Genomic DNA, 144,179 nt, shown 5'->3' with positions numbered 1-144,179 from the left:
TCCTACTCCTGACAAGATCCCCTATCATAAGAAGACTTATGGACACATAGCCTGTCTCTGATATCTTCTTGAGGGAACCAGTTATCTTGTTTATCCTCATTCTGGGTCATGTCCCCCATCTTCAGTCTACAAGGGGCCGCCTGTACAGGGTGTTCTGTGTGTGGGATCGGGTGTGGACTAGAGGCCTACCCTTCACTCTGTTCCCTCTGCTGCCCTTGGCTAACTGAGCCTGGTGCCTGACTCTTCACAACTCCTCTGGGCTGCAGGCTGGGAAACCTCAGAGCGTAAATGGTACCAGGCAGCATCAGACATGCTTAAATCCCATGGATTTCATTGAAGCTTAAGTATGTGCTTTCCTGAGTTGGGTCCAGTCACACTAATACTAACCCAGCCTGGCACACCTTCAGCTCCCCGACCACTGTCCGTCATGTGTTTTATTTCCCTTCAATGCAATTGTCTTTCTCCACAAGTCTAACTGTTCACAAAGCTCTTGGCATCTTCCTTTACTTCCAAAGAGTCAGATAATTTGAAAATAAATCATTGGTTTTTGTTTTGCTTCATGTTTAAGTAGCCCTCTTTAAAACTCAGTTGTGGCATCACTGTTTTGTCATACCACCATCAGATAATGGCAAGAAGGATTAAACTTGTCTGCCCACATAACCGCGTTTATGTCCACACATAAAATTCAGAGAGCATTTCTGGGGAAGACTGATTTTTTTTCTTCTTCTTCTCCTCGCCTTCCTTCTCCCACCCCAGCCAGTTTTGATGCTGTAGTGAGTTTGTGCAAGTTGACAATAGTGAGTTTGTGCGAGTTTATCACTCTGCAATTAGTCACGTTTTTAATAATTTCTCTGTGTGTGTCTGTGTAGATGTTTCCACTCAGGCTGGAGACTGGACTCTGAGATCTTCCCCCCGACTGGGTTTCAGAGTCTGGGCCCCAACTCAAACCAAAAAGTCTACACTGCTGTTTTAGCCCTATAGTGTGAGCCTGAGTCAGTAGACAGGGCTCTGAGGCTCACTCCTGTGGAGTGTTTTGCTTTTGTAGACACAACCTTAGTGAATAATCGCTAGCACTGAGCTTTTTAAGGGTACCATTACACCACCTGTACTTACACTGACTAGTACCTTACTCAGTGAGGGAAATGGGACTATTAATGGAGTGATGTACAACTCATCATTGCGAATAAAGATATCAGAATCTGGCCCTAAATAATGAGCCATATTCATTCTTGCTGTAATTATACTGACTTTGTGTACACTGAAAACATTTGGGCCAGATCTTCCCTGGTCTAAATCAATGTAGCTGCATGGAAACGGATGGAGCTAAGCCAATTGACACCAGCTGAGGACCTGCCCATTTGTGTGTGTGTGTGTGCGCACGCACGCACAAATCCGATTTTGTGACACACAATTACATCAAAATTAGATCCATATTTTCTCTGTAACATAATTCGATCTCTCCACTTCAACCTCCCAGCAGGATAATACTTTAATTACTGCCCTCACCACACTGAAATTGCCGCTTCTTGCTCCCCCTCCGCACAAAATACTTTCATACTTCCCCTCCCCCTGCAAACCAATTCTTCATACGACTCATGTCACCAAAAATTAATTACCCTCTTCAACTGCATTCCATCGCTGTGTCCCTTTCCTTCCAGCAGCAGTTAAGCTCCCATTCACTTTAAACACATGTGCTCCCGCACTGGAGTGTGTTCTGGTCCTCTAGTGACAGTCAGTGTGGTGGGGCTGCATTCCCGCAAGCCAGTGCATCAGTCCAGGCCTCTCTGCAGGTCGTCATCTCTTTGTATGGCCGATGAAAATGTAGAGCAACAACTCTAAATTTACGTTTAGATGGTTAAGCCAGACGCTTGTGTCTGGAATAGCAGAGTGTATTGTTGTGATGCCTCCTTCATATTTGTGAATCAGGCATGGAGTTGTTATATGTTCCGTGGTCTGTTCTAGGTGGCCACAGTTGCACCACGGAGAGTCTTTAATTTTCCATGTGTGTAGCAAGTATCCACATCTTGAAGCCGGGGCTCTTCTGCATCCACTCTTTCACAAGGTGTGTGTTTGTGACTTCTTGTGAACTCCATTTGGCTTTCCAAACTTCATCAGGGTTGAAGTTGCATTGTTGAAGGTTAAAGGTGTGGGTCCAAAAGGGCTTGTGTGACTTCAAGCAATGCATCAATACTACCTGTATGGGTCAGTTCTGTACTGATTGGGCTGCAAGCGGCCCATGAGCCACAGGTTGAGAACCACTGAGTTATGCCATGGAATGTGTTGGGGAGCGGAGCCAAGACTCTGGCCATTCCTCACCCTTCTCCACCTGCTTCAGGAGGCAGGTGGAGTCAGCAAGCATGCAGTGGCCACTGCTCCCATGTTCCAATGCCCCACATACAGGCTGGATAGAATGGGATTCTTACTTCCCTGAAAAGAAAAGGAGTACTTGTGGCACCTTAGAGACTAACCAAAGTTGGATGGGCTATCACCAGCAGGAGAGTGAATTTGTGTGGGGGGGTGGAGGGTGAGAAAACCTGGATTTGTGCTGGAAATGGCCCACCTGATGATCACTTTAGATAAGCTATTACCAGCAGGACAGTGGGGTGGGAGGAGGTATTGTTTCATATTCTCTGTGTATATATAAAGTCTGCTGCAGTTTCCACGGTATGCATCCGATGAAGTGAGCTGTAGCTCACGAAAGCTCATGCTCAACTAAATTGGTTAGTCTCTAAGGTGCCACAAGTACTCCTTTTCTTTTTGCGAATACAGACTAACACGGCTGTTACTCTGAAACATTACTTCCCTGAGTAGCTATGTAGCCCAAGTGTGATGGACGGTATTTTTCAGGGTGCAAAAAAGGGGCCTCATTGTCTTGGGTTCCCCAGATTCCTTGCTCCAGTTCCAGTAGCCAAGTGAGGCAACATCCATCTAGCAGGGGCAATTTAGACCCAGGGTAACCTGCCTAGGTGTTCCAGGGGAAAAGGCTGCCTTATAGCCCCAGAGCCGTATATAAAGTAGTCAGTACAGTACTAGTGGCAGCTAGGAATGCCAGCTTTCCATGCACAGAAAGGAATGTATGTAGAGTTTTTTGCTTTGGATTGTGGATTTCTCTGGCTGAACGGCCAAGACAACCTTGGTTGACGTTTGTTACATTGACCAGCTGAGAATAAATCTGCAGGCCTCCTTATGACAAAAGGTTCTTGTCTTTGCCTTTTAATAGGGTCTTTCCTGCCTTTTGTAAAAAGGGTGGTTGTATTGTTTTAAAACTAGGCTCCACCTCACGTTGCAATGTAGCCCTTCATTTTCGTTCCCTGTTAGAAACGAGAAAAGTCAATCATGGCTCTCTCTGCTCAGTCACTTACTCCTCACATACAGTATATGTAAGATCAGAAGAGCTTTAAGTTTGTTTAGGGCATCCTAAAATAGAGCAATGAACTGGCTGGAAAGTGGGGGTGTGGGGTGAGTATGATGTCAGTTGTTAGCACACTGGAAAATATTTCCCAACCATAACAAGGACATTGTTCCAAAAACCCAGATGTTGAAAATTCTTCGCAGTATCTCTCCCCTCACCCCTACTCCAGGCGGTAATAGCCAAATACTGACTGCTGTCTGATGGCTTTGGTAGCCCACATGAAAAGAATTGGCAGACTCCATCCATTTCTTGTGAAAAAGTGTTTCCATGACATAAACCAGCACCACCTCAACGCTGCTGCTCAGCCTGGTTAGCAACTTCAGCAGTGGATGAGATGTCCTCTCACCCATAGAGTGGTCTGTACAGGTCAGGATTGAAGCATATTGACAGAACGATGTGGAGAAAGCACGTACTGCTGCTGTCCCTCTTCTGTGGCTAAAGATGAAGATCCAGCACCTCAGCAGGGGTAAATCAGCATCACTCCATTTGAAGGGTGCTGACGGTCTGGCTGGGCTTTCCCTCCGGCCCCTTGCACACACTGTCGACATGCACACAAAACTGAGACTTTCTTTATAAGAACCCAGCGCATCATGAGAAGCAGAAATGTCCCAAATGCCAGTCACTCAGTTGGCAAGCCCGTGCACTCTTGTACCCGCAGGGCCAGCTCTGAGCTGGGACAGCTGGAGGTATGGAAGCATGTTGTGCTGCTAAAATATGCTGATTGCCAGCAGGTTTGTTCCACATGCTAGCTTCTATTTGGATAATAATTACTTCACAATGAAGACAGCTGAGCTTCTGTAAGAAGGTAACCGAATCGATATGCTAAGCATCACTGCTTTGATAACAGGGGCTCCTTGTTCTGTTCAGGAGGGACCTGCCGGTGGAAGACTTTGGCCAGACTGACTGCTTATCAGTTTGACTGATGAATAAACTTAGTTAATGTCTGTCAGGTAACCTCTAGAGGGATGGGCTCATCTGCTAGCCTTGCTTTTGTAAATTATGCCGGCACTGTAGATATTATGTCCTAATTGTTTAGTCATAAAAGCCAATGAGTGGTTTAGGCAGAAACTTGAAAAGAGACACCTGCCAAGTATTCATCAGGCATTTAGTGAAATTCTGTCCGTACATGGTATCAGTCAGCACCGATTACACTCCAAGAGGTATCCATGGCTAAGATTAACATAGGGCTAGATCATCCATTGTGCTTTCCCAAGTGGAGGAGTCTCATCGAGGTTGCAACTAGGAGCCCCAGTCATGGATCAGGACCTCATTGTGCTAGGCACAAACATGGAACAAAAAGACGGATGCTGTCCCAATGAGCTTGCAGTCTAACTAAGAAAAGAGACGGCAGGTGGATACAGCCAGACGTATGGGACAGTACAAAGAAACAGTGAGACAACACTGGTTAGAATGATAGGCAGCTTCCTCATCAAACTAGTGGATCTCCCATGGAATAGCTTCTCCCCTCAAGTGGACGTTTGGGTACTGAAGTGGTGGGGAGGGGGTTGGGAACTGAGTGCTTTATATGACGTTTTCCTCTGCTGATCTCATGGATGTCAGGCCGGGCGTTGTTAATGCTTCAAAAAGCATTAATTCCCAACTGAGCTCCTCTGTGACTGATACTGTGCAAATGGCAGCCAGGATCTTTCCAAAGGAAGGACAGCAGAGCCCTCTATCACCCCATGGGTCCCAGAGTCCTTGTCTGCTCAGCCTGGAGAAACTATCCTTGCCCACTTACAATGGAATGATTTGGAAGAAGCTCTGGGAACTGAAGCTCCTGGGGTTTCCTGTCTCCAAAATGGGCCCTGTCCCACCAAGGAAGATCAGGCCCTTAGAGTATGGAGGTTTAGGTCTATCCTGTGTTTAACAAGATAACTGCTCTGAGAAAAGACAAATGACCCTCCCCCCAAAAATGAAACTTAAAGTATTATCCCCTAGGAAACAAAATGTTCTTTACTATAAGTGCCATCGTTAATCCAGGCTTTCCTCCAATTACGAATGCACACATTTGAAAACTAAGCAGCACTGACTTAGGCCCAGATCTTGCAAACACTTAAGCACATTCATAACTTCACTGACCTCAGTTAGTCCCATTATATCATTGTATCAGGGATCTTTGAGGTATGGCCAGCATTTTCAAATATGGGTGTCTATAAAGTTAGGCATCTAAATCCGTGTTTAAGCACTTAAATAGGTTGCCTGTTTTTCAGAGGTGCTGAGTACACTCTGTTCCCCTTTGATTTTGACCTAAATCTGTAGGCACTGTCTAGTAGATAAATATAAGGGATACTGCATGTTCTAGGCCAATTGTAGCTATGCCTCCAAAGTTCTCAACAGAAATAAACCAAAGACTAGACATCCAGCAACCCTAAAAGCCCTTCTATTTGAGTCCAAAGTGCTCTGCTTTTTTTTTTTTTTAATGCCAGCAGCTATGCAATTTAAAAGTGACTTTGCTAATGTAGTGTCTCCTTCATGTAGCTTTGGTAATACAGTACAGTATCTTTGCAACTGTCACTCAAGGTTTCAACACTCAGCAAGAGATAAATGAATCATTAGAAAACTGACATTACTTATGGACATCTTTAAAGAAGTTGGGTAGGTTTATGTAATCCTATTTCCCTTTCTCCTTAGTGGTGTACCCTTCTTTGTCCCAGTCTCTCTCTCTGGGACTTATCCTGCAGTCAAATCTACTACTAATTTACCTAGGAGTGGATTTTTTTGTTTGTTTGTTTGCTCCGAGGACTGCAGGATTGGGCCATGGTGGAGGTGGAGTATGCTGATGGGAGGTAAGTACAATTATTTCCAGAGGAGAAATAGAGACAGAGAAAGGCCAAGTAATGTGCTCAAGGTCACACAATAAGTCAGTGATAGAGTCAGAAACAGTTCCTGAGTCACCGGTTTCCCAGTCCCCTGCTCTGTCCGCTGTACCATGCTGCCTCCAATAACACAGAGTTATTTTAAAAAGCTAATCTCATTTGGTTTGAGTAAAGAATAATTTAAAATGGAAAGTAATTTCCTGAGTTCTCTGGTTCCCTGTGGAAATAGCTTTGATTCCAAACCCTGCATTTTTTGGGCCCAGTCACAACAAAGTTCCAAAAAGAAAATACTAATTATAAAAAAAAAAATAAAAAGGAAAAAATTCCTCTGGTTCTGTTACTGGCTAGATCTGAGAAGTCGTAGTGAAAATACTTAACAGAAGAGTTGTTTTCTGTATGCTACAGTATGTCAGGCCACTGTGTTCCGGGAGCTAGTGCCACAGTGAATCTGTGGAAACAAACAAATTATCGTTTTTGATGGGTGCTTTTCTGCCATGTATTATGGTGGTGGTTGAATTGTTACTGAAATGGGGTTGGGTTTTTTTAGATTTTGAGATTAATACAGATAAATGTAACCAGAAAACACTTGGAAAAAAAGTAGCAGACAAAATATAGGGACCAAGTTCTGCCCTCAGTTGTTCTGTTCCAGAGAGGAACTGGCTAGGGCACTAGCCTAGGATTTAGGAGACCTGAGTTCAGTTCCCTGCTCCTCCTCAGGCTTCCTGTGTGACCATGTGCAAGTCATGCTGTGCCTCAGTACCCTGCAGGGGTGAGTCCATTTGAGAGTGTGAGTTTGGTGAGGGGCCCACATAAGATACGTCACTCTTTCTTTGGCCTAGTGTTAATCTGAAGATTTGGGACATCTCTCTCTCCCAGAAGAAACGTGGCTGTGGGAGCCCAGTGGGGAAGAGTCCACCCAGCAGAGGGAGGGAGAAGGGAAATGCTTCAGCCTACCTTTCAGGCTCTGTTCTGCTGGAGGGGGCCTAGTGCTGACCAGTGCAGTCCAGAAAGTGAGCAGGCCCAGTCAGGTAGGTGCAAGGCCAGAGCATTCGGACAGATCACAGGCAGCTTCTGGAGTTTAAAGCTAGCCCTTCCTTAGCAGAATGGCCCATGGGCAGAGTAGTACTCCTGTTTGTTATCCTCTAGGAATGAATTCCCTCACTGGCCCAGTGGCCCCATGGGCGTGGTGAATCAGCCAAGCATCGGGCACTCTTTGCACATTCTCAGTGGAGCAACCCCAGAGTATCGCCAGTTTGACCTACTGATATTTTGTTGTGGTGGAATCGGGGGGGGGACGGGTGGTGGAAAGGAGACAATATGGGAGGGACATCTAAGGATGTGCTAAGTGGCCATTGTAGAGTAGGGGCCTTGGTATCTACAGAATGTGGGAGAGTTGCGGGTCTTTCCTGTACTGGCTGTTGTGGATGCTTTATTCTACTAAAGCAAAGTAGATTAACAAATTTCTAATTGCACATGCTTAGTCTCTTGGTAGCCCTGGGCCCATGGGAGTTTCAATGCAAACAGTTATATATTTTTAACAATACAGGCACTTTCTCTCCATCTTTCTCTTAAGAAAAGCAGGATGATTTTTCAGCCAGATATGAACATGGGTCACTCCCTTTTTTTTTTAATTATTTTTTTTATTAAGCAGAAAATCCAGCAATGAATATTTAAAGAAATACCCTTATTTTACAGCTCACTTATCAGTAGTGGCAAAAGACCCTCCAGTTAAAAACAACACAACTTGGCTCAATGGTATTTTGTAAATATTGAACCAACACTTAAAGGCTCATTGTTTTAAAAAAGAAAAAAGAAAATCCCAAACCACATGTTTTCAGTAGCTTAGTTCTCTTTTAACTGCACATTCTTTAGCAACTAGGTTTGACCTTCATATACATTATGTGAAACCCAAATAGCTGTGGCTTTTCAGAACCACGGTTTTGGGGAAAATAATAAAAAAACCTTCCTGTAAAAGATTACCATGGAGCAGCTGCCTGTGTCCTCCTCATGGCAAGAATTGACATTTTATACATTATTGGCCACAATTAATGTACCTTTTAGTAAAGCCCTTCCCAACACTGAGTGTAATTCATTTGTGTGTGCAGAGTGGATAAGATCTCTTACTCGTGGTTTAAAACACTAATTTCTTGGCAATTATAACAGTTTTTGTGTTCTTGCATGGTGCTTTTGAAATATGCTGCTGTTCACCTCCATGGTGCCTTTTATTTATAGTCTTTAACTTCAGGACTTTCAGGATGATTTGCATTTTGTGTACAGTGCTCTTCAGAATCTTATACTTGAGTTACTCCTTTTCAGATGGAAAAGTAAGGACTAGGGGTTGGTTTTTGGCCCTGTTTCCTAGAAGCATATTTGCACGTTTTAGATTGTCACAAATTGCTCATCAGGCCATCAGTCTTAGGAGGGTAAGGAATGGAGGGAATATACCCTGAAACGATGTATAAAACAGCACCTAATTTCTCACGCCATATTACACTAGTGGCCTATTAATGTACTCTCCTGCCTTTGCTAGTGATCAATATACAATATTTCAGAGGAAAAACCCTCATAAAGGACTTATCCAAGTGTTCACTGCAGTTCATTTGTGTGTGTGAGGAGCAGGGGAGAGAGACTTCAATTTCTCACTAGCCCCTAGTTGCAGATAATTTACACCTGAGGCAAAAGATGTGATTATTCTGGGATTTAGCTTTGCTTGCTTCACCTAGCTGCAAATATTACCGGTTCTAAATTATCCGACCCTGAACTGATAACAAAGGAATTTGCACTCCACATGGAATCTGTATTGTTTAGGTTTCAGAGTAGCAGCCATGTTAGTCTGTATCTGCAAAAAGAAAAGGAGTACTTGTGGCACCTTAGAGACTAACAAATTTATTTGAGCATAAGCTTTCGTGAGCTACAGTTCACTTCATCGGATGCAAGACATAGTATCCAAGTTTGAAACAATACCAAAGAGCCCAGCGCTGTTCCCTGAACTGGTGGGCAGGAGCAGGATAGTGTCAATTGCTTCCGGTCTCTTTGTATTGTTGTTTGGGGATGTTTTGGTAATCAGTCTAGGTGATACTGTTGAAAGACCAGCCTCGCAGGTTTAGACAATACTGATTGTAATGACACGAAAAGTAGCCAGTGGCCAGAGGTAGGTTAGAATGCAGGGTTGACCTCTCCAGTTAGTTCAGTCTTTTCTTTCTGCTTTGACTGTGACATCCAGTTGATTTATAATGCCAGAAGCTCTCCTAATTGATTAGGATGCTATTCTTGGAAACAAAATATTAGAGGCCATCCTGTGCTTGCTCCCTTGAAGACATCAGTTTTCTTTGTGCCAACTGAGTCATGCACTGTTTTTTTTATTATTCAAGGTAACTTGTCAGAACAACACCCGCACCTCCCTCCATGCCAAGAATAATTACTTTATCCTCAAGAACAAAAAGTGAAGGAAGAAAGGTCCTATAGAGGAATTGGCCTTTCCTTCAGTCAGGCCACTATTACCGTTATTATTTGTACTACCATAGCACCTAAAGGTGCCAGCCAAGATGGGAGCCTGATTATTCTAGGCACTGTACATACATGTAGTGGGAGACAGTTCCTGCTCTAAAGACCTTATAGTGTAAATTGACAAAACAGACAAATGGTGGGTGGGAAAACAGAGGTGAAGTGACATGCCCAAGGTCACACAGTAGGTCAGTTAGAGCTTGGAACAGAATCAAGGTTTCCTGAATCCCAGTCTAGTGTCTTACCCACTAGACCACACTACCTATGCAACAGTATAACAAAAGGAAGCAAACATTCTAGGTCAGATAGAAAGAGTCAGAAATATCATGCTATTTAGTCATAATCCTCTCTATAATAAGGCAAATTCCAGCCTTCTGTGGTTCTTGGATGGCTGGCTCCAAAAATTAGGGCTGACACATTTCTCTTGGAGTGTGTGTTAGATCCAAGGATGAGGTTTACAAAGGGAAACATTAAAATACCTCCTGATTCACTTGTAACAAGGCATCTGACAGCTTTATCAACACATGCACAGTGTGTGCAAATTCAGAACTCTGATACCTTCTAGTCAGTCACATCAAAAAATTAATACTGCACGACACTAATAACACATTATAACATGCTACATTTAGCACAGTTAGAACTTGATTTTCAAAACATTACAGGCCTGATCCAACTCCCAGTGAAGTGAATAGGAGCCTTTCCATAGACTCCAGGGAGAGTTGGCTTGGGACCCTTAAGCCCTGAGCTATGCACAAACACAAGTGTGCAGTTGCAGTAGAATTTTACCACATTTTTTGTGCATGGAACTCAGTGATTTGCAGGCATAAGTAGGCAGTTAATATCCACTGGGCATTTGTGTACACAGATACTTGATTTGTTTGCAGAGCTGTGTATGCTAATAAGGCACATAGCTGCACAGACATTTTGTTTGGGTTTCTGATGTTTGCAAAATCAGGCACTTATCCAGCAAAGCACCAAGGCATGCATCCACATAATAAAGCACATGAATTGTCCCAAGGAGTTCAAGATAGGCACATGATTCAGTTCTTTACTGGATGCGTTTGGTGTCCGGATAGCTTGAAATGAACTACACAGAACATACATTATTTTAAGACATATCACTGTACAGGACAAGTGTTTTCTTTGTGAAATAGGAGAACAATAAAAGGCAGACATAATGAAAAAGTGACTCCTGCATGAACTCTGATATAGCATCATTCTATAAAGTTTTTGTTCTGGGATGGCATGAAAAAGAGCTACAAGATTGATATACAAGTGACAATGGGCTCACGTAAACTTTTCTAGCCCCAGAGTAATACAGAAAAAGGTACTTTGCTATGCTGTGCCTGTATTTATGTATTTGTTGTTTTTTGCATAATCCATATATGCGTTTTCCAATAATTCATTTGAAATCCCCTGATGTAAGTGGTCTGAATATGGCTATTTTCCTCTGATGAGCACTGGTCCTTGTGCCTGCACTTGCAAAGAAATTATGGCATAACACAAGACACGGTGTTTATTGATTTAAGATCTGACACTTTATGTCCTCAGAATAACTGGACTACGTTAATGTCAACAGGAAATTTCAGAGGAGAAATGTTTTTCCAGTGTGTTTGTTACAGCATGTCCCAGATAACCACACACATACATCCTGCCCTCTGCACAATAAAAGTGATTAACAAGTGCTGGAGTTCTTTGATTTTAAAAGCTGTGTTTTGCACCCAGGAAGAAAAATATGGTCAGATGAATTCAGTGCTACACTTTCTCAAGTGGGGTGGTTGCAGCACACGTTCTACGGCACTGTACAAAACGGGGGGGGGGGGGGGATTCTTTGTGACTAATAAGTAGGCATTTCCCCACGTATCTTAACGTTGTTCCTTATCCCAGCAGCCTGGTTCTGCATAGAAGAGTTCCCCTAAGGTGGTTGGTGGGATGCTTCCCTGCGGGCTACCCAGTGGTACTGGAGCGCCTGCCCGGCTGTTACTGCTGCCTTTGGGCTGGGGTAGCCTCCATGCTGCTGGTGTACCTGCTATGGACAGGGGGCTAGTAAATTTATACAGTCACCTTCCTCCTTCTCCCCCCTCCCCCCTCCCAGCTACTCCTGAAGATGGATGTCGGACTATCTAGGCTGGGGAGCGCACAATCTGTGAGTGGGCTTTCCAAATCTTGGGCCTGCCCGCACAGTGGCGCTGCACCAGTTTCACTGCAGGAGAGGCCTCCCTGATTGCAGAGGAAAAGTCAGTATTTGTCCCTGATGTGCATAGATAAATATATATGTATCATTTATAAAAATAATATAAATTCATTCATTTCCATCAGTGTGCTAAGCTGTGCAAAACTTCATCCAAAGTTTGGTAGCTGGTGTGAAATGGGGTGAGGCCCATTAGTTCCTAGTGACAGTTTTACTGTCAAAGTATCCTAACTGGTATTAATTGCCTGCCTGTTGGCAGTGGCAACCAGTGCTCCCAAGCACTGAATGTGTAGTTGGGGTCTGAGAACGACCCTTTCGCTCCTGGCGGCAAGGCGCTCACTCCACTTGTTGTTATGAACAATAGAAAGTGGGGAGGAACATACTCAGCTGATGCTGAAAGGTGTCTTTGCACCGCTGACTTTAATGAGGCTGTGAGCATAATACACCAGCTGAGGAGCTGCCCCAAGATATCGACAGATCATTTCCTGCTAATTAATTTGACATTTCTGCCTTCAAAGACCTTGTCTGCAGTGTTGTAGCTGTGTTGGTCCCAGGATATTAGAGAGACAAGATGAAGGAGGTAATATCTTTTATTGGACCAACTTCTGTTGACAGTCAGAGGGTTATAGATGGTGAGGCACAATCTGTCCTTTATCCTTTTGTTTTGTTTTTCTCCATTTGATGTCAACATCTTCCGCCCATGATAGCTGGGGGTGAAGCCGATCTCTCACATTTTGTTTACATCTGGTGGACACTTGAGAAACATGTGGGGAGGATCCCATTAGACTTTTGCATGGATATTTTCTCTAGCCTTGTCTTCCACTTAAAATATTCTCAAGATTGCTTGTGAAGTTTGTTGGCAGTCATACGTCTCAATTAGAAACAGAGCAGCTTTATAGCTCTGAAACTGGTTTCAGAGAGACAAAAGCTGTCCCACTTTAAAGCAGTATGCTTTCCTGCCCCCTTCCCCGGTCCCTCCCCCATCCCCAGCGTGGATGAGATTACACTGGTATAAAAGTGCTTTATACCAGTATAAGTATTCCCATATGGGAAGAGGAATAAGCTCTACCAATGTAAGACACTGGTGTAACTGTGTCTACATGCGGGGGGAGGGGAGGGTGTTGAATCATTACTGTGTAACTATTTTGTTTTTTAAAAAAAAAAATCACACCTCTAACAGAGTTATAGTGGTACAAAAATTGTGACCTAGGCCTAAGTCATACAAGAGGTGAAACAGATAACTTGCGACCACTGACTGAGTGCATGTTACCGGTTTGTTGGCGCTCTTGTGCTGTCTATTGATATTTTACGCTCTCTCTCTGCTCAGTACTGCTGTCAGCAGCACTGTCAGATGGTATAGAAATCCTTCAGGTATTAGATGTAGATTATTAGCAGCTGGAATTGCACATGTAATCCACTGTGCACAAAGTGCTCTCTCTCTCTGAGATATATATGAATGAATTGCCCTCTGGCCTCCAATTTGACTTAAGGGATGTAGTCTGGTTGGAGGAAGAGACTGAGCGTGTTCTGGAGTAGTAGTATTCCTAGCTCTTCCTCTAGTTTTTAGCAGGTCATATAAATCTTCTAAGAATTTTCCCATTAGTAAACTGGTCATAAGAAATACCTACCATGTTGTTAGATATACGATCTAAAGCAGCTTGAGGTGTTCTGTTGAACAGTACCACATAAGTGTAAAATATTGTTTGTAAACTTCGTACAAACTTCCCCGGGTAGCAGTTAATTCACAACCTCCTATTACTCATGCTAATGCTTTTAGTATTTTTATCCTGTGTTCACAACTAAGTGGATATTTGAACCAAGTTATTCAACTGAGGACCAAGTTACTGGGATGGCAGTGTACGTACCAGTTTTTGATTTGACATAATAATATGCATTTTCTCTATGGACTTGTCCCATTGATTTCATCAGGCTTTAGATCCGGGCCTTAAGAGTAAACCCAAGCAATCAACAGTTAATCTACAAGCCAAAGTTTTTAGTATTTTATATTTAAAATAGTCGGGTATTCACATACTTTACCTGCCTAGAACTAGTGCCAAATTCAGTCCACGGTACATAGCAAAGGTGTTTATATGGGTTACATTTTATTTTAATATCATTTTAACAGATTTTGAAGGACAGCCAGTCCTTCAAAGTGACATTTTACAAAGGCATTGACACATCATTACAAACAATATAAATAGATTTATGCATAAGAAACAAATTCACAACAATCTTTGCAGCATCTGAGAGGCCAAATCCCCACCTGAAAGCTTAGCTTACCTCTATTTAGTTGAAATACTAGTAATTGGTAGTGAAGAACATACCAGCCACAATAACTCCAATATGAGAGAAAAATAAAACCAAAATTAACAATTTAAAGGATTAAGACAGAAAAAACCCATTTAGTTTAGATTTTCCAGATGTGAGTAAATTATTACTATTTCTTTGTCAAGGATGTAAGAGAAATATCTGTTACCAGCCTTGGGAGAGTCTTGGTCCTCCTGACATCAATGATATAAAGTCCTTTTGACTTCCCTTGAAGGAAGATCAAGCCCCGTGCAAACTGTACAGGTTGTTTTAAGTAACACACGTGGGCAATGTCTCATAAGACTTATTTGTACCTAAACTCTCTAAGCCCTAGCTTTATAGTCTGTCATGTTGGTGACAAGGATCCAATTTTGATCTCCATTACACCAGTGTATAGCAAAGAGGGGACACGCACACACACTCACTCCTTTGCCTATTGGTTAACTTCGGCCACCAATAACTTTCCTGAGATACACAGAACATCAGTGTATTCTGAAGGTGCCCTCAAAAGTACATAGGCACTTCAGTTCTTTGCTGAAAACCTTAATTATCCAGTGCCGCTGTTGCAACAGTCAAAATACAACCCCAGGAACAGGTTTCTAATTCCACAGATAATAGCGAGCCAGTTGTAAGAGTGGCACGTTAAAAAATCAGCAGAGGGGAAAAAAAACATGATACTGTCTGACCTCTACCCAGTGAAATCTTATTTTTGCTGTAGTTGCTGTTCTAGAAGAAGTATAAGCTGTAAACAGCGGAAGCATGTCACTTCTGTTAGGAAAAGAAAACATAACCTTTTCTTGTATCAGAGGAACAGCCGTGTTAGTCTGTATTCGCAAAAAGAAAAGGAGTACTTGTGGCACCTTAGAGACTAACCAATTTATTTGAGCATGAGCTTTCGTGAGCTACAGCTCACTTCATCAGATGTTTACCGTGGAAACTGCAGCAGACTTTATATACACACATCTTTGCAGTGGTTCCAGGCAGTGGTATTTTATCAACTGCACTGACTACTCATTTACAACAGCACACCATAAAAAAAAGCTGCACGGCACCACTGCTGAAATATAAAGATGCTGTCCCCCAAATGTTTCCATTTGCTTCCATAGAGAGGCAGTGAGTCTCCAAGTACGCATCCTTAGACAAGGACTGCTCCATCTTATGTCAGTAACCACTTTGGTGCTCAGAGCAGCCGAGAATCAAGGGGAGACAACAGTGCTCCTGAGACACCCAACACAAAATCACATTTAGTTAGAGCTGGAAAAGACTACTAGATCATCTATGTCCCGGTTAGCACAAGTTTGTTCCTACCATGTATTTGTACAACTTTGTCCACTCTAGCTCAAGTGACTCAAGCAAGGAGGTTTCCATCACTTCCTTTACCTGAGGTCTCTGCAAGGGAAATCTGTGTTGTGTGTTGCGTGCTCATTTTGCACATAAAACTCTTTCCAACAGTAGTGGGGCTTCTGGATGTGGCATGTCTAATGGAGCTGTGCAGGGAGGGAAGTTTTGCTTACAACTGATATCCTTAGCAAAATACTGCCAAATATGTATTAGGCAGGTGCCAATGCAGCCCAGTTATTGAATGTACATTACCCAGAAAGAATAAATTCTTCTGCTAATGCAGCAATTCTTCTGTTTGGCATCAGAGCTGTGGGGATCCTCCAGTTAGATTATTCTTGGGATACCACCCCTCAGTCTCTCGTTTCCTGTTTCTCCACTTGCTTTCTCTCTTCCTTTGTCACATAATTAGAAGTGAGGACAGTCAATCTGCTTTCCTCTTCCCTTCATGGCCACCACTTTTCACCTTCCCTTCCTACCCCATAGTGTGGTCAGGAGAAGGGGGAAAGTGTAGTGGCTGAACCTCTGCCTAGCGCAAGCCAGCAGAGAGCACTCTGATCCACGCACCTCCTGCTCTGCTTATGACTTGTGTGGTAAACCCAGGACAAACAGCTACAAAAGGGGGGAGGGGGAGATAGTAATTAGTCCCAGGGGATTAAAAGGCCCCTCCCTATGCACTGAGGAGAGAGAACCAAGGAACAATAAGGTTCAGCTGGAAAAGGGGTTGCTAGGGAACCAATTAGGTTCAGCTGACTCCAACTACTTGGGACCTTTTTAAACCCTCCCCTGGGTGGTAGGAGGGGGAGAGTGAGGGAGTGAGAGGAGTAGGGAAACTGCTAGTAGGCTTTTTGCAGCAAGACACCAAACCTTCCCAGTAGGGAGGCTGCACTTGCTCCCCAGAAGGGACTGACTGAGGAGAGGAGTAGCAGGACCCTGTGCCACCTATAAGGATTTGCCGTGCCCCAAACCTGAGTCTCCAAGGCTAAAAAGGACTGAGCCTACTGAGGCGAGCAAGGTATTTTGCCACACTTGTCATAGCAATTGAGTGCCCATCAGTAAACTTGGACAGCAGTGAGTATGTTAGGGATTGGCCCACAAATTTCCCTTAAAGCCCCTCTTCCTTGCTGTCGGATTCCAAGTGTCCCAAATGCCAGCTTTGCTTTTCAGGGAAACTTAAACAGGCCTATGAAACTTGGTGTATTGGGGCAGGCTGTTACTCACAGCTACTGTGCTGTGGTCACACAATTCAATGACCTTATGAAAAGCCTCCAGAAAGGCTAGGTCATGACTTGATTCTGCTAGTAGGTTGGGTTGGTTTTTTTGGGGTGGGGAGAGACATTCAAAGGTGTAAATGGCAGGTAGCGGTCTGTCATCTGTACCTTTTGAAAATCTCCCCCTTAAAAGTATCTCTCTTTCCTTATTATCTCTTTCCTCCCCACTCTCTTTGCATGAGAGTCTAATCATGGGGACAGACTCTGAGGCATCCGGTGATGCTCTGTTTGAGGTGTAAAACCACATAGATGAAAATGAAAAAGGGGCACCTCTTCTTGAAACCTGACGGAAGCCAAATTTGGGGGCCCAGTTCCCAGCACTTGCCCACAGGAGTAGAACTACTGCAGGCATGTGAATAAGGGCAACAGAATTGGGTGCTTAAGCAATCCTGCAATAACATACCACCTTTCTTACCCAGTGCTGTCCTCCTTTGTTTACCTACAGGGCCAAATTCTCCTCTCATTTGTGTCAGTATAAATCTAGAGGGATACAACTGAGCTACGCTACGTTTTACAGCAACATCCCTGAAATCAAAATCTGGCCTGGTTAGCTGCAGAGGACAGCAATAGAAGTACATGAACAAGGTTTTACAAAATATCATGACTTTTCTATCCATTTTGTCCCTCAATGCACTCTTTTTTTTCCCCTATGTTGAAAGCAGCTTCTCACTTCTTCTGTCACAGCAATTATATAGAGAATGGATCACAGGCCAGGTCTACACTACAGACTTATATTGGTATAATTATGTCACTGAGGGGTATGGAAAAATCCACACCCCTGGGCAATGTGGTTATACCAACCCCACCCCTGTATAGACTGCGCTATGTTGGTGGAAGAGCTTCTCCTGTTGACATAGCTACCTCCTCTGTGGGAGGTGGATTAACTACGCTCACGGGAGAAGTTCTCCTGTCGGCATAGGAGCGTCTTCACTTACGCGCTACAGTGGAGCAACTGCATCGGTGCCCCTGGGCTGATGCAGCGGCTTTAAGTGTAGATCTGCCCATCCTAACTTTTAAAAAAATTATTTATTGAATTTTGTGAAATATTATAATTCCACCATTTTTGCTTTTGGTGCAAAACTTTTTTCATGCAACTCTAGGCTGCCTCACTCTCTAATTTTCCCTTAGATTCTTTAATATCAAAAGCAGAAGGAAGAAAATCTAGCGCAAAGACTTTGGACATTCCACCTACTGTAGAAGTGAAATGGAACCCTTGTAAATGACTCAAAAGTTAGGAAGCCACCCAGGGCAAGGGAGCACGTCAAAGCCAAAAATGTAAGTTGGGAAAGTGCTGCTAAGTGCTTCTAAAAGCTTTCTTAAATTGAAAAAGACAGAACCTCTGAAAGGACCTTTGTCTACAACTGAGTGGATGTAATCAGTAAGTTCAAAGAGGCTAAGCTGGTTGAAAGAATAAGGGTACAACCTTGATTGATAGCAGTTCAGAGGCTTATTACTTCTGAGCCGTTCCCCAGTTTGTTCATAAATATTTTTAGTGATTTTCAGTATGGGAGTAGCTAGAAGGACATATTGTGAAATAATTAAGATCTGAGAATAAAGGAAAAGAGCAAATGTAAGGAGGAATGGGATCCTGCCAACAACTTTGTTATAAGTTCTCAAGTTGATTCTTGTCTCTAATAACCAGTCAAAAATATGATATTAAGATAAACGCTTTTATTTAAGACAACCAGGAAGAGTAAATGCAGATGGTTAAGAGCCAAATTACCCTCCTGGGCTGGGTTATTCTTAGGCTTGGCAAGATTAGATATTTATCCATAAATGTTGGTAAATGTCAATTTTACCATACGCACACAAACTGACAAAAAAAAATATTTCCATTGATGATGATCCAAATTTACAGATAGGCAGAGTAAGACAAACACTGCATGAGAACTTATTAGAGTTTGATTTAAGGATATTTACTCTATATTTTGACATGTGATGTTGACATTTTGTTTTAATGGTTATAAATCTTCAACTTTTTGAACATCAACATCTAATTTCATTAAATAGTTATTGTCTGGCCCTCTGGCCTATAGTGAATATTTAAATGGATAAAAATAAAAATGCTTAAAACCCATAATTTTGCACAACTGTAACCATTTAAATGAAAATAGAAAAATGTTTAAAAATAAACATTGATATCCATTGAAATTATAAAAATAAAAATTGAATTCTGCCAAGCCTCATTATCCTTAATTCAGTTTGTTTTATCTCTATTTTTCTTTTAATTTAAATATTTTTTTCTAAAAGAATTGTTAAAGATGGGGGGGGGGTCTCCATCTGGCCTTCTTTTTTTGCCTGATTGCTTATCAAATTGCTTTTTTTCTTTACTTCAATATTTCAAATTCCTTTCCCTGTTTGTCTGCTTTGTTTTTTCCTGCATGCTGTCTTGTGTCTTCCTGTATGTGCTCTCAACCTTCACTCCAACTTAATGATGTTCCCACCCCATGAATTTCCTTAGTTTTTTTTTTTTTTTTAAAGCTAGAAATATTTATGTTCTGCACAGATGGCACGGTAAGTCAGAAAGCAGGACACCTTGCTGAGTCACGGGAAGACATGAATCAAGTACTATGGGGCACTTAGGAGCTCTGCATGACCTTGATTCCACAGGTCTGCCAGCTTGCCTCTGATTTACTTCCTATTACTCTTCTGTTCTCTCCCCCCCCGCTCCCCCCATATTCCACATCTTGATTTCCATTTCCCTTCTCTGCTTTAATTCTGGGTGGGTTTTCTGGAAGCCTCTGTAATTTTGGAGCTGATGAGAAAATGTGAACACCTTCGTGAAGAAAAGTTTTGCAACCCTAGCACATGTTGTTGTTAGCATTACAATAGCACCTAGGAGCCCCACTCTTGGCTCAGGACTCGACTGTTCTAAGCACTGTACAAACACAGAACAAAAAGACAGCTCCTGCCCTCAAAGAGCTTACAGTCTGTGTATGAGACAACAGGCAGCTACAGAGAAACAGACAGGAGCCCAGGGAAACAATGACATAATATTGGTCCGTGGTTTCAGCACACCAGCTGCCTGTATGTGTGTATATACACATTCACAAACAGAGATATTTCTGTGCTGTATGGTTTATTTCAGTCACTGTTCTATTCAGAGGTCATTCTGAGAGAGAGCACCACAATATACGCATTCAAAAGAGCAATAACCTCATAGTCTGGCTTGGAAATCTTGCTCTTTTATTTTTTTATAACATCCTACCTCTTTACTGTGTTCAGGAAGGAAAATGGTTCTGGCAAAGCAAGAAATATTATCAAAGTTAAAATGAGGTCCATTTAATTGTGTTAGCAATTTTCTACTTTGTTTGCAATTTCACATTGCCTATTAGCATTTGTTTGTATATGTTATTAACGTTCATCACAAAAGGCTGATCCTATTAGAACTTGCCATATTGTATTACAGAAAACAAATAAGGATGCTGCAGTGATTCTTCACTATGCTATTTTCATGTATTTTTATATACAGTATTTCAACCCACAATGACATCATTCGGACTGGATCATGGCATAACTGTTAATCAACCAATATCACAATATACTAGTATGTAGGAGAATGCAAGGTTGTGAGCATTTCTTCCATAGGAATAATTGTATCATTCTTCTTTGTGCATTTTTCCCCTTATGGAAATGTCCTAAAGAGTTTAATGGAGTGATGACCTTTGTATAGGTTTTCTTTTCCAGCCATTCTATAGAATTAAATGAGAATGAGAGACTTTTTATAGTATTTTTCTCAAATATCCTTTAAAATTTTGTCATTAGACCTCATTCTTTTACATTTTAGATTAATTTTTAAATTACAAATATTGTAGAGTAATTTCTGTATAGCTTTATTAAAATGTCTATAGAATCCTAATTGGTTCATCCCCATTAAATTCTATAGGACTTTTTTCATAAGGGATATTTTAGCGTTTATATGAAAAGATAAATGAGTAAGTGTGTGTTGTATGCAGCATTAAAACGTGCTACACTTGTTCCCTGTGAACATAGGGATGCAGGGCATGTATCTGAATATCTATATATGTATTTATATATTTCTGTGATCTCTAAACTCAGTTTTTTCTCCACCTGGAATTCATTGTGGGGGATGAAACGGCAACATCAAAAATCGCCAATTAGCTAGTTAGCCTGTAATCTCTTTGGGACATGGAGAAAGAGCTTGGGACAGCTCTTCAAGACAAGAAGCTGTACCTTTCCATAGTCTTTAGACCATGTTGAGCATAATGTTAACAAATAAGTAAATAACCTAATATCCCACATGGGCATATTAATGCAGGGGTTCTATGTGAGGAACAAATTCATTCTACCTCTTAATAAACCCTCAAATGTTTGAGCTTATATAGCAATGTGAGCTTTTGCATAAGATTATCACCTTTATAGTGCATTTGCATACATAACATTCTTTGGTTTCATAATCCTGTTTTTGTGTTCAACATCTGGAGCCATATTAGTAGGCTTCTGTGTACCTAAGACTATCAAAAAATGGGGGAAAGGGGGAATCTCCTGTGTACTAGCTGTGAAATTATCCTTATCCTTTGATATATTAAAATTGAAGTGCTGTAAATTACTGTTGTCATGGTGATAGTTTCCATGCTACTTTCTGATTGGCCATCTGAGTTCACTTTCCTTTGGGTGTTCCAGCCTAATTAACTGTTGTTTTTTGCCTGTGCAGAGGAGAAATGCACATGAACCGTTTTGGACTGTGATGACATCCCCTATGGTGTGAATTCATTTTCATATACTATTAAGGCAAAAAAAGCACTAGCCTCGCTCACATTTATAGTGTGAAACAATCTCTGGGGGGAGAAATGCTTGAACATATTATTGATAACTTCAATTTTTTACACTTTTTAAAACAAAGTCTAAATGTTTAGCAAGCAGAGACAGCCATGGAAACTAAAACTAGGGGAATCACTTTTATCGAGTAGACTGAACACTTCTCTTGTCTCAATTTCCAGATGGCACAGCTGACTCATTGACTCTACAGCACAGGGCTTGGAGGAAAAGTTAGGAATAGTGCTTAAAAAATTTCCCTGACACTTACCTTACCTAGCATTTAAGCCTACTAGGCGGGGTGAAAAACAGCTGTGCTGCTGTACCAAAAAAACCCATGCACATTTAATCTGCCTTGGCACATATTCCCACTCCTCAAAGGTTCACATCTGCCCTTGCAAATAAATCAATTCTGCACCATTAATTCATTCCACCTAAATAAGTAAATTTTGTCCTCGATAAAGATGATCTCCTCCCAATCCAATTAGTCCTTCCCCTCTCCTGCTCAAATTTAATCCTGACCCAAAAACAATTCCATCCCCATGAATATATTAATTCCCGCCCCCCGCCGCAATCCTTTACCAAACAATCGTCTCTTCCGCACAGTCAGCTCTTCCTCTCACAATCAAACCCATCCACCCAACCCAAATCAAATCAATCAATTTGATCTTCCTTGCCTCTCATTCTGTTGTCTCCCACCTCAATCCACCCAGACCTACTGCTCTTTGCTCTTGTCCAATCTGCTCTCTCTGTCTCCTTCCATCCTCCAAAAACAACCTCTGCTTGGGCTGCTCTGCTCCTTCCCTCCCCTTACAAAGAGCTGGTCGTATCTAAACTGTTCTGCTGCCTGCCTTCCTCCTCCTTCTGCCTAGAGAAGGAGCTAGAACCTGACTGGGCAAAATGTCACCTGGTAGAACTCTGCTGGGGACCCTTCCCAACTTGGTGCTCCATGCCACAACAGGCAGTTCCGCTTGTGAGAACTGGGCCCTGCTTCTGTGCTCTATTTTCAGTGGAGACGTTCCCTAATAGTCGTATCATACAATGGGACCCTGACCAGTCTGACCTATCCAGTCCCTCTTCCATCTCCATCCTTGTTGCCTTTCTAATAAGGGTGGGCAGATTGTTCGGATTCAAAGAAAACCTTTGCCCAAAACTCAAACCAAATCTTTTTTGAGATTTGAAAAAGTTCAGTTAACTTTTTCCTTTATTTGCACTTGCCTCTGCACTGCTGGGTTCTGCAAGTCTCCAATTCCACCATAACAACTGTGCCTGTCCTATTTCTAGAGTGGCCAGAAGCAGCGCTAGCTGGAAATATCACTTAAGTCTGTGTCCCAGTGAGATTTCAGTCTTGTTATACCAACCCATGAGTTCTACCCTGAGGAGCTGGGTTAAGCCTCCATCTTTTGGGTGCTTATCTAAAATGAACTATGATGCTTACTGGGTTCACCCATGGCTGCTAGCTACTTTCTGCTAAGATGGTTGAGAACAAGCACTGTTTCGTCAGCTGCTTGAAATCGGTAAGTCTTGATCAGCTTCCCTTGCTTCTCTAACTGAAAGTGTCTTGAATGTACTTCTCCTCATGCAGTCTAACATTCAAAGTCCATTGACAACAGACTGTATGATTTGGTCCTAAATAGAATCCTTCCCCCACCAAAGAGAATTAGGGTTAGATCTTAATTTACTAATGGAATATAGACAGCCATTAACGTAGTAATTAATTCAGTGCTAAAGTGCCTGTGAGAAGGACCCACGCTGAGTGCATAGGAAAAAAAATTAAAAGTGATGTCTTACTAGTGGGCATCAGAAACAAGTGTGTTTGGTGGACACGTTAATTTAACACAGAAATAATGATGTGCTTTATTCCTTGTCTGTGTCTGTGTTCCTAATTACAGTATTTGACAATATTCCTATGCTGAATTTTAAAGTATTGGGCAATGCTCCAGCTTCCCACCTTTCAAAATCTTAGCATGGAGAAAATGCATGTCAGCATAAACTATTGCAATTTGTTTGCTATTTCCTTAAGTGGCATCTATATTAAACTATATGTTAGTGTGACAGTTGCATCCTGGCTGATATCCTGGGGGTTGAACCAGGGATCTCCAGAGCTAAAAAGATGAACCGCTATAAGGCCGAGGCTGGCTAGTGGTGACTGTACCAGAGTTCTGTCTGTCAGCGTAGATGGGTGCATGTAGCACATGCTGAGGGGATTACGTCAGAAAAGCAGTCTGCTGTGCAACTACGGCTCTCGGAAAAGATTCTGCAACAGCAGCAGCTCTCATTAGATCTGGGTTTTGGGAGCTCCTTGATGAATGAGGTAACCTCCAGAGCCTGAGAAAATGTGCACTAAACTTTTCAAAATTAGCTATCCAAAAATGAGACTTTTCCAGGCCATAGAAGACTTCTAAAAGGTTAAGATGAAATATGGCTCTGAAAGTTATTTTTCAAATTTATATGCAGCTGTGTTTGGTGTTCCAGCATGGGAGATTAGTTGGGTTTCCTCCCCCATCTTCACTATCCTCTCTGCTCTTTGCTGTCTCCAAGTAGTAGTGATAAACAAGTCTATCCTTCCATGGAAGTGAGCACACTAATTGTAATAATTGCCACCTAAAAGGTTGGTGGTGTTTTTGTAATGCCCAGACTATAGTGTGTCATGGATGAGCGTCACTGGAGCTTAATTAGAAGTAAATCTTGGTTCACAAATTAAACACCTTTTCAACTGTGTTTATTTGTTATCCATTCCAGCCAAAATGAGAGCGCCATGAGAGAAAAAGAGAACAACGTTCTCACACAGCTATTCAAAACACTATGAAACTACTCAGAGGTGCTTTCTCTTGTGGAGCTACAGACTTAGGAACATGTTAGATCAGTTTAAATAAGCTAAATTTAAGAAATTAACACAGCATAACAATTACATTTATCCTTGTAAATCGATGATACTGTTAGTAAATCTATCTACTGTTAATTTGCATATGGTGATCATTAATATTTTATGCCATTGAGGTCATAGTTTTAAAACTTAGACCTTAATGCAAATATAGGCCAAATTGGGTCACCCTTTATGTTAAGTGTATTTATAAATAATTGATAGACTTCTTAATAAATGGTTATCTAATTATTTTAGATTGCTGTAGAGTCCAACAGGTCAATAGGTTGCTTATTACCTATGGGTTATAACACCACCTACTGATGTGCTTATAATAATTTATAACATATATTACTCATGTCTGTAACTTGCTTATAACATCTATTAATCATTTATTAACTCTTTATAAACTATTTATAAATGTAGCCCTAATATAAAATGTGATGAAAAACTCTTTCCATTTGTATGTGCCATGAGCTTCAACTCACTATAGTCCAGGAGCAGTTCCTGGCCCTCTTTAGCTGCTCCTTCAAACATCCAGGATCCCCAACCCACATTACGAGCTAGCTTGATTCTGGAGGTAGTTGGATGCAAGCCTGCCAAGACTTCCTCACCTGTACTGAGAGTATCCTGGTGGCTTTTTGCCGATTCCCAAGCCAACCTTCTTTAATCCCTTGCCAGTCTGGAGCTCCATCGACCCCCAGCTCTCTGTTCAGGCAATGCAGGTCTGTTCTGCTTTGTCTGAGGGTTCCCTTCTCACTGCCTCTCATTACCAAAACACATGTCTGGCACAGGGAGCTGAGTGATGTCCCTTGCTCTGTGAACATGTGAGTGGTGCTGAGAACCATCTCTGGCAATATCAGGGTACCCAGAGCAGAAACTTGCAGTTCCAAGGCACTGTGGCTCTTTCTACAATAAGGTCTTAAAATCCATCCTCTAACTCATACTCTAATATCAACCTTCTCCTAAAACCAAGTCCTCTGTCTGATTAATAGAATTTTTTATTTTAGAATAGTGCCCTTCACCACTGTATCTGAGTGCATTGGGAGAGATAGAAAATGACTGTGTAGAAGTAAGCCTGGACATGAGATTTCCAATGGGTCTCTTGTGATATTATTTTAAACGGGAGGAAGAAGCTAATCTGAGGAAGATGCTACAGTCTCGAAATAAACTGCAGTGAATTACTATTGGTAGTTACATATGTACTGTTGATATATACTTGGTTTTTATTACCACTTGCATTTCAGCTCATAACCTCATAAAAGTGTTCTTGTAATGAATAGGATTACAGTAAAGCTGATTGCTCTTTAACTGTTAAAGTGTTCTATACAGTGGCAATGAAACGTATTTTGATTGCAAAGGACAATAATTTCCTAAGGGATTCTCTTGCATTATTTTGGATATGAAGGGGATGATGTCAAGTAGAATTACAGAATCATATAGAGACAGGGATGAAAGGAAATGTATGTTGGCTATGTAGTGTATACATAGAGTAACAGTTATATTACAACTTGCTCAGTCCCAGGTATTGACTGTGAAATGGCTTGTTTTCCTGAACTCACTCATTGCATGAACAGTTCAATCTGCAGCACAGAAAATGTTTCGTGAGCTAACTAGGAGTTTCTTTGTTAATGTCAGCCTGGTATGGGTTGAATTCCATCCAAGGCATGAACTGAATATAGAGTCGGAGCATTTAAGGCCAAAAGGGACCACCAGATCATTCTGTATAGCACCAGCCCCACCGCACGAAAACCAACAACCAAAATGAGACCAAAGTATTGCAGCCCACTGGAGACCATACTATTGTGTGTCACAGGCCAACAATAGGAAGGATCAAGGTGCACCAGTGCCCGAGCCCCTGCAATGGCAGGGAAATGATGACATTTCATCCAAACAATCCTGGCAAGTGATTTGCATCTCCAAGGTCATTGTCAGTCTGCCATGGTGGTCAATCTGGACCCCATATATGGGGATCAATATGTCCTTGTTTGTTCCTTAGGGCGAATCCTATATGGGCCCCCTTGCCTTAATATGGAGAAGGAAAACCTCCCTAAAGGGAAAAAAAACAGGTTAAGGGAGCAAGCTTGTTTGCCCTTGTCCATATGTTGTATGAATATGCACTTGTAGTTAGACTGTAGGTAGAGAGGAAATTGTGGTATGATGGGCCTTGGGATACTGAGCATCAGTCTCATTAAAGAGCTCCAGTTTGGGCCTTTCCCAGAGAATAGGGACTTATGTGGATCAGAACAGGGACCTGGAAGAGAGGCAGTGGAATTCTCTTCTCAGAAATCATAGTGGCTCTTAACTCTGGCATTCTGCTCTTTCTACAGAGGGCAAATGGGGTCTCTGTTCATGACTGGGTCTCCTAGGGGCTACTGCACTGCAAATAATAATAACAATAGGAGAGCTCCAAGTGTCAGGAGAACCAAATTCCAGAGGCGAGTAACACCATGAGGTTCTGTGAGGAGGCCTTGAAGTTGAGGGAGTGTATGTGCTGTCTACTTTCTTCATATTTCATTGAAAGAAATGATCACTTTGGACTTGAGTCTAGGAGCCTTCCATTATCCCAACACACACGGATGTTTTTGGCCTGTGGACACATTGGATCGGAGGGAGGGATTGTCTTAAGGCCTCTTGGAGATTTGTAATGTTTTGTAAATCTGCCCTGTGTTGCCTTTTTTAGGGAAGAAAAACTGCCTGTTTGCCACTTCTCAGCTGGTATTCAATGTTGCTTTGTACATACGGTGGGCCTGTATGCACACCCGGCCTCAGGTTCATTTGCTGCTGAGATGGCACCTAATGTTTAAGTGATTTGGAGTTGGAAACTAACATAGCCCTGTCAACAAGCCTTGACAAACAAGCTAATAAAGAGCCGTGTTAGTGATGGGAACACAGGATAGAGCAGGCAGCTGGAAAGATCAGGTCAGTTAATGTACAAATATCAAAATAGCCAAGGTCATGGCTTTGTGACTGCTCATGTTTGAGAGGGGTGAGGTGAGGAGGATCTATGCATGACTAGGTACTTGGAGAAGCATTCTGCCTGAGGCAGGGGATGCCTCTGTGGGGTTGTGTGCACTTCCAAGTTAACTTGGGTGATCGATACCCCGGTTCTGAGCTCCGGGGTTAGCCTACCCCAGGTGTGAGCAGCCGCAGCGCAAAGCTACACCCCAGTTACTGTGTTCTCACTCGGGCTGCACTCACCTCTGTGTGTTGCTAGGACTTCTGGGGACATGTCCCATGGTTCTTTGTGCTTCAATAAGCTGAGCTGCTCTCTGATTCTTTCCCAGTGTATTGTGGGAGAACTTGTCTGTCCTTTTGGGCAGGTGGTGAATTGTGGGAAGGCATTGGAGGACTATCAGTACTTGGGTGAGTTAGCCTGAATTCTCACTGCAAAGTTGGTGTATTTCAGCCTGAGTGCAATCTTACCTGGGCTCTAATTTATCACCCCAGGTGGGCCAGATGGCCTGGTTGACTGTTGGTTGATTGTGACTTAGGTACCTCAGTTTGGCACCTTCACCCCTTGCGTCCTTTCCCCTTCTCTCCGCATAGAGCAGAGTGCACTCTAGCCCTCAGATGCTTTTGCACCCTGTCCATTTGTATTCATTTCTACCAAACAGCATTTCCAGAGTTACTTAGTAGCCCTGGCCTCTTTTTCTATCATCAGCTGCTAAGTATCATCCAACAGCAGGGAGCTGGTACCTCTCTCCTGTTGTACTACAACAAAAGTAGCTCAGCTCCTAACAATTCATTTGACTTCAAAGCTCTTGTGATCTATTTGTGACAGACTTATGTTAGATTAGAAATCCGTTTGTCAGTCAGAACTAATAATGATGTTCTCTGCATCAAGCATTATCTCTATCAGGAGCTGTTATATTATGTATATGCGTGCGTGTGTGTATGTGTGAGAGAGCGAGCAAGTTTTGTACAACATATTTACGTTAGATGGGCTCAGCCAAGGACTTAATGTCCTAAATTAGAGTGTCCTCATAAACTCCAAGCTCTGTGCTGCCAAATACACCTGAGTCTCAGCTAGTGTAAATCAGTGTAGCTCCTTTCTACACCTGTTTACACCTGCTGAGGATCTGACCCCACACTATCATTTTTTATTAGCATAAATGTTAAGGCACCAGAATTGTTTTGAAATTTTGCATGTAGCAGGATTTTCTTTTTAAATCCTATATTAAAAATAAAAAAGCAGAAGAGTTTTTTTTTTTTTTTTGGAAGTACCTCTGCGGGTAGGTGGGAAACTATATTCGATTGTAAAGAGCGGATTGAAGAAGATCAGAGATGAGCAATGCCTACCAATAATTTAATTAAATTCCCTGCCAAAGAGGAAGCACAAGGAGATGTAGGCTGTGTTTACTCCCTAGACTACCTATAAGTTGGAGTGGCACAGAGGAATACAGGGAAATCTCCCTGGAGACTCTTGCCTCACAGCTTCAATGTGCAATTATGAATTATTATTATTATTTATTATTATTATTATTTTATTGATTTGTGTTACTATAGTGCGCAGGAGTCCTAATCGTGGACCAAGACCCCATTGTGCTAGGCACCATATGAACACAGAACAAAAATTATGGCCCATTTTACTGATTCTCTAATACTAAATATTTTTAATTGGTTTTTATGCAGTTTTGAATCAGCCGCCTTAAGTACTTTACCTTTTTTCCTCCAGTCAGTAAGCTGGATAGTTGGCCAAAAGAAGCCAAGTTTTCGTTTTACATTCTTATCTAATGTTAGCAGGAGAAAAAAGTTAAAAACCAAAACACGGTAATGAGACTGCATTACTATCAGGAGGCATTTAAGTTATTTTTCTTGCTATTTGTTCATTCTTTGGTGGGGGAAGGGATGTAAAATCCTAAACTGAAATGTGAAACACTTTTCATTACACCTCATGGGATATTATTCTCCCCTAACTTTAGCTTTTAGTTTAATTAGTAGTGACTCATTCTTTCAGATCCATTGATGATAGGCTGGGTCCCTGCTAATGACCCATCTGAGGCGAGTGGTCACATATTGTATTACAGTAGATATAGGCACCCATTGACCATTTCTATTAGACCATCCCCACCACTGTCCATAAAAAACCCTTCCCTCTACTCTCCTGTCCCTGAAGGTCCCCCCATTACATGCTATTGTGATCTTGAATCGTGGGGTAGAAGCCTAAAAAGACACTCAATGGAGCATTACACTGAAGACCTATTAAAGGATACCTGTGCCCATTTTGCTCACTGCAGAAAGCTGATGGTTCAAATGGTAAAAAAGCACTAATCTTCATGAATGAGCTTTTGAAGCATACCTGCAGCAGCAGCCATCTTGCCAAAAAAGAGATGGCATTTGTTGGACAACATGAGATTTCTGCATCCAATGGAGGACTGTAAAGCAGTTTCCCTTCTGCTCTGACACAGGTTCAACAAGCGGAAAAAAAAATATTTTAGTAACAAAAGACTAAATTCGACCCTAAGAACTTCTCTGACCTCAATAAATGTACAGTTGCTTCCCTTAAAAATGTGACAGTTTTGCTGAGGTATATCAATATGGTTATCTCAGTATTTCAAATATTTTCTCTGTTTTTTGTAGGGTTCATACAATGATCTTTGGTTGACTGATGCCTGCATCCATAAGAAATGAGACACCTACCCTTTGGCTTTTTCAGAGCTTCTTGACAGCTTTTAAATACATACCTATGGAAAAGACCACTTGTAACCTACCCCACTTGAGCCATTAATCAGCCCATCCACAACAACCAACAGTAACCCAGCAGCGAACCACATGAAAAATCTTTAAAATCACGCACAAAAGCCCTCCCATTCATTCACCGCTAAGGCAAACAAATGGGCCTTGCAGCAAGGAATGTAGAACTGGAGTGGAGATGAAAAAATAAAGCAAAAATTAAAAAGCTGTAGGTTTCTTTGAACAAAATGTTACCATGTTTTCCAATAGTGACCGTAACTTTTGCCTTGAGGTTAATGCAACGAATAGTAGCTCCAGTCATTTATAGGCATCATCTTCCATGCAACTGCTCTCAGTCAGTCAGTCTGAATGTTAAGCTTGGAAAATATTGGTTACTGTTTTCAGATTGGTTTGAGTTTTCTCCATGAGATTTCAACTCCTTTTCTTTAGTCTATTCCAAGTCTTTATCAACTGCATCCTTCACAAAGTTCACATACATTCTCAACTCTCTCATTTGCAAGGAACTTCAAACTCCTTATTGAGGGAAGGGACAGTATTTTCATTTCACAGGTGCTGAAATAGAATCCGAGGGTATGTGATTGCCCAGTGCTACGGAAGAAGTTTGAGGTAGAACTGAGATTAGAATTCAGGAGTTCTTGTTTCCCAGTTATGTTCTCAGGACATGCTTCTCTTCATCAATCTTTTGAGATAAATTTGTGCATTCAAGGATGTTTGACATGAACAACTATTTCTAAACATATTCAAACACTCTTCCATATTCCAACAGAGAAATAAGCTTGTGTGCTGAGAGTGCTGCCCATCATGCTGACCTGCATTGTCTCCTTTTTGTGCTTCCATGTCTGTGTCCCCTTGGTGTCTCTAAGCCAGAGAGCTGGAACATGCTGAAGGCAAGGGAGCATGGAGGAGCTTATCCACTGACTTTTCTCCAGGACCAGAGAACCAGGACCAAGGGGAATGAGGGATGCTTTCTTCCCCAGCAAAGATGCTCCAAGCAGAGAGGCTGGGAGGTTCCTGCAAGGAACAGAAGAAGGAAGGGCTGAGGTGGCCGTCCAGGACCAGAGGAACAGAAGAGGACAGACTGAGTCCAGGTATGGTGAAGGCACAAGGATGCACTATGTGGGGCATCAGATGAAGTATTGGGTGCCCTTAATGACTGATAGCAGTGGGAGTGATGAATGGATTTTGTTTGGACTTTTGTTGTGGACTATTTTTCATGAGGTTTTAATAAGAAGCCAGCCCCAAAGAGGGGTATTACTGAGAGAAGAGCCTGAAGTGAAGTTATTGAGTTACTTGAGAGGGAAAACAGAGGCAGAGTGTGCATGGCTTCCCGCAAGGGGTGCGCAACAGGCAGGGCTGCTGTTTGGCAATAACCAGTTTCTATACAATTCTATTAACGTTACATCAATGAAACAGTGATGAACACAGTTCTTAGTATGGACATTAAAGGCACTTTAACATTTCCTAACCTCCAGCTCATTCCATCATTGCCATGCTAGTTTTGTAGCAGAGTGTCTACTATGAGCAATCTTCCTCCATGTAGAGACGTGCAGCTGAAATTCTGTTGCACCTACTAAGAGCTAAGGCAAATTGCATAGTGAACAGACAGTTAAAGAGCAAATCACACTGTATGAAAGGACATGAGGGCAAACTGCACTGCAAACACACTGGAAGAAACCAGAACATCGCAGTCCTCGTGAGGGGGTAGCAAAAACACACAGTGCAAATGTATGCAGTCAAGAAAGTGGGACTTATTCCATTAGGCAAAGTAAGAGGTAATAAGCTGCACCTTACAGTGAGTTGAAGTAGCAGCTGATGTATGACTTGCAGCGGTGTCCTGATTTTCCACTAGGCAAAATGCCTTTCCTTGCGACCCCCTCGTCCCCCAGGGTAATGCAGATCCACACCTGGACTTGCTCTGGACTTCACGTTAGTCAGAATCTAGCATGACTGACTTGTGCAAAGCCACAGAAAATGTAATGGTAGAGTCAGGATTCAAACCTAATAGTTCCTATGTCCTTATCCCATGTTCAATACACTAGATGACAACAGCCATTCTCTAGGGACCCTGAAAAAGTTGGGCAATTACACCAAAGGCTAATTTGTGTTGACGAATAAAAGTTCATTTTTTAAAAAGTCAGAAAATATGAAGAAAGCAATTGAGAAGACTTGAGGTTGTTCTGTAGTGTTGTTTCTAGCTGTGAAATTGTTTGAGGGGAAGGTCAAAGGATTTCCCCCCTATTTTTATTATGTGTTAGTTTCTGTGAGAAATGTACACCTTCCAGCAACTTTCAGAAAATTCCAAGATAATGAAGACTGCAACTCCAGATAAAGCATCTCCAGGGGAATGAGTTATCCCTAAGTTCTTCTCTTCTAAGTTCATATTTATATGAAACCAAGCAACTTGAGAAATCATACTCCTCTAAAAATTACGACCCATAAAATATTATATCCCTGAGGTGAAAGTGAGATCATTTTTAGTGGTAAAATAAGGAAGCCACACATCTTTGTTCTACCTGCCCATTATTTTTTTGTAATAAACTAGCCTGCTTTTTTTCTCTAGCATAGTGGGTTTTCTTCCTGTGAAATCTTAGCTGATACAGGGAAACAAACAATGGTCAGTTTTTGTTCTGCTCTTTGTTCCTATCTTGGTTGAAGTTGGCATCGTTAGTTTTTCATGTTTCCTGGTATTACCAGTGACAGGACAAAGAGTTTTTGCCTTTCAGATTACCACATGGCCTAAAACAGATAGTCTGGGTTTAATATCATCCCTCCTTGCTAAATGGCAGTTTGAAAAGGCCCTCTCTGTAACCGATGGATGTCTGGAAGGTGCCTCTGTATCTTTAAGAGAATATGCTAAGCCTGGTGGCATTATCTGCAAAATTCTCAAAATGGCGTGTGGGGAATTAGCTCCACAGTTGCCACTGATAAAGCCCTGGTCTACACTAGGACTTTAGGTCGAATTTAGCAGCATTAAATCGATGTAAACCTGCACCCGTCTACACGATGAAGCCCTTTATTTCGACTTAAAGGGCTCTTAAAATCGATTTCCTTACTCCACCCCTGACAAGTGGATTAGCGCTTAACTCGGCCTTGCCGGCTCGAATTTGGGGTACTGTGGACACAATTCGACGGTATTGGCCTCCGGGAGCTATCCCAGAGTGCTCCATTGTGACCGCTCTGGACAGCACTCTCAACTCAGATGCACTGGCCAGGTAGACAGGAAAAGAACCGCGAACTTTTTAATCTCATTTCCTGTTTGGCCAGCGTGGCAAGCTGCAGGTGACCATGCAGAGCTCATCAGCAGAGGTGACCATGATGGAGTCCCAGAATTGCAAAAGAGCTCCAGCATGGACCGAACGGGAGGTACGGGATCTGATTGCTGTATGGGGAGAGGAATCCGTGCTATCAGAACTCCATTCCAGTTTTCGAAATGCCAAAACCTTTGTCAAAATCTCCCAGGGCATGAAGGACAGAGGCCATAACAGGGACCCGAAGCAGTGCCGTGTGAAACTGAAGGAGCTGAGGCAAGCCTACCAGAAAACCAGAAAGGCGAACGGCCGCTCCGGGTCAGAGCCCCAAACATGCCGCTTCTCTGATGAGCTGCATGCCATTTTAGGGGGTTCAGCCACCACTACCCCAGCCGTGTTGTTTGACTCCTTCAATGGAGATGGAGGCAACACGGAAGCAGGTTTTGGGGATGAAGAAGATGATGATAGCTCACAGCAAGCAAGCGGAGAAACCGGTTTTCCCGACAGCCAGGAACTGTTTCTCACCCTGGACCTGGAGCCAGTACCCCCCGAACCCACCCAAGGCTGCCTCCTGGACCCAGCAGGCGGAGAAGGGACCTCCGGTGAGTGTACCTTTTAAAATACTATACATGGTTTAAAAGCAAGCATGTGAAAGGATTACTTTGCCCTGGCATTCGTGGTTCTCCTGGATGTACTCCCAAAGCCTATGCAAAAGGTTTCTGGGGAGGGCAGCCTTATTGCATCCTTCATGGTAGGACACTTTACCACTCCAGGCCAGTAACACGTACTCGGGAATCATTGTACAACAAAGCATTGCAGTGTATGTTTGCTGGCATTCAAACAACATCCGTTCTTTATCTCTGTGTTATCCTCAGGAGAGTGAGATATCATTCATGGTCACCTGGTTGAAATAGAGTGCTTTTCTTCAGAGGACACTCAGAGGAGCCCATTCCCGCTGGGCTGTTTGCCTGTGGCTAAACAGAAATGTTCCCCGCTGTTAGCCACAGGGAGGGGGGAAAGTTGAGGGGGTAGCCACGCGGTGGGGGGAGGCAAAATGCGACCTTGTAACGAAAGCACATGTGCTATGTATGTAATGTTAACAGCAAGGTTTACCCTGAAAGAGTGTAGCCACTGTTTTATAAAATGTGTCTTTTTAAATACCGCTGTCCCTTTTTTTTTCTCCACCAGCTGCATGTGTTTCAATGATCACAGGATCTTCTCCTTCCCAGAGGCTAGTGAAGCTTAGAAAGAAAAAAAAAACGCACTCACGATGAAATGTTCTCCGAGCTCATGCTGTCCTCCCACACTGACAGAGCACAGACGAATGCGTGGAGGCAAATAATGTCAGAGTGCAGGAAAGCACAAAATGACCGGGAGGAGAGGTGGCGGGCTGAAGAGAGTAAGTGGCGGGCTGAAGACGGGGCTGAAGGTCAAATGTGGTGGCAGCGTGATGAGAGGAGGCAGGATTCAATGCTGAGGCTGCTGGAGGACCAAACCAGTATGCTCCAGTGTATGGTTGAGCTGCAGCAAAGGCAGCTGGAGCACAGACTGCCACTACAGCCCCTGTGTAACCAACCACCCTCCTCCCCAAGTTCCATAGTCTCCACACCCAGACGCCCAAGAACGCGGTGGGGGGGCCTCCGGCCAACCAACCACTCCACCACAAAGGATTGCCCAAAAAAAAAGAAGGCTGTCATTCAATAAATTTTAAAGTTGTAAACTTTTAAAGTGCTGTGTGGCATTTTCCTTCCCTCCTCCACCACCCCTCCTGGGCTACCTTGGTAGTCATCCCCCTATTTGTGTGATGAATGAATAAAGAATGCATGAATGTGAAGCAACAATGACTTTATTGCCTCTGCAAGCGGTGATTGCAGGGAGGAGGGACGGGTGGTTAGCTTACAGGGAAGTAGAGTGAACCAAGGGGCGGGGGGTTTCATCAAGGAGAAACAAACAGAACTTTCACACCGTAGCCTGGCCAGTCATGAAACTGGTTTTCAAAGCTTCTCTGATGCGTACCGCGCCCTCCTGTGCTCTTCTAACCGCCCTGGTGTCTGGCTGCACGTAACCAGCAGCCAAGTGATTTGCCTCAACCTCCCACCCCGCCATAAACGTCTTCCCCCTTACTCTCACAGATATTGTGGAGCACACAGCAAGCAGTAATAACAGTGGGAATATTGGTTTCGCTGAGGTCTAAGCGAGTCAGTAAACTGCACCAGCGCGCCTTTAAACGTCCAAATGCACATTCTACCACCATTCTGCACTTGCTCAGCCTGTAGTTGAACAGCTCCTGACTGCTGTCCAGGCTGCCTGTGTACAGCTTCATGAGCCATGGCATTAAGGGGTAGGCTGGGTCCCCAAGGATACATATAGGCATTTCAACGTCCCCAACAGTTATTTTCTGGTCTGGGAATAAAGTCCCTTCCTGCAGCTTTTGAAACAGACCAGAGTTCCTGAAGATGCAAGCGTCATGTACCTTTCCCAGCCATCCCACGTGGATGTTGGTGAAACGTCCCTTGTGATCCACCAGAGCTTGCAGCACTATCGAAAAGTACCCCTTGCGGTTTATGTACTCGGCGGCTTGGTGCTCCGGTGCCAAGATAGGGATATGGGTTCCGTCTATGGCCCCACCACAGTTAGGGATCCCATTGCAGCAAAGCCATCCACTATGACCTGCACATTTCCCAGGGTCACTACCCTTGATATCAGCAGATCTTTGATTGCTTAGGCTACTTGCATCACAGCAGCCCCCACAGTAGATTTGCCCACTCCAAATTGATTCCCAACTGACCGGTAGCTGTCTGGCGTTGCAAGCTTCCACAGGGCTATCGCCACTCGCTTCTCAACTGTGAGGGCTGCTCTCATCTTGGTATTCATGCGCCTCAGGGCAGGGGAAAGCAAGTCACAAAGTTCCATGAAAGTGCCCTTACTCATGCGAAAGTTTCGCAGCCACTGGGAATCGTCCCAGACCCGCAACACTATGCGGTCCCACCAGTCTGTGCTTGTTTCCGGAGCCCAGAATCGGCGTTCCACAGCATGAACCTGCCCCATTAGCACCATGATTCATGCATTGGCAGGGCCCATGCTTTCAGAGAAATCTGTGTCCATGTCCTGATCACTCACGTGACTGCGCTGACGTCGCCTCCTCGCCCGGTATCGCTTTGCCAGGTTCTGGTGCTGCATATACTGCTGGATAATGCGTGTGGTGTTTAATGTGCTCCTAATTGCCAAAGTGAGCTGAGCGGCCTCCATGCTTGCCTTGGTATGGCGTCCGCACAGAAAAAAGGCGCGGAACGATTGTCTGCTGTTGCTCTGACGGAGGGAGGGGTGACTGACGACATGGCTTACAGGGTTGGCTTCAGGGAGCTAAAATCAACAAAGGGGGTGTCTTTACATCAAGAAGTATTTCAGGCAGGACTTCACGGAGGGTTCCAATAAGAAATGGTGCACCTAAGTTATTGTTCTTATTGGAACAAGGAGGTTAGCCTGGCCTCTGATACATGGCTAGATTTACCTCGCTGCACCTTCTCTGTGAGTGACTGCAGTGTGACCTAGAGGAATGAGTCCCCTAGACAGGGGAGGAGGCAAATGAGTACAAAACAAATCTGGTCTATTTCTTGTTTTGATCCACTCCATCTATCTTTTACATCTTTGGCTGGCAGCAGACGGTGCAGAAGGACTGCATGTCATCCACATCTCATGGCTGCTCGGCAGAAGATGGTACAGTATGACTGCTAGCAATCCGTATCGCCTGCCTGCTCACCATAAGACGGTTCAATAGGACTGACTGCAGGACTAAAGAGAATGACCTGGTCAAGTCACTCCAAATTTAGTCCCTGCGTCCATGTCTGCCCAGGCGCTCCCAGCCGACGTGGCCAGGACCACCTCAGACATGACGATGACGGCTACAAGTCGTATTGTACCGTCTGCTGCCAGAAGGCACTGGGTTGCTGCTATTGTGTAGCAATGCCGTACCGCGTCTGCCAGCACCCAGGAGACATAGGGTGACGGTTACCTGAGCAGGCTCCATGCTTGCCGTGGTATGGCGTCTGCACAGGTAACTCAGGAAAAAAGGCGCAAAACGATTGTCTGCCCTTGCTTTCACGGAGGGAGGGAGGGAAGGGGAGCCTGATGATATGTACCCAGAACCACCCACGACAATGTTTTAGCCCCATCAGGCATTGGGATCTCAACCCAGAATTCCAATGGGCAGCGGAGACTGCGGGAACTGTGGGATAGCTATCTACAGTGCAATGCTCTGGAAGTTGACTCTAGCCTCGGTACTGTGGAAGCACTCTGCCGAGTTAATGCACTTTATGCACTTAGAGCATTTTCTGTGGGGACACACACACTCGAATATATAAAACCGATTTCTAAAAAAACGACTTCTATAAATTCGACCTTATTCCGTAGTGTAGACATACCCAAAGAATGATGTTAAATCCTGTCAATAGGCAGCAGGTTTAAAACAAACAAAAGGAAATATTTCTTCACACCATGCACAGTCAACCTGTGGAAACTTTTTGCCAGAGGATGTTGTGAAGGCCAAGATGCTAACAGGGTTAAAAAAAGAAGTAGATAAATTCATGGAGGCACATAGGTCCATCAATGGTTATTAGCCAGGATGGGCCAGCATAGTGTCCCTAGCCTCTGTTTTCCAGAAGCTGGGAGTGGATGACAGGGGATGGATCACTTGATGATTACCTGTTCTGGTCATTCCCTCTGGGGCATCTGGCACTGGCCACTGTCAGAAGACGGGATACTGGGCTAGATGGACCTTTTGGTCTGACCCAGTATGGCTGTGCTTATGTTCACTGTGAAAAGACTGAGAACACAGCAGAGAATGTGTTCATCTGCATACTGTTTGTGTCCTCTCCTCCACTGGCTGGAGTCAGGGACTAAAAGCTCTCTGACACTTGCAGAATTTCAGCTAGACCTAGATACGTGCATCTTGACTAGATCTTGGGAAGTTCACTTGCACAGGGGGCCTGTGTTTAGGCACTGCCTTCCTCCTGCAGCCTTCTGCTTGGCTAGGCCCGTCGAGAGACATTTGGGGTCCTGCCTCCTCCCATTTCATTTTATTTACACAGATGTTTTGGGGTCCCCCCCTGAACTTGGGATCCTGGTACAATTGCTTCCTCTTCCCTTCCCCCCCTTCAGCCCTAGAGCATAGCTTCCCTGTTGCTGTGGCAACACTGCTCTGATAGAGACTACTCTTGTGTGTTCCCCATCCAGCTGCTCCCCCTGGGAGTTCATGGGCAGGAGAGGAAAGCAAGGAAGTTAATGCTGGGCAAAATCAACTTTAACCTACCCACAATGTCATGCAGATTGAATGGGAGGACAAAGTTAGGAAGTATGGGTGGCCCCCAACTTCCCTGTCTCCTCCTGCTCTTGATCTATAGGCTCCCACATGGTGCGGCCTGGACTCTGTGGCACAGAGGGGTTTCTGCAGTATTTTGTGACTGATGCTACAGAAGCTGAAATACCCACTTTCCATCTCTGTCCCAGCCATGATTCACAGAATCCCAGTCCTCTCCATGCATGGAAGCAGAGCGATGAATATGACCCTCTAAGTAGCAGGTAAAGGGTTCAGAAGTTACTTTAACCTTTGCTGTAAAATCAGTCAGAATCGGTCATAGAAACAGAGGGGAAAAATTGTGGAGTTATTGCTTATTTTCTATTTGATCACAGACTAAAAGAAAATATCTGGCCATTTAATTCAGATCAACATCTTAACCAGCTCTTTGGAGCAGGGACTGTCACTTATTGTGTCCATAAAGCACTGAGCACAATCAGGCCACATGGATTGGAACTACTGTATAAATGCTGAATAATAAATCCTCGTAATAGGCAGATATTTTTCAAATTTAAAATGGATAAATGACTGTGTGAGCAATCAGAATAACTAGATACTGAACAGTGAGACTGGTTCCTGCAGATCTGCAAATGAATCACAAAATGTCTCTATCAGGACATAGGCAAGGGAATGGAGTGGCACTCTATAAGCACAGATTATGGCTCTATCGTGTTTGATTTGCTGCAATCTTTCAACAAAAGGTCTTTAATATTGATCTGCTGTAGCTGGATTTTGACTAGCTTTATATATGTACAAAGTATTGGAGAATCTCTTTCCCAGCATTGATCAGAAGAATGAAATTTTTGGAAGCACTAAACCTGAACAATGCTTGCATTTTTCCTCCCCTCTTTTTTTTTTCTTGTGTACAAGGTGCAATTTTTCCTTTATATGTGTAGAAGTCCTATTTCTGTTCTGCCACAGACCGCAGTACATATTGTGGAGCAAGTATAGCTATCTGCTTACCTAAAGAATTTTTAAAGTAGATTAATTCAAGTTTTCAGGTGCAATGTGGTCGCGCTTGCTTCTACACTGCGAATTTTTTTTCCCATGTGCAGGGAGCCTCAGCTGGCAGGTAGTGGGTAGCTGGAGGCTGAAGCATGTATGAGCCAAAGCAGAATATTGTAAATATCGGGTACTACAAAGCCAGACTCAGTTAGTGTATTGTACATGGGAAGTGAAGAGAAGAAAAGAAGATATTTAAAATGCTTAAATATTTAATCATTTGTCCTTTTTGTTCTTCATTTACATTAGAAAGTGAGCAGTGGCTCGATCACATAGTAAAGAGTCAGAAATGTGTCTTCCCGTGTCCAAACGCCAACTGGGGCCACACTTCCCTGGGGAGAACTCGAGTGTCTTAGATGACAAAAATAGGCATATTGCTTTTCTTCTTCCTGCGAATATTCAGGATGCCAGACAATGTCTTCCTCCTTGCTTTCCTCCAGTAGCCTGATTCATATTGGATGCCAGAGGTCAGTGAATATATATATGATCTAAATATAGTGCTGCAATTCATGGCTGGATTCCAACTGTTAGCCATTTGCATATAGGCAGCACTAGGTTTCAAATTTAGGATCTTGACTCCAAACCTGTAGGACTGGATCCTTCATCCCACGTTATGAAGGGGCAGCTTTACTTACTAAATAAATGGCAGCAATTAGATACTTGAGCAGTAAAGGGGCAGGGGAACACAAAAGTAAACCCTCTGATCTATTGCACAGCTCTATGTAACTATTTATGTTTTAGGCTTCTTCCAGGCTCTTTCCCCCCTATCCTCCTGTCTTAAATATAAAGGGAAGGGTAACCACCTTTCTGTATACAGAGCTATAAAATCCCTCCTGGCCAGAGGCAAAACCCTTTCACTTGTAAAGGGTTAAGAACCTAAGGTAACCTCGCTGGCACCTGACCCAAAATGACCAATGAGGGGACAAGATACTTTCAAATCTGGGTGCCGGGGAGAAGAAAGGGTTCTGTCTGTGTGATGCTTTTGCTGGGAACAGATCAGAAATGCAAGCCTTCCAACTTCTGTTAATTTAGTAAGTAATCTAGCTAGAAAATGCATTAGATTTCTTTTGTTTAATGGCTGATAAAATAAGCTGTGCTGGAGGGAATGTATATTCCTGTTTTTGTGTCTTTTTTTATAACTTAAGATTTTGCCTAGAGGGATCCTCTATGTTTTGAATCTGATTACCCTGTAAGGTATTTACCATCCTGATTTTACAGAAGTGATTCTTTTACCTTTTTCTTTAATAAAAGAATAATTTTAAAGAACCTGATTTTTTCATTGTTCTTAAGATCCAAGGGTTTGAGTCTGTGTTCACCTGTAACAATTGGTGAGGATTATTATCAAGCCTTCCCCAGGAAAGGGGGTGTAGGGCTTGGGTGGGGGGGGGGGGTATTTTGGGGGAAGACGTCTCCAAGTGGGCTCTTTCCCTATTCTTTTGTTTAAAATGCTTGGTGGTGGCAGCATACTGTTCAAGGACAAGGCAAAGTTTGTACCTTGGGGAAGTTTTTAACCTAAGCTGGTAAGAATAAGCTTAGGGGGTCTTTCATGCAGGTCCCCATATCTGTACCCTAGAGTTCAGAGTGGGGAAGGAACCTTGACACCCCCCAATTCATAAACTTCATTTCATTTTTCAAACACTCTGCAATTTCACCATTAATTTTCCCATGCAATTAGCTCCAAGTAGAATAAAGGCTCACAGGCCAGAAGGAGCGTGTGTCCTAATGTGAGCTAAAGTCACTGTTTTGTGGTGTGACCTGGGGCAAAACACTTGACCTCCTAAAAGGCAAAACTTCCCCTGAAAAGCAGCTGAGACTTTGTTTAAACAGAACATAGGAAAGACATAACTCATGTGGCATGGTGATGAGTCTGGCTAAAGTTGGGAAGCATCAGCATGCTTTGTCAGAGAGGAAAAGCCAGGTAAATCCAAGTGAAGACTGGCAATAGGTGGAATGCCAGCAGGTAGTGTGCCAGTTATTACTAGAAGACATTATATCGTAGACAAGAAAGGGGGAGAGGAATGAGAAGATAGCAGTGGTGACAGGGATTTAGGGGTCAGAAGTAAAATAATAGCAAAGGGCCTGATCTTTCTACCAATGAAGTCAACCTTCCATTAAATTCAGTGGCTGCAGGGCTGGGCCCAGAGTGCTTTCAGGCCACCTTTCTACCTGACACCTGGACCCTAGGGAAAAATCCACTATTGCAGCACATGCCAGGCAGGTAGAATTTACCTACTGCGGTCAGGATAAACTCATGTTTTGGCTGGGTCACACAGTGGTAGAGGCTATCACATGTGATTTCCTATGTTCAGCTGGGCTCTTTACTGTGATGTGCTCAGATAGCACAGAGTACGGTATAAATACATACAACAGATGGGGCATCTTTTGTGTAGCCATCACTTTACCAGTATGGAAAAAGTCCTTTCTACAATGGAAGGCCTTTCTGTGAACGCTAGATGTCCTGCTTTGGGATGAGCCGTCCCAGAACTTAAGATCAACCAAATATTTAAGAATTGTCTTAAAAATAGCCCACTGAAATGTCTAATGGAGTTGCTAAGACACTTGAGTTCTCCCCAGAGAAGTGTGGCCCCAGTTGGTGTTTGGACACGGGAAGACACATTTTTGACTCTTTACTATGTGATCAAGCCACTGCTCACTAAGGCTGGAATTTCTAAGGGGCCCAAGAGTTAGGTGCCCAAATCCTATTGAATGCAAAATGTTCTTTGCTCCTAACTCCCTTTGTCTCCTTTGAAAATCCCAGGCTGATGCTTCAGGGTCACGTCATTCCCTCCACACGCTTCACCAGGCTCAGTCACAGAGTTGTTCAAGTGAGCAACTTGGAACCTCTACTGCTCCATGAACAGGAGTCAGCTTGAATGCTCTCCTTGTTCTTTTTTAGTGCTACAACCGTGTTGTTAATTGCAAAACTGATACAGCTCAGAGTGCTAATGGAAGATTATTCTACCTTTACAATGTCGCTGTGTCTGAAATTATCTTCAGGAGCAAATGCATCAATTGTTTTTGCTGACATTTGCTTATAATAAAGTTCACATAAAATGTTACTGTGTATCAGCCATCTAGAATAACTGGAATACTTGCAGATTTTTCTCCTTCCAAAGGCAGAAGTTCTTTCACAGCTGCTGGCTGCGGGTAACCTATCAACCACATCAGTGGGCTCACAGAAGGCTTGTAGAAGAGCAAGAGCCCATGGACAGCAGTCATAATCTCTGGGCAAAAGGGACGTCAGCTTCCTATCTTAGGCTCCACTATTACTTCTGAGAGTGCAACATAGGGGAAGCTAAAACTCATGCTGTACAGCTACGAAATGATCAACTCTTTGGTTTCTCAGTCTCCTGAGTCCATCTTCCTTCCACCACCTTGCCCCCACTAGGAACAATATTGCTTGGGCATTCGTTACTGATAAAGGTGAGTAATGTAGCTCCTTAAACAAATCCATCCATTTCTGGCGTCAAATCCTGTGTTACACAAACCCAGAAATCAGAGAGCAGCAAAACTATTGTATTGCTGTTGCTAGGGATTTGTTTAATCTGTAATGTGTCATGTAAGCTGCCACTTACTTCTAGTACACAGAAAGAGCAGGTACAGGGCCTTACTAACACTGAGTAATGGAGAGAGAACCCCTGATTACGGAATCCAGTACGTAGCCTTCCACCCACGGGAGAAAAGTTCAAGTGTAACAGTATTCAAAGTCTAACTTCATTTCATCCATCTGGGACTTGCCTCTTCAGAAGAACTAGAGTGTATGGCTTTTGGGAGTGAGGGCTAAATGGAGATTAGGAACTAAGAACTGAGATTAGATTCAATTTTCAGACCCGACATAGCACAAAGCAGCCAGAAAACCACCCAAAGAGAGCAGACAAGTGTACTTTCTGACCCAGGGGAATCCTATGGAGATGTAGATGGCTCTACGCCACCTGCTCCACCCCTCTCCTCTACATAGGGGTTTGGGAGAGCAGGGAAAGAGGCAAGTTGGGCAGGGCAGCGCTCTCGCTCTGGTCCTGAGTTAGCACAGTGCTCCCTATGGGACAGCTGTTGGTGGTATAATTTAGAGCAGCCTCAACTGATCCCCTGGCCAGTCCAGGATCTTAGAGTGACCTTTCTCTCCGATCCCCACTCTCTTCAGCTGTGCCAAAGGTACCTGAGAGTCTTGGTAGTAATAATCTGAGGGAGTAGTAAGGAGCCAGTGAGGATGAGGAGTGCTTGCTTGGTGCATAAGGACCACGCTAGACTCGTTGCTACTTTATCAAGGGACCCTGGGACTCTATTTGCTCCTCCCTTAAATGAGGATAATTATACTTACAGCTTGGATAGCCTTGGGTTGAGTGTACCCTAGGAGTGCAAAGTAGTATTGCTTTTATTTCCATATGTTCAATCCAGGGAAGCACTCAGGCCTCAAAGCTCAGGGTGTCTGAGTCAACCAATTACATAGTTAAGAAATAGTCACATAGTTCAGAACCACAGATAGATCCAGTTCAGGTATGTTCACAGCTCAGGCTTTGTATCGGACCATCTCTGATCCAAATGCTAAAGAAGATTTGCTGTTTCTTCCATATTCCCCCACTAATGAAGAAGCTCATGGGGGAGGTCCTGACACCTTATTCTGGGCATGGACTCAGTGGGACTAGGTTTGAAGTTTAAGGTGCTACTCAGTCAAAGTAAGGTTGTCAGAATCTGGCAGAGGCTTTGCTTAAACTACTGGCACGCCCAGTGAAGGTATTAGAAATGATTGGGAAGATTAGAATGGTAGTCAGCAGCCACACTGTTCTTCCAAGGAGAGCAAAGATCTTTCATTTTGTTCATTTTGTCCTTGAGGCAGTACGGCGTGCTAATGATGCACTTACTGTAGAACATGGCTTTTTTTTTATAGTGTTCAGTCAGCGTTATAATACTGAGTAATACGGGAACCAGGAATGGAAATTATATTTTTTTAATGGAGTAAAGAACCATTATAGAGATTTTTTTAATCTTCATTTTGCACTGGCAAGATAATTTACAAACCCTGAGCTCTTCCCTTTGCCAGGTGTTTTACTTCATAATAGCACTTACAAAGGAGAAAAATGTAGCTTGCATATTGCATGCTTTGGGCCTACATTGCACTTGAGATTGCTTCATGATGTTACAGTACAATTGTCTCACGGATGTTGCCTGCTTTGTATTTGTCAGGGATATGATTTTAAAAGCTAGCTTTTAGTTTGCCATAACAGGAATAAATATTACACTAATAGTCACTATCTCTTGTGAGTAAGCTGTCTCCAGAGACGGAAGGCTGCACATTGGTGGTGGGGTTAGTTGTTATTGCATGCTATAAAATAGGTGCTGATATTTAAATTTACCTAGAAACCAACTGTTCCTGGCAGATTCAAGGAAGCATTCAAGTGTACAGTTGACTAAAAATATGGGAGTCTTGATTGCAGCTGGTGACATCAGCACAGGTGTTGATATGTTTGCAGCAATGGTAATTAGATGACATTTATATATTCGAAGAATGAAATCCTCTCTTACCACAGGAGGTAAATGATCAGTCCTCTGAAATGAGACAGAAGAACCCCTACTTTCCCTTCTTCAGTGGAAAGGCTCACTGGCTTCACTGGACCAGGGCCTAGAGATGGTGCAGAGTTGGTGTCACAGACTGTGTAGTCAACAATTTGCAGCCCTGCACCATCTCTAGGTCCTGGTCCAGTGAAGCCAGTGAGCCTTTCCACTGAAGCAGGGAAAGAAGGGCCTTCTGGTCAAGACTCTAAACTAGGTTTCAGGAGACCTAAGTTCAATGTTAGGCTCTGCTACAGACTTCCCATGTGACCTTTGGCAAGTCACTTAATCTTTCTGTGCCTCCACTATGGGGTTACAACAGTAGCTACAGCACTGCAGCTATGGCTCTGTAAGCCTGTTGGGTAGATGCACACTACAGCGATGGTAGGGGTTCTTCTGTCTCTGTAGTAACTCCAAGTCCCTGAGCTACAGTAGCTAGGTCAGTGGAAGAATGCTTCTGTTGATCTAGCCATGTCTATGCTGGAGGCGTAGCTCAGCAGCATCGCTGCAGTGCCCAGGGGTGTGGATTTTTCACACTTGTTCCCTGTATATAAAAGGGGGATAATGATACTGTCTTTCCACCCACACCATTTGTCTATTTATATTGTAAGCTCTTGGGTGTGGGGACTATTTCTTATTGTGTATAGTGTCTAGCGCAGTGGGGCCCTGATTTTGTTGAGGTCTCTACTCACTACTATAATATAAACAATAGTTATAATATTCCTTAGGGTTGAGACCCATGGAGCAATGAGTGTCTTTGACTCCCATTAACTTCAAAGTGAAGTAAGGATGTTCTGTTCAAAGGAGGTGTTCAGTCCCTGGCAGAAATGGGGTCTTCATGATTCCATTATTGTTTCCGTTGTCTATTCAATAAAGGAAAAGCTGGCTTGCTTGGAAAAAGTGAAAAGGTGCAGTATACTCAGCAGAACTGAATAATCAATTGCAAATCTCAATGAAGAATGACAGTCATCTGCTATTAAATGTGAAAATGTTTTGCAGAATGTGTTTCTCATCAGAAGCATTTATGTTCTGTGTCAGACATTATGAGCTTGGAAGTTGGGTATTGAGAGTTTATAGAAATACTGTATAAATATAAACATAAATATACACCAGGGATGAATTGGATTTTAACTCTGTTGTCTTTTGAAGCACCATACTCCTCACCCTTGAGTACTCTTAACAAAGAGAAGGTTAAGGGGTGACTTGATCAGTGTAAAAATATCTACATGGGGAGCAAAGATTTAATAATTGCTCTGCTATCTAGCAGAGAGCGGTATAACACAATCCAGGGGCTGGAAGTCAAGCTAGACAAATTCAGACTGGAAATAAGGCATAATGTTTTAATGGTGAGAGTAATTAACCATTGTAACAGTTTACCAAGGGTTGTGGTGGGTTCTCCATCAATGACTATATTAAAATTAATATTGGATGTTTTTTTACAAGAGCTGCTGTAGGTTTATGACCTGTGTAATACAATAGGTCAGATGAGGTGATCATAGTGGTCCCTTCTGGCCTTGGAATGTATTAACCATCCATAAAGAATTCAGTAGTAAGCTACCAATTTTCCTAATTCTAAATCACTCCTTCCACTTTTCAAGAGGCAAAGCTACTTGTAATGAAACCCTTTGACATATTTAAAGTAGAAATGTTGTAAATTGGTGAATAAATCAATTTGGATAAAATAAGAATTGATGTGAACCTTTTTTCATCCCTAGAACTAAAGTTGATCCCAACCTTTTATGAGGTTCCAAACTATTTGTTTAACTTTTGCTTCATGTTTGTTCTTTGTTTCCATGAGAGATGGATCCAGAGAGCCAGGGATCCAGAGCCAAACATCCCCAGCTTCCATGGATGTTCTGATTCTCTGTTTTGTTTGGCCTAGGCCAGTCTTTAGCCCCAGAAGCAGATGTTTCAAATGACCGTGAGAGATGCTGGTTTTGTGGGATTTCCAGCTTTCCTGGAAACAGAAAGCATTGGAAATTTTTGCAAGAAATGTTGCTCTCATTAGATTTACAGATCAATTTTTGAAAAGCTGATGGGTTCAGATTTGGATAATGGTTCAAAGGTGTGATCCAATTCACATATATGGAAAAGTGCATGACACAGTCACCCCCAGCCTCAGATAAGTCTGCTGGCTTTCCAGCATTCCAAGAACCAGTTCAGAATTGCTGCCTTGTTCCAGTCTGTCGCAGAAACATGCTCTCACTCAATAATAGCTTCCCCGACTTCTCCTATGTGCCTTATCCTGGCCTCCTCTGCCCTTTCACAATATCTTGTTGCTGATGGTTAGAGAGGCTTCTCCTCTGTAGCTTGGACTGTTGTTTGGACTTTATCTCCCTCTCTCATCTACCCTCTATTTTCAAATCTCAGTTGAAAACACTTTTTCCTCCTTTGCCTGTAATTCTTAATTTCTCTTCTCCCCCACCTCCTTTTATTCATCATTTAACTCTGTAAAGTGCCTCAGGAGCCAATTGTATGAAAGGCATTAAAGAAACTGTTGTTGTGCATTGTCCAAACTGAAACTAAGAGCTCATTCATCTCAGTACGTAATTCCTCAGTAGATCGGCTCACAGCTGGAGCTCAGCTGGCATAGTTGTTCTAGGGGCCGTCTGATGAGCTGGCCTTTTTTACTCTTGATTTTTAACATGACCTGGTGTCAGCAATGAGTCGAGCAATTGATTGACTCTGATTGTTCCGTGGTAACTTCAATCCATTTGAAGACCTGAAACGGTCAGCCTGGCACCCAGATAGATTTCCTTCTTTTGAAGGTAGTTACCTACTGATAATTGAGATGATTAATGTTAAACTGCTGTGTTTTCCGTATCTTTCAGATTAGGAACTACTGCTGAAAAGCTGAAGATTGATACCACACAGCAGCAAATTTGGGGGGAGGAGGGTAACCAACAAAGGCCACCACTGAACCAATGAAATTAAATGACCAGAGAGGGTAGAGCAACAAATACTGGGGAAAAAAAGAGCCCACAGAAGGAAGGGGCAAAGGAGGAGAAAAGGAAGTGCCATTGCCCAGTATTTTAATTTAAAATTACTAACTGACTAGCGTGAAACCCTGAAGTAATACCAGTTTGGGCTTTGGAAGGAGAGTTCTTTTATGACTGTGTCTTGTGTAGAATATAATGACAGCCTCCCTCGTTAAACTAGAAGTGGCCTCTAAAGCATCTTTAAAAGACGGAGAAAACTACATGTGCCAAAGAGCTCTTCTTCATTGGCTTTCACAAGGACAGGTAATATGGTGAGGAATTTCACATGTGCAATGGTGCAGATTTAATGGACTCTGAACAGAGAAGTACCTGCCTGTTAATGCACAGAGTCCACATACCGTTGGCTTGCCTACTCCCTTGAATACGACAAAATACAGGGACTTGGTAAGGCCTCTCTGGATGTAAAAAGAAAATGTTGCTATTAAGGCATCTCATTGTCAGGAAATCACCCTTTCACCTTCTTTCCCAGAAACAAGCCTCCTTTGTCCTTGTCCCTCAGCGGAGATGGTAAAATAGACAGCACTAAATTCTGACCCTGTGTAAGCTCAATGGAGTTGAGCATCCGCTAAGACCAGGTCAGAATTTGGCTCATGGTCACTTCTGAGATCAGCAATAATGTCACTTTTCAGATTAGCTGGTGGAAGTGAGCATTGGTGGTGGGTTCACCACCCTTCCCTCAATGGCAGCAAAGACAGTACGGTCGTGATGGCTCCACTGTCCACAGGATCCCCTGAGGTCATTTTTACCGTTGTCAATGTAACCTGGAGCATAGTGCTCTTATTGAGCTGGGGTACGTTTTACATATTTAAACCCAATGCTATGGACAGAAATTGTAATGGACCATTGACAGATAGTTTGGATTTCTTATGGAAGTGGTAAAATAATATTTGAAAATGTCACTCATCCATCACTCCAGAAAACTGACATTTTATTACCCACATGCCTCTCTGTGCAAGGCCATAATTATATTTCTCTGTAAGGTTTTTTGTATGTTGGAGGGAGCCCCGACCATGGGCCAATAAGCAAATTAATATATATAATGAATTTAACCTCCCCAACTTGGTCTGATAGACCATGTCTGCTCAAGGGAGCTCCAGAGCTGGAATGCTCAGAGGGTTGCAGGTCAGCGCTGAGAAAAGTTGGCAGAACTGCATGGAAGGAATTATGGAGTGGACTGGCAGACATCCTCATGTGCTCTTGGCTTCCATTAGTAAGCACTAAAATCTCACTAAACTAACAAAGTGTATCAGAGGGAGAGAGGGGAAGGAGGAAAGGGATCACTAGCAAACAAGGAAAAAGATGAGTTCAGCATGGGTCCGACATAACTCAGGCCTATTGGGACAAGGTACACCTGATTTCAGTGGAGTTACGCGAGGGGTAAATCTGGCTTCTTTATGTAATCGTGAAGAGCTGTAACACATGGAATTGAGCTGTCCATTTGCCAATAACAGAAAGTACAGAAATGCTGTGTGAGTACATTTGAGGGTGATATAACATCCTGGAAAGATGCCCTCCCTTTTTGCTGATTGGTACTCAGGGAAAAGTGAAGTAAAGAGAGTTTCCACAGCATTCCTCTGGGGCTGTGCTCAAGAAAAGATGTGTGCTAAACTAGATGCCCTGTCTTGCAATGGAAGTCAGGTGTGTGGACTGCTGCCCTGTTGGTTAAAGGGCTCTGTGTGGGTACATCACTATGCTACAGGATCAGGGCATTAGTTAGTATGAGCAAGTTCTAGATCTCCAGTAAGGCTGGGTGTAGTTGATAAAGCTGCTAATTCTTTATTTTCAGATTTAATCTTAGTGCAGAGGTTCTCAACTATGGTCTGTGGTTCCTGGACAGTTGGTTGGGCACATATTACTGGCTCCTTCTCTTTATTTTTACCTGCTAAATGCCATTACAACAACTAAAAATCCTTTCCTAGTATTACTTTTCTTTGCAGGCACATGATATACTTGCCCCAGGGATGTTATGCCAGTGGGAGGATAGGTGACCTGCATAATCGCAAATGGGAGGGTGAATCCATAAGATGATCTTGGTGTTAAAATATGGAAAAGTTCCAGGTTAGAGCTGGGGGAATAACTGATTTTGGCAGTTCTGAACAATCGGAAAAATTTGGTTTCACGAGAACAGAATCTGAAAATGGGGGAAAAAAATCAGCAAATCAAAAAAGTTGCTAAAAGTTTCAGAGGGGGTCGAACTGAACATTTCGTTCAACACAAAATAAATTTTCATTGTGGGGCACTTTTTGGGTCGGCAATTCTGGTGACAGGCGGTGAAAACTCTCTGATTTTCCCTAGCCAAAAACTACAGGCAGCAAGACACAGGCTGTCTATGACTATTGAGGTTTGCCGATGTGGCAGAGTTACACCTCCCCTGCATGCAGAATTTGGCACAGCACATCTGGGTTATGTCGTATAAAATGGACTAATAGGATGACTGCTGCTATCACATGTAGCAGAGAGACTTTGGCAAGGGCTTTAACTCTCTGCACCAGCTTGTTGGGATTTGCTCAGTTGTGGAGGAGGAGGAGAAAGGAGCTGTCTGCAAGCATGATAGTGTTATGCAGTGATCGGAGTAGGGAGTGCTGTGAAAGACAGGAAGGGGGCTCAGCACAGTGGTACATGCATGCCCTGTGGAGAAGGTGCTTTAAAGCTTAGAGCCAGGCCTATGCTCAGGGAATAACTAGTATTGGAGGAACTGGCACGTCATGTTTCTCATCTGAGTGAAAAGTTCGAAAACTTGGGCCCCTTAATGTGAAAACCGCCATGGTCAAATAAAGAACTCCGGCAAAACTGCCTCATGAGGAGAAGGTAAATGAAGCAAAGAGCAGAGGATACTAATGGCCAGATTCTGATCCCCTTACTCTAGCCGAATAGTACCTTACTTTGCGATCAGTCCCATAGAAATCAATGAAACCACTCACAGAGTAAGGCACTATCCTGTGTGAGTAAGAGAGTCAGAATCTTCCCCTATGGTTTGTCCTAGAGAAGCACAAAACTGAGGAGTATGGCCTGAGAAGCAGACAAGAAGATGGGCTTAAGATAAATTAGTAGACAGCAAGCCTACAGGGTGGAGCAGCTTTCCCTATTGCTAAAATTTCTGACTTTCTTCTCATGCAGTTAGACCCTGCATGTGGGAACTTAAAGAGAAGAGGCAATAGAAAAGATAAATATGTATTAAAGTCAGAGCTACTGCTGTGCTGAATGAGATCAAAGCTGTGCTGCTAAATCTGTGTCTCCATAGGGTAGTATTCCCAGTTACCCTGTTCTTGTAATTTACCCAGCCTTTCCTCTCCAAGTTGTAATGAGCCACCTGTCTCCTGCTACCAGAACCAACAGAGGGAAGAGAATGGCTGACAAATACATTACTGTACATAATGCTGTGATTGTTTTTTCTTGGGTTGTGTGCCATCACTGTCACTGGATTTCCAATGGATAGGATCCTATTGGCACTGGCCAAAGGAATGAAAAAAGCTGCAGAGAGGGTAATATGTGTCTTTAACGTGTTTAGATTTGGTTTGTGAGCCAGAAGATGTTCAGTGTAGTAGCTGTGGGGTGTGTGTGTGTGTGTGTGTGTGTATATACACACACACACACACACAATTTGGAAACATGCATTTGTTATATTATATGTTATATTTGTTATAACATGTGTTATCTGCCTAGCTTCTTGGTGCCTTCTAATAACTTAAAAGCAAGCATGTACAGGAATAAATGAATCACCCCTATGGACATCACTCCCCTTTATATGGCATATAAAGCTCTGTTAACTTGATGTAGGGTTGTGGTTCAAAGGACTGACTAAGCATTTAAGCCTTGAATCATGCCCTGAAGACTACCAAACTTGGGTTCTAATGATGTAGGCAAAAGCCTCTAATTGAGCATGCTTCCCTGCCAGTCCTCATAGTGTAAGGCCAGAAGGCACCACTGGCCCATCTAGTCTGACCTCCTGTATAACAGGCCATAGAAATTCACGCAGTCCAGTAATTTGTATTCAACTGAAAGCTTGTCTTCACACACACTGCTACAGCGGTGCAGCTGTACCAGTGCCCCTGTGGCGCTGTCTCTGAAGACACTGCAACATCAACAGGAAAGCGTCTCCCATCGGCATTGTTAATCCACCTCCCTGCCAAGCTCTTCTGTCAACATAGCACTGTCTACACCAGGGGTTCAGTCGGTCTAGCTATATCACTCAGGATTTTTCAACTCCTCCCCGCCCCAAGCAACGTAGTTATACCAATATAGGTCTGTAGTCTAGCATATCTTCCACAAAGACGTCCAGTCTTGACTTGAAGACAGCAGGACGTGGAGAACTCACCACTTACCTCAAGAGAATTTTCATCTCTGTGATGGATTAGATGGGATTTGTACCTGTGACGCCATAAAGTTGCAACCACTTGGCAAGTTCTACTTCAGGACGTAAGATCATGCCAGGGAGTGACCCCATCTTAAACTGTTATGAATTGTCCTTGGGGTAATTTCCCACCCCCCAGTGTGATATGTTTTAGACTGAGCATTAGTACAGACTAGTCCTGGTAGCTACCATCTGATGAATTTGACACTTCAAAGGACAGCATCAATGTGGTTTGTATGACAACCTAGTTTGACAATTGCTCTGTTCTGAAATTCATGCTTAAGATGCCTTCTCCACTCCTTTTAATATATTTATTAGCAAAATAATTTTCAGGGCCTCTCAGATGCTTGTCTTATGATAGATAAGCAGTGCCCCTGTGCTGTCAGAATAAATCGTCCCCATCTACTAGTTTGTTTACTGTGAGTTGAATAAATAGGTCCATGGATGGAATCCTGTAGGCAGGGGGCCAAAATCTGCCCTCAGATAGGCATGCACAGCTCCCATTGTCAAGGTAGATCAATGTTTAACATTAACAGCTTTGACAGGGTGCCTTTAATAAAGATGCAGGAGGCAAGCAAAGGCCGCACTGTGTAGCTTGTTGCTCAGGTAACTGAGGGAGCTTGCTGTGAATTTTTAAAACACGTGACTTTGGGCCTGATCCTGAGAATTTCTTGCTCAGACCATTTTTTCTTTGATGTCCGTCGGCATTGTGCTTGAGGGGAGGAGCCTTTGGGATCAGGTCCTTGTTCTAGGTCTTAGCATAAACAAACCATACATGTGGTCACCGCTAGCCATCAATGCACAGCACTGTTTCCTGGGCTAAACTGACTCTCACATGTTCATTGAGTTTTGTCCTGCTCCTGTGGAAGGCAGCACTCAGCCAGGGGGTCTTTTTGTCCTAACTTGCCACTGTCAAGTGGCTGGATTTTTTAAATTTTTTTTATTACAAGCTAAGTGCCAGTCTGTGACCCTTGGTGTATGCCTACACAAAGGAATAAGGGGATGTAAAGCTACTCCTTACTCCTCTGTGACCTGCTGCAGCATGGAGGGGAGAGCAGACACCCTGGGGCCTCTGAACCTCTTCCCAGGTGGAGGAGAGGTGTGGCTGGGGGGAGCTCTGGCTCTGTGCATCCCATAATGTGATGACCAGCACAGACGGGAGATGAAATCTGTGCTGAGAATCAGACTGGTGCAGGTCATGTCTGGCTATCCCCCAGGAGTAAAGGGGTTGCCAGGAGTCATGTTGTGACTGAATGACAGTGCAATCCTTGCCCTGCTCCTGGTCAGCTATGCACTACTGTTTACTCAGAGACTGAGGGAAAGTTGCACTTGAGACCTGAATTGAAAATCAGATATTAGCACCAAAGAAGAAAATCAGTTTGTTATGGGTCAAAATCTCTGATAATGCTCCTTAAATCTGTGCCGTTGGATTATCCATGTCTTGCTTTTGATTGCTATCTGAGTGAAAGTGATCAGACACACTTGTTTATAATTCAGGTTCCTGAGCACTAAAAAGAAAAGAAAAGGAAAATTGTCTGCAGGTGAAAAATAGATCAGATGAGCAAACTGCTGGAGAATGTGGAAGTGCCTTCAGTCTTCTATCTGACTCACTGTTGTGGCTGCACAGTTTACCCTCTCGAATGAGTTGCCTTTCCCAATGTGTGTCTTGCTGTTCAGCTATCTGTCAAAATGAAGACTCAAAAATTCTAAGGCTAAATATTCAAAGTGGCAGCTAGGCTGCACAAATCCTGTTAAAAATATCCCCACAGTTCAGAGCAGGGGCTAGGAATTCTGCATTTTGACCCTTTTAACGACTAATGTGATTTGTGCATGGAATTTCTGCTCACTGCTTTGAAAAAATGATCCTATAGTAACTACCATGTGAAGTTTAATGTAGGGCACCCAAGTGTGTGTGTGTGTGTGTGTGTGCAGATTTCTAGGCAATAAGACAGCCAATCTCAAGATGAGCACTGTATGTCTGTGATTCTGTAGCGCTTTGTGTAGACAGCTCAGACAATGACGTGGTCAATAAATATCCAGTCAAATCCTGCGCACACTGAAGTCAATGGAAATACTCTCAATGACTTCAATACGGTCAGGATTTGACCCACTGTACATTGTGGTTTTGTGTCCCTGTCTACCACTGTTGGGAGTCAGGTGTGGGAAATTCCTATCCCTTCATGCAAGCTAAATTTTGCTGTGCAACCAAGCCACACATCTTCATTTTTTAGCAGTGGACTTGTCAAATGGCCGTTTTTCATTTACCAAAGAGAACGTTTGGGATGCGGCAAAATTAGGTTTGGGGGCTATTTATTTTCTCCCAAACTATGGTCTCTGCTGTTGCAGAGGGGAGGTGGTGCATCCTGGGAGTCCAGCTCACAGAGGAAAATGTGAACATGAGTTGCTCCAACCAAACGCCCATGAGGCACTGTGGCAGTATATCCAAATTGAGTTACTTTGGTTTTCATCTGAAATATTTTGGGTTGGGAGGGTTGATTTTTTTTTTCAATCACAAATTTCCACAGAAAGCCAACACATTTTTACAGAAAGTGTCATTTAGTTGAAAACCCAATTTTCCATCAGAAGGCAATTTTGTCAGAAAAATTTTCACCAGCCATAGTCCCCTGTTCTGTTGCTTCCCTTGGCTATTCTTAAGACCGTCTCTCTCTGCCTTCTCTCTTTACCATAGCTTCTCGCTTTCATTCAGCTCCTGATACTTGGCATATCACTAATCAAACACACTCCTGCCTCTCCTTCAGGTTTCTACTGTACTCTCCCTCCTTCCATGAAACATTACTATATCAATCTCCTCAACAATGATTTTTGAACAAACTCTCCAAACTGAATTACCTGACCTGTTGTTCTGCGGTCTGGCTTGTCTGTATTGGACATCATAACAGGCAACATGTCTAAGTCTGTGTTTTGTAAGCACCTTGCATGTTAGAGTTAATTATTAATAACAATAATGTTTGTCTCTGTATTATGAACCTCAGAAGCTTTTCACTTCACAGAACTATCCAGACATCTAGGTGTTTATATGAAGCTTTTCCAAATTTCCTTGCCCTGCATGCTGTGCTGGAAATCATGCGATTTCCACGAGGATCTTGATTTCGATCCAGTTGGAAACACTGCAAGAATCATTTCCCCCCAGTGTTCCAGTATTTCCAGTTCTTGTCTAGGCTGAAACTAGCACATGTGGAGGGGCATGAAAAGTTTTTATTAACATGAGCTGAGCAAACATTTTGAACTTTAAAGGTTTCCATTTGGCTAGAGCTTGGGGGGCGATGGTTCTAATTAGTTCTTAATTTCTCTGAAGCAGTGATAGCCTGTCTTGGTATCTGGTGGAAGATTAGGGTTCACCTTCATGGTCTAACAGTTGGGAATTTGATAAGCCTGGGTCTATCTCAGGCTGATGTTTCTGGTCTGACCTTTGTGGGTGCTGAGCACCTGATTTGTTCATTTTTGGGCAAGAGATGAGCTATATTATTTCAGTGGTTTCCGGCCCATTGTCTTCTCTATGGGGGTGCTTCATGTGACTGCTGATGCCAGTCAGCTTGTAGGATGGGTAGAGGGGAGAGGGAAGGAAGAGGAAGACTCTGTGCTCCAAGGGCTTTTCCTTGCCCACCATCCAAGAAACAGGGAGCAGAGTGGGTAGAGTAGCTAGACCAGCAGAGCTTGGAGAGGAAGCGAACCTTGAGAAAGGGAGAGGCTGAGATTTGGGGTTTTCACAGTGGCAAAGACAGGGGAACATGGTAGCAGAAGGGAATGAGAACTGGGAGACAGGCTGGGGGTTGGTGCAGAGAAAAAATAAGAATAATTAAAAAACCCTGGAAAAATACAGAGAAGCAAAGAGCCAAGAAGTGGGGGGGGGGTGAGGAGAGACATAAAGGAAAAAGTGGGGAGAGATTGGACAGAGACCAAGTGAGATGCAGGAACCATGAAGGGAACAGGGGTTGCCTAGCTCGTGGAAATCTTTCACCCAATTTCTTGGAAGCCTAATCATTCATGCGTATTTTAGCAGCACCAGCAGGCACCTGGGGAAATTGTTTAGATCAGTACCTGCCTACTGCTGCTACCTGCAAATAGAAACTATACTACATATACCAGGCAACATCTTGTCAGCACAGCATTGTACCAAGATCATTACCCATGGCTATCCAATAAAAAAGTCCCACTTGAAATTGTTCATAGCACAGCAAGTCTGCTACCTGGAAATCTGCTTCTGGTGAGCTGATTAAAGACAGCATTTTAGGAAAATGAATTTCATGCACTCAGAAGAATCAGGTTTTATATTTTATTAGGTCTGTTGAGTATGTGATGAACCAACAATCCTTTTCAGCAGATGTGGGTTCAAAGCTGTCAACACACTTTTCAGTAAATTGCAGAACACGAAGCATCTAACACGCATTCAAGGTCAATGACAAGTGACATGGCAAACAAAGGCAATTTAAACATTGTGCCATTGTCTGACATAGTTCCAATTGACGTTTACGAATGACAGGTTATGGAACATTGCCTTTTGATTGAAGCCACTGAATGTAGTGTAATTTCTTTGAAAGTAACCCCTGTCAATTTTATCTAGGCAAAATACAGGCATTTATCCACTAAGGGACAATTTTTGCTCCTGGTGCATGGTGAGTTATAGGCAGGCAGAGCTCCTACGTTGCTGATGGGTGTTGTTCTGCTTATTGAAAAGGAGTACTTGTGGCACCTTAGAGACTAACCAAATTACCTGAGCATAAGCTTTTTTGAGCTACAACTCACTTCATCGGATTCATAAAAGTGGAAAATGCAGTGAGGAAGTTTTTATACACACAGACCATGAAAAAATAGGTGTTTATCACTTCAAAAGATCACTTTAGATAAGCTATTACCAGCAGGAGAGTGGGGTGTGGGGAGAGAAAACCTGGATTTGTGCTGGAAATGGCCCACCTTTATTATCATACACATTGTAAGGAGAGTGATCACTTTAGATAACTATTACCAGCAGGAGAGTGGGATTGGGGGAGAAAACCTTTTGAAGTGATAAACACCCATTTTTTCATGGTCTGTGTGTATAAAAACATCCTCACTGCATTTTCCGCTTTTATGCATCCAATGAAGTGAGCTGTAGCTCACGAAAGCTTACGCTCAAATAAATTGGTTAGTCTCTAAGGTGCCACAAGTACTCCTTTTCTTTTTGCAAATACGGACTAACACGGCTGCTACTCTGAAACCTATCGTTCTGCATATTGTGACTCTTTGCATACCAAAGGGAAAACGGTTCTAAATGACTTCTCTGGGAGCTTTTGCTGTTGCTTTTCCAGAAAATCATTTTCAACACATCTTCAGGCTCCTGGAGATACAAGAGAGAAAAGTAGAAATCATTAAGGTGAGGGAGGGGGCAGAAGGTTTTAATTAATGAACTTACTCAAATTATGGTCCTGAAACTACATTGAACAGTCTATGCATCACTTTGCAAGATATGTAGTAAATCAAGTAAATAGGCAGAAAAACTAATGCATCTTCCCATTTTGAATTAATAATTTCACTGGAAAGAACTTTTCATGGTAGATAATAAATCCAGGGTGCTAATTCTACAAACTGTTTCATATTTAAAACCACTTGCATATGTAAAAGATTCCTCTGGTGTAAACAATTGAAGGAGTTTTGGCACCCTGTAGCAATTAAAAGCAAAAGCTGATTTCTTTTTTTTTAGCATTCAAATCACAAGCAGCGTACTTGTAGCTGGGCGGGTCCCAGGATATTATAGAGACAAGGTGGATGAGGTGATATCTTTTGTTGGACCAACTTCTCACAGTGAGAGAGAGCCACATAGGGTGTTTTTATACCTCATCCAGTACACTAAATGCCCCAATAACAACTGTGTGAGTGAAACCAGACAATCACTACACTCTCAAATGAACTCTCACAGGAAAATGATAAAAGACAAAAACACCCTATCACCTGTGGGTGAACACTTTTCACAAAGTGATCACACTCTATATATCATTTCTCATCCTCAAAGGAAACCTGCATAACACCTTCAAAAGACAAGCCGAGGAGCTGAAATTCATAACTCTGCTAGACACTGAAAATCATGCACTGAACAAAGATTATGGATTTATGGTTTATTACAACAATCTGTAACCCGCTAACCCCATCTTTTTGTCCTAGAACTGCAGAGGTGTTAACAGGCCACTCTGCCATGAATGGTCCCTTAGAATATGTGCTAACTACTTGTGCTGAAAGAAAAGGAGTACTTGTGGCACCTTAGAGACTAACAAATTTATTTGAGCATAAACTTTCGTGAGCTACAGCTTACTTCATCGGATGAATGCATCCGAAGAAGTGAGCTGTAGCTCACGAAAGCTCATGCTCAGATAAATTGGTTAGTCTCTAAGGTGCCACAAGTACTCCTTTTCCAGTGCTACCAGTGACCTTTCATCCTCTGTGCAGGGTCTCAGGGAAATGGCATGACTAAGCATCCGATGAAGTGAGCTGTAGCTCACGAAAGCTCATGCTCAAATAAATTGGTTAGTCTCTAAGGTGCCACAAGTACTCCTTTTCTTTTTGCGAATACAGACTAACATGGCTGTTACTCTGAAACCTGGTGGCACTGGATTTCTTGCGTTGGATGACTTTCTTAGTTACAAGGGCCATTACTCCAAGAAGTTCCAGCCACTAGAAAACAGAATCTGGATATGGGAGACAATGTGGCAACTAACCACTTGACAATGGAAGGAGTAAGTCTCCTTTCTTTTCCTGTACTCCTTAAATGTTATATTGGATGGTAGTGGACAGTGAAGAGATTCAATGAAGAGATAAAGAGCAGGAGAGACTGAGAATGCAGTAGTTAGAGGCGTCAACTCAGTAAAGATACACCTGGTATCATCTTTAGGTGTGACATGACCAACCAGATTACAATTAAGAGTTAAAATTGTATCAATAAATCTCTTCTGGGCTTCTCTGACAGAAAAATGCAGATTTTATACATAAAATGTTGTTCTTTAGCTTAATCATAAGTTGAACTGATGATTAATCTAGCCACTACCACTACCTACATCCTAAGGAGAGTTAATGTTTTTCATTTTGGTTAATATCAGTCATGTTTAGTTCTGGGATAGCATATTTCAGAAACCTGCCCGTGGTCCATCAGAGATTAATTGAAACAGACTCCACAAAATGGTTTGATTTTTGACAAAAATTGGCAAATTCCACTGAAAAAAAATGTTTCTTCAGAATTTTCTGACCAGCTGTAACATAAACCACCATGGGGTTGCCCATTGCAGAGATATGATAAAACTGAAACCTTCTCACTAAGCCCCCTTGATGGTTGTGATTTGGGTAAATCTTAACCAACCTTGGGTTCTGGTTTTGCAAATGCAGACCAACAAGGTTTTGCAAAACCTAAACCTGGCCTTCATTGGCCACCTCTTAAAATGCTAATATTAAGGCAAAGCCGATAATGTAAATGCCTTGATGAAGGTGTAAATGAACTGACTTCTAGTGGTCTTACTTATTGTATATAAAATAGGTGATTCATAAAGCAAAAATATGATATATGAAACATTGCACAAGAGAGAATATGGAATATTAATTTCGCTTTTTGAGTTTCCAACAGAACATTGCATCTTCTATACCATACCAGGCCACCCTTACTTCTGCGCTGCTGCTGGTGGCGGCTCTGCCCTCAGAGCTAGGCTCCTGGCCAGCACCCACTGCTCTCCCAGCTGGAGAGCTGTGAAGGCAGTGCAGAAGTAAGGGTAGAAATACCACAATCCCCCCACGGTAGCCTTGTGACTCCCTTTTGGGTCAGGATCCCCAGTTTGAGAAACACTGACTTAAGGGCTTTACATGTTTATATTTTTAAATACGTTTTTGTGACAACACCATGAAATTTAAGTTTTAAATATCTGAAACCGTGAAATCCAAGATTTTAAAAATGCAATGACTGTGAATTTGGTAGGGCCCTAATGACTGGGAATTGCACAGAAAATAGGAATTTGCAAATCCTACTGGGACAGCCTTACGCCACAAGTAATCCCATTGGTTTTCATAAGACTGTAAGTAACTATTCAGGGGGAGTAAGGGTCTCACAATCTTCTCCTTAATGACCTGACACCCTTGCACAGAGTAATACTTTACTCTGCCAGTAGCTCTATTGAACTCCAGTAAATGAAGTTACATTCTGTAGGACTGAGGAGTAGTTGACATAATTCTTGTCAGTGTTACTTCAGTCAAATCACAATGTGAGTAAGGATATAAAAATTCTGACCCAAAATATAGATTGTTTGGATCAAACTATTCTGAGGAATACTATCCAAATCTAAACATAGAGAAACACAACCACCCTCCTATTCACACTAATAGAAAAGGAGTACTTGTGGCACCTTAGAGACTAACAAATTTATTTGAGCATAAGCTTTCGTGAGCTAGAGCTCACTTCACGAAAGCTTATGCTTAACTACATTTGTTAGTCGCTAAGGTGCCACAAGTACTCCTTTTCTTTTTGCGAATACAGACTAACACGGCTGTTACTCTGAAACCTATTCACAGTAATGATATTTCACTGGGTTTTTGCCTAAAACACCTTAATACCATTCTCTAATTTTGAATTTTTTATTTCTCTGTTCATGTTACTCTGTCTTCTGCTTTTCCCGGATTTGGGGAGGTAATTTGAGTTTGTGGATAAAAGCAGCAAAAATGAAAGTGGTCAGGTCTATCTAACTGTCTCATACTAGAATCATTTAATTCATTCGTTTCATATGAATGCAAGGTTATTAATATGCCCTGTGCGGTGGTTCATTTCATCAACTTTTTCCTGAGTTGCAGACATACTTCACAAGCAATAGCGTCTGTAAGGTTTTGTTTGGCTATGCCAATAAGTAATTTTTGCCCTTTTGTCTCTCTCTCTCTCTCTTTCTCTTTCTCCCATAGATCTATTTGCTAAAATAAATTGAAATGTGGAAAAGAATATAAGGCACAATTTATACTAGATATATTTGCAATTACTAACTCTGAATTAAACATATCCCTTCATGAATAATGAAGCAGAAATAGGCCAGAGGAAAAATGAGATAAGATCTTCAATCCATGTATTTTTAATTGCTTCATTATCTAAAATTTGGTATGAATAGCAGTGGATACAGTTTGCTGTTAATGCACAAAAAGAAATGAGAATTTTCAGCCAAATCACAAAAGGCTATCAAAAATTAATTTTGTGTGCTGTGATCATTGAAAATGTAAGTGATTTTGTGGCAGAGTGACATAAAAAATACCATTTATATGCTAATAATGAACAAGTCATATTTTTTCATTTTGATGCAAAATAAATTTTATTTTCATTTTAATGAACTGTAATGAATTATAAGCGGTTTCTTTTTATCTTTAGGTAAAAGCTGAAGAAAGATAATGGAAGGCTGACAAAAATACAGTCCCTGAATGAAAATAGGATGGAACAGAGAGTGACCCTTGTATGACCTGTTAAACTTAGTAGTTAACTTCATAGTTCCTGGTTGAACTGTGCCTTTCAGATCTCTAGGGTGTTCATCAGAACTAAGAGATGAGGTTTGTTCTGCAGTGTTAATGGGTTGTGGAAGATCACTGTCACTGGTGTTGGAGAATCAGGAGAAAATCAGGTAAACATGACCTAAGAACCTGTAACTTATTTCACAGTAAACCATCAATAGTCAGAATCAGGGTCACATGAAAATAAGCTGCCACACAAATTCCCACCTAGTATATTTAGGAAAATTATATATTTTCTTTTCAATTATTTTTGAAACTGAAGATAAAAGGTAATTTGACACAGTTTAAAAAAAACTTACTGTCACTTCTAGCACACTCTGCAATGCTCAGCAGAACAGGCTCTGGAAAGAAAAGAAGAAAAAAATCTGGATTCACGACTTAGGACCAGATTTTTAAAGGTGTTTAGATGCACCAGGATGCAGATATGTGCCTAGTTGGAATTTTCAAAAGCCTATAAATTCCACTGGGCACTTATCTGAATTTTTAGGTGCTTAAATACCTTTATAAATATGTCCCATAGCAGTTAAATTCAAGGGGTCACACATGGAGTGAACATTTTTCAAAATGGATGAGGTAATATCTTTTTTCGGACCACCTTCTGTTGGGGAGAGAGACAAGCTTTTGAATTTACACAGAGCTCTACTTCAGGGCTGGGAAATGTGCTCAGTGTGTCACAGCTAAATACAAGGTGGAACAGATTGTTTAGCATAAGTAGTTAACGCATGTTTCAAGGGACCATTCAAGGTGAAGTGGCCCATTAACACCCTTCCAGTCAAAGATGGGAGAGGTATCTGAGAGGAGGGTTTTTAGTGAGTTATAGATTGTTGTAATAAGCCATAAATCCAGTGCCTCTGTTCCGTCCATGATTTTTAATGTCTAGTAAAGTTATGAATTTAAGCTCCCAGGCCCGTCTTTTGACGGTGTTGTACAGGTTTGCTTTGAGGATGTGGACTGATATATCAGATATAGAGTGATCATTTTTCACAAAGCAACTCTAAACTTCAACACAGGCCCCATGTGAGCGTTCCTGGACTCCCAGGCCAAGTTTTCAAAAGTGCCTGATGTTAACTGCCTCCATTTTTGGGTGCCCAATGAGTGACACCTTAAGAGTGGCCTGGTTTTTAGAAAGTGAGCACTCAATGTCAGAGAGACACTGATGTAGTATCAGAATGCATCTGATGAAGTGAGCTGTAGCTCACAAAAGCTTATGCTCAAATAAATTTGTTAGTCTCTAAGGTGTCACAAGTACTCCTTTTCTTTTTGCGGATACAGACTAACACGGCTGCTACTCTGAAAACTGATGTAGAGAGAAATGAACAAGTTCTGACCACATTACAAAAGTGAGAGAAAAGATATAGTGGAAAACTATATAAGACAGCTGTGTCGGGCACATTACAGAGCAGTTCCTGAGTAGGAACAGCTGTTTTCCCTGTACTCTTGTTTCTGAAGGTGGATGTGGTGGTTTTTTTCTGGGTATGTGGCCTGCAGCATGTTCGATTTTGCATGCTCCCTCACCTTGCCCTTTGATTAATGACAAAGCCAGCCTTGGTATTGAACAGCTGAAAAAGAAAAAAATGCAGGCCCTAAAGAGTAGCCAACTCAAGCTCTCCTGTTAGAAATTTGTGACTGACAACCAAAGTTTTTTTGCTGCCATAGATTTTCTCAGTTTTCCCTTTTGGTTTTGAAGTGTTTTGCTCTCCAGTAAGGTTGTGCACATTAAAGCGAGACTGAAACAGACACTGATGTGCTTACCTAGGACACCTCTTGTTCGCTCTTTATTTTGGATCAGTTCCTTTTATACGTCCTTTGCTTACAATCTGTTGCAGACAATGTTACAATGACTGCTTGGTTAACCCTTGCTAAATTTTGATTATTTGTCCTGTATGTAAAATAAATTAAGGCTGGGTCTACACTGCACACCTTACAGCGGCACAGCTGTGCTGTTGCAGCTGCTGTCAGGTCTCCCATGTAGCCACTCTGCAAACAGCTTTTGATATAGGTCAAAGGGATACCGGGTTGGTCCTGCTGTGAGCAGGGGGCTCATCCAACCCCAATCTTCTATGAGTCTATGAAAGATATTTCAGAAATATTGGCTACATTTCGATAATAAATTTTATTTAAAATATATAATCAAATACATTTCCTGGGTAAATCGAGGAACTACTTGGTACAATTATATTCTTTTCTCTCCTTAATTATCATAGCTGATTTAACCTGGTCCTGCAAGCACATGTGTAAGTACTTTAAGTGTATGAGCAGTCCCCTTGAAGTCAGAGGGATAGAGCAGGTCTGAACATTTTAGACAAAATTTCATGTAATTGAAGTTGGAATGTTGTGTGGAAATGTTTTGACGACGTTTACGTTGGGGCATGGGAGCGGGACACCAGAGACACTTCATATGCTGGTGCTTAGTGCACTGGCTTAGGATGTAGGAGTAGGGTTGCCAATTTTGGTTGAATATATTGCTGGAGATTTCATCACATGACAATCTTTAATTCCTCGAGACTCCAGGCAGTCCTGGAGGGTTGGCAACCCTATGTAGTCATCTAAGGCTGAAGTGCCTGGTTCAGAGTGATTAGATATAAAAAAACTGTAATTTGAATCAAGCAGAGCCAAGGATTTGAATCTGGGTCTTCCCCATCCCAAGCCACCGGGCAGTAAGATGTGTGTAAATGGAACTGTTGTTCTCCAGACAGTTCTAATTGGGGACCCAGGTTATGAGCAAATCCCAGAGCTAAGGCTCCCTTAAAAGATTCCTTGCTGAGACTATCCTGATGTCAGGCCTCTGTTCATTAAACCCAAGGCCTGTGTCAGGGTGAGTGTCTTTGACATTTGCAGCCATCCTTTGTATCACACAGGGAAAGAGGTCAAAACTTACATCTTCAATTTCACTTGGTATCCAATGCAGATTATAGATCATGGAGTACAGCTGTACTAATGTGTTCTCAGTGGGAAACATCACTTAACAAGTGACCTGCCATGTTCTGCATTCTCTGCAATTTCTAAATGATCTGAAGGTTTAACCTCCTGTAGAGCACCAGCCAGTAATCTAATTCCAAGGAGAGAATGGCACGGGTAGTCATGATGACAACCACAGCCAAAATATAGCAACCCTGCTTGACAGTTCAGGCTCAGTACAGTAAAGACAGCTGCCTAGTGCAATTTCTGGCCGTCCCTGGATCAACTTGTGGCTGAGCATCACAGTTACTTTTCTTGTTGTATTCATTTACACTGCACACAGGCTCACTTCTGTCTGTTTTAGCAGCTGCTCTGCCTTTGTTAATCCTCTTTGAACAGTGTCCTTATTTAAAAAAAATAAATGACAGGGTGCAAGCTGTAGTGCAGCAACTCACACCTTGGGTGTGGTTAGACATAAAGCCACAGGCCACGTGCTATCAAATGCAGGCAGTGCAAATCATTACACTATCACTCTCACATCCTGAAGTGTCTTATTGGGGTAAGTATAACAAAAATAACCACGGGTATGTATTTAAAAACTAGAGAAAAGTTAAAGAAATGAGTTAATAAACCAATGTGTCCATACTTCAAAAACTAGACCTTTATGCTGTATGCCCTCCCCTACAACCCCCAATAACAGGGCAGAGAAGACTAGGGTGGAAGAACCTAGAATACAACCTGCATCCCAATGCTATTTCCTCAGAAAATACGTACCATGGACTCTGATCAGTTAGGTCACTCAGCAGAATTATGTGAGTTCTCTTTTCCTTCTTCCTTTTCTCTTCTCAATGCTCTTCCTCTTCTTTTAGTCCTGCAAAGTCTGCATTAAGTCTGCAGGCACGACATTGAGGACAGCAGTCAGTGCTGTGCTACGTGCCTGTATTTGTGAAGGCAAGGGTGAGTGTATTTGGCTTTCTGTGATATTTTATGGTGTGTGGAGATACTCTGTGGGCTGTGTTTATACAAAAAGTCAGACTAGATGATCAAATAGGTGACTTCCAGGCTTAAAATCTATGAGGGAGCAACTTGGAAAAAAAATGATAGATTCTGTTGAAAAAAGGTCAAATCCGACTCTGTTTCCTGCTCTACCATTGGCCTTATATTTGCCTCATTTTGTCCCATCTCTAGAGTTGATCTTAAAATGAGAGGAAAAAAAATATATATATAGTAACTTTTTCTCCCATTCTAGACACAAATTTCAAAATTTCTGACTCTTTATAGAGTGGGCTAGAAAAAGGGGGGACGCGGTGAATCAGATTCTTTTGTTTGTCAAACTTCAAATATCTCAATTTTTTTCTGACTAGCGCTAACTACCTGGTGGTGATACTGGTGCCTCATGTATAAAAAAAATTATGCTGGAGAAGGAATTGTTAAAATGTGGGTTACATGTTTTGATGTTGAAGACAGTATAGAGAAATGAGAAACCTTAGACAGTTGCATTGCTATCTCAGAGAAAAGACATCGGTTAGGAAGACAAAACTGAACTTCTGAAAAGTACAGACTAGGTCATTATTAGAAAGAAGGAATAAAGGGCTGATAAGGCACAAATCCACTGGATGAAAGTGTGAAGCAGAAGATGATGAGATAAGGAAAGAACTATACGGTATTTAAATGTAATAGGCTTATAAATTTGGTGATTTCAATCTCACTAATATTAATATGAGAAACCCAATATACCTGAGATATGACAGATGCTTAAATTATGGTTGTGGTCAATGACTATCTGATAAACGAGTGCAGCAAGAACACTAAAAATCACAAGTTAAAGTTGACGTGTAGAATAAGGAAACTGAGTCATGTGACCATTAGAGCTGTGTTGACCTGTCATGGAAACAGTATCTGATTGATTTTTGCTTTTCCTTGTGACCACATATTATTTGTGAACAGGCTGTTTTTTATGAATTTTTTATGAATTTTATTTCTTGTTTGAAATGAAATGGATAAACCCTTTGTGTAGACCCATTTCAGCCTATGGGTTGTAGGTGGACTACTGACAAATAGATTCAGAGCGTTGGTTCTCCTTTAGCCAGCTGTCTCTGCTCATTTTTAGGACCTAAAGGATGTAGAATTCCCTTCCCACAGAAGTTCTGGTGCTCCTGGATTGAATGTTTTTCAGAAGGCCATGGTCCAGTTCAATCACAAGGTATTGGGCTTGAGGCAGGAGTCTCTGAGTGTAACTTTATGTCCTATGTTATTCCAACCACTCCTTTCCCCCTCCTCTGAAGGACATTTGTGAGGTTTAACTACTGTCCTTCCCTCGTGCCTGAAGTTTCAGTATTATATCTCCTTGGTATTGCATGATGTCATAAGATTGTTTTAGGTTTCAGAGTAACAGCCGTGTTAGTCTGTATTCGCAAAAAGAAAAGGAGTACTTGTGGCACCTTAGAGACTAACCAATTTATTTGAGCATAAGCTTTCGTGAGCTACAGCTCACTTCATCGGATGCATACTGTGGAAACTGCAGAAGACATTATATACACAGAGACCATGAAACAATACCTCCTCCCACCCCACTCTCCTGCTGGTAATAGCTTATCTAAAGTGATCACTCTCCTTACAATGTGTATGATAATCAAGTTGGGCCTTTTCCAGCACAAATCCAGGTTTTCTCACCCTCCGCCCCCCCCCCCCCCCCAACTCACTCTCTTGCTGGTAATAGCCCATCCAAGGTGACCACTCTCTTTACAATGTGTATGATAATCAAGGTGGGCCATTTCCAGCACAAATCCAGGTTTTCTCACCTCCCCCCCCCCTCCAAAAACCACACACACAAACTCACTCTCCTGCTGGTAATAGCTTATCCAAAGTGACCACTCTCCTTACAATGACAGGTTTCAGAGGAACAGCCGTGTTAGTCTGTATTCGCAAAAAGAAAAGGAGTACTTGTGGCACCTTAGAGACTAACCAATTTATTTGAGCATGAGCTTTCGTGAGCTACAGTCTCTAAGGTGCCACAAGTACTCCTTTTCTTTCTCCTTACAATGTGTATGAAAATCAAGGTGGGCCATTTCCAGCACAAATCCAGGTTTTCTCACCCCCCCCCCCCCAAAACACACACACACAAACTCACTCTCCTGCTGGTAATAGCCTCAACGAGAGTTGAGGAAGCGTTGTTCTAAATCAGCCATAAAAATGTTGGCATACTGTGGGGCCATGCGGGTACCCATAGCAGTGCCGCTGATCTGAAGGTATACATTGTCCCCAAATGTGAAATAGTTATGGGTAAGGACAAAGTCACAAAGTTCAGCCACCAGGTTAGCCGTGACATTATTGGGGATAGTGTTCTTGACGGCTTGTAGTCCAACTCTTGTCCCCTAACGCCCCTACTCTACTTGCGCTATATTGATGACATCTTCATCATCTGGACCCATGGAAAAGAAGCCCTTGAGGAATTCCACCATGATTTCAACAATTTCCATCCCACCATCAACCTCAGCCTGGTCCAGTCCACACAAGAGATCCACTTCCTGGACACTACAGTGCTAATAAGCAATGGTCACATAAACACCACCCTATACCGGAAACCTACTGACCGCTATTCCTACCTGCATGCCTCCAGCTTTCACCCTGACCACACCACACGATCCATCGTCTACAGCCAAGCTCTGCGATACAACCGCATTTGCTCCAACCCCTCAGACAGAGACAAACACCTACAAGATCTCTATCAAGCATTCTTACAACTACAATACCCACCCGCGGAAGTGAAGAAACAGATTGATAGAGCCAGAAGAGTTCCCAGAAGTTACCTACTACAGGACAGGCCTAACAAAGAAAATAACAGAATGCCACTAGCCGTCACCTTCAGCCCCCAACTAAAATCCCTCCAACGCATTATTAAGGATCTACAACCTATCCTGAAGGATGACCCAACACTCTCACAAATCTTGGGAGACATGCCAGTCCTTGCCTACAGACAGCCCCCCAACCTGAAGCAAATACTCACCAACAACCACATACCACACAACAGAACCACTAACCCAGGAACCTATCCTTGCAACAAAGCCCGTTGCCAACTGTGCCCACCTATCTATTCAGGGGACACCATCACAGGGCCTAATAACATCAGCCACACTATCAGAGGCTCGTTCACCTGCACATCCACCAATGTGATATATACCATCATGTGCCAGCAATGCCCCTCTGCCATGTACATTGGTCAAACTGGACAGTCTCTACGCAAAAGAATAAATGGACACAAATCAGATGTCAAGAATTATAACATTCATAAACCAGTCGGAGAACACTTCAATCTCTCTGGTCACGCGATTACAGACATGAAGGTCGCTATCTTACAACAAAAAAACTTTAAATCCAGACTCCAGCGAGAAACTGCTGAATTGGAATTCATTTGCAAATTGGATACTATTAAGTTAGGCTTAAATAGAGACTGGGAGTGGCTAAGTCATTATGCAAGGTAGCCTATTTCCCCTTGTTTTTTCCTACTACCCCCCCCCCCCGATGTTCTGGTTAAACTTGGATTTATGCTGGAAATGGCCCACCTTGATTATCATACACATTGTAAGGAGAGTGGTCAGTTTGGATGAGCTATTGCCAGCAGGAGAGTGAGTTTGTGTGTGTGTGTGTTTTGGGGGCGGGGGGGGGGTGAGAAAACCTGGATTTGTGCTGGAAATGGCCCACCTTGATTTTCATACACATTGTAAGGAGAGTGGTCACTTTGGATAAGCTATTACCAGCAGGAGAGTGAGTTTGTGGTTTTTGGAGGGGGAGGGGGAGGTGAGAAAACCTGGATTTGTGCTGGAAATGGCCTACCTTGATTTTCATACCCATTGTAAAGAGAGTGGTCACTTTAGATAAGCTATTACCAGCAGGAGAGTGGGGTGGGAGGAGGTATTGTTTCATGGTCCCTGTGTATATAATGTCTTCTGCAGTTTCCACAGTATGCATCCGATGAAGTGAGCTGTAGCTCACGAAAGCTTATGCTCAAATAAATTGGTTAGTCTCTAAGGTGCCACAAGTACTCAAGATCTTTTTAGGAGTTTTGGGGAGATTTGGCCTAATAGTAATTTGTTTCTGTAGCGAAATACTTAAGAGATGTTTTATGGTAGGTTATTCTCCTGTGTGTGGGGGGGTTGTTTTTTTTTTTTTATTTTTTGGTTAAATTATCTAGGCTGATCATTTAAAGTGGAGAGTTAGTTGAATCTAGATTGATTCCACCTCCTGTTAGCCCAGGCAGCTGTTATTTTCATGGCTGTAGTCCTTATTTGCAGTCCAGCTGATCCCCAAACCAGAGGATCTGATGAAGAAAGTGTCTCGAATGTTAGCTTATTGGGTTATATAATGTCATGTTGTTGACATTTCCTGTAGCTTTCTATTCCCTACCCTGCCTGTTTCTGTACTATTGAGCTTTTAAAATTATTTACATTTTGCTTTGTCTTAGTGTCTGGTCTGACTTTCCTAGGGCTAAAGGATAAGATTTCCAATTGCTTCAGGGAGAAATAGTTGATTACCTCATTTTGCAAATACTAGGAGGAAATGTTGTTTGTTTTTTGTCCCCCTAACCCTCCCACCCTGTCCTGGTCACTGGGATATAGAGGTATCTTTATAATGGCTGACAAAATCTTTAATGTGCCTCTTTAATGGAGATGTCAACTTTATTGACTTATACTGTCTAATAATTACATTTGTTTTTATGACAACTTTATATAAAAACTAACAAAAAAGAAAAGAAGAAAGGAGTTGGAACAAACAAACTAGGCCAATGAAGTATAGAGAGAAACATGGACTGTGTTTTCCCCTCTTCTGAAAATGTGAATCCAAGGCTATGTAAGCAAAAAAGGAAAAATAACAGATGTCTGCAAGAAATAAAAAAAACAACAAAACCAGTGAAGACAATATAGGGATATGAATAAACACAGTTTGACTGCACCAATTAGAAACATTTGTTTGATGCAACAATGAGGCTTTGAAAATTTTAAAGATTTTTGTTTTAGTTACTGTCTTAACATTGTTACTGAAAATTGCTCCGATTTTAGTGTTTTGTCTTAATCAAGTAAAATTACACCATCATTTTGTTTGTCCATTAACATGTTCAATAGCAAATCTAGCTAGCTAGAGGCACTCAATCCTTAATCAGACTTGAACAAGGTAGAGTTATAATGCCTTTTCAATGAGACATGATAAACAAGACAGGGAGAAGGTGTGCTGCCTGTTCTCTCAATCTGGTGAAATAAGCAGTTCATATTTTCCAACCACACTGGATAAATTTCAATCTTTTATTATCATTCCGCATCATAAATATGTTGTTGTGTTTGCCATATTTAATATTATTCTCGTTATCTTCATGTGAACTTACATGTGTTGCAGTGACGTTGCAGATACCATCTATGAAGGAAGACGCAGGTACCTTATGATAGGGAAGGGAGAGAAAATAGTCAGTATCTGCCAAATCACTGCAATTCTATTGATGATATATTAGTATTTACAAGTAGTAAATAGGGCCAGCTCTTGTTGAACCATATGGTCTCCCAAGGGGCACCAAACAGGAATGGGCAGGAACAGATACAAACCAATTGATCTTTGACACCCAAAGCCTGGTTTCACAATTGTGGAGGGTCCAACGTTAGCTGTGGAGCAAGCAGATATAAGCCAGGTGACCTCCATCTAGCCCTTCGTTGCGTTCAGGGCCAACCATGGCAGTCTAAAGAACAAGCTGCATTGCTGAGCCTCCAGCAAGAGACCACGCAGGAGTTCTCTGCCCTGGCATGCTTCCCATCTGACCAGGATCTAAGGGAGATAGTCACCATTGCTATAGTTCAGCTAGTTCATTGTGTTTCACCTTGAAACTAATTGACTCAGAGGACAGTAGGCATTTTGTCCCGATTGTCTTGGAAGGACTGCCTTTTGCTGTGACAGCCAAGGTGGGTGAGGGCATCTAGCAAATGTAAGAGTTTGTCATGGCTCTGACTTGCTCCAATCTAATGTCACCAGGAAGGCAAAGTGCGACCCAGACAACTCCTCTAGCTTTGCCATGAGTTTCTAGGCAGCTCGACCATGCCACAACCAGTTGTAGCTCATGCAGACTCTCCACGGCTCTAAGGAGTCAGCATGTGGTTCACAAGTTCCACCTCTCACATAGTCTGGCAGCTGTGAACCTTATGGCAGAGGAGCTCATGGAATGAGGATGGCACATTCAAGGCAATGTTATCTGGCAGCAATTTCCAACCCAGGACATGGAAGTGAAGAATAGTCTGTGTAAAGACTTGTCCTGTCAGGATGCCTGAAGGAACAGTAATCCACACCGTGTAGCGTCAAGCACAGGAGTTTATTACGCACAGCGCTGGCGGAGTGTCACTTTGCTTATTAGTCTCAGAGACGCTGCAGAACAATTGATTACAGTAGATTATAGGTGCTCATTGGGTGGAGAGAAGCAATGGGGACGGGTTTTCCCAAGCCCCTGGATAGGTTCTAGCAGCAAGACAAGATAAGCACAATAAGCCAATGGTATAAAAGATTACATAATGGCTCCACCCATGGCTCAGATTAACATATTGCTGACACACAGATAATTACCCCCAAACTATGTTTATTGAAGTGTATAGGTTAAATCCTAATTTTGGGGTCCAGGGAATGAGGTAGCAGCTCTCCTGGTTGACCAACAGGTACATTCCTGGAGATTTAAATAAAAAAAAGCAGTAATTAGTACTTAACAATAACAATTGTTTATAAGTTTACCCTTGCATTTCTGTGGGCTAGGACTGGCATACATCTGAGGGGAGGGTGTCTTAACTCATGTCACTTATATTAGGCCTCTCCCTGAACTCTGTCTGAGATCTGAGGGGTATTGTACCACTATCTCCTCCCTGTATTAGAGAGTAACCATGAGGCCTTTCTCAGCGCTTCATGTGTCTATAACTCATGATAAGGACGCCCAATTACATTCGGAGTTATGCTGACTCTGCTCACTGACTTGAAACACACAAGGTTATCTTTCAGAGGAACAGCCGTGTTAGTCTGTATTCGCAAAAAGAAAAGGAGTACTTGTGGCACCTTAGAGACTAACCAATTTATTTGAGCATGAGCTTTCGTGAGCTACAGCTCACTTCATCAGATGTTTACCGTGGAAACTGCAGCAGATTTTATATACACACAGAGAATATGAAACAATACCTCCTCCCACCCCACTGTCCTGCTGGTAATAGCTTATCTAAAGTGATCAACAGGTGGGCCATTTCCAGCACAAATCCAGGTTTTCTCACCCTCCAGCCCCCCACACAAATTCACTCTCCTGCTGGTGCTAGCCCATCCAAAGTGACAACTCTTTACATCATCAAGTCGGGCTATTTCCTGCATAGATCCAGGTTTTCTCACATCCCCCCTACCCCCATACACACACAAACTCACTCTCCTGCTGGTAATAGCTCATCTAAACTGACCACTCTCCAAGTTTAAATCCAAGTTAAACCAGAACATCTGGGGGGGGGGGGTAGGAAAAAACAAGAGGAAACAGGCTACCTTGCATAATGACTTAGCCACTCCCAGTCTCTATTTAAGCCTAAATTAATAGTATCCAATTTGCAAATGAATTCCAATTCAGCAGTTTCTCGCTGGAGTCTGGATTTGAAGTTTTTTTGTTGTAAGGTAGCGACCTTCATGTCTGTGATTGCGTGACCAGAGAGATTGAAGTGTTCTCCGACTGGTTTATGAATGTTATAATTCTTGACATCTGATTTGTGTCCATTTATTCTTTGGCTGATTTAGAACAACGCTTCCTCAGCTCTCGTCCCCTAAAGCCCCTACTCTACTTGCGCTATATTGATGACATCTTCATCATCTGGACCCATGGAAAAGAAGCCCTTGAGGAATTCCACCATGATTTCAACAATTTCCATCCCACCACCAACCTCAGCCTGGTCCAGTCCACACAAGAGATCCACTTCCTGGACACTACAGTGCTAATAAACAATGGCCACATAAACACCACCCTATACCGGAAACCTACTGACCGCTATTCCTACCTGCATGCCTCCAGCTTTCACCCTGACCACACCACACGATCCATCGTCTACAGCCAAGCTCTGCGATACAACCGCATTTGCTCCAACCCCTCAGACAGAGACAAACACCTACAAGATCTCTGTCAAGCTTTCTTACAACTACAATACCCACCTGCAGAAGTAAAGAAACAGATTGATAGAGCCAGAAGAGTTCCCAGAAGTTACCTACTACAGGACAGGCCTAACAAAGAAAATAACAGAACGCCACTAGCGGTCACCTTCAGCCCCCAACTAAAACCCCTCCAACGCATTATTAAGGATCTACAACCTATCCTAAAGGATGACCCAACACTCTCACAAATCTTGGGAGACATGCCAGTCCTTGCCTACAGACAGCCCCCCAACCTGAAGCAAATACTCACCAACAACCACATACCACACAACAGAACCACTAACCCAGGAACTTATCCTTGCAACAAAGCCCGTTGCCAATTGTGCCCACCTATCTATTCAGGGGACACCATCACAGGGCCTAATAACATCAGCCACACTATCAGAGGCTCGTTCACCTGCACATCCACCAATGTGATATATGCCATCATGTGCCAGCAATGCCCCTCTGCCATGTACATTGGTCAAACTGGACAGTCTCTACGTAAAAGAATAAATGGACACAAATCAGATGTCAAGAATTATAACATTCATAAACCAGTCGGAGAACACTTCAATCTCTCTGGTCACGCAATCACAGACATGAAGGTCACTATCTTAAAACAAAAAAACTTCAAATCCAGACTCCAGCGAGAAACTGCTGAATTGGAATTCATTTGCAAATTGGATACTATTAATTTAGGCTTAAATAGAGACTGGGAGTGGCTAAGTCATTATGCAAGGTAGCCTGTTTCCTCTTGTTTTTTCCTACCCCCCTCCCCCAGATGTTCTGGTTTAACTTGGATTTAAACTTGGAGAGTGGTCAGTTTAGATGAGCTATTACCAGCAGGAGAGTGAGTTTGTGTGTGTATGGGGGTGGGGGGGATGTGAGAAAACCTGGATCTATGCAGGAAATAGCCCGACTTGATTATGTAAAGAGTTGTCACTTTGGATGGGCTAGCACCAGCAGGAGAGTGAATTTGTGTGGGGGGCTGGAGGGTGAGAAAACCTGGATTTGTGCTGGAAATGGCCCACCTGTTGATCACTTTAGATAAGCTATTACCAGCAGGACAGTGGGGTGGGAGGAGGTATTGTTTCATATTCTCTGTGTGTATATAAAGTCTGCTGCAGTTTCCACGGTAAACATCTGATGAAGTGAGCTGTAGCTCACGAAAGCTCATGCTCAAATAAATTGGTTAGTCTCTAAGGTGCCACAAGTACTCCTTTTCTTTTTACAAGGTTATCTGTTTACCCCAGCTTTCTCTTAGCCATGTATTGTTCTCTGTTAACTAGTCCTCATCCAGGCCTATATGAAAAGTTCTTAGCAGAAACTGTAGTTAAGATCTTACATCCACAGCAAATGGATTTTGGCCCTTCAATGCCCAACCCCTATGTCCTCCCCCTCATTGCTCTCCAGTAAAAGGGGTTTAAAAAACATATTTAGCATGCTTGCTGAACTCCCTGTCCAGGGGTTCTGTGTATGGCTGTTGTGAAGTCCAGCCATGGAGTTCAGAGGAAAGAATTCAGAGAAAAATTCACTGAGGGTACCTGTCTCATTAGCTCCCACATTTGCTACACTTTGACTGTCGTGTGGTCAAAACTATCGTTAATATTCCTTGATTTCCTCCACTGGCACTAGCATGGCGTGTTGTCTGGACCCCATGCCAGCGTTCATTGCTACTTGGTACAAGAAAAGGTGATGCCATCCCCACCTGTCCCCATATTAGTGGAGAAGTAAAGGGTGGCACTATAGCTAGTAACATAATAAACACCCTTTTTAAAGCCCCAGTCATGCAAACGCACAAAACAAACTGTATGTGTTGTCACTTCTTGACTGCACTCAGTGCTTCCCTAATGTGCAGCCAGCCCTCTTATGCCTGCACCTCGATCTTTGAAAATATGCCAGATTCTGTGCATCCACCCTAAAATAAGAACCTACAAGCTCCGCTGCATGTAATGTTCTTTGAAAGTTGGGCCTTATATCACTACAGTGTTTTTCCTTTTTTCTAGCATGAAGACTGCTAGGCTGGGTACTTTAATGGACCTGTGTACTTAATTTTTTTTTCTTTTACCAGGTGAATATTTTTAGTGAATTTTAGTGCTCATGTAAGGTGCTTGGTTGATAGATCTGCTTAGGGAGTCCCTTTATTTAGCCACACAACACGGACAGCATGGGCAGCAGTGGTGAATGTTCCCACCTAGTGCCTTCCTAGTAGGCCTCAAGCCTTAACTGGTTTCTAAGGGAAATAGCTCTGTTTACATGCTCTTTCAATCTTTGGCCTTCTTACAAGGGCTGCCAACAAAGGTGCCAATTAGTGCCTATTTGACTGATAGTGTTGGTGACATGGACATCTCTATGCACTAGGTACTGGACTGAGATCACTAATTCATTTGAAGGAGGTTTCCTAGCAGCCGTCAACACGTAACCAGCAACGTGTGCTGGGTTTGAACCAGTGTCATGGAGGCGGGACCAGTGAAAATCCTCTGAGCCTTCTGTAAAAAGAAAAGGAGTACTTGTGGCACCTTTGAGACTAACAAATTTATTTGAGCATAAGCTTTCGTGAGCTACAGCTCACTTCATCAAACCTGTCATTACCTGAGCCTTCTGTGAATGTAATGTTTAGATGAGGAGGTGTGGATGGTTTGCTTTGTATAACTCTAATGGTTTTGAGAGTTACAGTGGGTGCAGTGACCAGATTAATTGGAAAGTTTGTTCATGTATTTTTCTCCAATGAGAAGAATTTGGAGTGCAAGGACACAGAAGGCTTAATAAGAAATAAATGAAAAATACACCCCCATTTGATCAGCTAAGCAAGAAGGTAAAACTAGAGATGTGCTGATGTGCAAGCACTGAACTCATCTGACATCATTCACGCCTGCTCTCTTTTGGACGGCACTATCCCTAGATTTATTATTCACCAGGTACCAACTAAGAATGTCTAGGTAGTTTGACAACAGCCTATTAGAGCACTATAAAAGAGAATGGAAATTGAAGTTGAAGAGGATGCAGTAAAGTAATTGGATTATTAACTGCTTCAGTTCTGACTGACATACCAGGTGCATCCAGAAAATGTTCTTTTAAATTTTTGGACACACTGTACTGGACATTCCACTGAACCCTCCACTCAAAAGATAGCTGCTAAATTGCAGGCAGCAGAGACAGGGTTGTGGTTATCTATAAAACTAACATCCTTCCTGACCATTTGTTATTAAAGATTCCATAATGCCATTCACATAGGAGGCGTGATATTCCAAGTGTCCTGGCCAAATTCCACTATGGGTACTGCCTCACATCCGTTTTCCTAGGAGAGGGTGATGTCACTGAGTGAAAAGCAGGAGTATGAATAAATGAGGACAACAGAGAATAAACAGCCAGAAACAGGACATGGTTTAACCAGGCCAGAAATGCTACCAGGCTGACGCTGCTAATTACCAAGGAGGTCTGTAACAGTGCAAACAAATGAAGGCACCAACATTTAAACATTAGAATGTCCCTTGCTCCAATTCACAGACAGGTGGGAAGAAGGGAACAAAAGGACACCCAGCCCCATTGTTCCTACGGCTGGGGAAGCTCAGGACTGCGCCCTCCATGCACTAAAGAGGGTGCACGTTTCCCCCACATTTCCCACCCAATGGAGAGGGAAGCACACTGCACTGTCCGAATGGGCTATTGCTAGCTCCCCTGATCTCTGGGAGGGAATATGTCTGATTATCTGTCAGCACCGGAGCTCCCTCAGAGAGTATGTGATTCTACCCTGCCCAGTGCTCATCTAGCCTTAAAGTATTACTGCAATCTGCTCCAATAACCAGCTAGGTTCATCAGTGCAAAAAGCTATAGGTCAGGTATGTGTAGCCAGCCTGGGGTTGTGCCTTACCCTGAGAGAAGCATTGAGCACTGCCAATGCTCAACAAGGGAGTACAGTCCCACATGATGGTGCAATGTTCACTGAAACGTCTGCTTTTGCAGCCTGTTGCTCTCCCCTTTCTCCAGGTAAAGCACCACCAAGTGAGCAAGGGGAAGGGAGAAGGCAGAAGCATTTTGGGTGAGAACCGTGAGATGCAGCACTTGGTGAGAGCCGTCTGCAGTTCCTTGCCTGATGCTGGTGGCTTTCCAGCCAGTGGGGGAAGATATTGTGAATAGAGCTGGCTAGAAAATGGAATTTCCCTCCGGTTGAAAAATTTTTTGTTGGTGGGAAATATCCATCCCGAAGCAGCAGGAAACATTCTTTAAAATCCTTTTTGGTAGAACCAAAGTGGAATGAAGCTAGAATATTTCTGCTTGCTCCTGACTCCCTGGGCAGCTGCCTCGGGGGCTGCCCATCTCCCAGGTTGCTGGCTGGCTGGAGAGTCAGGCAGCCCCGGGAGGCACCTGCCCAGGGAGCTGGGTGAGCCTGCCTGTCTGCTTTCCATCCATTCACTTCTGTGGAATTTGTTGATTCTCTCAAAAGAGCGTTTTCTGACAGACAAGTGTTCCCTCTGCACATTTTGACCGGCAGTAATTGTGAGCTATTTCAGAATGCAAACTGTCAGCTGTGCCTTAGTCTGATCCACTCCACCAGCCCATGAACGCATTTTCCTGGCCCGGTGAGACAGGATTCAGACCTCGGACACCGAGCACAGGTTTAACTCCTGCTAGCAGCTGAAGTGGATTGAATGCTGACTAGCACATTCCTGCTCCCAAGACTCTCAGCTGATTCTCTCTCTGCAGTGGGTTCGCATTGGTGGTACTCCTGTCACTGTTGTCTGTTTAGTTAACTCATTCGGTTCATAGGACCCTCAGGGAAAGGACAGTCTGGGGGCTAGGAGTCTCCTTTGAACAGCACTCAAATGCCCCAGAATTTCAGCCGTGCTGGGCTATGAAAAGAGCTCGATTTGCTACTGCCATTCTGTTCAGTTTTTAGCAGTTGTTTAGGACTGAGACTTATTCACTGACTGGACCTTCCAGCCATATCTGTCTTTCAGCACTGGGCCTCAAGCAAAGCACAACTGTTGTGCATAAACATTAAAGCGAGACCATCGTGGCACAGGAAGCTGTGGGAAAGGCCAGCCAAGGATATGGTAGGTGTTGCAGGATAAACAGATTGGCTTTCTATGTGCTCTATAAAGCATTACTGTGTCGCCTTTTCCCCAAACTAACTCTCGCCCCTTGCTGTTATATTCCCACTGGTTCACTGACTCCTTAGAGCACTAGGTCCCATGCTGTACCTGGAAATAAAACCTTCTCTGTTGATTCTAATTGTTACACCAGGTACACTCAAAGTAGAGTAAAACTGAAATAGTGGCTCACGAAACCAAATTCAGCCCTGACATGAGGTGTCACACTCCTACTGATTTTAATGAGAATTTGGCCCCAAAGAAAGCACCCATGAATTAATAGAATTGTTTGCTGAGACGTTAGTGTTCATGGTCAACTCAATGTTTAAAAAGTTACTGAAGCACTTGAAAAGATAAGTTATGGCAATGACATTGGATTATTAAAGAGCAGAAAAATTGAACTGCATTTTGGCAAGAGGAAAACAAAATCTGTTGAAAGCAGCTGAATTGACGTGTGTGTATAATGGCAAATGGGATAATGTCACGTGCAGTTACTCTTTTTTAGCCAAGTCTAAATAAAACAAGGGCACACATGGAAATAAAGAAAAGCAGATGCTGAGATGTCACTTGAAGGATGTCACATTTATGGAGTGGCCTAACAAGCAAGTTTCAAAAGCAAAAAGACTATGATGGTTTGTAAAAAAAATAAAATAAAAAAAAAAGGATGCTATGTTGAAAGAATAAAATACCTAGGGAGTTGGAAAACACCATAAATTTTAGACACACCATTTTACAGTTAGAATGTTTTTGTTATTATTTTAAGAAGAAGAAGCCTTCTGGGGTCTCATAATATTTTGGACTAGCGTCAGAAGAAATGTGAACATATCAGACATTAAGATCTTTGTGGAAGCCTGCTTGGTGTATGCAATAATGTATTCGTGTTAGCAAAGACATTTTCAAAGCATTGCCAAGCCCCACTCTGTTTATGGATTTAATACCTAGTTGTGTAAGACCCTGGTTACAAAGCAACACATCAGGGAAGTTGTAAATGGCTCCTGAATGAAACTCCATGCTTTGGTGTACTGCAGGTCCCCTTGGGCCACAAATGTTTTATCATAACAACATCAGGCCAGAACCTCGGCTGGTGTAAATCCGATCAATGGTGTGATGCCAGTTCACACGGACTGGGCATCTGGAGTAAATGTTTCATAAGTGCCTAAACAGCTTAAAAGCTCATATTCAAAAATGGCAGAGATATTTCTGAGCCGTAGGACCATTGAAAGCCAAAGGGTACATCTATAGGCACCTAAACATCTTTTCAAATATGGCCCTAAATCAATTATGAAATTGGGATTTTTGGCACCCTAGTCACTTAGCTACTTTTTGCAATTTTGGTCCTCCTGACAAATCTGCCCAGATTTTGCTGAAATATGGACAGGTCTGGCTTAAACCCCTTACTGTCAAAGGTCACTGATGCTGTATAGTCTATGAGCCATGTGCACTATCACGAGACAAACCAAGAGGTGCCTTCAAAGGCATTAAAACAATGGTCTGAGTAGTAGAAAGAAACACAATATAATGTGGAAGTTGAATGGGCCCTGTAGATTGGGGCTTTGCTGGAAGACAGAATTCCCAAAGAGCTATTTGGTTTTCAGGTTAATTGCTATAGATTTTAATTTTTCGTATGTGACAGAGGTCAGAGGAAACTCAGAAGTATACACAGCTTGATGCATTATTCCACAGATAGAAAAAATAATTAATTATTTCAGACCTGCCTTCTAGTGTGAGAGTTATCCCAAAGTGTTTTAATACTCAACATTGTCATACTTAGCTCTGTGTAGCATTTTTCATCCTTAGAGCTTAAAGCACTTGGAGACAGAGAGCAAGTTTTATTACCTCCATTTTACAGATGGAAAAGAAAGGCATTTTGGCCCTGATCCCTAAAAGTGTTTTAGTCACATTGGCTTCAGTGGGAGTTAGGCATTCTAAATACCTCGGAGGTTCTGGACCATAGTGCCCCCCTCAATGGGTCCTTCCCTCTCCCGTCTTCATTCTTTACACCAGGTGGGCCTTGTTTTCAGTGTAGTTGTAGCCCAGTTGGTCCCAGGATACGAGAGCAATCAGGTGGGTGAGGTAATATCTTTTATTGGATCTACTTCTGTTGTGTAAGAGACAAGCTTTCAAGCTACCCAAAGCTGTTCTTCAGGTCTGGAAAAGGTACTCAGAGTGTCACAACTAAGTACAAAGTGAGACAGATTGTTTATTATAAGGGACAAACACATGTTCCAGGAGACCATTTAAGGTGAAGTGGGCAATTCATCCAAGACAACTCTATGGCTGTCTTTCTCCATTCTGGAACCAGGGGAATTCTCCCCTGCCTGGAACTGGGGCTTTTAGAGCCCTTTTATGCTGCTCAGGTACCCTTTAACCTGTGTAAAGGGCTGTGAGGGGCTTAAGAATCTCACCCACAATGTTTGTTTAAGAGAAACTAAACTAATTTCCAGGGCCCAGATCCAACAGAAAGAGTCATCTGCTGGGAAAAAGGGAAGCACCTAGAAGAACTGTGCAGTTTGCTACAGATTTTTTTTTGGGGGGGAGGGGGAACTGTCCTTTAGCACGCTGATTACATTAACTGCAATGTTTCATGAAATAATGGGCCAGATCCTCAGCTGGTGTAAATGGGTTAAACACCATTGAAAGCCAAAGGCAGCATCCTTACCTGTCAGATATTCCTTTTGTACATTTTCAAAATTCATATACAAAGCCTAGAGAGAGAGAGATGGCAGCATTGTTCCAAACCATCTCACCTCAAATGTTTTGACTAAAGCCATTCAAAGACTATTTCACAGTCTGAGAAATAACCTTCTTGGGAAGGCTGGTGGTGACAGGGAGGTTTTCATCTTACATCTGTGTTACCGTTAGAGAAGTTTTGCATTGCATTCTCTTCATTCAGGTCAACTGACTCGCACAGACAGTCTAATTCTCCTCTGACTCATACTGGAGTAAAGTAGGAGTAACTCCACTTAGGTGAATTGAATTGCACCCTTCTAGAACTGGTGTGAGAAAAATCAGGCCCTCATTTTCTGCAAGCTTTATATTTAAATAGATGTTCACTTTGACACTGATCCTGAAAGAGATCTAACCTCATGGACCTGTGTAGAGTCCCATTCTATTTTTCCATTCAATTCCTTATAGATTCTTAAACTGCCCCATCACTGGCGTATCTGAGACCCTTCTAATGATGTGACTGAATGATGTAACTGTCGGCTGTCATGTGTGGTTCAGTCTCTCCCCAGGAGAAGAGTCATGTGCGCAGAATGGGGTTTGGGTTTGTTTTTGGTTTTTTTGAAATGTACACACTGCTCTATATTAGAGAAGGCTGGTCAAAGAAATGTGCCTTGCATTTAGAGCAGAAGGTGGTGGGATTTGTGATGGTCTATCCAGGGCCTGCTCCAGGCACCAGCTTTCCAAGCAGGTGCTTGGGGCGGCTTTCAGAATGGGGCCACAGTCCATGCCCCGCAGTGGCAATTCGGCGGCAGCTTCACCGCTGTTGCAGTGGCGGCAATTTGGCGGCTACTGCTTGGGGCAGCAAAATTGGTAGAGCCACCCCTGGGTCTATCATCCCTGTGGGAGTTCTGCAGTCTTGGACCAGTCTCTGCGAAAGCTGTCTCATGCATAGCTGAGCTTTCCCCTTATAGCAGAAAGTTCCATTATGCCAGAGGAGCAGAGCTGTTAACTATGGACTTCATCCTGGAGTTTTAGGTAATATTTTAAATATCCTGACCATCAGGACAGGATGGAGTCTCCTAACCAACTGTAGATGGTATAACCCATTACTTATAGATGCTGCTATTTGAGAGCTTAGTGTTGGAAAAGAATCCAAGAAATACAGGCTGAATCCATAAACTACAGACCGAACTGATACTATTATAAGGATGTCTGTATAGTTTTCCAATTCACTATCTCTGCTATTTGATTATACAGAAAGGAATTCTGTATACCTGCAGAATGCGCCAGAGGCTGGTCCTGTGAATGCTATCAAAAGCCTGCTCAAAGTCTATGAAATGAATGTAGAGTTGCCGTTACCATTCTAAACACTATTCTATTATTTTTCGTAGAGTGAAGATCTGGTCTTTGCACCACACCCTTTCCGAAAACCAGCTTGCTCTTTTCTGAGAACGCTGTCAACTGCCTCTGATATACACACTGGACTATGATCTTACACAATACTTTGCTTGGCACAGAGAAAAGTGTGATACCAGGCCAGTTTTCACAATCACTGAGAGTTCCTTTCTTTGGTATCTTCACTTTCTTTCCATATAATCAACATCATCAAAAGCTTCAATTTCAACTTTACATGCAGTTTAGATCACAGTGAGCTGAGTTTTGAAGTCAAAACAGGAGTACATTAGGGTGTGTCATGTCTGCAATCCTCTTCAACACTGCCATCGACTGAGTAATGCAGCGTACAACAGAAGACATGCCAGGAGGCATTAAATGGACACTCTTCTCATCCCTTGAAGACCCGTACTTCGCAGATGATGTCGTTCTCCTATCACATACTCAACACCATATACAAGAAAACAATTCGACTCAACGCATTCAGCCAGCAAATTGTACTGAAAATCAATCCCAATAAGACAGATATCATGACCTTTAATAATGCCTCACCAGTACGGATAGAGGGTTATTTTCTTACCAATGTAGAAACATTCACGTACTTGGGCAGCACCATCAGCCAGGATGGTGGAACAAGACAGGACATCTGGAACAAAATAAAGCAAGCCAGGAACACCTTCAGGAGCTTAAATGCAGTCTACAAATCATCAAAATACAATGCCAAAACAAAACTCAAGATTTATCAGAGCTGCGTACTTTCAACACTACTTTATAGTACAGAATGCTGGGGAATGAGAAAGTCTGACATGTCCAAACTGCCATCATTCCATACAACCTGCCTCAGAAAAATCCTCTGTTACTTTTGGCCCAGAACAATCTCAAACCAAGATCTACTGACACAGTGCAGCCAAGAGGATCTGAGCACCATCATTGCCAGGAGGTGTTGGAGATTCATCGGTCATGTGCCTCGGATGGAAACTGATTCCATCACCAGAGTAGCAATAAGATGGACACCTGAAGGCAAGCGAAAACGAGGCCGCCTGAAAACAACATGGTGAAGAGCTGTGGAGGTTGAGCTGAAAAATCTGGGGAACCACTGAAAGGAAACAGACAGGAGTGGAGGAGATTTGTCACTGCCCTAAGTGCCAGAAGCGTAGTAGGAACATGACGATGATCTCTATGTTTCAAGACTGCACGGATGCTACCAGTTCTCTGGCTGCACAAAGACTTTTCACCCCAGCCTTCTCTAGCCAAGGTAGCTAGAGTTTAATGTCTTTATAATAGACTCATCATCACCCTGGTATTTACCTTAAAGTTTTAAAACTTCATCTTGGAGCAGAAATACTTCGAGGCTCTTGAAAACCAAGGGAATCCATGGGACTGAATATTCCTGGCAGAAACATTGATACCGAGGAATCAGTATGAGGGAAGGTTGATAGCCACACTCAGTGGCACCTTAGCTGAGAAGAGAGTTTACCAGTCACTAAGATCAGCCATGATTACTGTATGGCATGCAAGTGATCAGTTTACACAGTGCATCTCATCTGTTCATATTATGAGAGTGGGCCACATTTAGGATACATTCACTTTTTTGTTGCCCTCTTGAAAATTACACTATTAAAATTACAACGCACAATGTAATGTACAGTATTTATTAGGTCAGGTTTATCTTGTAGCATGATAGTTTACAGCATAGCTACTGACTGGTAGCATAATTTTGTAAAAGCGTAAAATGTTGCAATAAATATATTTCTATATATGTTAAATGTTAATTGCCTTCCCAGGGCTAAGAATTTCTCAGTGAGCTCACTAACAAGTTTTATTGGTGATATAAAATTTACTGTGTTGACATATCCTTTAAAACTCTGAAGACGTCGGAGCTTGCAAAATGCCCAGATGACATTACAAAGAATGAGTCAAAAATTTTATTTCAATTTTCCCCCCCTCCTCTTTTGCATAGCAACCCCACATAAGCCACAGAAAAAAGTGACAACACTTGTAAAATAAAGAAGTAATCACTCTTTGCCAGATGCATTCACAGTGAATTTGTAATGAAGCAGCGTATTTTCACTGGAGAAGTCCAGGGCACAGCAAATAGGCTTTATTATATAGGGTATTTGTTTGATATATCTCAGCATGGAAAACCTAAGCAGTACAGGACCTTTACATTTGTTAGATAAAATGAACCACTTAAAGACTTTGTTGCAGAAGTTCTGATTTGCATGAAAAGAAATGTAGTGCTATATTGTCTCTTGAAGTGACAATTACTGCAAATTTTACCCAGGAGAAAGGTGCGCTGGCAACTTATAGTTTGACATAACTATTAAGGAGGATTTTTTTTTCAAGACCGATAAAAAGGGGAATAAAACATATCGCACTGAAAGAACATTTCATTGAAACAATAGCCATTTGAAGTAAAATCAGAGAGTTGAAAATTGCATCACATAACCAGAAAAGAATACAGATGATATATAGAAAAAAGCCCATGAACCCTAAGTCTGTAAGAAAGATACTCCTTGAAAAATCAGGAGCAACATGATAGGTGAATTCTCCAAGGTCAGTCATCTACAATAATATACAATTTTCATTTTTTTAAAATTTGATTTAATCTGTTATGTTTTCACATGTCTTTTATTCTAAAGAGGAGCATTTTCTTCAATACAGCATGTCTATTTTGCTTAGCTATAGAAATGGTCAAACTCAAAATGATGCCCAAGCCTGATAGACTTGATTGCCTTTGATCCTTTCAGGCAGCTTCAAAAGCCAAGTTATTTTAAAACATTCTGGAGGCGTTTTGCAGGCACCCTGTGGGAAACTAGAAAATGCAGCTTCCACAACATCCACAATAAGGCTAGTGACGGAAGGCTTCTCCTGGAAAAGAAAGTGCCACAAGAACACCTCCAAAAGAGTTGATTTGTATTAAAAGGAAGAGAGATGGAATGCACTCAGCTGTGAATAAACAGCTATTCCTTATGCATGCACGCATGCACATGTGTGCGCAAATAATGGTATGTGCCTTTCCAAACAATGGGAGTTTCACTAATTCACTCCAAATTTTCAGTCTGCTAAAACTCCAGCAAAAACAAGCTAGGTGATCAAGAAAAAAATAACTAGCCTCCCTCATGAAAAATTAAGTATTTCCCTCATTTAATTGTACATATACAGTAGAACAGTAGAAATGGTTCAAGGAGTATTTGCTTATTGCTTGAGATTTAGCATGAGAAATAAAATCATTGTTATTGCTGTTAATATAACATATCAGTAACCAGGGCCATACTGTGGACTATGCACAAAAAAGACAGTCCCTGCCCCAAGTGCTAACAATTGAAGAATATGACCAGAGACGACAGATGGAGAAACAAGCTAAGGAAAAGGACATGGAGACATGGAAACGGAGGAGACATTAACAGCAAAATGGCGGTGGTTGGTATAAAAAGAGGCAGTTACCACACCCTCAGTGCTTAGTCCTTGTAGCATTTGGGGCTGAAATTTTGTGCACTGAGACTTTTTTTCTTTTATGTTTATTTTATTTTCATTGCACAGGAAGCAAAACATCTCTCATAGACTATAGGATGAGCAACAGCAGGAGGACGTCTGGGCCAGGATGGTAACACAACTGAACAATTCGTAACGGGAGAAAAATCAGTCTTTAACTAGCAGACACCGTGGGTGCACCTATGTTGTATTAAGGCCATTGTCGCATTTTTACCAAACGTACACTACTTACTGGGCCATGGCCTCAGATCTGGCTACTTTGTGCCCAGTGTAGTTCCCCAGCCAGTACTGGGGAGGGTTGCCAGGGTGACTGTAAACCAGGGATTGTCCTTAGCTGACCTTTTTTATTGGATTTCAATCTGCTTTTTGCTGTCCTTGTGACAAATGTCAGAGGGGCTGAGGATCTGGCCTATTATATCTCACCAGTAATGATGCACAGTTTTGTTCTGCAAATTTTGAGAAATCTAGCCAATGCTACGTAATTATTTTTACCAGCTATTAATTTTTCCATTACTTACAGGGCTTGTGCTCTCTTCCCAGTTTTCCATAGTCTGGGTTTATTTTTGGCTCCATCTTGCCTGTTTTCATTCATGAGCCATTAAAGTTCAGCCTTTTTGTACTTATTTTTCTGTTACTGGGAAACGTCATAATATTACCGTTGGATCAGGAGGGTGCACCATCTTTGTGATTCTTCCCAGAGCTTCCCCTGAGACAGTGCAGCTTCACATAGCTCCCTTCATAGATGTTTAGAGCTAAAGACATACTAGCCCAGGTGAAGAGTTACATTTTGTTTTAAACCAGATTCTGCCTACCCTTTGTGTAAGCAGGGGTGGGTGAATACGCACAACGCCTTCCCCCAAGCCTGTCCCATGTGCACCTTGTGCCAAGGCCAGGCACACACTTAATTGTAAGATCTTTGGCACAAGGACCATCTTTTTACTATGTGTGCAGTGTTTCATACCATGGGGTCCTGGTCCATGACTGGGTTTCCTAGGTTCTACTGCAATGCAAATAAATAATCATCACAGTGCAGGGATTACTTCCTCAAGGCACCTCCTTATGCACTTCCTCCATTGCAAGCCTGTTTCTATCAGGCACCGCCTAACCCTAATTGTTTTTGTGACTCCGTTAGAGTCAGATTGTTATGTAATTACTGTTCCTGAACACCATGTGTAGCCACAAGTCTAGTCATTCTGTAATCCAAATCTCCTCAGCAGTTAAGCATGTTTTGGCTTAAGTTCCTGCTGTCTTTTTCCAACCACTTGACTTTCCTTCTCCAGATGTTCTGCCTGTTTCACACATCTGGCACTGTGGCATGTACCCTTCCTTATTCCCTTAGATATCCTGTTAGATCTCACCCAACCTTTCATATTTAGCACCCACAACCAACCCTGGAGACATGACTGCTTTTCTTCCTGTTCCCAGTTAAGTATCTTCCACATACATTTTGAATTGCAAAGATATTACGGGGGAAAAAAATCTATATATATACACATATATACACTATATATATACACATATATATATACATATATATACACATATAACGGGGGGAAAAAATCTATATATATACACATGCACAAAGCCTGAATTTAGTTGCAAAAAATATTCATGATTTACATTCAAGTGCCATAAACAAAATTAGTGGTCATCATTCAAGCAGAAAGTTATCATCAGATGGTGCTAAACAAACACAGGCTCAAAGTGGAATCGAGGCTTTTTTAATAAGGGCTGTATGAGTAATTTAACTCATCACTATAGTCAGTCTAGCAGAGCACATTTTTCTTATACATAAGCAAATAGAAATCTGGAAAGTTATGAGCACTGCACTTGCAGATTAATCTTAGAATATAAATGTCACCAGCACAAAACTCCTAAATCCTTTCATTTTCCTTTTAAATTATAGTTCATTTCAGTTGTTTTAGGTGTTTAATCTAGACGTGCATCCCAGAAACTCAAATGCTGGTGAAAGAGGAAGGAGGGGAATTGGCTTCTAAGCCACTATTGTCCTGCAGACATTCTCTTCCCCTCTTTGACCAGGACCTTGGAATCAGCCAAGAACAAACCAGCCTTAGAGAACCTGACTTGGATTTTACACTCAGCCCCATTGACGTTGGGCCTGGACTTTGCAGGGTGGCTACCAGACCTGTACAGAGCAAATCCTCTCACAGTAAGGGAATTCGCGACTAAATCTAAGTGACTGTATTGGGAGGGGCTGGATGGCAGCTTTGAATCTCCTAATGAGCTCTGATGAAATTTTTGTTTATTTAGACTTCTTTTAAATTAATCATTTTAAACAGGAGGTGAGACCTGAGAGAGAGGCTCCATTGCCTCCTCCTGCAAAAAAGGACTTACCTGCCTGCCTCAGCGGGGTGTTGGGAGGGTTAGTATTCAGAGACAGCTTCAGAATGGAGTAGGCTGCGGTGGCGGAGAAAAGCTTAATGAGGCGCTGTGTGGTGATGATGATGACGTCTCTTAAAGGTGCTGTCCATGGTACTCACTGGGGAAGAACAGTTAATGCATATCCCAAGGGCTGGCGCTCCACAGCACTTTGATCAGTCAGTGTGTGTGCTGAGTATCAGCTCCTCTCCATCACCCTTCCCTTGGCCACTTGCCAAATAGCCTTCCGCCTCCCACAGCACAAGTCCCCTTCCCCATCCATGCTGCCACTAAATAGTTATCATTGCTATTTCACATTTCATTTTGCCTTTTGCATCTTTCAAACGCACAGTAAGGTTCAAGGGCCTAAGCCTGCTCTTACTGAAAACAAAGACAAATTTCCCATTGGCTTCCAGGGAAACAGGATTGGGCCGCAAGAGCTGATTGCTGTTCAGAGGTCTCTTCATTAAAGAGACAGTGTGTTTGCCGGATGGTATTCACCAAGCACTAGCTGAAGTTCTAGGAACCAGCCTTGTCGCTCTCCCTCAGTAAACAGTTTTGTTGCACCAGAGTCTGATCTCAGTTACCCTGTTTGAACCTGGAGTAACTCCATTAAAGTCAGTGGAGTTACTGCAGTGAAACATCAGTGTAAGTGAGATCAGAATCTGGCCCAGTGACTTTAGTGGGCACTGCACCTGTAAGGGATGACAGCATGATCTGGCCCTTAGTGAGAAATTCATTGCAGCTTCCTAGTAAGTAGAAATGGTTTGCATTCACAGAGCGCATTTTGTGCTGTTTTGTAATATATGCTGTAATTATGCAGCTGATAGAAACTTGCATACTAGTTATTTTATTCCTATACATAAATTAACAGAAGATTTTTGTATAATGACAGGGTGATGAAGGTCTAGGTCATTGTCATTCATTTGTCGATGGCCTTGAGAGCTGAGGGACAGCAAGGATTATTTTATTATTTAGCTAGCATAAATATAGCCCTCCATTAATTTATACTTAAATCTTATTCTATTTCAAGTCTGCTATTAACCCTCTCTTGTAGCCAATCAAAACTTTTTTGATGCACAAGTAGAAATATCTTTCCTTAAAGACATAGTCTGTGCAGGGCTTGCACCATTGAGATTTGCTGCAAGAGTGGACGCACTCCTCTAGCTCTTATGTTTTTTGATCCTGGAGGGCAGGGGTAGAAGAGAAGAGCGTAAGCTAGGGCCTGCCCAGTGGCCTGATCCCAGGTATGAATGCTTCACTCTGGAAGTTGCAGCCTGCACCTTATGGGGTGAACACGTGGGCTCTTGCTGGACCTCCAGGTACGCATTCAGATCTTAACCATACCTCCAGTCAGGTCTGCAGTGTTGTACTATATTTTGTAAGCCATTGCCTAGGGCATTTGTGCACAGCTCTAATGCCTATTTTCCTCCACGCTTGCTCCATTTCTTCAGTGCCCTTTTTTCTTGGTGTCTCAGCATCCACCGTGGCCTTGGCAATAGCATTGGCACCCAGCCCCATTTTGCTTCACCTCTCCCTTTTGCTCCATGCTTTTCTCAGTGCCTCTGTTTGCCAGAGTCTTGGCACTGTCTGAGGGTCTTTGTCAATGGTGTTTGCTCCGCCCCACTCCCGAACCAGCATTATTCTCCGTGCATTGGAGCCTGAGTTTAGGCTGCTCTGAGAGCAATATTTTTATTAGGTTACATTAAAGTGACTTGGCCTAGCAATAGCTGACCACCTGGTTTGGGCACAAAATGTCTTTGTGTTGTGGCCTGGGTGCCTATCTCATGTGCTTGTCCAGCTGTTTGTGTGCTGCTTCCCTTGATGGCCCAATACCCTCTTCCCTTTTGTAGATATAGTGGCTAGACAGGAAGGAAGATGGCTGAGCAACCTGAAACCCCATCAATGTGACAGAACAATGTTCAGATCATCTGAGATCACCTGCTAAGGATGCCAGGTATGCTTGAAAATGTCATAAGAATGTAAGAATGGTTATACCGGGTCAGGCCAATGGTCCATCTAGCCCAGTGTCCTCTCTTCAGACAGTGGTTGGTGCCAGATGCTTCAGAGAGAGTGAACAGAACAGGGCAATTAATCCAATGCTTCACCGGGAAGAATTAGTGGGGGAAGCAAAAGCGGATGGGAATCTGGGAGGCAGTGACCATGAGTTGGTTGAGTTCAGGATCCTGACACAGGGAAGAAAGGAAAGCAGCAGGATATGGACCCTGGACTTCAGGAAAGCAGACTTTGACTCCCTCAGGGAACGGATGGGTAGGATCCCCTGGGGGACTAACATGAAGGGGAAAGGAGTCCAGGAGAGCTGGCTGTATTTCAAGGAATCCCTGTTGAGGTTACAGGGACAAACCATCCCCATGTGTAGAAAGAATAGTAAATATGGCAGGCAACCAGATTGGCTTAACGGTGAAATCCTAGCGGATCTTAAACATAAAAAAAGAAGCTTACAAGAAGTGGAAGGTTGGACATATGACCAGGGAAGAGTATAAAAATATTGCTCGGGCATGTAGGAATGAAATCAGGAGGGCCAAATCGCACCTGGAGCTGCAGCTAGCGAGAGATGTCAAGAGTAACAAGAAGGGTTTCTTCAGGTATGTTGGCAACAAGAAGAAAGCCAAGGAAAGTGTGGGCCCCTTACTGAATGAGGGAGGCAACCTAGTGACAGAGGATGTGGAAAAAGCTAATGTACTCAATGCTTTTTTTTGCCTCTGTCTTCACGAACAAGGTCAGCTCCCAGACTGCTGCGCTGGGCATCACAACATGGGGAATAGATGGCCAGCACTCTGTGGAGAAAGAGGTGGTTAGGGACTATTTAGAAAAGCTGGACGTGCACAAGTCCATGGGGCCGGACGAGTTGCATCCGAGAGTGCTAAAGGAATTGGCGGCTGTGATTGCAGAGCCATTGGCCATTATCTTTGAAAACTTGTGGCGAATGGGGGAAGTCCCGGATGACTGGAAAAAGGCTAATGTAGTGCCAATCTTTAAAAAGGGGAAGAAGGAGGATCCTGGGAACTACAGGCCAGTCAGCCTCACCTCAGTCCCCGGAAAAATCATGGAGCAGGTCCTCAAAGAATCAATCCTGAAGCACTTACATGAGAGGAAAGTGATCAGGAACAGTCAGCATGGATTCACCAAGGGAAGGTCATGCCTGACTAATCTAATTGCCTTCTATGATGAGATTACTGGTTCTGTGGATGAAGGGAAAGCAGTGGATGTATTGTTTCTTGACTTTAGCAAAGCTTTTGACACGGTCTCCCACAGTATTCTTGTCAGCAAGTTAAAGAAGTATGGGCTAGATGAATGCACTATAAGGTGGGTAGAAAGTTGGCTAGATTGTCGGGCTCAACGAGTAGTGATCAATGGCTCCATGTCTAGTTGGCAGCCGGTGTCAAGTGGAGTGCCCCAGGGGTTGGTCCTGGGGCCGGTTTTGTTCAATATCTTCATAAATGATCTGGAGGATGGTGTGGATTGCACTCTTAGCAAATTTGCGGATGATACTAAACTGGGAGGAGTGGTAGATACGCTGGAGGGGAGGGATAGGATACAGAGGGACCTAGACAAATTGGAGGATTGGGCCAAAAGAAATCTGATGAGGTTCAATAAGGATAAGTGCAGGGTCCTGCACTTAGGATGGAAGAACCCAATGCACAGCTACAGACTAGGGACCAAATGGCTAGGCAGCAGTTCTGCGGGAAAGGACCTAGGGGTGACAGTGGACGAGAAGCTGGATATGTGTCAACAGTGTGCCCTTGTTGCCAAGAGGGCCAATGGCATTTTGGGATGTATAAGGAGGGGCATAACAAGCAGATCGAGGGACGTGATCGTTCCCCTCTATTCGACATTGGTGAGGCCTCATCTGGAGTACTGTGTCCAGTTTTGGGCTCCACACTACAAGAAGGACGTGGATAAACTGGAGAGAGTCCAGCGAAGGGCAACAAAAATGATTAGGGGTCTGGAACACATGACTTATGAGGAGAGGCTGAGGGAACTGGGATTGTTTAGTCTGCAGAAGAGAAGAATGACGGGGGATTTGATAGCTGCTTTCAACTACCTGAGAGGTGGTTCCAGAGAGGATGGTTCTAGACTATTCTCAGTGGTAGAAGAGGACAGGACAAGCAGTAATGGTCTCAAGTTGCAGTGGGGGAGGTTTAGGTTGGATATTAGGAAAAACTTTTTCACTAGGAGGGTGGTGAAACACTGGAATGCGTTACCTAGGGAGGTGGTAGAATCTCCTTCCTTATAAGTTTTTAAGGTCAGGCTTGACAAAGCCCTGGCTGGGATGATTTAATTGGGGATTGGTCCTGCTTTGAGCAGGGGGTTGGACTAGATGACCTCCTGAGGTCCCTTCCAACCCTGATATTCTATGATTCTATGATCTACTGTTATCCAGTTCCAGCTTCTAGCAGTCACAGGTTTAGGGACAGTTGGCGCCTGGGTGTCCCTGGCCATCTTGGCTAATAGCCATTGATGGACCTATCCTCATTAACATATCTAATTCTTTTTCGAACCCAGTTATACCTTTGGCCTTCACAGCATGCATTCCTGTGTTGTATGAAGAAGTACTTCCTTGTGTTTTAAACCTCCTGCCTATTAATTTCATTGGGTGACCCCTTATTTATGTGTTATGTGAAAAGGTAAAAAGCACTTCCATATTCATTTTCCCCACACCATTTGTGATTTTATAGACCTTTATCCTATCCCCTCTCAGTCTTCTCTTTTCCAAGATAAACAGTCCCAGTCTTTATAATGTCTCATCAGATGGAACCAGTTTCATACCCCTAATCATTTTTGCTATCCTTGTGTACTTTTTCGAGATGAGGTGACCAGAACTGTATGCAGTATTCAAGATGTAGGCATACCATGGATTTATATAGTGGCATTGTGATATTTTCTGTTGTATTCTCTATCCCTTTCCTAATGATTCCTAACTGTCTATTAGCGTTTTTGACTGCCAATGCACATTGAGCAAATAAATGTTTTCAGCAAATAAACCACAATGACTCCAAGATCTTTCTTGAGTGGTACCAATTAATTTAGACCCCCATCATTTCATATGTATCATTGAGATTATGTTTTCCAGTGTGCACTAGTTTGCATTTACCAACATTGAATTTCATCTGCCAGTTTGTTGCCCAGTCACCCAGGTTTGTGAGATCCCTGTGAAACTCTTCACAGTCAATTTGGACTTAACTATCTTGAGTAGTTTTGTATCATCTGCCAACTTTGCCACCTCACTGTTTATTGCCTTTTCCAGATCATTTATGAATATGTTGAATAGTACTAATCCCAGTACAGTTCCTTGGGTGGGGGGGACAGGACCCTACTGTTTATGTGATGATTTATTCCAACTCTTTACTTTGCTTAAGAGCCTTTGGTGAGGGACCATGCTAAAGGCTTTCTAAAAGTTCAAATACACAATATCTACCTGTATCACCCATGTCCACATGTTTGTTGACCCCCTCAAAGAATTCTAGTAGATTGGTGAGGTATAATTTCAATTTACAAAAGCTATGTTGACTCTTCCCCAACATATCATGTTTATCTGTGTGTTTGATCATTCTGTTCATTACTATAGTTTCAAACAATTTGCCTGGTACTAAAGTCAGGCTCGCTGGCCTGTAATTTCCAGAATCACCTCTGGAGTCTTTTAAAAAAAATCGGCATTACATCAGCTATCCTCCAGTTATCTGGTACAGAGTCTGATTTAAGTAATAGGCTACTGACCACAGTTAGTAGTTCTGCAATTTCATGTTTGAGTTCCTCCAGAACTCTTGGGTGAATACCATCCGGTCCTGGTGACTTATTACTGTTTAATTTATCAATTTGTTCCAAAGCATCCTCTATTGAAACCTCAGTCTGGGGCAGTTCCTCAAATTTGTCACAGAAAAAGAATGACTCATGTGTAGCAATCTCCCTCACATCCTCCGTCATGAAGAATGATGCAAAGAATTAATTTAGCTTCTCCGCAATGGTCTTGTCTTTCTGTAGTGTTTCTTTAGCATCTTGATTGTCCAGTGATTGTTTGGCAGGCTTCCTGCTTCTGATGTACTTATTTTTTTATTTTTTGCTTTTAGTTTTTGTGTCTTTCGCTAGTTGCTCTTCGAATTCTTTTTTGGCCTGCCCAATTATACTATGTTACCCAATATGTCAGACTATATTCACCCCAACTGTTACAAGCACCTGTTTGCAGCCCCATGGGAACTCCTCTAACTCAGCCTGAGGCCAGTAAGGAGTACTTAGCAAAGCAAAAACCGCAAAATATAAAGCTGTAGCCTGCATCATTGTCGTCGTCATCATCATCATCATCATCACAGCAAAAGGTCCTGACAAGCTCCTCAGCACAGGTAAGCTTTAACCAAGTCTCCATTTCTATGAATGGAAGTTACTATGAACCTACCTCGCAAGTATTTAACCTTTGTCTCCATTTCTCCCATCTCCTCCCTCCAGTTTTGTAAAGTTTTTGAGGTAAGCTTTGTGACATGTATGTTCTGAAGGAACATTGTAGATATTACATAATCTGAATAATAATATTTATTGCTCCTGTCTAAGTCTCAAAAATAAATTTAGTTTTATGAAGCTCTCGGAATAATGATTTTGGAAAATATCTACACAAAATCCCTATTCAGTGACATCATAGGACAGTAACATCACCTGAATATTACCCAGTATCTCAAGGCTCCAGCCATGCCAGTAACACAGTGGAGGGAATTTGGACTTATTTTTTATTATGACCCTAACGGGTGAACCTTAGTGAATTTGCAAACTTTTTTTCAAGCTAGCTTGGAGCAACATGTTTGCCAGAGTTGGAATCTCTGGAAAACACCTTATTTCAGTTTTACCAGCGATGGGGGAGAGAGAACCGCATCTAATAGATGTATATTATTCATTGAACTGCTTCCTTGTGAAATGTAGAGCTGCTCGAGCTAGAAATAAATTTATAGAGGGGAAATGTTGAGAAGGAAAGATCAAAGAACAATGTCCAGAGAGCGGTAAAATACTTGCTACTTGTGTCCGCCCCTGAGCAGTAATCTATATATATATTTCCTCTCTGGTGCAGTTTCATTACCCAAAGTACTGTATTGTTTAGTGAAAGTGGTCAATTCTGGAGATTGTTACAGCACCATCAAGCCTCGCCTTCTGACCGCTCAGGTAACAGCTTTATGATAGAGCCTGAGAAATCCAACTTTCTTGCCCCCCATTCTCTTTATCACCCCTTCATCCCCTCCCACACCCATAAAAACACATGCATGCTTTAAAACAAACAAACAAACAAACAAAGCTTTTACAGCTTCCAAAATGGTCCAGTGGACATAATTATGGCTGTCATCTTGGATTGCCTCTCTGAAAGAGAGACTCTAAGCCACTGCTTTAGAAGCTTTAAAAGACTCATGTTTTCCCTTAACTTTATTCATATTATACTTAATATAACAAGAGGACAGTTTTTGCTCCAATAATGGTTTGTTGAGTCAGAGATATTTCTATCAATTTCAGATCAGAATGTACCCATCAGTGTTGCAGAGTCCATAATGGGAGAATTAACTAGCAATCTATTGCCCTGAGCCTGTAATCTGGCCCACCTGTGCAATCCTCCATTACTGTGTGGAGTCACATTGACTTCAGTAGGACTCCATAAACACACATGGTCTGTCATGCAGTTTAGATTGTAACTCAGATTCATAATGTCCTCACTTACATTTAATATGCTACTGTATCTAATAAGAAAGCAGAATAGATCATGGTGTTTATAGTTTCTGCTTTACATAAACATTCAGCTGTACATCTGTAAAATATTCTCTTAACATACCTTCAAAAGGTTTTTGGTTAAAATAAATTCTAATTGTTAATTATATTATCACAAATGAAATAGAAAAAAATTGAGAAATATGTTAAAATTTACATTATAGTGGAAAATGTATGTTTCTTACATGCTTTTAGTAGCCAATAAATTCCTAATATTTTCATTTGCAGAGTGTCAGTTTCATAATCATGTGATGCAAGTGCTGTAACTGAGCAAACGTCTAATAAAATTACATCTAAAGCACCTACTTACAATCAATTTAAAAAGTAGGAAAGGTAAGATGAAGATTTATAAACAAAGAAAGGTCTGACCTAAACAGCAGCTTTCAACTGAACCAATAGACAGTCTCCAGTTCTGTTCAAACCCTATCTCAGGATACGTTTATCAGTAACGAGCCATTCTGTGTGATTAGTAGTATCAGCACACTTCCTGCTAACCAAACCAGGAAGCATAAAGGGGTTAGAAAGTATTAAGCCTTTAAGCTCCTAGATCTCCCTCTGAAGGTGTCCTGCTCTTCTTTTCTAATTCATTAGAGGATAAATCTGTGATAAGCAAAGTAAATTAGATTCAGTGACATTCTGCTAATTGAGTCATCTCCTTCTGCCTGGCTTGGCTGAGTTTTTAATTACCAGCTAATCTCATCAATATGGTGGATGACTGGCAGTGTGCAGATCACTGTATTACAACCACAGTGAATTAGAAAAAGAAGTTTATGGCTCATTGCTTGACCCAGGTCTCTCTTGTCACACACAGTGGAATAAATTGGGCAAATCTGCTGGTCATCTAGTGACCTGAAACTGTGGAGAACACAGAGGCTAACTGCAGGTAAATAAATACATAAAAACACCACAATTGTGTTGAAGACGCTGCAGTTTTAGGAGTGATGGAGCACAAGGGAACGGAGCGGAGCAGAGCAGAGATTGTGAAGTGTGTACTATAAAAGCCTATCCTGGATCTTGCTAGGACGTTATTTCAGTGAGGTATTTGAAGAGAAGGATGCATTTTTATAAAGGAGATGGTATTTATTTTGCTACACTGGCTAGCAATTCAGGTTCTGTTTACTTGTGAGGCACTGAAAGCTGGACCTCCGCACGTAGGCTGGGTCCCACACGAAAGCTATTGCAGGACTGCATTGTCTCTGAATCTTTCGGAAATATATATTTGATTTTAGTTATTGTCATATTATATAGAGAGAGCCTGCTTTATTTGGACAGTCAATTGGTTCAATGAAGAAAAATGTTCAAAAGATTTTTACATCAAATTCTTTATTAAATAAGCATATGTAACCCTTCTGCCCGTCAGAGTTGGCAGCAACAAGGGCCGGGTTCAATATCTAGGGGATCCATTCCAATAACACAATGCAAACCGGCTCGAGCCCCCACCCAGTGACCTGGGACAAATATATACCACCCCCGCTGGGCGCCTCCAAGAGGCAATACTTCCTCTCTCGCAAGCACATAGTCTGAGTGTAGCAAAAAGCCTTTTAATAACAGAGAGAAAGAATGTGGCATTATGTTGGGGAAACACCACCAACAGGATTCATAACACAATCCATGAGCAAAAAAAAAACCCACCCCAAGCAAATTGGGGCATGCCCCTTTCCCTTTGGTTCTTGAGTCCAGCAACCCCAAATCACCCAAAGTCCCAAAAGTCCAATGACCCAAAAGTCTCTGTCCCTGGTCAGGGCAGCCCCAGAGTTCGAAAGTTTATCTGCGGAGCTTTACCTCCCAACCTGGGTGGAAACGGGACGGGAGTAAGAAGCACCTTACATGATCTGAAGCTGACCACCCCACTGCTCCATAGGCCTTCGCTCCGCTCCGCCAGCCGCCCCACAAACTCCTCCACCAACCGGTCCACAAACTGCTCCGTGTCCCCCCAGCAGCTCCCGCCGTCCTATGAACTGCTCCACCAGCCTGTCCACAAGGCACTCCAGCCGTCCCGCAAACTGCTTCACAATATATCTTCAGGCTCCCCCACTACTTAACACAATGCTCAGTGATTTCAGCTCTTAGTCAGTTCAGCTCTTTGGTGAATTCAGCTTGTAGTAGGGGAGCCTCAGTGCTGGTGCACCATTAGCCCAAAGTGAGCTCAGCAGCCTGTAACTAGACTCCTAATAGAATCAAAATTAGCTCTGATATTCCACAGTGGAGAGAGGAGGAAGTGCAATTAGCATGTAAGGCCCTCACCAAGGGGCCCATACCACCAAGTATTAATACCTGTCCCCAGCCTCTCTCTCAATTCACAGAGCTTTAAAACCCATGACCCTTGCCTAGCAAGTGCTACTTAGTTGATGGTGAGTCCCTCCATCATAACAAAAGGCCAAGTACAGTTCCAAGCACAGTTCCCATAATCAGGGTAATAACAATTTATTCTTCCTGCCCCAATAACAGAGACACTGGAGATCCCACAGCAGCCAAAGTGACCATTTGGGCAGCTATGGCCTCATTCTAGGCGGGATGGGTGTGCCTATGCAAATGAGATCAGCCCCTGAAGTTCTTTTCCACAACTTGCCACACCTCACCACCAGATGTCAGGGTGGAGCTCATCCTGACACTGCTTACACATATAAGAGTAAAACTGAAATTAAGTGCATTTCAGCTTGAGCGTAACTTTTATGTGGCCCTGATCTTGCAGGTGTCAGTGAAAAGCTCATGACTACTGGTAGTAATATCATCACGTAACATAGGGGCAAGCAACTGCTGTGAAATTATGGCCATAAACTAAAATTATAATTCTTAAAATGTGTTGGCCAGCCAAGCAGGCGTTAGTCTACCCTAGACAAAGGAATGCAGTTTTTCCACCTGGGAGTGACTGCCAAAGTACTGTGAAAGAGAATGAGAATCCATTTACAGGTCCCATAAACAGACCCATCAAGCTAACAAGGGATGGAGGCTCACCTCGCGCTCTCCTGATGGGGGAGGAGATTAACAGTCACATGTTTAATGCACATGCAGTTAGACAGGAAGGGGCAGGAATGAAATAATTTGCATTTTTAGCAGAGATCCTCAGCAGGACACATCCTTCACCAGCAGCCACCCTGTTGCCTTTCTCACAGCTTGAATGAACTTTAGCTAGCAATAACCCTCAGAAGACTCTATTTCAAAGAGGGGGCAAAGCAACCCCAAGTTATCTAGTGTTCACTTAAAGCTACCCACCGTTTGACTGTGTGTGCTAGAACCTGACCCAGCCATCTTGTCACCCAGCTTGACAGAACCACATGGGAAGGACTTTACTTTGAACCATGTCTAGCTTGTTATATTTAAGTAACTAGAGAGCATTTTTGTCTTTATTTTTCTTGTAACCATTTCTGACTTTAATTTGTACGTGCTGAAAAACCTCTTGCTTTGGAATTAAATAAACTTGTTTTATTTTTAAGCTACACAAATCTAGTGCTGTGTTTGAACTGAACTGTGTAGTACCGCCAGTTAGAGCTGCAATTTGCATTGAAGAGTGGGATGCAGCTTACTTTGAGCCTTAAGGCAGCAGTAAAAGCCACTGCTCAGACCATGGGGGAGTCCCTCCCCTGCATAGGCTGGTTGTTTGGGTTTTGTGTAGTGGAGGAAATTTATCCAACAGACATCAGCGAGCAACAACAGCTGTTCTCTGTATTCTGCAAATTGAGAATTTCCAAAACATAGGAACACTATTTGGACACACTAATAGTATTAACACACTATTTTATGAGAAGGCAGCATGGCCAAATGGCTAGCGCCCTGGCCTTTGAGTCAGGAGACCTGGGTTCAATAGCTGGTATTGCTCCTCAGTGACCTTGGGCAAACCTCTTCACTTCTTTGTTCCCTCAGGTTCCCAAACCGTGAAAGAGGGCTAATGAGACTGATTTCCTTTATAAAGACCAAGCCCTGCTCATGTCCTACACCCAGGCTTGGCCTTCCTTCCCTCACTCCAGGTAATCCAGTTCTGATCCTTGGCTCTGATTGCAGGCTCCCTCTGTCTCAACCTTTGGCTCTGGCCATTGGTCTCTGACTTCAGTTCTGCCTCATGCTTTGACCATTTGGACTCCAACGAGTAGGTCTGACTGCCTATGACCCAGTCTTCCACTGCTTTTATTGGGTCAACTTCTGTTGGTGGAAGGTACAAGCTTTCCAGCTGCACAGAGCTCATCTTCTGGTATGGAGAAGGAAGAAGAGTGTCTGAGCTAAAGTCTGGCCGATTCTTAAAGTGGCGGGGATGAAATGGTGTGGGAGGCTGTCACTTGAACTGATTTGGGGTTTAGATTGTTACGCATAAAGCGTTTGAAGTGGGCAATTAAGGTAGCAGGCAGTGCGGTGTGTTACACATTGTTGTAATGAACTATAAAACCAGTGTCCCTGTTAAGTCCATGGCTTTTGGTGTCTAGCAGAGTCATGAATTTAAGCTTCCAGGTTCATCTTTTGACAGTGTTGTGCAGGTTTTACTTGAGGACACATATTGAAAGCTCATATATGGAGTGATCACTTTGTGAAAAGTGTTTGCCTATGGGTGATATGGTGTTTTTGTCTTTTATCATTTTTTTCTGTGCATTCATTTGAGAGCATAGTGATTGTCTGGTTTCACCCACATAGTTGTTATTGGGGCTTTTGATGCACTGGATGAGGTACACCACGTGTTGTGATAAGCATGTGTAAGATCTACGAATCTTGAAAGGTGTATTGTGGGGGCATATTGATCATCATAACAGTGGAGATAAGTCTGCAGGCTTTGCATCAGTTGTTCTGGTGCCATTTTGAGTTGGTGTGTCCTGGTGTGTGGGGGCCTTGCTTCCCTTGATGAGCTTGGTACAGTTGGGCATTGTTGGAAGGCCAGAAAAAAGTGTTCAGGAAAGATTTCTTTCTTGGTGTGGTCCCCATCAAATATGCATTCTAAGTGTTTGATGAATCCCCGTATGGGTATCATGCAACAAATATTGTCTTCTAACATTTTTCCATCCCTCATTCCTTTTTATTTAAATTTATTTTTACCTTAGCATTAAATATATTATATTTATTTAGGAACCTGAGACTTATGACTGTGGAGCCATTTCAGTTGCATCTTAATTTATTAACATTGGTGAGTGTGTCTAGAGTTAGTTGCTCTATTGTGTCATCATAGGAAGTTTTTTTGTTGATTAGTCTCCTAACCCTATTATGTCTGCAGAGCCATTATTTCACTCTGCCAAACACTGTTGTAATAAAGCAAAACCTTCTCATTTTTTCATTTTCAGTTCACATTGTGGGACTGCATATCTGATTAGTTTCTTCTAAGCTCTCATATTCCATTTGTTGTATAGCTCAGTCAAAGAAAAAAGATGTATTCTGGATTTAAGAGTTGCTTTCTAGGATGTGGTAATGTAAATAGAAATTGGAGGAACTTTCTTCCTTTAGATTATCATTTGAAATGAACAGCAATTCCAGGGAGTCCTCAAGTTATGATATTTCTTCTCCCTATTATAACCTGTGCAGATTATTTTTGCTAAGAGCTCCATTTTCAATCAGACTTGCACATAGATTTCTTTTTGTCCTGATTCTTGTTGCTTAAGTTGCACTTTCAGCTCAAGACAGTTTCTATATAGATTTGCTTTATTAGTAATTGCAAATTCAAAGACATACAGCTCACTGTAACAGGAAGCTCAAAGCCCCTGCAACAAAGAACTTCCTGTTTTTCCAAGTGTTCAGCTGATCTTGGAGCAGAGTTCCAGATCAAAAGAGACGGCGAGGTGGAAATACAGAGCTCTGGCATTTTAACTAGCTTTGGGAAGCATGCACTCACTGCCCTCAATAAAAAAAGGTGGCTGCACTTACTACCACCACTTTGGAGACAAAAAGAGGTGTCCCCAATACATCCCAATAACTTATTAGAAATTTTATGTTTTGCCGTATGACATCTTATACTGGTAGAAAAAATGTGTTTAGATCAGGCCTTAGTAATACACAGCAGTCACAACCATTAAATCCTTGTGAGAAAACTGTTTATTCTGAATTTCATAACATATCTATATTTTGGGGGGGGGGTTAAAATTTTAGTGCGATTATCATTTCGTCTGCACTTTCCAACTCCTCAGATGTGCGTCGGAGTGTTTATTCCAATTCAGTCTGTTTATTCAGGCTGAGAGTTGGTTCATAAGGTGAATTGTTCATGAATTAATCTAGTTTTTGTTTCTAATGTGTTCAGATTTTGTAAACGTTCCCCAAAGAGCGTGGAAGAATAATTTTCAGACGAAGGGCCATTCACAGGCACTAATTCACCATTCACTAATTGTGCTGGGCCCTGAATCTGCAATGAGCTCCCTGTGAGGGCCTTGAAAGTCGTGTCTTGCTCTGGACATGACTTGTGATTATACATGTTTTGATCTCACTGTAAGGCAGGTGGGATGGCGCATAGGGCTAAGAACAAGAGACTCCTGAGTTTTTATCCTGGTACAGATATTGATTTGCCGTGCGATCTTAACTGAGCCTTTCCATGGCTGAGCTCTCTATCCGGGGAACCTGGATAACAACACTTACCAATGTTGGTCACCATTAACATCTTTACAATTGACATTTAGAAGTGATTAATGTTACCATGATATTCACTATATGCTGCAAATACCAGGTTAACTTTAATTAGGCCTATGATATTTTAATGGCAATTATTGTGCATTAGGAAGTGTGTGCAAAGCATGAGTGGTTGCTTCATGCTTTAAAACATTGGGCCAGATTGTCTCCTCTGGGCAAAGTGTGCTTGGCACAACACCAGAGGGGGCAGTGGGACAAAGATGCCATTATGCCAACTTTATACTTCCCAAACCCTAGGGCCACCGGGTAGTGGGCCAGTCTCTGGAACAAAGTAGAGTAACCTGAAATCTGCTCTATTTTACATCTAGCTTCCCACAACTATAATGACTTGTTTCAGCAGAAGGTGATTGTGTGCATAACATAAGAATGGCCTACTGGGTCAGACCAAAGGTCCATCTAGCCCAGTATCCGATAGTGGCCAGTGCCAGGTGCCCCAGAGGGAATGAACAGAACAGGTAATCATCAAGTGATCCATCCTCTGTCACTCATTCCCAGCTTCTGGCAAACAGAGGCTAGGGACACCATTCCTGTGTATCCTGGCTAATAGTGTAGACTCAGGAGCACACTAGCCATACCCCCTTTTCTCCTGGGAATGCCCCTTATGCCAGGGGCTGAGAACAGAGGGGGTGCAAAAGCCAACAGGCCAAAAAATCATATAGAGCAAGCAAATATATAACATCACATACTCAGCTGAGTTCTATTGTCCTTGTTCCCTGAGTGGCATCATAATTGAATTACATAATTATTTGTAAAAGTTTGATGTAATTATTATCTAATCTTATTAGATAAGCCCCTCTAAGGTATCCTTATGGTGAGTTACACGATCAAGGGTTATTTTCATTGTCAATGTCAGTGCTAAGAATAGTAATTAAGAAACAAAAAAGGAAAATGTAAACCCCCAACATACTTGACACAGTGTTGTGTAGTACAATGTCCATGCATTAGAAATATAATATGGTGGCTAATTTTCATGCCCAGTAGAACATTGCTAATTCAGATGTTGTTAAGGTAGGTGCCCTATAATTTGCATACATAAATTCACTTTTCTCCTTACTCCTCTTCAAAGATTTAAAAGCAGAGCTCTGTGTTGAGATCTCAGATCACTGAGCCTTCATCACATTCACAGACCATAGCTCACAACATTTACTAGTTGGAACATAAATAATTAAAATTGATCTACATTTATAAAACAAAACAACCAACCCACCATTGTGTGCTGCATCAGCCTTTCTTTTCAGTATGTTTGCTTACTCACTAATTCACAGTATTCATTGACTCACTCAGCTTCTCTGATAAACCTTGCATGTTGCCATATAGATTTTCATTCATTTGTATAGTACTTTAAAACAAGCGATATTAGGACACACACAAGTGCACATGTACACACTGCAAGGTGTGAAAGAATAGCAAGGTACAAACTAAGGCCAGGTCTACACTACAGATATAGCAGTATAACTATGGCGCATGGGGTGTGAAAATCCACACCGAACCCCGAGTACGGACTGTGCTTCGCTGTCAGAGAGCTTCTCCTGTTGACATAGCTACTGCCTCTTGTGGAGCTGGGCTAACCATGCCAACAGGAAGGAGAAACTCTCACTTAAGTGAAGCTGCTCCTACACCAATGGGATACAGCAGTGCAGCTGCCCCAATGTGGCGCTTTTTGTAGACCTGCCCTAAGATTCATTTCTAGGCGCAGCAGTTATCATAGCACTTTATTCTGAGGTTGCCAGTTAGCCATCAAAGGGGGAAGCTTTTCGTTGTTGTTCTTCCATGCAAATTAGGACACGACTGAACAAGGCTTTTCTTTCGGGATTCTCCCTAGAGTTCTCCAAGGGGGGGGAAAGAGGGCAAAACACAGCTGTCCCCTCTTCTGTTAAAAACAAAAGGGGAGGGGGGTGTTTCCTCCTCCCTGCCCCCCAGAGCTCCCCCTCCTCCTTGATTGACCCAGTGAGATTTCTTCTCCTGCTTCAGTCCACTTTAACCACTGGAGCCATCTGGGTCTGGAATATATTTGCTCCCTCTCCATCTCTTTTCACTTTAACGTTGCTGAAATTTTCTTCACATTTCTGCACTCCTAGGAACAAAGATAATTTCCCTGTGTGTGTGGCAATAGAAGACTGGGAACATGAGTAGGGGGTTCAGCCTTCAGGAGTCAAGGGTCATGGGGATCAGACGATGGTCCGGGCCATCTATGCTAAAGCATTCTGCTTCTGCAGGGCTTCCTGATTCCAAACTCCAGGCCACATCACCCATCCTGGGCTCTGCCAGCAGCTGCCCATGCAACCCCTTAAAGAGTGCAGCAAGCTCCACAACTTATCTCTGTATTCACGTCCAACTGGATTCCCTACTAGTTTACCACAGGGGGAAGACTACCTGAGCAGTCTTTCCTATCCTTCTGTGCTTCCCTTCACAGCCACAGCTCTGCCCTCTCTTCACCTATGACTCCACAACCCCATGGACTGTGCTCCTGAAGCAGCACTTCCATATGGAGAAAAGCGAGATCTATGCATGGAGGACTTCCTCTGAAGCTTAGGGTTAAACATACCCATATCATGCAGATAGCCCTAAAATAATGCTGCCTCACACTCTGTGTCCCAGTTACTGAGGGTGGATAACAGAGCTGGTCAAAAAATGAAAAACTAATTTAATTTTTAACCAGTCCGAATTTTGACATTGTATTTTATTATTATTATTATTTCAAAGTGTTCCATTTTACTTTTCTTTAAATTATGGAATAAGTTATTGAAACAGTTATTTAATTTTTTCATTTACGGAAACATTTTGCCCAGCTCCATTGAACCTTTCACTCCCTTTCCAGTGCCCATGACTTGCACCTGGACTGTTGGATGAAACAAAGATTTGGAGGAGACAATATCACTGATGTTGATCATCTCAGTACCAACAAAATCATGGCTGCACAGTGGGCAATTCCCTTCTCCTCACTGGACTATGGTGCCCTTCTGTTTGTGAAGCTGTGGCTCACGATGATGATAAAATGCTTTGCCCATTACCTGGTGTCAAGGTTCCTTCCCCACTCTGAACTCTAGGGTACAGATGTGGGGACCTGCATGAAAACCTCCTCAGCTTACTTTTACCAGCTCAGGTTAAAACTTCCCCAAGATACAAACTATTTTACCCTTTGCCCTTGGACTTCCACTGCCACCACCAAACTTTATCTGGGTTCCTGAAAAAACGTAGTTTGGAAACGTCTTTCCCCCCAAAATCCTCCCAACCCTTGCACCCCACTTCCTGGGGAAGGTTTGGTAAAAATCCTCACCAATTTGCATAGGTGACCACAGACCCAAACCCTTGGATCTTAGAACAATGAAAAAGCATTCAGTTTCCTTACAAGAAGACTTTTAATAGAAGTAAAAAAGAATCACCTCTGTAAAATCAGGATGGTGAATACCTTACAGGGTAATTAGATTCAAAACATAGAGCATCCCTCTAGGCAAAACCTTAAGTTACAAAAAAGACACACAGACAGGAATAGTCATTCTATTCAGCACAGCTATTTTCTCAGCCATTTAAAGAAATCATAATCTAACACATACCTAGCTAGATTACTTACTAAGTTCTAAGACTCCATTCCTGTTCTGTCCCCGGCAAAAGCATCACCCAGACAGACACAGACCCTTTGTTTCTCTCCCTCCTCCCAGCTTTTGAAAGTATCTTGTCTCCTCATTGGTCATTTTGGTCAGGTGCCAGCGAGGTTACCTTTAGCTTCTTAACCCTTTACAGGTGAGAGGATTTTTCAGGGGTTTACCCTTCCCTTTATATTTATGACACCTGGGTTGGATCATTACTTAGATATTAATTGCTTTGTTTGTTTGTTCTTTTCAGCACATTTCCTGTTTTATGCTGGTTTCTACTGATGCCCCTTTTTTCCCAGGCACCAGTTGTTAGGGAAGACAACGAGCAAAGCAATCCGTATGGCCACAGGGTTTAATGCAATGCCTGTTTTATGAGATAATAGTAATGTTCTGAAATACTACCATCTTGTGGCACTCGAGAGCCACGCACTACCAGATTCCCCCCCAACTTGGGGATTTTAAGATGCAAGTAATTGGTTCAGCCCATTTAATGCAACAGTAAAACTCACTTCACATCCAAACATCCCCAGAGTGCAGGAGTCTCTGAGGTTTTTTTCCATTTCACCTCTGAAATAGGGCAGACATAAAGTTTCTCTGTTAGGTTTCCATCACTAAGCGTTGCTAGAAGTCAGGTCACAGTTGGGCCTTTGTTTGCAATAGTGAGATGCCTGAGGCCGCAAGTCCCGAATAAAGTCCTGAATCACTGCTTTAAAAAAATTGTTCTGACTGACCCCTCTCATTAAGCTTCGAGTATATACCTGCCAGCCATAGGCTATGGCTGGAATCTAGTGTCCCAGTCATTTCCTGGAAGCCAGTATCCTGAAACCCGTTCAACAGAAAATAATGGCTCCTCTGACTGCTCTCGCTCTCTCTCCTCCCCATCCACCCCAACCCCAAATGACCTTTCTGGTTTTGACCGACCCAGCCAAAGCCCTGCTAGCACAACATTTCTACGTTTCTCAGCCTGTAACAGCCTCCCAACCTGAGCAGTGAAAAAACAATCAGGCTACAGAAAGTGGGGCTCCAAGGTTACACCTGTGAAAACAACCTGTGTCCTGCAGAGACCGATATTCTCTTTAAGATTGAACCACCACATCTGGACATACCCATCATGTTATTCAGCACTGTGCAGAAAACAGTACAGCCACCAACATGGGAAGTAGAGCTGGGTGGATAAGAGAATTTCTGTCCCACAAGGAATTTCAAGATTTTGAATTTGATTTCATCTCAAAGTCAAAAATCTTGGAATTTTTCTGAGAATGAAAGCATCTAAATTTTTTTTCAATAAGGTCAATTCATTTTATTTTCACTTTATTGCTTTGACTTTTATATATTTTAATATAATATACAAGTTTAAATGATAAAATTTTGAAATAAACCATATTGCAATGGAACATTTCAATAATTTCTTCTGAAAATTCCAACAAAATAAATAAATTCCCATGAAACGTTTCAATTGCTTCCATTCAGTGTTTTTTGACAGAAAACCATTCACTTTCAACCAAATCTAATCAGAAGTACTGCTTCATTAACTCCCATGATCAGTCGAAGATTAAAAACGTCCATGTTAGACATGAACTCAAACCTGGATCTGAATGTATGTAGAGATTTTTAAAGGAGTTTAAAAGAGTCAATGAGGGGGGTAGGCTCCTATTTCCTTAAACCCTTTTCACCATCCCAGCCCTGGTAGTGATTGGCCCATATCCCTCTAAATTGCCAAACCATCCCCATGGATCCAAACATTCCCAAACTTTGAGGGAGTTTCAATGCAGTTTGAACTTTCTGCCTCGGGCCCCCGTTTGCTAATAATCCAGTAGCATTGTTTTCTAGCTAATGTTTTTATTTGTTTTTTGAGGGGGTTATTAGGTTCTTTTAAAAGGTCCAGTTTTGGACTCTGAACTGTGACCAAAAGTTCTGAGGTATTTATAATATAGAAGTTGGCTATTGTTTTAGAAAGCAAGTGCTGTGAACAGATGCTATATCACTCTGACTCCAGCATGTCCCAGCTGGGGAGGGTAGACCTGGCAGATGTGGCCCATCATTACCTAGGGAGGTGGTGGAATCTCCTTCCTTCAAGGTTTTTCAGGTCAGGCTTGACAAAGCCCTGGCTGGGATGATTTAGTTGGGGATTGGTCCTGCTTTGAGCAGGGGGTTGGACTAGATGACCTCCTAAGGTCCCTTCCAACCCGGATATTCTGTGATTCTATGATTTCTAAACTGCCACCATTTAACAGTGGTGGAAAATATTACTGCTAATTAAGAATAGGCGGCTGCACAGCGTTTGGCTGATATTCAGTGTTACATAGTTGTATTAATTAAAGACAGTGGTGGTATTGGGGCCATTGCTACAGTGCAGACACCTGGGATTTGAGCATTTAGTTAAGCAAGATCATTTGTTCAACTGCGGTTGCTAAATCTAGCTTTGACTAGTGTCTTTGGGTTATCTCCCATTAGCATGGACAGGGAAGTCATATTACCTTTTGGGGGGTCCTTTGGAGGCTCAGCCTTTCCACACATTACAAAAAACAGCAGTGATCCAGAAAATCAAGAACAAATACAAAAGACAGGATGCTGCACTATTTTGCTAGAGATTCATCTTCTCATTCTTCCAAAGTCATGTAATACAGGCAGATAGTGCTGGCCATATGGAAACATGGTGTTACAAAGAGAAATTCTGCAATAATATCAGTTGAGAAAAATGTTAGCTACTACCCAGCATATGATTTAGCAGCTGCCTTTGACTGGGACAGCTGCTCAAGAGATTCTTGAAACGTACAGCACTAGTGTGCAGAATCAAGGTTAACGTTTTGCACAGGAGGAATGCAGCTTTTGATAAACACCAGTTCTGACAGACAAGCCAATTGGAACTGGAGTTTGTAGGTTTGGTTTACAATGAGACTTGGAGCCATATAAAGAAAAACACAAGCTATGAGTATGGCATTTTGCAAGATGACTGGAGATTGGTTTATTGAAAAATAAAGAAACAGCAAGCTCAGACAATTATTTAGGGAGCCTGACCTGACACTTGATATATACCTAGTTAATGCCAAAGCAGGAGAATTCAAAGAGATGTATATCTCATGCATGGAAAATAAATCAAGAGGATTCCAGCACGGCCACAATGACTGTTATTTAGCATGACGGTACTAGAGATAAAGGACTCAGTGGAAGAAGAGAGCCTAAACGTGGATAATATGCTCCCGTTGTGGACAAACAGTAAAGCAAAACATATATGCAATTACAGCAGGAAGAAGATGGAGCAAGTGAGGCAGACTAAGTCAAGTCTTTAGGCATTAAGGTATAAAAGGAGGTGGTCAACGAAGACAATGAGGACAAGTAACTGAGATGATTATGCAGAGGGGAAATAGGAGTCCTTGCACGATCATATATTTATCAGACTGGCATGACACAAATGCATATTGTGAATGAGCGAGCACCAGTGCAATGTTAATTGATTTGGGATCTAACGGTAAAGTAACACTCAGCTCATAAATCTGAGGGAAATTAGAAAGGTCAGATGGTAGAGACAGAAAAAACAAATCTATGCCTTATACTGCAGGTATACTGCATTTAGCCTTTCACAGATAGAGAGATGTCACATAAAGAGCAAATTAAAAGTATGTTAGAATAACAGGGAGAATGTATTGGATTAATTAGGAAATGACCTAGCATTGCTGTGGTGGACTATTACAGCCACAACATGTCTCCCATTCGTGGAGTGCCCCTTTTATACTTTTGAATATATCAGGCACCACCTAATGTTCCACTGATTTCGCTGCAAAAGCTGTCGAGCTAACAGAGTGCAGGAAACAGCAGCGTAAGCTTTAAAAATGAGACATGAGAAAAGAACTGATCAACAACACCTGTGGGCCTTCTCCTGATCTAATCACTTAATGAAACTAATAAACCCTCAGCCCCAGGGAAATGCACAGAGCAATTAAAACAAAACACCACACAACAAATAAACGCTATAGAATGATGGGCCAGATCACCAGTGGCTGTAACTCCACTGAGTTGAAGCATTTGGCCCTATGTTGTGATGACAAGCTCTATCTTGCACATCTTACTACTCAAAAAATATGGGAAAGTGGTCGTTGAAAGGGCGTATCCTGATTAGAGTACGTTTCATGACCACTATTTGTAATGGGTAGGAAATGGTGTGCCTGAGATGTTGACTAAACATAAACTGACCTAACAACATTTGCACTGTGCCAGAACACAAAGTGGTACCAAAGAACGGAGGGGTTACTTAAAATGAGCACAGTCACTCCAAGACTCATAAAAGCAGAGTAAGGATTGCGTGGGAAAAGACTGTGATAAAAAGATTACCAGGGATGTCAGAAAACAATCTCTTTATGTCCAAATAGCTAAATTAAAGGTTAAACCCGCAAAACTAAAGCCAGTTGAGCCCATGAGCTGCCCAAAAGTTTAGCCATATAGCAATGTTTGTGGCTTATTCCTCACAAGGGAATGCTACCTCTGATAGATTTTTATATTAATTTGACAAACGCAGAAGCCACCGGTAGATACCACTAAGATAGTAGCATACATACATTTCCTGTTGTCCTTGCTGCCAGAATTCATCTACATCAGGGATGTTCCATTTCCAATTTAAACATGCAGAGGGAGGGACATGCAGAATGGAAGGGGCATTAAGGCTATAACTTGAATGAAGGGGCAAATTGGGGCAAAGAAAGAAGGTGGTATAATCTCATCTCATTGTGCAGGGATTGACACACCGGCTTCCCATTAACACTAAAAGGCAGTTGCATCCATAGCCCCATGCATGCATCCCCCAGAGGTATTTGTGAATATATTCTACACCGCTATTTCAAAGTCACTGAAATAGAAAGCTGGAGTATATTTTCCCTTCATGATGCACTGCCGCATACATCACTGTACCATGGGAATACCTGCAGCTGAACATTTATTGGGAGAAAATCTATTCACAAAGTCCCCTGTCTCAGTAATGTCAATTATATGTCTATCATGTCTTTCCTATCGAAGGCATCCAAAGCACTCTACAATTATATATTCCCAGCACAACTGAAATGCAGCCACCTCTGGGATGGAGGGCAGCAAGCAACAAGATCAAAGGACCTACACAACATTGAGGAGAAAGTGTATTTTGATGAAAACACCAATGGGCAAATCCCCTATCTTATACCATGAAAGCTTTAATGTTCATTTAGAAGAGCCAGGCTAGAACCCATGCGGCAGATCCTAAGCTGATATAAATTATGGCTCCAGCAACTTCAATGAATTGCAGCTCTTTCTCCTGGTTCCTGGGCCAGCATCCTGAACCTTGCTGTCCCATACACACACAGTATTTTCTACCTTGGAAGGCAAGAGGGCTGATTCAAGCTTATATCTTCTAGGGATCAAATGAGTAACACTCATATAATCAACCTCTGGACCTGGTGACCCAAAGGATCAGGTGCACGGTTTGGAGTTAAGCAGAATCAGAAAATATTTGAAGCCCCAAACCAGGAATAGGTTTCATAGGCTAGTGATGGGCCAACACTGCAAAATTCAGATCCACAACATTGAAATGCAAAATTGGGGAGGGGGAGTGTCCAAATCCTTTAGTGTGTGTAAGCATCTCTATTATAGCACTGAATATGTGTAATAGAGAGGTAGAATGTAAGGGTGGGGCAAGGTGGGTGGGAATTACACACAGAGCGACAAAGGGGGCAGTGGCGGGAGGGACCTGGCTGGAGATAGCAATTGTGAGGCCGTAGCTAGAAATAAACCACCTGTCGACCAGCAGAGTCATACGGAAACAGCCACAGGGGGCTCCTTATGTCCAGTGAGTCTAGAGCTTCTCAGACTACCCGGCTTGGTGTGCCCACGAGGCCAGAGTACCTGCAGAGGGCACTGTCACGTCAATTTGTGCAAGTTTTTTTTGTTTGACAGATGTATTGTGAGGCTGCAGGGACTACTCACCGCTACACCTGCAAACTAGCGAGCGATTTAAACTGTGAAAGAGGAGCTGAACTGAATGGGAAAGGAAACTTTTATTGAAAGTGACAGCTTATTTTGTCACCGCCTTTGCTGGTCCTTTAGAATGAGCAGTCTGCAGATGGAAAATACAATACTGAGGGAGTAACCAAGAGCCATGCAGATTCCCCTCCTGATCCATACACTCACAACCACCAGCAGCAATATGCACAAGGCGCTTTGAAGTGTAGCCTTGTCAAGGTTCCTCCCCCACTCTGAACTCTAGGGTACATGAAAACCTCCTAAGCTTACTTTTATCAGCTTAGGTTAAAACTTCCCCAAGGTACAAATTAATTTTACCCTTTGCCCTTGGAATATCCACTGCCACCACCAAACTCTAACTGGGTTTACTGGGAAACGTAGTTTGGACACGTGTTTCCCCCCAAAATCCTCCCAACCCTTGCACCCCACTTCCTGCGAAAGGTTTGGTAAAAATCCTCACCAATTAGCATAGGTGACCACAGACCCAAACCCTTGGATCTGAGAACAATGAAAAAGTATTCAGTTTTCTTACAAGAAGACTTTTAATAGAAATAGAAGTAAATAGAAGTAAAGGAATCACCTCTGTAAAATCAGGATGATAGATACCTTACAGGGTAATTAGATTCAAAACATAGAGGATCCCTCTAGGCAAAACCTTAAGTTACAAAAAAGACACAAAGACCGGAATAGTCATTCTATTCAGCACAGTTCTTTTCTCAGCCATTTAAAGAAATCATAATCTAACACATACCTAGCTAGATTACTTACTAAAAGTTCTAAGACTCCATTTCTGTGCTATCCCCAGCAAAAGCAGCATACCGACAGACCCTTTGTTTCTCTCCCTCCTCCCAGCTTTTGAAAGTATCTTGTCTCCTCATTGGTCATTTTGGTCAGGTGCCAGTGAGGTTACCTTTAGCTTCTTAACCCTTTACAGGTGAGAGGATTTTTCCTCTGGCCAGGAAGGATTTTAAAGGGGTTTACCCTTCCCTTTATATTTATGACAAGCCTACAGAGACTTTTTGTTTTTATTTTCAGTAAAAGTACTGGGATTGACAACTCTGGAGACCAAAGTCCTCAGTATGCCCACAATACAGGTACATGTTGCCTCAGCCATGCCTAGGAGTAAAAAGGGAGTTTGGTATTCACGCCATCTCAGCCCTTGGCATCTCTGATAACACTAAGCAAGGGGGTGGCATTGTGATAAAGCATGAACTATTCACAGTCAACTCAATTTTAAGGACTTATTGAGCCAGCTGTACCACCAGCGGGCTTACTTTTGAGTACTGGGAGACGTAAAGTATTGCCTGACCATTAGCACTGCTGAATCATAGGACAGGAAGGGTCCTTGAGGAGTCATCTAGTCCAGTCCCCTGCACTCAAGGCCGGACTAAGTATTATCTAGACCATCCCTGATGGGTGTTTGTCTAACCTAAAAATCTCTAATGATGGAAATTCCACAACCTCCCTAGTGCTAACTATCCTGACATTAAGGAAGTTTTTCCTAACGTCCAACCTAAACTGAGCTTGCTGCAATTTCACCCCATTGCTTCTGGTCCTATCCTCAGAGGTTAAAAGAACAATTTTTCTCCCTCCTTCTTGTAACAATCTTTTACATACTTGAAAACTGTTACCAGTCCCGCTTCAGTCTTCTCTTCTCCAGACTAAACAACTCCAATTTTTTCAATCTTCTCTCATAGGTCTTGTTTTCTAGACCTTCAATCATTTTTGTTGCTTTACTCTGGACTTTCTCCAATTTGTCCACATCTTTCCTGAAATGTGGTGCCCAGAATTGAACACCATACTTCAGTTGAGGCATAATTAGCATGGAGTAGAGCGGAAGAATTACTTCTTGCGTCTTGCTTACAACACTCCTGCTAATACAGCCCAGAATGATGTTTGCTTTTTTTGCAACAGTGCTACACTGTTGATTCACATTTAGCATGTGATCCACTATGGCCTCCCATATCCATTTCCTCAGTACTTTTTCCTAGGCAGTCATTTCCCATTTTGTATGTGTGCAACTGACTGTGCCTTCCTAAATGGAGTACTTTGCATGTGTCCTTATTGAATTTCATCCTATTTACGTCAGACCATTTCTCCACTTTGTCCAGATCATTTTGAATTTTAATCCTATCCTCCAAAACATTTATAACCCCTCCCAGCTTGGTATTGTATGCAAACGTTATAAGACTACTCTGTATGCCTTTATTTAAATCATTGATAAAAATATTGAACAGAACTAGACCCAGAACTGATCCCTGCAGGACCTCACTTGATATGCCCTTCCAACATGACTGTGAACCACTGATGACAACTCTTTGGGAATGGCTTTCCAACCAGTTACGCACCCACCTTACAGTAGCTCCATCTAGGTTATATTTCCCTAGTTGGTTCATGAGAAGGACAGGCAAGACTGTATCAAAAGCCTTACTAAAGTCAAGATATTCCACGTCTACCGCTTCTCCCCCATCCACAAGGCTTTTTACCCTGCCAAAGAAAGCTACTAGGTTGGTTTGACATGATTTGTTCCTGACAAATCCATCCTGACTGTTACTTATCACCTTATTATCTTCTAAGTGTCTGCAAATTGATTGCTTAATTATTTGCTCTATTATCTTTCCAGGTACTGAAGTTAAACTGACTGGTCTGTAATTCTCCAGGCTGTCCTTCTTCCCCTTTTTATAGATTGCCACTATGTTCACCCTTTATCATTCCTCTTCTGGAACTTCTTCTGGAAACCAGCCTAAACTCCAGGTATATACTGGAGCTTGAAAACACCCTGGTACTTTAGAGGCCATCTGTATGTACACTGTGCATAGTAGACCATGCTTTTGAGTAAAAAAAATTACTCCTCTTTTTTCATTGCCAAAGAGGTAAGGATTTAATTTTCACTTCTCTCAAATCTTATCACCTTTCTTGAAAGCTCCAGGCTTGCACGTCAATGGCATTAATAATGCTACTGGGGATTTTTAGTAGAAATCTCTGGGAGGCAGGAAAAAAACCTTTCCCATCAGGTCAGCCGAGTGGCCCAGTGTTTAGTTAATGCTCTGGACTCTGTGACATAAGAAACCTGTGTTCAATTAGCCACTCTGGTCTGTTGTAACCCAGGCTGGCAAGAGTTAAGGAGACAGTGGAAGCAACCTGCAAAGCCCCTGGTATGGTGGGAAGGAGTCTTGACTCACTCCACAGTGACCCCTCTGATTGGTCTAACAGGCTACAGAGTGAATCTTAGCCAGCCTCTCTTGATCGGGGGAGGATTATGGTGATACAGGAAGCCAAGTGGTGTGAACCAGTGGGATAGGATATCAGCAAACACTCCAAAGCCCCCATCATTCCCCTCAAAAAACTTTCCTCCATCTTGGACCCTATATTGGACATTTTAAATCTAGTCTTCACTGGTGTACCTGAAACTCAGACCAGCTGCACTTTCTTTAGCATAATTACAAAGCAGATGAGGTTCATGAAAAGCCTCAGTTCCTGCTACTAGTTAAAATGGTTTGTGTAGATGCGATATTTTATGTTCCTCACTAGAAGCAGGCAGGTTGTAAATACGATTGTTGTTCATCAGAAGAAACCCATCATCTTTCAGAGAGCTGATTAAAAGAATCTAAAACTTTGATTGCATAATTCATGAACTTTTAACTGAGGTCCAACGGAAGAGTTGATCTCAACTAAATGTAAGCTCAGATGGCATTTCTACTTCATAACAGAGCTCTGATAGAAAAGAAAGGAAAAAGGTCATCCAGCCATATTAGAGAGCCTTAAGAAACTGCTCTTCTGAGGGCTATTGACTCATCTGTCTGTTTCAAATGCTGTGTTTAGGAAATAAAGAGAGTTGATGCCTCTTTGGGTACAAATATTAGAAAGGGGGGTGTTATTTTATTTATATTAAGTAGTATTTTGTAATTTTTTAAAAATCTAGGTCAGAATCTGCCTTTAAACACCCAAAATTACAATCACCTTTTCATTGCACAAAGTAAAATTAAACCAACAGAAAAATGCTTGCCTTGGACAAGAACTAGCTGTGTATGTTCCTTTGCACACACAAGATAACAAGACCCCTGGTCCAACGAGCTTACAGTTTAAATTACGCAATAAAAAGGGGAAGTGAGAGGAGGTGATGTAGCAAATGAGTCTTAAAATACATGTGCTGCTGAGCACACATCTTGTTAATTTCAGCTTTTCTTTATTGTAAATTACTAATTGCTGGGAGTTTAAAGTCAGGCAGTCAAGCAGTAGACAACACAGATGAGATTAGCAGTGGAAGGCTAGCCATAATAAGCAACTTTTATTGAGGGATTTGCTTAGCAGCCTCATGCTTCTCAGTCAAGTCTCTCAATAAAAGGGCTGCTCCAGGCAAAGTGGAGCAGCATGAAAAGCTATAGATTTTTCAAAGCTATAGTAGATCAAGCTATTGTTTTCTCCTAGAGATATTAATGAGGTAACCAGCCCCAGCACAGCTGTGGTGAGTCAGAAACAAGAAAAGAAAATACCTCTTTGGGAGTCAGTGGTAATTGTATTTACCTATAAACGACCAGGACTAAGCCCAGGTAACTACATCTGGAAGCTCCTCTCCTCGGTTTTTTCATTAACAATGGGCGATGCAGAAGCAGGCAGTTTTGTTAAAGGCAAAGACCTTTATTAAACATATTGGCAGGCCAGTGTTGCAAGCTGAGACTGCTGTTTATCTCCAAGCCACACCCAAGAGCAACTCTAAGGGCATGTTTACATGTATAGCACTGCAGCGGAGCAGCTGTACCCACGTCGCTGCTCCGGTGCAGTGCGTCGGGTGAAAACGCTCTGTGGGGACAGGAGAGAGCTCTTCTGTTGGCATAGTTAAAACCACCTCTGCGAAAAGCAGAAGCTTTGTCGGCAGGAGAAGCTCTCCCATCAACGTAGCTCTGTGCACATGAGCGCGCACATATGTCAGTGTAACTTATGTCGCTCAGGGAGCTGTTTATTCACATCCCAGAGTGATCTAAACTATGCTGACATAAGCTATGTCTACACTACAGCTTAAGTCTTTCATTTCTGAATCTCTAGTCTAACACCAGTACATATCCCTCCTGAAACCTGGTCCTATTTTCTGCAGTTCCACTTCTCCCACGACATTCAGCATCTCTTGGTGATCTCCATCCATCATTGCCCCCCTGCTTCACACCTTTCTGCCTATTTGTTGCAAGCACCATTCCCCATACCATTCCTGAGAAGTAACTCCCAAACCTTTAAAATGTTCTTTAATCACCAGGCAGAAAGTCTGATGAGCAAAGCTAGGCAGTCTCTCCACTGTGATGATGAACACATCCTCTCCGCCGCACACTGAGAGCTTGCCAACTTGGAGAGCAGGAGACTGGGGTTGAAAAGTTAACCAGATCTCAGCTCCAGGGCAATTCAGAGCACCTGACTGGGCCAATACACACTATCTGGTCAGAGATGGTACAGCAGTGTATATCAGACACCTTCTTTGAAGGTGGCAGGTTTGTGTTTAATAGCCTAGGTATACGTTTTCATTTTTAGAAAATAAGCTTAGGTTTGCAATCTCCATTACTTGTAACATTTCATTAGCTAGCATTGTCAGAACTCTGTTTCAGATGAGCTTATTCAAAAATAGTCAGGAAATGTAGGTCTTAAGTTACAGATGGGTTTGCTGTGACTGAGTCCCAAATATTCAGGTCAAATTCTGCTTTTATTTACACTGGGGTAAATTCAGGGTAACTCCATTAACTTCAGCGAAGTTACTCTGGATTTGCCCTGGTGTAACTTAGCCATATCTATTTCTGGTCCATTTTTCAGAGATTAAAAAGGTGCCTCTGGAGTCACTGTTATTGTCTGTCATTGAGCTAACCACCAGAGGTGCAAAAAGATCCATGTGATCAGCACCCTGCCAGTAAATCAGCTTTTTACCACCACAGCCATTCCAATCTCAACCAGCCATGAGGGGAGAAGGCATCCTAAGGCTTTTATCAAGCCAGTGCAGAATGTATTTTTTGGTCATATAACCCATTCTGACCACTCTCTCCAGCAAAAACATCACGTGCATAATAATGCAGCATATAAATCACGGCTATTCATCTTTGCTCTCTGATTTATGGGAAGCGTTGTACAACTATCCTCTAATCTGGCACAGCCATACTTCTCATTTTAAACAGCACTTTCAGGGCATGAAATGACCCCAGTGCTTATGGACTCCTTGCCCCCTTTAGTGATGCTGTTTTTTAGATGGGCATGCCATTAAAATCAATTGAGTATATACGCATGCATGGTAATTCAGCAGCAGTGAAGCAGTAAAGAACATTTTTAAATAGACTTTAGCAACCTGACCCAGTGGCTAGGGCATTGGTGACAAGAAATATGGATTCTTATCCCAAGCCTGCCATTGACTCACTGTGGGAATTTGGGCATAGTTACCTCATCTGTAAAATGGGGATAATAGTACTTCCCTATTTTGTAGGGGATTGTAAGAATAAATAAAGACAGTGAGGTGGTCACATATTGTGGGAATAGGGGCCATATAAGTACAGAAGACAGATAAAAATGAGATCTGAATCTGGCTCAAAAGCTTTATATTCCTTTACCAATCAATCCAATCCCTTCAGAAATTTTAAATAATCAAACGTCAAGTTAGAGTATATACGAGTCACTTGAACTTTTCCAATAGTCTCATTACTGTTTCTCATAACAGGAAAATAATTTAAGATGCAGAGCCAGCCACAGAATTGTGGTGAAGAGGCTCATCCATTCTTCCTCTCAATATTCATACACATACACACCTATCATATCAGAAAACACTTGTCAGTCTACAGCGTGCTAACGCTGAGCTAACTTTGCAGGTCAGGCTTTTCGATTACTCTTTCTAGATAACTTTCAGATTATTTCATGAGCTAGCTTCACCACAGTGAAAACTAAATACCTTCAAGTATGTTTAAATGTCCTGCATAACAGCAATGTAAAAAAGGATTATTTTGTTTAATAAAAAATATTCACAGGTGGATTAGGTGACCGAGATATGAAATTTTGCTTCAGGGCCTTTTGTTGATATGAACTATAAAAGGAACATTTTTATGCAGCATTTTTTATGCAGGTGAAATTAGAAGAAAGATCTGTGTCTACTCCAAAAAATATTTTTCACATTATTTCCACTTGAATTTGCTTAACTATCATATTTTACTACTTGCCATTATTTAAAACCTTCACATTGAGCTGTAGCTGCTGGGGAAGTAGGAGAGCACTCAGTTGAACGTAGCTCTGTATAAGATTGTGACAAAAAGCAAAAGTATTTGCTCATGTTGCCTGATGAATAAAAAAGAGAGCTTGAATGATATCGTTGTTTCATCTCAATGATGCTATTGATAACTGATTCTATATTAGAAGAATAAAGGACTCAAGCCAGTGAACTGGAATGGAATAATTCCGAGGGAAAACCAATGTTTTGATTTAAATGGACTTACGTTATATCTAGTGATCTCTTTTTATTCCTTTTCTAGAGATTAGTTAGTGATAATGCCATAAATTGTAAAACCATTACTCTTTTCTTCTCTCTTGTACAATCAGCTATGTAGATTATGCAAAGAGACTTATTCACTCCACAGTTAAAACTGAAGTTAGCTTTCCTTTATAAACCAAATGCATTCCCACCCCACCAAACTAATTTGTGAATATCAGCTTATCCTCTCAGCTATTCAGTTCCTGCCACGAAAACTAAACCAGCCTACCTGAAGTTTCATGCAGATCTTATGCCAGGGTAGACTTTAAAAACAAAAACAAAACAAACAGCTCTGGGACAATGTAGACAAGGCATTTGTGAGCTGAGGGGTTCAAAGGAAGGACGTGACGGTGTTCGGAAACTGGGGCAGACTTCAGGAAAGGATCTTAGCCCTGCCTTTGCATTCCAACATTTTTTTCTAGACTGAGAATTTCAAAGCATCACAGTGGATTTGGTCACATAGTTTTCATTAATTTTAATGAAAGATGGGTCAACAGCAGCAGAATTACATCTCCTCAAAGTGGCATGTTGAAATGCATACTACCTTAGGGCTGTTGATTTCTGCTATGAGGTCCTATCACAGGACCCCATTAGTAGGTGTCCTCCTTACAAAAAAATTCAACAAAGGGATGTGCTATAACAGCGACCAGTGGCAACACTTACTACAACCCTCCCTGGCTCTAGTTACTTTTTACATTTTATGTTTGGATTAATGGATCCACAATAATGATCAGTGAAGAATTCTGGAAAGAACCAGAAATGTCTGTGGCCAAGAATCCCCATAAAAATAAATTATCCAGAGAGCCCTGGCTTAACTAAAAGATCCATTTTTGTCAAATACAGATTTTGGTTTGGCTTAGAAAAATCAGCCAAGAATCTCTATACATCCATATGTCAGACACAATGCAGGCAACACTTAGCACAACGTTTCTTTGCATAGTACACAGCAGAATGCTGTCTTTAATGAATATTTTAGCACTGATTAAGATAAACAAGGCTGTGTTCTGAAGGACACTCTCAGTTAAAAATGGCCCTTTGCAGTAAAACTGCACCAGAATTGCAAAATGTGAAACATTTTTTTAAAAAAATACAGGAGGTAAAATATTCAAAAGTGCCTCAGGGCCAGATTTGTAAAGGTATTTAGACACCTAACTCCTCCTGATTTCAATGAGTGAGGTACCTAAATCCCTTTAAAAAATCTGACCCTAAGTGATTTAGGAGCCTAATTCCCATTGACTTTCAATGATGTAAACTCTTGTGGGCAGGGACTGCCTTTTTGTTCTGGGTTTGTACAGCACCTAGCACAATGGGGGTCCATGGCTTGGGCTCCTAGGTACTACTGCAATACAATATGTGCCTAAGCTACTTTTGAAAATGGGACTTAGGCTCATCAATCACTTTGGCGTTTTTTAACATTTTATCTTAGTTAAAGTTGTTGAGAAATATCCATACACACACACATATCATATCAGAAAATACTTTTCAGTCTACAGAGTGGTAACACTGAGCTAACTTTGCAGGTCAGGCTTTTTGATTACTCTTTCTAGATAACTTTCAGATAATTTCATGAGCTAGCTTCACCACAGTGAAAACTAAGTACCATCAAGAAGTGAATGAAATATCTATTATTATATAAGAAAGAGCCATCTCCCATCTCTTTCTGCAAAATAGCTCAGTCCTCTCCAGAACTAGGTGCTGGTTCCCACTGGAGCGCCTGGCTGACAGAAGTTTGCCCTTTTCCGGGGTACTTACTCCTGTCTAGGTGTTAAAGTGTGCTGGAAATGCACACCAAATAATCAACCCAGAATTGCTCCAGACACAGAAGCCTCATGTTCACGCTATTCAACTACTATTGGCAGAGCAAAATATCTGTGGTACCCAGGCATACGATCTCATACCTTTCAACCTGCCAAGACCCAAATATGGGACACAGTGTGGGGCCAAGACCCAAAGTCAGGAACACAGAAAGCTATTCATGCAGGAAACTCACAGTGCCAGGAAACTGTTTCCTCCAGTGAAAATAACTCTTCCTGTAACCTCACCAGCAGGATTCTTTCTGTGAAACAGGAACCTTTGGGACTAAATGAAGTGCAATTGAGAGGTCTGCTGACAGTGGGGACTGGAGGATTTACAGCTGTGAATGCTCTGTCCTACCACTGTGGAGCTTAAAAGCTGAACATATAGAGACAGGCACCTTTAAGAAGTGCGCTGATCCATATATAGATCTTCTTTCCCTGTATGAGGCTGCACCTCATACACCTACTCTACCTTGTGCAGTAACTAAAGTCAGACCCTTTCAGAGGCTGCAGCTTGCAAGCCTATGTGGAATCCTCAGAAATGCAGGCTCGCCATGTTGGGCTTGTGCCAAGATTTATTTGGCACCTGGTAGGGATGGAGTTACTGGAGAAGTGGCCATTCAGGACAGCTGAAATGTTAAATGTCTTTACCTCATTATCCCATGTATTGCTCCTTGGGAAGTTTACACACAGTCTGGCTTGTAAATGGAGAGACTGGTTTTCTCCCAGATTTGACCTGTTGTCGCTGAGGCACTTTCTCCAGCAGAGCTTGAGACTCCTTCTCCCGACTCATCTCCTAGCTGCCAGCCCAACGTGGGGCCAGTCCAACACGTCTGATGGGATTCCTTCACAGCTCTGCTCCCCACAGGCGCTTTCTGTAAATCTGAGGACAAATAAACAAAGACACCTTGAGTAGTTGTCTCTGGGTGAGTCCAGTGCCAGCTCCATGTACAGCAGTCTGTGTACTGACAGGGCCAAGAGAATTCAATACCTACTGTGGGAAAGGAGAGAAAAGACAGGAAAGTAGCTTAGCGGGTTATTTCAACTAGGCATTGCTCCTGTCTTTGACTTTTCCCCAAACTTCTAGGAAAGAGGTAAACTTTCCCATGGACCAGTCCTCCAGAGAAGCGCTCATGTGCCCTTCTAGAGGTTGTTAGAGGTTTGTCAGCCCCTCTCATACAGCATTTTCCTTCTTCCTGGAACCACCAGGACTTACTGTTCTTTGAAACAGCTTCAGAGTAAACTTTGCAGGGTTACTGACTGTTAAAAATGTTGAAGAGCTTCTCTTCTGTGGCAGGGACATTGATGTCTGCAGGTGGCCTGATAAGTGGAAGGTTTCCATAGCTGCTGGCCTGGTTAACCTAAAGGGGAATGTACAGCAAGTCATTCAGCTTGTCTAGCAAATAACATCCTACTGTGTAACCCATTCTTCCATATTCCTATGTGTTTATTCTGCATGTTGCATGCACATAAGCATTTGTTGATTTCTTACCAGTGTACAGCAGTGCTTGATCCCAGAGCAGAAATTTGGGCTCTGTTCCAAAGTTCCTCCATAAGATTTATGAAACAAGACAGTTATCTGGAGACACATGCCGACATTTTCAACAAACCAGGTGCTACATACATGACGTCACTGGCATCATTTCAGCATCCATCAAAAAGACTGAAACTTGACTTCAAGAAACAAAGCCAAAGTGCCACCAGATGACTCTAACCTCAACACAGAGGAGATGCCAAAAACCCAGATCCAGGCACCCACTCAGCTCTGACACAGGAGCTGCAGAAGCTCCGTAAAAGTGTGGGGTGGCCACCGGCACCTGAACCGCCTCCTGCGCCACCCCTTCTTCCCAATGTCCCACCCCTGCGCCATCTCTTCTCCTCGAGGCTACGCTCTGCCTCTTCCCCCCCACCCTGCCCCTGCCCCTGCCCTCTGCTCGCTTCTCTCCAACCCTCCCCCCCATTGGCATTCCTCGCCCTTATGGCCTGTAAAAAGTGATGGGGCATGGTCCCCTGATATCCCCCCTCCCATTTCTGATGCCCCTGCTCTGACCACACCTCCCTAAGGGTCTGTGCACATAACTAAGTGATCAGATTTTCGGAACAGATAGATGCTCAAAATGGCCTTAGAAAATTCCTGACCAAAAGCTATATATGCATAACTACATATGCTTATCTACCCATTTAGGCACAATGTGCTTGAGTTTTGAAAATCCACTGACTGGGTTTACTTCACCTTTGATCTCTCCTCCCTTGGTTAGTAGGCACTTTGAGGAAAAGTTGAGCAATGAATTCATAAGTAGATGACTGACCGCTTCATAATCCTATGAAGCACTGAAATGACTACACAATGAGAGTGGGATCAGCTGTCTGCTTTAACCCTCCTCATGCTTCCTGGCATGACAATTAAGCTAAGCTAAGGTAGGCAGTATCACTGAATAACAATTACCTCTTCCTCATGTGCATCTGATCCACTAAATTATCTGCAAAAATACACAACAGTATCTTTACTGCCTGAATTCTTTGCTCACTGCTAAATGGCAAATTTTGTTTGTGCTTAACAGCAGGATGTAGAAAATTACTTGGACAGCTTTAATTAATCTTGAGAATGACAGCTGAAGATGAACTGTAGATGGCTTCAATGAGTGAAGTCCATGTCAGTATTTTTCCTGAGAAATTTTTTTATGCTTAAGGACATGTTATTCCGAATGACGATAAAGTTTTGTTTATGAGATTTCATTTGTTCTTCTTCCCAATCAGGGAAGGCTCATTGGCTGTAATGTCTATAATTTTATACAACTCTCTATCTCCTTTCCACTAGATTTAAGCATTCTTTACCAAGTGTGCATAATCACTGTTCTACTGCACTTTGGAGAGGAACAGGGAAGTAAATGCACTAAGAACCATAACAGCAAAATGTGTGAAATATGTTGCTAAGTGTTTCTTAGCAAAAGAACTTGAGTACGACGTATAAACAATTATAACATCAATATGGGTGTGATTTACAAGATAACTAATCATAAATAAGTCTTCAAATTATGGAGACTATGAGAGATTTTGGATCTCTAGCATTGTGCTCCAAGCCCTGATACAGAGAGAATCTTAAAACAATAATGCGAGGCATTGGCAGGACTAGAAAACAAAAGGCATTGGCTCCGATTCATGCATTAAACGTTGAAGATATTGAAGTCATTGGACTGACAGGTGTAAAATGGGTGTAACAGAGTGGAGACTCAAGACCTTAATGAGGATGTTTTGCTCTTTCTTTAAAATGTGTTGTAATGAGTCACTTATGTGAAAGGAAAGAAAGACCAGTGACACTGCCAGGGTGGTCCAGAGACTCTTTTATTGGCTCAAAAAAAACCTCACACAGTTTCCAGTCTGGGAAGAGAAGTTAAAACCTCAAGAGTTAGTTGAGTAATGCAGAAGTCAGACACTCACAGGGGCATGTAGCGCTTTGCATAGGTGCTGGAACTAGGGGTGCTGGAGATGCGGCAGCACCCCTTTGTTTGAAGTGGTTTCCATCATTTACAGGATTTACAATTTTGTTTAATGGTTTTCAGCACCCCTACTATAAAAATTGTTCCAGCACTATGGTGCTCTGGACACATCTGAGTGGCTTTGGCGCACCCATGGCTTTGAAGCCACAGCATTAAGTGCCCTTAGCGGTGGTGAATACATCCGCTGTGCTGCTGCTGGCCTCGGAAGAGAGTAATTGCCACTGGAACCTGAGAATGGGCCCGATGACAGGTTCAGCTGTTGTTGAAGCGCGGGGCCCTGCTGCAGACCCCTATGTTGGAGGAGCTGCTCCAAGGGAGAGAAGTTTATTGATGCTAGACAGAGGCACTGCTGTGCAGGAGCGAGAATAGCTATTCCTTGGAACTAAGAACACCTGCTGCTCTTATGTGACTTTTGTGTTATTGCTGTCAAAGGACATTTCATCTCGTTTTTGCTTATTGTCCCACAGCCAATTGTGCTCAGTTATTGTTTTTAGCTCTCTATAATATCGTGTGGTGTCATCTATTTCACTGCTCTCCTCAGTCACCATAAGACCTTTAGTTCCTTTCCCGGCACTTCCTCCATTCTTAGCTGTGTACCTGTGAGGCAGTATGTTTAACCCTCTGAGCAGGTTTGCAAGCTTTTTCCAAGCTGTCCTTCATAGACTGAGTTTGCCAGACTTTGGGTTTCCTTTCATGTGGTCTTTACTGCCTTATTTTTTGGTGGTGCCAACAGAGGTGAAAGTAAGTTGGTACGGTCTGGTATGACATACCAGCGAGAGCCGGTATGCCATGCCAGACCGGACCAGCTTCCCCAGACTGGCGATTTAGAGGGCCCTTTAAATTGCCGCCTGAGCCCGGCTGCTGGAGCCCCGGGGTAGCAGTGTCAGGGCTCTAGCGGTGATTTAAAGGGTCCGGGGATCCGGAAGCTGCTACTGCAGCGGAGCCCCAGGCCCTTTAAATCTCTGCCTGAGCCCTGGGGTAGCATGGCAGCCGGGAGCCCCTGGGACTCCGTCGGTGATTTAAAGGGCCCGGAGCTCTGCTGCAGTAGCAGCGGCCAGAGCCCTGGGCCCTTTAAATTGTCCCTGAGCCCCGGGGCTCCCAGTTGCCTCTGCAGCTGGTAACTCTGGGGGTGATTTAAAGGGCCCGGGGCCCCCAGCCGCTGCTACTGCAGCCAGAGCCCCGGGGCCTTTAAATCTTGATTTAAAGGGCCAGGGTATTTAAAGGCCCCGCCTCTTCCAGTTGAGGCCACGCCCCTTGCTAAGGACTCTGGCATACCGGTAAGTCTTTTAAATTACTTTCACCCCTGGGTGCCAAAGTGTGAGGCATCATCAGCCTATATCCCCCCCTCCAAAAAAACCACTACCCACTTCCTGTGGATCTGGTGGTACTCTGAATATGGTGCTGTCTACTGCACCTTCATTGAAGAATAAGGGCTGAATCCCACCCTCATTTACCTCCATAGATCCCTATTGGCTTCAATGGAGTTGCAGGGTACAGATAAGGGCAGAATTCAGACCAGTGGTCCCCAAACTGTGGGGCATGCCCCCTTAGGGGAGCATATAGGAATGTTTGGGGGGGGGGCACACAGTGGGGCCTGGGCCAGTCCCCATGGGGAGAGGGTGCCACTCTGCCCCCCAGCCCAGCTCTGATCCCAGCTGCAGCTCCACTTCACCCCCTGCTCTGCCCCCAACCCAGCTCTGTCCTCATTCCCTCTCTGCCCCCAGGTCAGCTCCACCTCCAGCCCCAACTCCTCCCCCACCTTCACCTTCAGCTCAGGCTCCTCTGCTGAGCCAACTGTGCAGTAATGGAGGGGGGATGCAGACTGATTCTATTACTGGTGAGGGGGGGGGTGCAACAGGAAAAGTTTGGGTACCAATCTTGAGACATGAGCACCCCATTTGAGAATATATGAGAGATGTAGTGTATCATTGAGAAATGGCTACAAATATAACACTAGGATATAATCAGCAGGGCAAATCCCTAAAATCACCCTCCATTGGGTGACCTGGTATGCTTTTTGTCTGTACTCTGTGTTTTAGATTTTAAGCTGACAGAGGTAGGGACTGCTTTATTATTTGTAATGTGCACTGCTCAGCAGACTGTTGATGATAAAATAATTAACATTAATAATGAAAATAGATGTCTCGAGTATATTTCTTGTGAGTAGCCTCTGTCCTACAGGCTATTCTTTTCCGTGCATTGTCAGCTCCAGTTTGGATGATCTCTGGGCACTGGGCTGCAGTCTCTTTCTTCCAGCTCTCACTGTGCACGAATGAGCACTGCAGATAAGACTCAGCTAAAGAATGTTGCAGCAGCAAGAATTTAATATGAACAGAATTCCGTTCTTCCTTTGACTTTCTGTTGCCCCTTCCAAGCAAAAAAGCATGGAAGTGGGACTGTAAGCTGGCTCTCCTCCTCACTGTAATGTATGTCAGTATTAGGCAAGCCAGATTTGGGTTATTTCACAAGGTGCTATCAAATTACTGGGAAGCTGCTGCTGTAGCCCACCAAGTGCCAGATGTGGGGAAGAGGAAGAGGCTCAAGGTTCTTGGGTTAAGGTTTTTTGTGCTGAGCTTTTCAAAGCACGTGTCTTACTTTTTTATTTAAGGTGACGGTCATTTTTTTGTAAGTATGTTTCTTGCAGTCAAATTATTCTGGTCACCAACAGTCAGTTTTCCCTTCTGTGGTTCATTTATAGTGAAGTTAATGAACCATCTGCACAGCATTTCTCTGCTTTCATAAACTAGTACAGTACATTGTCATTAGTGAACTGTCCACTCAGCGATTTTTAAGCTCTGCCTGAACATCCTTGTAAGCAAAAAGGTGCAGTTGGACGTCCTCTGAAATCTTTATGCCTTCTAATAAGGAATTTATCATCGGACTTCATTGGCTCTGTGCATGTCATCAGAAATGGCATCTATTGTCATATGATAATTCATTTTGTGGTTGAAACTTTTTATGTTGTATGAATCCTTGTGTAACCACAGTAATTGTTCCTGGGTGGGCACAAGAGAAAGTGGAGAAATTTTGCAAACGTTCTAAGCTGGGATTTAACCAAACATAGGAGAACTTTTTCAAAAGCCCTGATGCTTAAGAAAAAATATTTCATAAATACCTGCTTATGCTAATTAGTCTCCCATGGGTGCTTAGGTGATCGTATTTTATTTAATCTTGTACATATTACTTACCCCTGCACATCTGTGTGCTTATTCCCTTTTGTTCTTTGCACCATCTTAGATCACAACAAACATTTTCTAATGTAAAACTTAATACTGAAAAATTGTACTACAAATTGTAATTACCAGAAAAGCTGACACATTTTATGACATGAACTAGTCTCTGAACAAACATGTCAGTGATGATGCTGTTGCTAATTGGGCCAGATTCTGCTTTCAGAGGCTGACTCCCACAATCATCTAAGGATACTATTTGGCACTTATAATATCTAAGTGAGAAAAATTCTCCAGCTATGTTCCTACCATTTGTGTAACAACAGCAAAATACTGTTATTGCCAGAAGAATTACAGTGGGGCATAAGCACCTGTAGATAAAGTAGGGACACAACATTTTGAAAGGCAACAATCGCTAGGAGTCTAGAATTTATTTTCTTACCAACCTAAATGCAAAGGGCACACATATTTGTAAGTTTGATTTGATTTGATTCACAGGCTGAGATTTTTCCAAGCTGACTAATGAATTTGGCTGCCCAGCTACCATTAAAGTTTAGTGTAGCTGCACATCCAAATTCCATTGACAGCTTTGGAAAATTCTGCCAGAGATTTTAAGGCTAGAAGGGAACCATTACGATCATCTAGCCTGACCTTCTGATACACAAATGATGCAGAGATGCAAAGTATCAATTAGCCAAGTTTAATGAAAGGGGCATGTGAAGCCTGTGTCTAGTCAAGGACAACTTTGAATGTTCCAGGCATATTTCTTGCATCTTTGCCTCATAGATTCTTGATTCTTTTACTTAGGATGGGCTGAGGTGGTGGCCTTTTGTGTCTTTCCTTATTCATACAACAAATCACTTTTTAGTCATCTGAAGTAGCAATGCCCTCCTTTATGCTTTTCTGACCTTTCCACACTCATTGCTGTCACTCTCCAGGAAATATGGAAGGAATGTGAAATTGCTAAACCTGAATTATGATAAAATATACCACGTGTGGCATTTCAAACCTGTCCTTCACTTTTGGGTGGATGTTTGCAACTTGCAGGCATGCTGGATCAAGCAGGGGCTATTACTTGCTGCAAAGGTCGAGGCAGGATTAGTGATGTTTTACAGAGAACCAAAACAACATTCCAGCAGTGGTATATGCCTTGTAGATTTCCTTGAGATGAGGTACTTCTTCCCCACGCCCGCCATTTTCCTCTGTTGTTAAGATGCCAATCAGGACTATTTCACAAAGACTGGAAGCATTCAAAGTACAAGATATTAAAAGAACAGTTTTCAATTTCAGTTAACCTTTACAACAATAACACTAATTTGCAGTCCATTCATAGTGAATGCAAAAGCCTGTTTCCTGCTCTGAATTTCATTCTGCATCAATTAAGGTTCTGAAGTCAGTCTAATAATGATGTATGGTTAACACAGGGTCTGTGTCTGAGAGCTAAGAGGAATGGAAGGAGAATGGATAATTACAACAGTGCCATTCTTTGAACTATACGTAAGGCTTTCTCTGTTCCTAAGTTTTTCCAAGGGTATAGATCTCTACCATAAAAATATGTTTCAGTGTGAAAGCTGGCAAAACCCAGGAGAGAAAAATTCTCAGTGATTGTCAAAAATAAATAAAAATGGTTCAGCTGGTTTTGAATGGGGTGTGGTAAAGTAAAAAGAAAATTTACCATTCTAACCAGTTTCCATCCCTCCAATACTTGGACAGCTTAAAAAATACCTTTTTTTACACTGATGATTTCCAAACCTTTTATTGTGTTTATTCACATTAACACACTCAGTTAGTACGTGGACACAGAACAGTGTTGTGCAATGGTTGCTAAATTCTCTGGCTTTTTATTGTAGCCATAAAATCTTGCCACAAGACATTACAGTCAGCCACAGTACCTAACTAGAGATGAGCCATTCCTTGGCCAGCTGCTGGGCTGTAAGTGCAATGGCCCTATTCAGGCAGTACAGAGATCCCCTTCTTCTCTCCCCCTCCCCCCCCCCCCCCCCCCCCGCAGCATGAGAACACATGGGGACATTGGGCCTGATTCACCCCTCACTGCCACCAGTTGTGCAATGGTGTCTCTCCATTCAGTGGAATGTCTGTTGATTTACACCACAGAAAATGAGAAGAGAATCAGCCTTCTTGTGCCTGAGGCTACACAGGGGACACCTTTGGAATGGTTCTGGGTGCATTTACACACAAGGGCAGCTTTGATAACTGGTGTGGCAGGGTGGGCTAGATCAGGACACAGCCCACACCCTCCCTGTGCTGGCACCAACATTGTAGCCAACAGCAGACTCAGAGTCCTTGCTCTCCCTGGGATTGCACACAGTGTTGTGCAGGTATGACGGCCGCCATCTTGACCAGCACATGGAGGGGATTGAAGTGGGGACCTTCAGTGTTAAGAGCACAAGCTTCCTCAGCAGACAACTGTAACAGACTCACATCCTCTGTGATCCAGGCATGTCCTACCCACCGCACTGGGGCTGACACAGGGATCTGTGGGGAGGTGGGAAGGTGTCCTGCACCCTCCTCCTCCCTCTGGCACTCTCATTCAGAGCCAAACTGGATCTGGCTCTGCATACTTGACACCCTTCACTCATAATGTGGCCCTTTCATAAAACCCCTCCGAGAAATGATTTACAAGTCAGGATGGGTTGGATAGGCCACACCTGAGTGGCACTGCAACCCCATGGGCCAGATCACATGCCCAGAGCAGGGGCCAGCCCCAGCCCCATGGAACAGAAGCCTCCGGAGCTGCTGGGTGAGTTTTTCCATTTTATATGTCGTTTTGTCTCATATTAGTGAAAAATGTGGGGCTCTACAATTGCTATCCTTGCCTTCAATGGCTGCTTCCAGGATGTGCCCCCCCTGGTACAACTCACCCAAAGGAGATAGGGAGAGATAAGGAGGAGACAGGGTCATTGCTCTTCCACACCTGCCTACAGAGCTAGCTGGACATAGTGAATGGCAGGAACGAAGAGGAACAGGCTGCAACAATGAATGATGTAATGTCCTCGCTCCCCTTGTGCACCAGGGAGATATGGTATGGCATCATGTCATTTATGTAGGACTTTTGCAAAATACAACAGTATAACCTTTACATTCAGTAACAGGTGTAGCGGAGAGTGGTGATAGATGCAGCATGATACTCTAGCTCTGCTAGCTTTCCACAATGGTGAATTGTATCCTGCAGCAGATAAACATTTAACAGCTGCGTTAATCAGTGTTACTGTAAATCAGAGGTGTAAAAGCACAAGGAAGTGGGAAAAGGCAATGATCTGCCGACCCCTTTAAATGCAGAACAGAAGTAAGGACATATATGGTTAACAAGCAGCCTTGTTAGAAATAGCTAGAAAACATGGGGCTTGTGTGTGTAAATTGAAGACTAGGAAAATAATGGGGAGAAACTGGAAGAAAATCAATTGTACAAAAAGAAATGGGGGGGGGAATTTAATGGCAATGATGCTACATCAGTCAGTTATATTTAAAAAGCCGAGTGAATCTCAGAATGTCAGCCAACATCCCACCATAACAACAAACAAATTCAGGGGCAAAGGGAAGTTTGTGTTGGTAAGGTGATAAACAACAATTAGTTTCCTGTCACAACTTGCTTCGATTTTACAAACAGATGCTTTGTGGAGGGTAGAGCGGAAAATGGCCAGCATATTTTCCTGGAGTGCACCATGCAAAGGAAAAGGATAATCAACCAAGGAAAAGAAAGATTTAGAAGTCATTTCCAATGACTGCTAACCCACACGTGCAAATGCCTCATTTTCCCCATCTGTAAAGCAATGCATTACTTGTACTGGCTGCAGTACAATTTCGATGTGGTGTAAGGCAATCATGGATACTGTAACTGACCATCTGATACAACAAGATTTTCATATACTTAGTAGCATCCCAAGTCTGGCACAAGTTCAGGAGAAATTGCTATACGCACTTCAGCCACTAGGTGCCCTAGCTGTGGTCCCTGATGGGGTCCCACCCAGTAAGCAACCACACACACAGTTGCACCCCTTAGGGTGCAGTCTAGCAGAACAGAACAAAGGTAACTATGGCCTTTCAGCTCCTCTGGCTAGGTCCTGGCCTGCCCTTCTTGTCTCTCCGTGTATAGAGGACAATTAAGTAAATAACTGATAAATCCCACTGGCCAAGTATTCTCATTGGGCCTTCTGCATTGCCTGTCTGTCATCCAGCTGCAGTGGCTCAAAGGCTGTTCCCCTTGTAGCCTTCTGCTGCTGGTCCCCAAACCTGAAGTATCAACAGCTTGCGCAACTCCCACTCTCTTTCTGTCCCCAGCGCTCAAGCTATCTGCTGTTGCTGGATCCACGCAAGTAAGCGCTCATCTCCCTAGCCTATGGCCTTCCAAGTCCCTCTTAGATTTCTTAGGATTTCTTAGAATATCAGAGTTGGAAGGGACCTCTGGAAGTCATCTAGTCCAATCCCCTGCCCAGAGCAGGACTAATCCCCAACTAAATCATCCCAGCCAGGGCTTTGTCAAGCCTGACCTTAAAAACTTATAAGGAAGGAGATTCCACCCCCTCCCTAGGTAACGCATTCCAGTGTTTCACCACCCTCCTAGTGAAAAAGTTTTTCCTAATATCCAACCTAAATCTCCCCCACTGCAACTTGAGACCATTACTCCTTGCCCGGTCATCTGCTATCACTGAGAATAGTCTAGATCCATCCTCTTTGGATCCACCTTTCAGGTAGTTAAAAGCAGCTATCAAATTCCCCCTCATTCTTCTCTTCTGTAGACTAAACAATCCCAGTTCCCTCAGCCTCTCCTCATAAGTCATGTGTTCCAGACCCCTAATCATTTTCGTTGCCCTTCGCTGGACTCTCTCCAATTTTTCCACTTCCTTCTTGTAGTGTGGGGCCCAAAACTGGACAAAGTACTCCAGATGAGGCCTCACCAATGTCGAATAGAGGGGAAGGATCACGTCCCTCGATCTGCTTGTTATGCCCCTACTTATACATCCCAAAATGCCATTGGCCTTCTTGGCAACATGGGCACACTGTTGACTCATATCCAGCTTCTTGTCCACTGTCACCCCTAGGTCCTTCTCTGCAGAACTGCTGCCTAGCCATTCGGTCCCTAGTCTGTAGCTGTGCATTGGATTCTTCCGTCCTAAGTGCAGGACTCTGCACTTGTCCTTGTTGAACCTCATCAGATTTCTTTTGGCCCAATCCTCCAATTTGTCTAATTTGTCCCTCTGTATCCTATCCCTACCCTCCAGCGTATTTACCTCTCCTCCCAGTTTAGTGTCATCTGAAAATTTGCTGAGGGTGCAATCCACACCATCCTCCAGATCCTTAATGAAGATATTGAACAAAACCGGCCCCAGGACCTACCCTTGGGGCACTCCGCTAGATACCGGCTGCCAACTAGACATGGAGCCATTGATCACTACCCGTTGAGCCCAACAATCTAGCCAACTTTCTACTCACCTTGTAGTGCATCCATGCAGCCCATACTTCTTTAACTTGCTGGCAAGAATACTGTGGGAGACCGTGTCAAAAGCTTTGCTAAAGTCAAGGAATAACACGTCCACTGCTTTCCCTTCATCCACAGAACCAGTTATCTCATCATAGAAGGCAATTAGATTAGTCAGGCATGACTTTCCCTTGGTGAATCCATGCTGACTCTTCTTGATCACTTTTCTCTTGTCTAAGTGCTTCAGAATTGATTCCTTGAAGACCTGCTCCATGATTTTTCCGGGGACTGAGGTGAGGCTGACTGGCCTGTAGTTCCCAGGATCCTCCTTCTTCCCTTTTTTAAAGATTGGTACTACATTAGCCTTTTTCCAGTCTTCCGGGACTTCCCCTGATCGCCATGAGTTTTCAAAGATAATGGCCAATGGCTCTGCAATCACATCCGCCAATTCCTTTAGCACTCTCGGATGCAATGCATCCGGCCCCATGGACTTGTGCACGTCCAGCTTTTCTAAATAGTCCCGAACCACTTCTTTCTTCACAGAGGGCTGGCCACCTCCTCCCCATGCTGTGCTGCCCAGTGCAGTAGTCTGGGAGCTGACCTTGTTCGTGAAGACAGAGGCAAAAAAAGCATTGAGTACATTAGCTTTTTCCACATCCTCTGTCACTAGGTTGCCTCCCTCATTCAGTAAGGGGCCCACACTTTCCTTGGCTTTCTTCTTGTTGCCAACATACCTGAAGAAACCCTTCTTGTTACTCTTAACATCTCTCGCTAGCTGCAACTCCAGGTGTGATTTAGCCTTTCTGATTTCACTCCTACATGCCCGAGCAATATTTTTATACTCATCCCTGGTCATTTGTCCAATCTTCCACTTCTTGTAAGCTTCTTTTTTGTGTTTAAGATCAGCAAGGATTTCACTGTTAAGCCAAGCTGGCCTCCTGCCATATTTACTATTCTTTCTACACATCGGGATGGTTTGTCCCTGTAACCACAACAAGGATTCTTTAAAATACAGCCAGCTCTCCTGGACTCCTTTCCCCCTCATGTTATTCTCCCAGGGGATCCTGCCCATCAGTTCCTGGAGGGAGTCAAAGTCTGCTTTTCTGAAGTCCAGGGTCCGTATTCTGCTGCTTTCCTTTCTTCCTTGTGTCAGGATCCTGAACTCGACCATCTCATGGTCACTGCCTCCCAGGTTCCCATCCACTTTTGCTTCCCCTACTAATTCTTCCCAGTTTGTGAGCAGCAGGTCAAGAAGAGCTCTGCCCCTAGTTGGTTCCTCCAGCAATTGCACCAGGAAATTGTCCCCTACAGTTTCCAAAAACTTCCTGGATTGTCTGTGCACCGCTCTATTGCTCTCCCAGCAGATATCAGGATGATTAAAGTCGCCCATGAGAACCAGGGCATGTGATCTAGTAACTTCTGCGAGTTGCCGGAAGAAAGCCTCGTCCACCTCATCCCCCTGGTCCTGGTGGTCTATAGCAGACTCCCACCACGACATCACCCTGGTTGCTCATGCTTCTAAACTTAATCCAGAGACTCTCAGGTTTTTCTGCAGTTTCATACTTGAGATCTGAGCAGTCATACTGCTCCCTTACATACAGTGCAACTCCCCCACCTTTTCTGGCCTCCCTGTCCTTCCTGAACAGTTTATACCCATCCATGACAGTACTCCAGTCATGCGAGTTATCCCACCAAGTCTCTGTTATTCCAATCACATCATAATTCCTTGACTTTGCCAGGACCTCCAGTTCTCCCTGCTTGTTTCCCAGGCTTTGTGCATTTGTATATAGGCACTTGAGATAACCCGCTGATCGCCCCTCATTCTCAGTATGAGGCAGGAGCCCTCCCCTCTCACATGCCCCTGCTCGTGCTTCCTCCCGGTATCCCGCTTCCCCACCTACCTCAGGGCTTTGGTCTCCTTCCCCCGGTGAACCTAGTTTAAAGCCCTCCTCACTAGGTTAGCCAGCCTGCTTGCGAAGATGCTCTTCCCTCTCTTTGTTAGGTGGAGTCTGTCTCTGCCTAGCACTCCTCCTTCTTGGAACACCATCCCATGGTCAAAGAATCCAAAGCCTTCTCTCCGACACCACCTGCGTAGCCATTCGTTGACTTCCACGATTCGACTGTCCCTACCCAGGCCTTTTCCTTCCACGGGGAGGATGGACGAGAACACCACTTGCAACTCATACTCCTTTATCCTCCTTCCCAGAGCCACGTAGTCTGCAGTAATCCACTCAAGGTCATTCTTGGCAGTATGATTGGTGCCCACATGGAAAAGCAGGAAGGGGTAGCGGCCCGAGGGCTTGATGAGTCTCGGCAGTCTCTCCGTCACATCATGAATCTTAGCCCCTTGCAAGCAGCAGACTTCTCTGTTTTCCTGGTCAGGGCGGCAGATAGATGACTCAGTCCCCTGAGGAGACCACCACCCGCCTCCTTCTCTTGGGAGTGATGGTCGTGGAATCCCCAACCTTAGGACAGTGCATCTCATGCCTTTCAACTGGCGGAATCTCCTTCTGCTCCCTTCCCCCAGATGTATCATCTGGGCCACTCCCCGCAATGGTACCTGTGGAGAGAACATGAAAACGGTTACTTACCTGTATCTGCGTTGCTGGTACATGGACGTTCCCCCTTCTCCTTCTGGAGGTCACATGTTGCCAAATTTCTTCACTGGCCTCCTGTCCCCGCTGTGCAGCCTGCTCTGAATCTTCAGAACCTTGTGCCCGTAGAAGCATATCCTGACTTCTGTCCAGGAAATCTTCAGATTCTCTTATGCAATGCAGGGTCAATACCTGTTGCTCCAGACCTTCAACCTTCTCTTCTCTTGGGGGAGAGGAGAAAAGCATGCTACCATGGCACAGAATAGATGCAAATGATAATCCCTAGAGGTCAGGAAGCCTGGGAGATGGGAGAAGCAGAGCAGCACTGACTTTTTCGAGTTCAATCACTGCTACTGTATTGTTTGATCCTGTTTGGGCCAACATCCTATAGGCCTTGTATGTCAGACAGGGAGGAAACAATGAAAGTAATATCTCTGAAACTGGAAATGCCCTCACATCATGAGCACTTACACACAGTGACATCTCTTTTGATGAGGCAAAAAATTCAAAGGTATTGCTGGGATATGCAGTTTTGGGTCCACTCTGCATTCAAAGGGCTTTGCTGAGGCTTGGAACTATAGATGGTGCTAAGCCCCTGATTGGGGGGCTGCTGTGGAGACTGCAGGTTCAGGGCAGGAACAGGCTGGAAATCGCTTCCTCCCTTCCCCACCACTCCAGAGCTTAGCTGACGGTTGGAGAGGCTTCCCCGTGTCAGCGCTGTGCGGGGCTTTGGCACATGCAGAGCTCGGCTCCTCCTGGCCAGCGTCCCGGGCCAGAGGGTCTTGAGCTTTCCCGGGATGCTGGCCCAGCCAGAGGCAGTGGGGGAAGGAAGGAGCCTGCCGGCCAGGCTGTTGATGAGCTGAGTGCTCTGACTAGGGGCTGGTTCTCCACACGGTGCTGGGAGCGGGATATGCCCCGCCTGGGGGGGATATGGAGGCGCAGTGGAGCTGAGGAGGTGAAGGAGCAAAGCAGGGAGAGGACCGGAAGGGGGAGCATGTAAATGGATGATGGATGGGCAGAAGAGATGACAGGTAACTAGCTGCTGCCTGGAGCCTGCCCACACTCATTAGCCGTCGCCAGCCAGAAACGGGACAGGGGGTGAGGCCCTGGTGGCCGAGAGCCAGCACGCAGTGGGGGCTGTGCTGACGAACCAGCAGGGAGAGTGTCTGGCCCCGTGCGCTGCATCTTCACCTGCCACCAGCCTTACACACCCGTCCTTACCGTCGGCCACTGAACCCCCTCACTCACTGCTGGGGGGCAGGCGGCTGGCGAGCAGGAATCGGCAAACAGCAGGACCTGCCAGTACTGAGGGGGGAGGGACACAGAAAATACAGGACAATTTACCCATTTTTAGGAAGTCGGAACACCTGCAGGAGAGCTTAAATATGGGACTGTCCCTTTAAAAACAGGATGTCTGGTCACCCTAACAAACAGAAGGTTGGGGAGGCAGAATAGACACAGAATCAAAAGATTTGTTACAAATTATTCCCCCAGAGCCAGTCTGACTGCTAAAGTGTACTACTCTGAAGCTGTACTATTCTGCTATCTGACAGAACATAGTTAAGAGCAGTGTTCCCTCTAATTTTTCCCACACATGTGTGGAATGAATTTTGTTATGTGCACCGATATGGAGGTGATGTGTGACACAACAAAATTCATGTGGGGCCGAGGGGTTCAGAGCATGGGAGGGGGCTCAGGGCTGGGGCACAGGGTTGGGGTGCAGGGGTGTGAGGGCTCTGACTGGGGGTGCAGGATATGGGGTGGGGCAGAGGGTTGGGGGCAGGCTTTGGGGTGGGGCTGGGGATGAGGGATTTGGGGTGCAGGCTGCTCTGAGGCTATGGCGGGGAGAGAGGACTCCCCCCAGCTCTTTCTCCCCACAGTAGCATCTGGGCTGGGAGGGAGAGGCGCCCCTCCCCCATCCATGGCAGGTCCCGGCCGGATGGGTTCCCTGAGTGCCTGTGCAGCGCTTACAGGGAACTTAGGTTAAGACTATTACAAGATCCTGTACACCGTTTAATTAGGCCAAACAAGAACATGATAATTAACCAGCGGTTCAAGTAAAGAAGCAGCCCCCTCTCCCCCAGAAAAAAAACCTTATTTTATGACAAAAAACTAAAAACTGGGTTTTGGAGTTGGGGCAATGAGAATTTCGTAACTTAACAAAAATGAACAATCCAGTATTCTGAGGTGGAAAACAAAACCCACCAACTCACCTGCACAGGAGCGGGACTGCTTTTAGCCACAGTATTTATGGGATTTGGAAACTTGCTCATCGCTGAAGTTAATAAAATAAAACAAAGAGCTGGCTGAGCAGAGTTGGTATGAAATGGTTATTGCCAGGCAACCCTAGGAGCTCAACCAATCAGACATATATTAGAGAGGGGCTTGTGACACAAAAGCTTATTTCAGATACATGCCATAAGGCTAAGAAACACCTATCATGCTTAGCTAGAGAAACCATGATGTTATGAAAGTGTGATCATGAGGTGATGATAAGAACGTGATTGAAAGCTGATGTGTTTTATGCTTAATTTAGAGGCGGGAAAGTCTTTGTTTTTTCGTTTGTACCATCTGCCTCCCTGGAAACCCAAGTAACAAGGCAGAAGATGCCAGACTGCTTTTATAACCAATGTATTCAAGCTGCAGAGGAGCAAGGAGCATAAAGGCCATATAAATCAAAAAAGCAATATCGCCGTGACTGAGGGCATGATAACCAGGCCAAGAGAATAATTCAATAGAAACAGAGAAAACTCCAGATGCTTCTTCAGTTCACAGCATTAAAGTTTAAATGCTGTGCACCTGCCAAGTCATCCTTTTGCCCAAGGATGACTCTCCACACAAGGACCAAGGAGAAATTGTGGAGTGGTTTATTCTTCTTGCCTTTTCCTTGGTACTGAGTACACAGTCATCATGGGAGGTGCAGAGTCAAGCATTCAAAACATGTCTTTCTGCTACACGGGCCAGACCATTGGCTGGTGCAAACTTCGGTTGTCTTCAGTACAGCTACGCCAATCTACTGTAGCGGAGGGTCTGGCCTGCAGTGTTCTTAAGAGGAACAGGAAACATAGCACAAATTGACACGTGCCTGTCAGAAGCACAGAAGATAGTGTGGCTGGCAGGAGGAGATAGAGTAGTGTGGCCGCAGTAATCTCTGTAAGTAAAATCTAGTGAGTAAAGGAAATAACGCTTGATTTTAAAATTGTGTCCACATATTCACCATTTCCCAAACAGGCTCTTTCTTTCTCTCTTTTCTGTGGGATAAAAGGGACAGAGAGTGGAAGCTAATTTACTTTCAATCACTAGAGAGAAAACAAGCGTGGATGTGCGATACCAGGCTCAGCAGGACAAATTCAAACTTCTGCCTTCATAGCCGTCCCCCTGAGATGAGCATCTGAGTTCTGCTGGGCGGTTTGAAAGGTTTGCTTTCCTTATCTTGTTTCAGCAGCGTTTAGGTGCACCAGGCACAAAATAGCAAAGTGCATTAAAAGGCAACACAAATGTTTCCCTCTTTTAAACAAATAGATCAAACATCCAGGCTTCCACAAATACATATAAACAAGTTGCCGGCTATGTCAGGTCTCCAAGTGGGTCTGCTGGCATGTGAATCAAAAGGAAAATCGATTCTGAGGGGGAAGGGAGAGGGGTTAATTCTGTGTAGTGAAATACGATTTCATTCTTTTTATGTTTAAATTCTTGTATGGAATAATTAACTCTGGGCTGGATTCGTTGCACGGTCCCTGTTGGTAACCCGGGCAGCAGGGCCCCCGCAACAGAGAGTGTTCAGCGGATGGTTGTGGGACCAGGGAATGTGCTCACAGCCTCTCCCGGGTGTGGGGCCTACAGGTGACTAACGCTGCCCTGGAAGTGAAAAGCACTAGCGGGGAAGGGATGTGGGCCAGGCAAGTGCTGATTCAACACATCCTTGCTGCAACTTCTCCTGGCAGAATTGTAGCTACCACCACTGGTCCGCCTGAAAGGAATCACTGCTAATACTCAGTAGGTGAAATCCTGACCTTATGGACCTCTTTTGCTTTTGTCTTCAGTGGGACCAAGATTTCACCCAATAAGTGTCTGAAGTCAATAGGATTCCTTCCACTGACCTGAATCCAGAGACATGAGGGACTCCAATGTACTATGTCACTGACTGCATTCTAAGGACATGAGGCTGCACACTGGCTTACTCCAGGGCTGAAACTCATCCATGCTGTCAGAGATATTCAGCCAACGCCACAGATTCCACAATAGTAATTCCCATTATTAAATTTTCTGGATGTATTAAATCTCTTTCCCCTCTTTGTAACTAAGCTCACAGAATAGCTTCACCAGACCTTCCAAGGGCTTTGAGAGATAAACTGAAATGTTTAACAGCTTTAATTTTCTATAGGTTTCTCTTTTGTAAACGATAGAATATTATGGCTGGATCACACAGGCAACATAGCCAGGGGATAACATACTCTTGTACAACACAAGAGAACTGGGTTCTGGTTCCTGGCTTTGATACTGACCTGAGGCAAATCTTTGCTCCCCTTTCCCTGCCCGCTACTTGTGTACATAGATTATACATTCTTTGGAGTATCTCTTACGGTGTATTTGTTCAGAGGCTAGCACAATGGGGCCTCTAGGCACAACTGGAACAAAATTAAAACCCAGTGGCCCAAATTCATCCCTGGTGGAATCCCACTGAGTCAGTGGAGAAACTAGGGCCAAAGCTGGCCTATATTGTTTAAGAAAAAAAAAGTTCCTTCTCTAGCTAACTTATTGGAGGGAAAGTCTGACACTGTCTCACATAATCTTATCTCTGTCTTCCTATCTGGGGCATGAGTGGCATCTGGTTTCTAGTCATGGGGAAGGAGAAGGATGGATGTCTCACAAGACATGCTGCTAGAAATCTTGAGGGAGCACAGGGGGCACAAAAGAGCAGAACAACCAGAAAGTAACAGATGCAGTCGGACTATCTGAAGCTATTTGGGATAACAGCATGGCAATCCTGGAGCCCATCTGGGGCAATCCTGGCGCCCATCTGGGGCACATATACACTCAGACTCCAGACAGACACAAAGGAGAGGTTTTTTCCCAGTTTTTGGGGCAGGTGTTCTCCTTTCCGCATTGGGGATTGTCTATTCCATATTGGACATTTGACCTTCCCACTTCTCAGATCTTCTGTTCGGCTTGTGAAACTGTATTAATTGGGGATCTTACATGTGTATCCTTCTTGCAGTGTCACCGCTAGACAAGCACTTCTGCTATGCTTTAAGTGGAGGGACTAGCATAGAATTTACCCTGCATGTCCAACAAGGAAATGAAATTGACTAATCACCTGCAGGAGATTAATGGCACCCTCTCTATTACTTAAATTCAAAATCACTGCACAGGCTGTGCGCTGAAAGACAGATACGCTTGCTGCTTTAGTAGTGCAATAGCACCTCTAAAACCCAAACCATGATATTATTCTGTGGGCTGATTCAATTCCATCACACTGTAAACAGTTTCCTCCTTAGTTCTTAAAGACATCCTGCAATTGATCTGCAGCATTATTACTAGGGCCAGATTATGGCAATCCAGGGCCCTAGGTGCACCACCACATAGGGCCCTCTGTGGCTCTGCCTTTACAGCCCCTCCCTGTGCTATGGCCTTTCCCCCACACCTGGAAGAATAATGGCACTGCAGGCCCTTTCCACCCCAGCAGCAGCAGAGGCTATCTGCTCTTAAAAACAGCAGGTATTGCAGACAGGGCCCCTCCCCTCCACAGAGAGGCTGGAACGACAACAGGAGGACCCTGACTAGGGTTGCCAATTTTCTAATCACACAAAACCGAACACCCTTGCCCCACCCCCTGCCCTGCCCCTTCTCTGAGGCCCTGCCCTGTTCACTCCATCTCCCCTCCCCCTGTCGCTCGCTTTCCCCCACCCTCACTCACTCGCTCATTTTCACTGGGTTAGGGAAGGGCGTTGGGATGCAGGAGGGGGTGAGGGCTCTGGCTGGGAGTGCGGGCTCCATGGTGGGGCCAGAAATGAGGAGTTCAAGGTACAAGAGGTGGTGAGGTCTCCAGCTGGAGATGTGGACTCTGGGGTGGGGCAGGGGATCAGGGGTTCAGGGTGCAGGAGGGGGCTCCAGGCTGGGGCAGACGGTTGGGGTGCAGGAGGGGATTTGGGGTGCAGACTCCAGGCAGTACTTACATCAGGCAGCTCCCTGGAAGCAGCAACATGTCCCTCAGCTCCTAGGCCAATGAGAGCTGTGGAGCTGGCAGTCGGGGTGGGGGCAGCGTGTGGAGCTCCCCGGCCTAGGAGCCAAGGGACATGTTGCCGCTTTCGGGGAGCCACGTGGAGCTGAGTAGGGAACCTGCCAGCCCCGCGCCAACCAGACTTTTAATGGCCTGGTCAGCAATGCTAACTAGAGTTGCCAGGGTCCCTTTTTGACCTGGTGTTCCAGTCGAAAACTAGACACCTGGCAACCCTAGGACCCTCAGTATTTAGCCAGTGTGGGTGGGTGGGCTGGGTCAACTGCACTCTTTTCCTCCTGCCACATAGAATCTTCTTTGGGGGGTTGTTGGAAGCCCCCCCACCAAAGCAGAGGGCTTTTGCGTTAACACCCTACTGAGATGCATGAGGCAGTTCAACTGCACTCAGAGCTATTGTTTCAGGCTCTCTGCAGACTCAGGCAAATGTGTTTCAATCTTCTCATGTTTTCAATCTTCTCTTCACAACCTTGGGGGCTAGAATTTTCTTTTAAATGAAAGTTGAGATTCTGCCTTCATCATATGTCTCCAAAATTTAGGGGCCTAAGGCTTACGGCAGCCTCTGAAAGTGTTTATGAAATTCTCTAGAGAAAGCTCTCTTTTCTTCTTCTATTTGGACCAGGGCCACTAATTTCACATCGTTAGTTTAATGGTGATTGTATATCAACATAATTGAGGCACTGTCACTTTAATAGTTAAGGTTATTGGGACTGCAACTTAATTGATACATTGTCACTTTAACTTCCTTTTCATTTGTGGTGTTTATTAGAGT

General features: G+C 43.1%; 1 protein-coding gene and 1 long non-coding RNA gene across 2 annotated transcripts; one reads left to right on the top strand and one right to left on the bottom strand.

Moving 5' to 3' along the window:
• Window positions 1-33,297: 33,297 nt before the first annotated feature.
• LOC125643875 (myb/SANT-like DNA-binding domain-containing protein 7) lies at window positions 33,298-35,012 on the top strand. The gene is made up of 2 exons (XM_048867109.2): window positions 33,298-34,025; window positions 34,612-35,012. Exons 1-2 carry the CDS (start codon window positions 33,461-33,463, stop codon window positions 34,695-34,697), a joined length of 651 nt encoding a protein of 216 aa, XP_048723066.2. The 5' UTR covers window positions 33,298-33,460; the 3' UTR covers window positions 34,698-35,012.
• Window positions 35,013-57,812: 22,800 nt separating this feature from the next.
• On the bottom strand, window positions 57,813-117,817 carry LOC142073460 (uncharacterized). Its single transcript, XR_012670363.1, has 5 exons — window positions 117,720-117,817; window positions 72,677-72,773; window positions 71,460-71,510; window positions 65,858-65,974; window positions 57,813-58,010 (listed from the first exon to the last, which is right to left on the bottom strand). It is a non-coding gene; the product is annotated as an uncharacterized LOC142073460 (long non-coding RNA).
• Between the last annotated feature and the right edge of the window lie 26,362 nt (window positions 117,818-144,179).

This window comes from Caretta caretta, chromosome 10 (genome assembly GCF_965140235.1).
Source record: "Caretta caretta isolate rCarCar2 chromosome 10, rCarCar1.hap1, whole genome shotgun sequence".
Taxonomy (NCBI): domain Eukaryota; kingdom Metazoa; phylum Chordata; order Testudines; family Cheloniidae; genus Caretta; species Caretta caretta.
Note: the sequence above shows the minus strand (reverse complement) of the source record. Positions and strands in the feature narration are given on the sequence as shown.

Bases quoted from the DNA above. Each gene is read 5' to 3' on its own strand.
- LOC125643875 (XM_048867109.2), top strand. From the start codon at position 33,461: ATGCAGAGCTCATCAGCAGAGGTGACCATGATGGAGTCCCAGAATTGC. The intron at 34,026-34,611 runs GTGAGTGTACCT...TTTCTCCACCAG, and splicing joins AGGCGGAGAAGGGACCTCCG to CTGCATGTGTTTCAATGATC.